Source organism: Xyrauchen texanus, chromosome 33 (genome assembly GCF_025860055.1).
Source record: "Xyrauchen texanus isolate HMW12.3.18 chromosome 33, RBS_HiC_50CHRs, whole genome shotgun sequence".
Taxonomy (NCBI): domain Eukaryota; kingdom Metazoa; phylum Chordata; class Actinopteri; order Cypriniformes; family Catostomidae; genus Xyrauchen; species Xyrauchen texanus.
In genome coordinates this window covers 37,072,229-37,216,407 of record NC_068308.1, presented here as the reverse complement: position 1 = coordinate 37,216,407, position 144,179 = coordinate 37,072,229, and the positions used below count along the sequence as shown (strand labels likewise).

At 40.5% G+C, this 144,179-nt stretch overlaps 1 protein-coding gene across 50 annotated transcripts; it reads left to right on the top strand.

Annotated features, from left to right (window-relative positions):
* Nucleotides 1-42,892: 42,892 nt before the first annotated feature.
* LOC127627216 (mucin-5AC-like) lies at nucleotides 42,893-142,619 on the top strand. Of its 50 annotated transcripts, none has more exons than XM_052103513.1 (40): nucleotides 42,893-42,961; nucleotides 49,840-49,908; nucleotides 49,996-50,019; nucleotides 50,130-50,186; nucleotides 50,321-50,350; nucleotides 52,181-52,207; nucleotides 52,311-52,367; nucleotides 52,505-52,534; nucleotides 52,703-52,759; nucleotides 52,893-52,922; nucleotides 54,794-54,820; nucleotides 54,924-54,980; nucleotides 55,118-55,147; nucleotides 117,223-117,279; nucleotides 117,413-117,442; nucleotides 118,495-118,524; nucleotides 118,629-118,685; nucleotides 118,822-118,848; nucleotides 120,027-120,056; nucleotides 120,161-120,217; nucleotides 120,354-120,380; nucleotides 122,117-122,146; nucleotides 122,251-122,307; nucleotides 122,444-122,470; nucleotides 125,024-125,053; nucleotides 125,234-125,260; nucleotides 125,365-125,421; nucleotides 125,547-125,573; nucleotides 126,874-126,915; nucleotides 127,261-127,388; nucleotides 127,506-127,781; nucleotides 128,322-128,414; nucleotides 130,872-131,025; nucleotides 131,784-131,825; nucleotides 134,052-134,179; nucleotides 134,299-134,574; nucleotides 141,023-141,115; nucleotides 141,381-141,528; nucleotides 142,226-142,308; nucleotides 142,420-142,619. In XM_052103513.1, the coding sequence occupies exons 2-40, from the start codon at nucleotides 49,851-49,853 to the stop codon at nucleotides 142,498-142,500; spliced, it is 2,598 nt and encodes an 865-aa protein (XP_051959473.1). In that variant the 5' UTR covers nucleotides 42,893-42,961; nucleotides 49,840-49,850; the 3' UTR covers nucleotides 142,501-142,619. The 50 variants fall into 50 exon arrangements, with proteins under 50 accessions (XP_051959473.1, XP_051959472.1, XP_051959471.1 ...); XM_052103512.1 differs by having other exon boundaries at nucleotides 125,544-125,573; XM_052103511.1 differs by having other exon boundaries at nucleotides 125,231-125,260.
* The last annotated feature ends 1,560 nt before the right edge of the window (nucleotides 142,620-144,179 follow it).

The window sequence follows — 144,179 nt, the reverse complement described above, 5'->3', positions numbered from 1 at the left end:
AGTACAATTCCTGGAAAGAACTACTTAATTACATTATTATGAATATTTACCTTCTCAACAGAAACTCAGTAAAGTCTGTCAGAACAGAGTTGAGCGGCATCATCGTTGATCATCTGCTAATAATAAATCTTAAAGGACTGATATGCAGTAAAGTAGCTCAGTCCAGTTAAAATTCCAGAGCTCTGGACGGGGCTAAGGATGCAATGATGGAATTAGGTGATGATGTTGTTGTCGTAGAGCTGGTCATCAATGAATGGGCCCCCAAATAACCTAGGGAAGTAGAGAACGAGGCATTTTTGTAGTTAGGTTTCATTCATTGGGGATTAAGTCCTAAAGACTTCTGAAATGTACAGTATGCTTTTATAGTAGAATGGCCTCTTATTTCAAAATATCAAGGGAAATGTGTTTCCTCATGGCATGCCCCTTTAAAGAATGGCATACTAACTATACTACTCCTACTACTACTACTGCCATATCTGTTTAGTAGTTGTAGTATGCCATTCTGAACTCAGCCACCATTTAGACCGACACCAGAACCCTTCAACTAATTGTGGATCCAGATGGCATTAGCTTCTGTGTGAGTTACCTCACTGTTCTGGTTCAGTCTGTTGTAGCTGGTTAGTAGAGGAGGAAATATGTAGCCTGTTGTACTGTACTGTAGGTGGATCTGTCTCTCAACAGCCCAAATAAACACTAGACTAGTTTTAATCACAGCTTGTATAAATGCAGCTGCTGTGCAAAGCCAGTCTGAATTAAAACCAGAATTTAGATTTGAAACTGTCCAATGTGTATGTAAATCTTGCTGTATAAGGTGAAAATCTCAAGAGGTCATGGAAATTGCATTATCCATTAATTTGTCTCTACAAGAGATACTGAAAATTATTTGACTGGTACATTGTCTTTGTGTACAGATTATTATAATTATAATTTCTACACTAAAATCTTTTGAGAGCGCACACTTATTAATTGTTATTGGAAAAAAGCTTTTGTAAACAATACCGATAACCCCATAAATGCTGGTAATAGTTTGCAATGATGTTCTAGACGTTAAGTTTAATCACTGTTTAATGACCTCATAATAACACAGGCAACAGCTGTGTCTCTGTTTGATGTTCTTGTGTTACTGCTCTGTCATCAGCTCTTGAGTTTAGTGCTGAGTAATGCATATGTGTTGGAACTGGGATGGTTTTTGCCCACGCACATCAGTGATGTAATGGGCTTGAAATTAATTATTTAAGTGCAAAACACATGCTCTGACCTCCCTAGTCTCATTCAAGTTCTCAGTCAAGGCAGACTTTTAAAATATACAGATAAACAATAACTGATGCTTAATAAACAAAGAGATGCATTATGCTGACATGCTTCTTACTTCTCACCAAACTATATACAGTTGGGTACAAATGTAAGAAAAAGTTTGTTGCTCAAACAAGTCAGTAGACTGATAAAATTTCAATATTTTACAAGAAAGCACTAAGTGCCAGATTTCACATGTTTTGAGCACTTGAATTGATCAAAAGCAACACTATTATTGCACCCACAACATATGTATGTATTAATACAGTAGCAGTGAACATAGAGCTGATCTGGTCTGTTTTTCTCAAATGTAATTTGGTGTGACGTTTTTATGTGACATTGCAACCATCCAATTTTTGTCTTAAATTTCAAACTAGAATGAATACAAACATCATATTTCTAAAAACTTGACATATGTTTTTTTAACTAAAACTAGACAAGTGTTCCTTTCATCATCTTATTTGTACTAATTTTCTCTGAAACATTACAAAACATTTCCGGGAATGTACCTCCAGTACATTGGCTAGCATCTCTACTGCATCTGGCATTTTCTTTTCTAGGGTTATCCTCATTCTTTGCATTCTTCGTAGTTACAATTATCTTCTGACATAAATCCATTTCAGTTCCTCATTTTTTCCTTTAAACTGATTAGCTAGAAATGTACTCTGACAACCCCTTATCTCTGCTGAAATTCATGCCTTTTTGTTGACTACATATTCTATTATTCCCTCCTTAGGAGGGATTGCTTATGTTGTTGAATTCTTCATTTGTAAGTCCATTTTTGTTTGAGTCTGCTATATGAATACATGTTTATATTGCTTAAAAATACTACGGCTAGGATTAAATTTAGAAAAAAAAGAAACTTGTAAAGCATATTCTATCAGGAAGACTCGCAGACTTAAGTACATTTTAAGATTACATTTATTTGATGAATATAAAACATGAATGTAATGTCTCTCTTTGGCGTAAGTCCCGTCTGGCAGTCCGAAGAAGTTGTACTTGGAACCATCAGGAGATAGGAGGCAGGGGCGAGGAGCCTACCCCCATGCAGGACTGAACTCAACTGGTGGCAGTTGGGTGGTGGAGGTTGCCGTGTTAGCACACCAAAACAGCAATGTGATAAATTGTGAGCAGACTTATAAAGCAATGGCTTACATGTGATTGGCTAGGAATTACCCAGCTAATGGTGCGATGATGTACAGCTAGTCTTCCCGCTAGAACTACACTGCGCTCACATTTCCTGGCATTCTTGATTGTTTACACCCTTTTCCCTACACAATCAAACTATTATTGGTAGCAAGAAAAGAAAGCGCAACGTCAGGGTTTTGAACAAACGTTCTTATGATTTTTCCTGAGTTTACCCCATAACCTGAACCTAAATCTAACCATAAAGTGTAACCTTACCTAATCCCTAATCCCTAAACCTAACCATGATTTTAATAGCAGAATACAGGCCCAACTCTACATGAGCCTGGGTGGGCCTGGCCCAATCAATCATGAGCTTGGCTCACCTTGACAACCACACCCATTCCGCCAACTGTTCAGCCCACTTAGAGGGTCGTGTGGCCCACCTAACATCTTAAAGCTGGAGCTGGTCCTGGGAGAATAACTTTTGTATACCACTGAAGAAATAAAACACTGGTGTTTGGAATGAGACAAGGGAAGCATATTACATACATCAGTCAATTGTAGGCCATTGCATATATAAATATTTTCATGAAATGAAAAATGTGTTCACAGATATTTCCTTTGTTAAAATAAAGTGACGAATAGGAGGCTAGCTAAAATGCGATGCCTGTATTGTATCGATTTAAAATTTGTTTGTTGATTGGCTGGTTGTACTTTTTTGTCCAATCCAGTCATATGTTATCTTACAATTTCAAAGTGTTGTCATAAGACTACATTGGCAACATTTTTTCAATGTAATAATGACACATTCTTTAAACATGTTTTTTATAATCACTCCTAATTATTTATAGAGTAATGGGTTGTATTATTAAATGACAACCATCCCAACTATTTACATCTCTACCCTGAACTATTAACTACAACAACCATAACACAAATGCACACACAAATGTTTTTTATTCGTTAGTGAAAATGAAAAATTATTAAAACAATTTTTTAATATATTTTTTAAGTGGTATTTGAATTAAAGGACAGCGTTTTGGTTTGGTAACTAGGACATGGAGTTTAATAGATAAAATTATGGCATGTAATTTATGAAAGCATTTAATGGATATTCCAGCTGAAGTTGTTTTTTGTGCTATTCAATGGAAATGTCCTTCCTTTTACACATTGGGCTTTGACACATTTATAATCACTGAAATCTACCTGCTTCACATTTTAATACAGAGTGTATTGAAGAGCATGTTGGATGAAGCTGTCTGATGTAAATCAAATATTTCTATTTTTATTTTTTTGACAATTTATTTTTATGTAATTGATCATGTAGCAACATGTGTACATTTCTTATAATGGGTTGAAGAGACAACAGAATTGCTTATTATTGCTTTTACTAAAAGACATTATGATATGCCAAAATGCAACAAATAATTACCAAATAATGAGAATAATCATTTAACCCTCCTCGTCTGGGCATCCAGAATATTTCTTGTTTGTTTGTTTTTGTTTGCTTGTATAAAACATGTGTGGATGTTATGTAAATAAATCAGTTAACAAATTAAGTAATGATACCTTTTTTATTTTTACACAAACGTAGAATATTTCCTCGATCTTTTGACATATGAGGGTTTACTATCCTATATAAAAACAGTAAATTTAAAAAAACTTCCTCCCTAGTCCAAAAAGAGCATTTGTTGACACGAAGCTGCAAAACCTTTCGTTCCTTCGAGCCTTCACTATATACGTCACTTGGGGTCCTTATTTAATGCACTACCGGGATGTTATAATTTTTGGAACATTTCTCTTATGATTCTTTTGAGAACTATTTTGATTCAGACTTTGGAAATAAATGTATATTGAAAGATGGAGCAGTGCCAACAATATTGGATATGACAGTAATGTTGGTGAGTAACAAATTTAATACTACAGTTTCTGTCTGTGTTTGTTTGATATGCAAATAAATTTATGGTCAATAGTTTTTATCGCAAATGATCAGGACCCCAACACGGAGCGGATCGTGTTTCTTACACAGTTACTTACCAAAGAAATACTTAATTGCTCACGAAATATTGACGTGAGATTAAATTATTTTATTATGTAAGAAGAAAGCTAAGCGCAGAGCGCAACGAAAGACAATGCTGTCAGTAGAAGCTAGTGACTGCTGTCTCATATTTCTTGTATTAGCAAGAACGTCCTGTACTTTGAACTTAATGAATGTGTTTTGGACTCACAATATCTCAAATTTAAGCAGTGAAACAGTCCGGGGCAATCCTCTCCCCTGGTCGACCAGTGAAATGATCGGGGGTGCAACTCCCCACCCTGCGAACATCCCGTATTCCCCGTTACACGGGAGGTCGAAACCCAGGTTGACCGTCCATTACAGCTGTATACATATTTATTAACCCTTCACATTCACAGCTTGTGTTAGTCTTGAATGTTTTCACTTTTCTCAGCTTTATTTAGCATATTTGTATCACCATATCTTATTTCTGCCTAGTAATGTGACTATTCGGGAGCAACAATATGCCGACTTAGATCAGTTTTCGATTGTTATTTCAATCGGAACAACTGCAGTAGTTTGATTGGTTCACATAAATTGGGACATACAGTTCAGCTATTAATAATTGCCTGGACTGAGTGCTTTCAGGGGATTGTGTAAATCGCTGAAACCTTTTTATTTTATTATTCTTGGAAAAAAATGTTCAACGAGTGTTGTCATGACGTGTTTGCACTCCCAACATGTTAGCCAATCATAACACAGTGCACTGAAAATTTGAATGGGCCAACACAGAAAACTGAGCATTTCAGACAGAGGTCCAGTGACAGGGTGTAAAAAGGCAGTTTAATACTATATTATGTCTGTGCAAAAAACGTTTACTAACATTATAAGTGAACCTCAAGGAAAATAATAAAGTGGAAAAAAATGCATGACAACTCCATTAACTGTAGACTCTTTGGTTACCAAGCATTGTGGCAACTATCCTACCAGATTTCAGAGTCAAGTGTTTATTTAGCATCAAAACCAGTTTAACAACAATTCTGAAGTAAGCTTTAAGCTCTCTCTATAGGAATAATACAATACATTCAGTTTTCCCCCCCAGGCTTTGTCTGATCTAGTTATCACGAGAATGCTTCGAGTTACACACCATCTGCTGGTGTTCACAATAATACCAGTCCTGTCACTGAGTAAGTATTTGTCTTACTGTGTCAAAGACAATACAAATGAATAAATCAGTTATGAGGATGCACATTTTAATAATCTTTCACAGCAAAAAAATATTTTCTTACTGAGTATCTTTGTCTGGTTATCTATTATAAACATCTAAACATTCTTTAAACAAGATACATTTACTTGAGAAGAAAAAAATAATAAAATGTTTTGTCTTTTTTCAGAGAATTACAAAATTACAAACGTTTATGCTTATAACAAGATAAATGCATTTATTTCAATTACAGTTTTTCTCGATTGTTTACACACATTTTCTGAAAGAATGCCTCATATTCTCAGAACTCTACACACAAATCAAAAAACACACACACAATGGGCAAAACCCCTCAATTCGCCTGCAAAATGAAACTTTACATTCAAAACAATGTTATTTCTTCTCAAAATGGTATTTTGTTTTCAAATGACACACACAAACCATCATATGAATAGACATTTATAAGAACCAGTTGAACACTGATGTGCTCAATGTAAAACACTATGATGAATGGAAAACACTTCTCCATTCATCATAATGACTTAGGCCTTTTTTTTTGTTTAGTGTTACACTTACTACAGACAGTACATACATAAGTGTGTTGTAAAATGAGAATATTGTTTTTATACTACACACAAATACACGGTAACAAATATATTTTATTTTCCCCACAAAAATAATGTACACAGTGTACATCCCATTCCCAACCAACACAAAGTTGCACTACATACAAAACAACAGAAGAATTTACTGTACACAGTTACAGTAAAAAAATTTTTTTTAAAAACTATGCTGCATCCACTCTTCTGTTGCGGTCTGGCCACAGCACCTCATCCACATCACAAGCAATGTTTTCCCTGGCCAAGCAGCGGGGGAAATATCGCCTAGCATGGCGATTCCAGCCATGAAAAGCATCAGCTGCTATATCTCCACATGCGTCCTCCATAGCTTGGAGAAGAGGTATACGCGTTTGTGGATTTCGGTCATACACTTTCCATCTCCAGGCAGAAAAAAATTCCTCAATAGGATTGAGGAATGGAGAATATGGAGGAAGATAAACAACTAAAAAGTGTGGGTGGGCAGTGAACCAGTTATGAACCAGAGCAGCCCTGTGGAAACTTACGTTGTCCCAAATGACAACGTACCTGAGCTGCTCTGGGCCATCTACCTGATCTGGTGGAATGAGTGTGTTGTGTAGGGTGTCCAGGAATGTGATCAGATGGGCGGTGTTGTAGGGGCCAAGGGTAGCATGGTGATGGATGACGCCGTGGTGGGTAATCGCTGCACACATTGTGATGTTCCCTCAGCGCTGGCCAGGGACTTCAACAATGGCACGCTGGCCGATGATATTCCTTCCCCTCTTTCGTCTTTTTGTGAGGTTGAACCTAACCTCATCAATGAAGATGAACTGGTGCTCCACTGCAGCCACCTCTAGCTCAAGGACTCTCTGAAATACTCATGACAATATCAGAAATAGACATGGAGTGGTCACTATTGTGAAGCACATTCATTATGATTACAATATTGAAATATGTATAATTTACTGTATACAGTGTTGAGAGTATTCATCAATTGTGGGACTCACTTGCACGTAGTTATATCGCAATTCTTTGGCTCTTTCTGAATTGCGTTCAAATGGCACCCTGTAGACCTGCTTCATCCTGAGATGATTTCTGCACAAGACACGGTCCAGTGTTGATAAGCTTACCCTATCAATATTTTGAAATATGTCATCGTTTTCTATTATTTTCTTTGTATTTGCTGTAATGTTATGGCGTTGTTTTCTAGGACCATGTTTATGATTTCAGTTTCCTGTTCAGGAGACCACCTTGTGTTGGTAATCTTTCAGTTCTGCCAAACAAAGAGTAAAATACTGTAAATACAAAGTAGGTATACATTTCCTAAATACTTGAAACATACTTTACAGTATTTTTACAGTCCTACAGAACAGTCCACAAGCAATACTGTACTACTGTACTCATTGAGTACTGTATTGATATGCAGTTTTGCAATTTTCTAGTGAGAGTAGATTTCTTACCTATTCTCATTTTGGAAAGTCCGGATGATGGATGCAACAGTGTACCTGCTCAGATTTGGCTGTACTCTTTGCCCAGCCTCCCTCATTGTTAGACCATGGTTGACCACATGATCAACCAAAGTGGCTCGGATCTCATCAGAGATTACAGTCCTTGGCCTTCCTCGTCCTCCCTGTCCTCCTCCTCTTACTCTCACTCTTCTGGCTCTGCCTCTGTTTTCAATGTTGGCATCCATTTCTCCATTGAATAGCCCACCTGTTGCCCTTTTATGCTAAAGCTCTGATTGCTAATTGTAAAACTGTGTGACGGGTATTTGCCCTTGTGATGAGTCAGTGTGCATATTTGAATGGCAGTGTGTTCCTTGTGAAAACAAGATATTTTCTGCATGAAAATTGTGCCAAAAGCAGAGAATTGTGTGTAGTGTTTTGAAAAAAGTGTGTTTTAGAACTGCAATTTGAGTGTAAAGCAGGAATTGTGCTTTGTCATTTTGTTTCCAAAAAAAGAAGAAAAAAAAAGAAAATCTTGTTTTTAGGATGTTAAGGTTTTTACTGGAAAATAAGACAACAATACTCAGTAAGGAAATTATTGCACAACCTACAAAACCATTCTTACATTAATTGTATGAAGAGAACAATAAATGAAATAGAAAGATCTTTGTTTCTAAAATAATCAATGCCATCTCCACATGAAGCAGGTCTAATAAAGCTGTGCAACACTGCTAAACTGCATATGTTTGTGTGGATAATTTCTCTCCAGCATCAGATATATTCTATCCATTTGGCTCAACGGCAGGAGACGCACAAGTTAATGTTAATGTAGGCTCTTCTCTTGTGAGCTTATCCAGTCCATTTATGTTCTTTGGGCATTCACTCAACCAACTACAGTATATGTGAGCTTTCAATTTCTTTATTTAAACAACAGCATTTCCCTGATCTGAGCCTCAATGCGACTTTGGTGTTTGTTGCTACGTGGGACTTTGCAACAGGCCCGGTTAGTCAGTTTTTTTTTATCTCTCTGAAACGGTTAAAGTTTGCACACTGGCACAAGCTCATGTAGAGTAAAATGTGGCCTTATTCTGAGAACTGCTGTGACAATCAGTGTTTTCTATCTTTTCAGGGACACTTGTTTCAAGTGGTTTTAATGTCAGGCAGTGATTTTTCATTTGTTCTGATGAATTATGGTGACTGTGCTGTGCCAAGTCAACCAGTACAGGTTAAAGTAACAAATCTTCTGTGTCACTGGAGTAAATTATTGTTGTATACAGCCTCTATATGTATACATAAAATGTGATTTTCATGGTTTAAACAGGCTGGTTATGACACAGTAAACTCCACACACTTCTTTGTAATTCCTGGGTCAAACAATGCCAGCTACATCCCACAACTCAAGAGCATGAGTAATGCTAATGTTCCAGGTCGTTGGGCCTTCAGAGTGGACGGTATTCAAAAATGTGTGTGTTTCATTAAGTTTGTATATTATTATTATCAGTTTGTTCATATTATTACGTTGTGTGTTAAATCATACACCAAAACAAAACTAGCACAGGTTTTAAAAGCAATGACATATACCCATCCATCCATCCATCCATCCATCTTCAACCGCTTATCCGAAGTCGGGTCGCGGGGGCAGCTGCTCCAGCAGGGGGCCCCAAACTTCCCTATCCCGAGCCACATTAACCAACTCTGACTGGGGGACCCCGAGGCGTTCCCAGGCCAGTGTGGAGATGTAATCTCTCCACCTAGTCCTGGGTCTTCCCCGAGGCCTCCTCCCAGCTGGACGTGCCTGAAACACCTCCCTAGGGAGGCGGCCAGGTGGCATCCTTACCAGATGCCCAAACCACCTCAACTGACTCCTTTCAACGCAAAGGAGCAGCTGCTCTACTCCGAGCTCCTCACGGATGACTGAGCTCCTCACCCTATCTCTAAGGGAGAAGCCCGCCACCCTTCTGAGGAAGCCCATTTCGGCCGCTTGTACTCATGACCTAGTTCTTTCGGGTCATGACCCAACCTTCATGACCATAGGTGAGGGTAGGAACAAAATTGACCGGTAGATCGAGAGCTTTGCCTTTCTGCTCAGCTCTCTTTTCGCGGACAACGGTGCGATAGAGCGAGTGCACACCGCCTGCTGCCCCGATTCTCCGGCCAACCTCCCGCTCCATTGTCCCTCACTCGTGAACAAGACCCCCAGGTACTTGAACTCCTTCACTTGGGGCAAAACCTCATTCCCTACCTGGAGTACGCACTCCATCGGTTTCCTGCTGAGAACCATGGCCTCAGATTTAGAGGTGCTAATCCTCATCCCAGCTGCTTCACACTCGACTGCCGCTTATCCAGTGAGAGCTGAAGGTCACGGACCGATGATGACATGAAGACAACATCATCTGCAAAAAGCAGCTGATGAGATCCCCAGCCCACCGAACCACACACCTTCCCCACCCCGACTACGCCTCGATATCCTGTCCATGAATATCACAAACAGGATTGGTGACAAAGCGCAGCCTTGGCGGAGACCAACCCCCACATGGAATGAACTCGACTTCGTGCCGAGGACCCGACACAGCTCTCACTTTGGACGTACAGGGATTGGATCGCCCTAAGAAGGGATCCCCCACCCCGCACTCTCAAGAGCACCTCCCACAGTCTCTCCCGGGGACCCGGTCATACGCTTCTCCAGATCCACAAAACACATGTAGACCGGATGGGCATACTCCCAGGCCCCCTCCAGGATCCTTGCGAGAGTAAAGATCTGGTCCGGCTGCTCCACGGCCAGGACCTAAAACCGCATTGTTCCTCTTCAATCCGAGGTTCGACAATCGGCCTAACCCTCCTCTCCAGCACCTTGGAGTAAACTTTACCAGGGAGGCTGAGAAGTGTGATACCCCTGTAGTTGGCACACACTCTCTGATCCCCTTTTGAAGAGGGGAACCACCACCCCGTTCTGCCACTCCTTAGGCACTGTCCCAGATTTCCACGCTAATGTTGAAGAGGCGTGTCATCCATGACACCCCTCCACATCCAAAGCTTTCAGCATTTCTGGTCGGATCTCATCAATTCCCGGGCTTTGCCACTGCGGAGTTGTTTGACTACGTCAGTGACCTCCCCCAGGGAAATAGAATCTGATCCCCCATCATCCTCCGGCTCTGCCTCTACCATAGATGGCGGGTTGGGATTTAGGAGTTCTTCAAAGTGTGACATATACCCACATTAGGTAAATCAAAAATCATACTTCTATGAAATCACTTTAATATGTTCAACTGTAACATGCAAACGTGTACACTTTAACCAAAAATTGCAACCCTTTAGACAATATCATTGGACTTCAAGTGGGACTTACCTCATTGTTAAGCCTAACAGAGAACGAAAGCATTCAGATTGTTTTAGATAAAGTAAGTCACTTTATCTAAAGAGTGTATATCTATAACTATCTATGCTACATTCACTTCTAATATGCAACAATGAAAATATGTAACACTCTAGATATTTCATCTGTTTGACCTTTTCTGTTCCAGCTAAAACAGGAGCTGATCAAACACGGTCTGCCGAACAGCACAGAGGTGAAGTTAAAAAGTCTTCAAAAGACAAAGCCCTAATCTCAGTCTCACAGGGAAATAAAACAGTTGTCTCAGATAACAAATATGTTTGCCATTAAAGATGTGAAAACTGATAAAGAGAAATGAATGTAGCTTATCAGAAAGTGCTAACCCTTTACCTCACTTTCTATCTATCAAATACGTGCTGTAGACAACCCACATACACATTCGTACACAAATCAGCTCTGATGCACAAAAAACAAACTTCAATTTACATTTGAAATTTGAATATAATTTACATTATAAGTTGCACAACATTTATTATGGATCAGTTAGCTCTCTAAAGAGAAACGTCCCACTAGTGTAGATATTTAGTAGATTCACAATATGTATCAATCCCCTTTCTGTGTTGAAGCCATTCTAGACCCCAGTATGTGAATGGTGCGAAATGGAAACAGAGCAGGAAGCAGAGTTGTGTAATTTTGACTGGAGCTCAGAGCACTTTTTTTTCAAAGTTGGAGCGTAAGTGTTTTCTCTTGCATCCGCGTCAATCGGTAGGGGGTCTCTCTCACCAGTGAGTGAGGAGCAAACGGGAAGTGGGAAATGGAAAACCCGGAATGGGCTGAACTGATAAAAGAACACTTTGAGCGAGGAGGGAAATTGCTCCATTCCACTCACATACTGTGTTCCAGTTTGTGAATTACTTGCCCACACGTAAAGCTCGATACTATGGCTTCTTCTGGAACTACTTTTATTGGCAGAGAAAAACAAAGTCCATGAACTAAAGAGCCAAATTGTTCCAGACAGATAAGTACCTACTAGGCATGTTCTGATATCAGAAACTGGTCCGATACTGCGCTCATGTACTCGTACTCGTAAAAATGCTCCGAAAACATAAACCGATATCATCTGGCGTACAAATGTCATTATGTAAAAATTCAGCGCACATTCAGTTTCACTGTACCACGTTGGTGGAATGACCTTCTCAACTCCATCCGTGACAGCTGACTCTCTCTCTGTATTCAAAAAAATGCCTAAAAACAGCATGAGCACTTAACCATTCACAAAAAAAAAAAAAAAAAGTCTTGTTGCACTTTAATCTGTCTTGAGTACTACTATTCTGATGCTAGTGAAACTATGTAATGCAGTACCTCTGTCTCCTTATGGAGTGGTGGTGGTGTAGTGGTCTAAACCACATAACTGGTAAACTGTTAATCAGAAGGTCGCTGGTTCGATCCCCACAGCCACCACCATTGTGTCCTTGAGCAAGGCACTTAACTCCAGGTTGCTCTGGGGGGATTGTCCCTGTAATAAGTGCACTGTAAGTCGCTTTGGATAAAAAATTCACAGGCGATTCGGTTACCCGTTTCCTGGACCCGAAGAGACCATTCAAAAGCCACACTCTGCATTTAAAGACAGCAGTGACGAGGTACCATTTCGTGACACATCAAGTAAGTTTCTTCCCACTGCCAGCGATGTGGTTAAGTTCAGTCACAATACTACATACGCTAATGTTGTTAGATTATAACAAGTTTTCATATACACCAGGGTGCAGATAGCCACTACTTACATCAAGTGTAAATGTCATCTACTTGTAGCCTACCATACCGTAATTTTGTAATTTAATTCTTTATTATTAATTTCCACATAACTTCATTACTCTTCATATATGCAGCACCTAAACTGCTGTTGCAAAGAAGATGCTGGGAAAAGGAATTGGAGTTATTTGTCTGTCAACTACCCCAACAACAACACAGGATAAAACAATCAAATGAACCTTGGACTCTTTTATGCAGGCAAAACATAACAAACCCAGAACAATCAATTAAAAACTAAGGCCAGATCGCCCACTGTGAATTATGAGGTGCCCCTAGGGACATTATTCAGAATTACCATGCACATACACATATGAAACTAAATTCATTCACATACTATACTGAAATGCTCACACACACACAAGTGAAAAGCTCTCACACACCCAACTGAAACGTGCTCACACACACAACTGAAACGCTCTCACACACACACACAACTGAAACGCGCTCACACACCCAACTGAAACGCGCTCACACACACAACTGAAACGCTCTCACACACACACACAACTGAAACGCTCTCACACACACAACTGAAATGCTCTCACACACACAAGTGAAACGCGCTCTCACACACACAACTGAAATGCTCTCACACACACAACTGAAATTATTACGCTCACACACACAAGTGAAAAGCTCTCACACACGCAACTGAAACGCTCTCACACACACAACTGAAACGCTCTCACACACACACACAACTGAAACGCTCTCACACACACAACTGAAACGCTCTCACACACACAAGTGAAACGCGCTCTCACACACACAACTGAAATGCGCTCACACACACAACTGAAACGCTCTCACACACACAAGTGAAATGCGCTCACACACACAACTGAAATGCGCTCACACACACAACTGAAACGCTCTCACACACACAACTGAAATGCGCTCACACACACAACTGAAATGCGCTCACACACACAACTGAAACGCGCTCACACACACACAACTGAAATGCGCTCTCACACACACAACTGAAACGCGCTCTCACACACACAACTGAAATGCGCTCACACACACAACTGAAACGCTGCTCACACACACAACTGAAATGCGCTCACACACACACTAAGCTGAAACGCACGCTCTCACACACACAAGTGAAATGCTCTCATACATACAACTAAAATGATTACACTCTCACACACACAGCTGAAAAGCATTTCAGTATGTTGTATGAAAGCATTTCAGTATGTTGTATGAAAGCATTTCAGTATGTTGTATGAAAGCATTTCAGTATGTTGTATGAAAGCATTTCAGTATGTTGTATGAAAGCATTTCAGTATGTTGTATGCAAGCATTTCAGTATGTTGTATGCAAGCATTTCAGTTGTGTGTGTGAGAGCATTTCAGTTGTGTGTGTGAGAGCATTTCAGTTGTGTGTGTGAGAGCATTTCAGTGGAAACGGAAGCACATTTCAGTTGAAACGAAGGTGGTTAAAGTACCCACTCCACTCCAGTTGGTGGCAGTAGTGTATGGCGTTTAATTTTGGACAAAACAGCGCAAGCGCAAAAACACAGCCGCAAGTGAATTTCAACAGTGTGAGCACCATGACACAGCTCGCGACGTAAAATTTAAACCTGCAGAACTTGCAAATCACAAACTCGAGCACAAAAATATGATTGTGCACACAAATTAACAAGTCCCACACACGCGCGAGTTTTTCTGCACGCACGCAGAACTGTACACACGCCGAGTTCTTTTCTGCACACGCACGAGTTCCATACAATGGGAAGCCAAACAAAGCAAAAGTGGGACGAGACAGCGGGGTTTACAGAGCTCGCGACCGCTGACATGTCATCTGCGCGGTTCAATGGTCCGAGCCAGCGGCCAGTTCGTCAGCGCAGCGCGGACGTGTTTCCTAGCGACACCCAATGGGCAGCGGCGCGAACAATCCTCAACAGCGCTGCGCTGACCAATTTAAACAGCGCAGCGCAAACCTTACATGCAAATTAATGTACAATAAAGAAACCCTCCTTCCTTACCAAAAATTGGTTCTCTGCTGAAATTTAGCAGTTTTTCCCTACAGAAGACAAAGAAGAAGAAAGACAACATGAAAATGCATACATTTCTTATGTTTAATAGTGTTAGTAAAGAGTAGTGTTGTAGCGTCGATACCCTACTTTGAAGAACTGCACATATGTATAGAGGCTACGGAAAGAGCTGTACAAAGCAGAAACTTCAATGACTTTCAATATCGTGAGTCGCCTTGAGGAGCACGCCAACCTTCTGCTAAGGTCATTCTAAAACATTAGATATATATATCACAACACTACTCTTTACTAACACTATTAAAGATAATAAACATAAGAAATGTATGCATTTTCATGTTGTCTTTCTTCTTCTTTGTCTTCTGTAGGGAAAAACTGCTAAATTTCAGCAGAGAACCAATTTTTGGTAAGGAAGGAGGGTTTCTTTATTGTACATTAATTTGCATGTATGGTTTGCGCTGCGCTGTTTAAATTGGTCAGCGCAGCTGTTGAGGATTGTTCGCGCCGCTGCCCATTGGGTGTCGCTAGGAACACCGCCCGGCTGCGCTGATCTAACTGGCCGCTGCTCGGACCATTGAACTCGCGCAGATGACATGTCAGCGCTGTGCGAGCTCTGTAAACCCCCGCTGTCTCGCCCCACTTTTGCTTTGTTTGGCTTCCCATTGTATGGAACTCGTAGCGTGTGCAGAAAAGAACTCGGCGTGTGTACAGTTCTGCGCTGCAGAAAAAACTCGCGTGTGTGGGACTTGTTAATTTGTGTGCACAATCATATTTTTGTGCTCGAAGTTTGTGATTTGCAAGTTCTGCATGTTTAAATTTTACGCGCGAAGCTGTGTCATGGTGCTCACACTGTTGAAATTCACTTGCGCTGCTGTGTTTTTGCGCTATGCTTGTTTTGTCCAAAATTAAACGCCATACACTACTGCCACCAACTGGAGTGGAGTGGGTACTTTAACCACCTTCCGCTTCAACTGAAATGTGCTTCGCTTCAACTGAAATGCTCTCACATCACAACTGAAATGCTCTCACACACACAACTGAAATGCTCTCACACACACAACTGAAATGCTCTCACACACACAACTGAAATGCTCTCACACACACAACTGAAACGCTCTCACACACACAACTGAAATGCTTGCATACAACATACTGAAATGCTTTCATACAACATACTGAAATGCTTTCATACAACATACTGAAATGCTTGCATACAACATACTGAAATGCTTTCATACAACATACTGAAATGCTTGCATACAACATACTGAAATGCTTTCATACAACATACTGAAATGCTTTCATACAACATACTGAAATGCTTGCATACAACATACTGAAATGCTTTCATACAACATACTGAAATGCTTTCATACAACATACTGAAATGCTTGCATACAACATACTGAAATGCTTTCATACAACATACTGAAATGCTTTCATACAACATACTGAAATGCTTTCATACAACATACTGAAATGCTTTCATACAACATACTGAAATGCTTTTCAGCTGTGTGTGTGAGAGTGTAATCATTTTAGTTGTATGTATGAGAGCATTTCACTTGTGTGTGTGAGAGCCGCTTCAGTTAGCGTGTGTGAGAGCGTTTCAGTTGTGTGTGTGAGCGCGATTTCAGTTGTGTGTGTGAGCGCATTTCAGTTGTGTGTGTGAGAGCTGCTTCAGTTGTGTGTGTGAGCGCGATTTCAGTTGTGTGTGTGAGCGCATTTCACTTGTGTGTGTGAGAGCGCATTTCAGTTGTGTGTGTGAGCGCATTTCAGTTGTGTGTGTGAGAGCTGCTTCACTTGTGTGTGTGAGAGCATTTCAGTTGTGTGTGTGAGAGCTGCTTCAGTTGTGTGTGTGTGTGAGAGCGTTTCAGTTGTGTGTGTGAGAGCTGCTTCAGTTGTGTGTGTGTGAGAGCTGCTTCAGTTGTGTGTGTGTGTGAGAGCGTTTCAGTTGTGTGTGTGAGAGCATTTCAGTTGTGTGTGTGAGAGCTGCTTCAGTTGTGTGTGTGTGTGAGAGCGTTTCAGTTGTGTGTGTGAGAGCGTTTCAGTTGCGTGTGTGAGAGCTTTTCACTTGTGTGTGTGAGAGCGTAATAATTTCAGTTGTGTGTGTGAGAGCGTTTCAGTTGCGTGTGTGAGAGCTTTTCACTTGTGTGTGTGAGAGCGTAATAATTTCAGTTGTGTGTGTGAGCGCGTTTCAGTTGGGTGTGTGAGAGCTTTTCACTTGTGTGTGTGTGAGCATTTCAGTATAGTATGTGAATGAATTTAGTTTCATATGTGTATGTGCATGGTAATTCTGAATAATGTCCCTAGGGGCACCTCATAGTGAATAACCAGAACAATATGCATAAAATAGCTCCGTTAAAGTAATAGTTCACCCAAAAAATGAAAATGTACTCCCGAATTTATTTTATAAATTTACTCTCATAATTTACTCCCGCTTATGTCATCCTGGATGTGTATGACTTTCTTTCTTCTGCAGAATACAAATGAAGATTTTTAGATGAATTTCTCACATCTTTTGGTCCATACAATGCAAGTAAATGGGTGCCAAAATTTTGAAGCTTTAAAAATCACATAGGTTGCCATAAAAATTATCCATATGACTCCATTTGATAGGTGTGGGTGAGAAACGGTCAATATTTTAGTTAATCGTTTAGAGCTTTATTAATCCCCATGGGGCAATTCATTCAGACTGTCCTGGTGCTTCACATATACAGACAACACTGAATACACATTCAACAAAAAAATAAAAAAACAAATATATTTAAAAATAAATAAAATAGTTTTTATCAGAAAAACTATATTTTGTTATTAAATTATTTATTTGTAGTTCACCACAACTAGTCAATTATGTTTGTTACATAAACTAATTGCCTTAGGCACAAAAGTAAATTTGTAATGGTTTGTGAGACACCGGACTGTCCTTAAACGCCACCCAAGGGGCAACCACTCGAAATGAGGGTTCAAAGGGTGTGTGCTATCTCCCATTATTTTCTGTGCCATCCTCAACACTGGCTGTTCATAGTAAAATGTTAAACTACGTAAAGAAATACACATAATTTTTGAGCACAAGTTTACAATACCTTGCAGACGATTTTTGTTCTTCATAGACAATGAAGGAAACCAACAAATGAATTATAAAAAGACCTAAGAACAGGTCTCTGCACATTAAAGGAATTAAGTTTCCTTAACACAAACTTTGTGATTTTTTGATAATGGCATCAGTATTTTTATCGAACTTCAACATGTTATCCAAAATTGTCCCTAAATACTTGTATTCCTCTACTACATTCACCTGTGTACCATTAATAATCACAGGTTGAAGTGAAAGTGTTTTCTTACTAAAATTGATAACCATCTCTTTAGTCTTTGAGACATTCAAGTCTAGTTTCATACTATTACACCAAGAGATAAATCTGTGTAGAGCCGGACCATAATCCTGGACTGAATGTGAAAGCAAAGATAGAAGAACAGTATCATCCACATATTTTACAAGGTAACTGTTACCTTATATACTCTGACAATCATTAGTGTATAAAATAAAAAAGATTGGAGAGAGTACGTAACCTTGTGGTGAACCTATGGAAGTGTTTAACATATCAGATAGAACCCCATTAACCCTAACCCTTTGTTGCCTATCTGTTAAAAAGTCCATAATCCATGACACTAATCCATGATTAAAATTAAAGTGACTAATAAGTTTTTTCCCTAAAATGACAGGTTGCAGAGTGTTAAATGCTGACGAGAAGTCCACAAACAAAAGCCACGCAAATGCTTTACTTTTATCCAGATGTTGATAAAGAGTATTTAACAGAAACAGTTTTGCATCATCTACGCCTCTTCCAGCGCGATATGCAAACTGCAGCGGATCTAAAGCCGAACTAGTAACTGTCATTATATACTTTTTGATCTCTTTTTCAAAAGCCTATAGTAATGTTTACTATAAATTCTTCTCCCTACTCAGACAACCTACACTTTAACTCTCACTTTCACATTCTTCTTCTTGTGTTTTTGGTGATTCAAATTCTTTATGCATATGCAAATTAATGATCTGTTTCCCACGCACACCTATTATATCACTTTTGAAGATATGGATTTGACCACTGGAGTCTTATGGATTACTTTTATGCTGCCTTTATGTGCTTGTTGGAGCATCAAATGTTTGGTACCCAGTCATTTGCATTGTATTGACTTAAAGAGCGGAGTTATTCTTATAAAAATATTTGTTTGTTCTGCAGAAGAAAGTGAAACATTTATGGGATGAGGGTGAGTAAATAATGAGAGAATTAAAATTTTTGGGTGAACTATCCCTTTAAAGCATGAATGAATGTATCAAATACAAATAGAATGTCAAATGTGCTGTATACAAACACAAAACTGCAATTAGCGGTACTTTATATTAGCCCATACCTAAAACTTAGGTACTTTTATGGTATATGGTCTGCACTTATATAGCACCTTTTTAACCTTAGCAGTATTCAAAGCGCTTTACACTTCGTCTCATTCACCCATTAACACACACATTCATACACTAATGGCTGCAGAGCTGCTTACCATTGGGAGCAACTTGGGGTTCAGTGTCTTGCCCAAGAACACTTCGGCATGTGGAGTCATGTGGGCCAGGATTCAAACCACCAATCCTGCGATTGGCAGCCGACCGCTCTACCACCTGAGCCACAGCCGCCCCACAATCTCCTGGCGGAGAATACTGCAGACCTGGACGAAACAGTTTTGTTGACATTAATTCTTTGTGCTTGCTGAAATAAATGTTTACGTCATAAATAAAAAGGAGTTAGATCAAAATAATAATAATAAAAAAAAATTACTTAAAATTAATCAACTAATTCATTTATTTCTCTTATCAGGGTAACATCGCCCTCAAGCTTTCAGCTCTACTGATGTACGTGATCTTAAGATGCTCTAACGTTTTGATCACTTGCACGAGTTGAGCGTCTGTGAGCATGTTTTGCAGAATTATGAGTGTTGTTTATCTTCCTCAAGGTAGGTAATATATTGGTTATACATTTTTAAGCAAATAACATCATCATTGCTCGTCATGACTGCTGGTAAACATGAGATTCATGTTGCCTAATCACAACTGACGTCAAGTGGTCCTCTGCAACTTAAGTTTTATTCTTCAACAGCTAGAGGGCCAAAAGTTACATGGTATAGCTTTAAGTCTTGCCTCAAAAATGCATTGTCACAAGACATGATAAGAACAAATGAGGTTTGATGTTATTGACGTAACTGAGATATTTGATTTAAAAGTGAATAGAAGAAATAAAGAGATAATGTTTACATAAAATACATATTTGTTTTTTTTGGAAACAAGCATGCAGACAAGGGGGGAAAAGAATGTCACTCCACAGGTAGGGAGACTTCCATAAACACATATTTGTGTGTGGACATATGAGTGAATCAGTACAAATAATCAAGTTCATTTAAAGTTCATTTAAAATTAAATTACATAATTCACTGCAGTATATTATTACAATGTTGATGAATTTGTCACCGTTGCAGAATAATTAATCAACTTTTACCCTTTTTTTTTTTTTTTTTTCATGCTTTGCCGCAGCAACATGGGTTTAATCTACTTTTATTTGAAATATATGAACATTGAAATGAAACCTGATTCACTCATTTACTGGAAACCCTATCTTACTCATGCCAAAACAAACATATACAGACGTTCCCCACACTGAATGGTTTAGATGGTGAGAAATTATTTTGGATTGCAAAACAAAACTCGTACTGTATATACGTATGTAGAAGTTTGTCCTAATAAAAAACAATAAGGCACGACACCAGCTACTAACATTGATGGACTGCATAAATTCACATCACACATTATCCCCCCTGCTTTTTTCAGACGGTAAAATTGCTGCTAATTTTAAATACAGACAGGTTAATGAGTGGATAACTCTAACTAACCGGGAAATGCGCAGGACAAACCTGACCCACACAAAGCAAATCAAGTTACTTAATTACTTCAAGCTGAACTCAGTAAAATCCCGGATGAGCCCCCATTTAAGTTACGAACCCCACTATTGAAGTGCTGGTTAAAGGTGGGGTTAAGCAACATAAATGACACGCAATACACGCAATACACGATATAGCCGTTTCACAATTTATTGTAGCACACAAACTCACGTGTCATACAACAACAGACGATATTGACAGAAATTAACGACCATAGACCCACAAGACACTAAAACAAACAACATGAAAAACACAGCTTATCAGCTGCTGGCGGAAACATCAAGACGCACACAGGGCTCTCTCGCTCGCTCTCTCGTTCGTCCACTCATGCCCTTCTCCTCCAGTGCACGCCAAGCTCTCGACAGAGCTAAACAGTGATCGAAAAACGATCACTCCGCTATGGGAACAAATCGTAGGTGATCAACCCCCGATTCTCCTTCCGCTCTCCCATTATATCTCCAGCCCAAAACAGGCTGCAGGTGTGCAGAGGCGGAGCCTATTCAGAGAGAGAGAATCAGATCAGCCAAAATAGTACACAGATTAACATAAGGCTCAGGCCGTAACAAAAGTGACTAAAAATTGAAATGGTATTATATGATATTATTACTAAGTAAACAACTCAAATATATTTTAACATGATTACGCTACAGAAAAAATATATTAAAATGACCAAGCCTTGGAAAATGTATACTGCATGACATTTTTCAAATAATCTAATTAATTACTAATTTATTAATTTCTAAATAACCCAACACATGCCTAAATAAAAAGGTTAAAACACCCCAACACATTTGCTCTGTAGTTCATAAGACAGGAAGGCTTACAAAGGCTGGGGAAAAAATTCATCAGTGCCCAAATGTTTTACATATATCATGGTAGGCTTGTCTAGCTACATGTTTGTCTATATGACTTTACACACTTTAACTGTAGGAAAATGGACCAAGACAAAATACCACAGTAGGAAAGATCACATAACTGAATAAAGACAACATTAAACGAGAGAAGGCTGGGTGTGACACAGTAGCCCCACAGCATAGACACAGAATAAGAATAGTCGAGTGCAGGCAAGGGTCATAACCAGGTAAGCAGGCAAAACATAGTTCAAATAAATCCAAATCGACATGCAACAAAGAATAATCCATGGAAACAGGCAATGGTAATACACAGAAATACAGGCGGGTGATGAACGCTCAAAAATGACAACTGCCATGAGATTGGCTTTGAAGAAAGACTTTGCATAGATACACAGATTGAGTGGGGTATAAATAGCCAGGGAGAGGTCATGATAGGGAACAGGTGTGGAGTGAGAGTCAATATTCGGGTGAGGAGGACCTCTGGTAGTGGAGAGCAGAACTGGCTGCAGATGTGACACATTTACTGGTAAATGTATCAAATTTGTTGTTCACACATGAAACTGCTTTCTGTATTTTCTCTGTTTTGCTACCATTCACACATCAGCACCAAATGCCTTTAAACAATGTGATGTTGTTTGACGGAAATGACCTCAACACGGATGAGGCAGAAATGTGAGTCTTAGTATGAAAACATGGCGGGATATGATTTTGTAGCTGAACGTATGCGGCCGTTTTTTTTGGCCAATGTTTTCATTTATGCACTTGCTCAAGACTCAACGACACTGTGTTTAAAAAAGAAACATGTTATTCAGACCATGCTGTAAACTTTGCCTTAAGCACCATTGGTTTGAAACAAAACGTTCAATAAATACATTTATGCAATTGGCAGATGCTTTATTACAAAGTGACTTACAGTGCACTTATTACAGGGACAATCCCCCCGGAGCAACCTGGAGTTAAGTGCCTTGCTCAAGGACACAATGGTGGTGGCAGTGGGGATCGAACCAGCGACCTTCTGATGAACAGTTATGTGCTTTAGCCCACTACACCAACACCACTCCACAAATACTTGACATTCTTTTAAAAGATTACTTTTTCAAACTGGAAAAATTCTCAAAAAAGAGTCTCAGAATGAAAAGTAATCATAAGGAATTGTAAAATTGTAATTTATCATCAAGCGTTGTGCCAAAACGTTCATAATGGGTGTGGCCACTTTTACTAAAATGGTTATAACTCTTGAACAGACTGAGATATTATCACCAGATTTGGAACACTTATGTATGAGGTCTGAGGACACACAAATATTATGCACTATACCTCTTGGTGGCGCTATAATGGGTAAAAACAAATATGGCTCTACCTATGGAACCATTGGTCCGATCGACTTCAAATTTTGCATGTAGTTTATTTGTCCAAGGTGTCATCAAGGTCTGTGTGGACAGTGGCATATTTTGAAAAACATGGCCACCATCAACCAATCAGCTATCAGCAGATTTTATACAGGCAATTTGTGTAATTTTGCATTGACTGGATCATTTCTGTCAATTCTGATTATTTTGGTTATTTCTTCACACGTGCTTAAACCCTGATGATTGCCGACTTGTGGCTATATTTATTATGATACCTGCGCCTGGCGGAGACTGAAATGCTGCTACCATAAATGATAATAAAAGCCACTTGGTGCAAGATGTGCCTGTTTAGTGTAAATAAATCACTTAGCACATGTAAACAAACTGAACCGAACTCTTGAGTACTTCAGTTATTCTAAGCATGACATGGATTTGTGGACATAACCACTCTGAAAACTCTGTAATAAATCTCTAACTTGATATAGACTGGACAGTTCAGCGCAAATAAACTTTGAAGTCAGCAGACTATTTATTTATTTAATTAAATTTCAGCCCTATGTGATTTAATAATCACACAAGGTCATACCATGATTTTTATTCATTTTGATTAATTGTGCAGCCCAAACATACCCTCTGCCTAATTTTTTTATTATTCTAAGAATGAAAGGAAATATTAAGAGTGGTGACTGTAAACAGGATAGGACAAAGTGGGTCAAACGAGAAAAGCACGTCCACATCGCCGTTACATTCCACACCACTGCAACAACACTAGAGGTGCAGTTTGTCTTCAATTTCTGTGTTTCCACCAGACTATTTGAGTGCAAATAGCCAACCTGTGTGGCTGGTACCGTTTACAGTACACAGTGCAAATAGTCACTCTGGATTTACAATGAAAACAGATGACTTAACTGATTACAATCGTCTAAATGTCCTCTGGCAGCATGTTAACTTGTCCTTTCACGCCTAGTTTGTCCGGCTCAACTGAATCATCAAAGTTAGACTGGCTGTCAGACATGTACATGCAGTTTTACTTTGCTTCATTCTTGTATCTACAGTGTGTTTTATCGAAAGATGCCGGTATCATCTATATTGCTATTTGCTGCGTGTCTCCGCTACGGTCATAAAATAACTGCATTGGTAACTCTCTATTAATTAATATGAGTGAAAAAGTTGAATGAAGCACAGTCAGCAAGAAAGGACATAAATAAATCAGGTTTGGTGCTAGAGTGAAAAATATTCAAAGATCTTTTACCATGAAATCCCACAGCTATATACACCCATGAGCGCTTGCGATGTATATCTCCTTTCAAAACAGGTGTGCCGTTCGCTTATGCTCTCCGTTGACACGTCTCAGTAACCATTTGGAAAGGAGGCAGCGGAACAAAAAAAATACTTCTCCGAACTAACCGAAATGAAAAACATCACAACAGCACAGTCCTTTAGATTGCATACTGTGCCTACATATGAATTGTAGGGGGTATTAATCAAACAAAAACACTCACTGCTCTTCACTGGTTAACTTTAATAGCTATATTAAGCCCTTCAAAACTGAACCAAACTTAGGCATAGAAATGACTCATTTTAATATACAGACCTAAAGGCTTATCATTCAGTAAACACAACTTGAATTTCACTTTTACCTATAATATTTTTCCTTGTACCTGTCCATGTTGTCATTATTGCTGTGAGCGACTTCAAAGTGGAAAGTGTGTTATTCTTGTTCAGTTGTGTCAATCAGATCCAGTTTCAACTGAAAAACCCCAGATAACACACATACATATGCAAGATGTCCATTTAATCAACTGCTGTGTGCATTTTCCATTCCCCTTTTTGATTTCTAATTAGCAGCCCCTAAGAAACTTGCAAAAAATTATCAAAAATAGACCAAATAGTTTTACTAAACATTGATGTCCACATATGTGGACAGCGGGACTAAGTTGTGAAATTTTAAATAACACCAAGTTATAGACAGTCAGATGCTGTGTCCCAAAAGACCCACTATACACTATGCACTTACAAAATATACTATGCATTCCGCCATGTAATGTATGAATTTCTGTAGTATTGTCCCAATATAGAACACTTAAAAAAAAAAAAAAAATGTAACTACATGGAAGCATTCGCCCTTTTAACAGCTGATGGACGTGATGTTTCAAGTGCATGTGATGTGTTGCTGCTAGTTGTAGCATGTTACCAACCTCAGTTCAACACTTGTAGCTTAAACAACATACAAATTCACTTAGCTTGGGGTGATAGTAAAGCATTCAACTCACATTTGTAAGGTGCTGTATCCACTGAAGTTTCATTAGCTGCTACATTCTTCATTATTTACAATTGTTTTGAAAGACCACCAGCACATCCAGGTAACTCTGCCCGTTCTGCTACGTAAGGCTGAGTGCATGAAGTGTCCAACATTCCACCCTCTGTTTTGACACTTGAAAAAACTGCATCACCCGGGTACTTAAAGGACACTTATTATTGCTTATGCATTGCTTATTGCTGTAATGATTACCTTGTCTTGTTTCACCGTTGCCCTTTGTTTACCATTTTTGTCACTTTTGTAATCCTTAGTTTTCACTTTTGTCCCTTGTGTAGCTCCTTAGTCTCCCTGTTAGCGTTCGTGTTCTCTGTCATTGTTTTCACCTGTCCTCATTAGTTTACCATTGGTTTCTGTTCATCACCTTGTTACCTTGTTTGAGTTCTGTTTGTTCATTGGCCCCTTTTTCCCTTGTTCATGTATTTAAACCCTGTCTGTTGGTTCAGTCTCTGTCGGTCGTTGAATGTTGTTGGATGTTCGTGTTCCCACCGTTCCTATGAATGTTGATGTTCGCGTTCCCACCGTTCCTATGAATGTTGATGTTCGCTCCCATGCCTGTTTTCCCGTGTTCCCAGTTCCTGTGTTTTCGTGTCTTGTTTTCATTTTGCCCATCGCGGTAGTTTCATTTGTTATGTCTGTTTATCTCCTTGGTCAATAAACCCGCGTTTGGATCCTACCTTCTGTCTGCCTTCTCCTGATTACCCACATCGTGACAATTGCATTGTATATATACACTCACCTAAAGGATTATTAGGAACACCTGTTCAATTTCTCATTAATGTAATTATCTAATCAACCAATCACATGGCAGTTGCTTCAATGCATTTAGGGGTGTGGTCCTGGTCAAGACAATCTCCTGAACTCCAAACTGAATGTCAGAATGGGAAAGAAAGGTGATTTAAGCAATTTTGAGCGTGGCATGGTTGTTGGTGCCAGACGGGCCGGTCTGAGTATTTCACAATCTGCTCAGTTACTGGGATTTTCACGCACAACCATATCTAGGGTTTACAAAGAATGGTGTGAAAAGGAAAAACATCCAGTATGCGGCAGTCCTGTGGGCGAAAATGCCTTGTTGATGCTAGAGGTCAGAGGAGAATGGGCCGACTGACTCAAGCTGATAGAAGAGCAACTTTGCCTGAAATAACCACTCGTTACAACCGAGGTATGCAGCAAAGCATTTGTGAAGCCACAACATGCACAATCTTGAGGCGGATGGGCTACAACAGCAGAAGACCCCACCGGGTACCCATCCTCTGATGGCTACTTCCAGCAGGATAATGCACCATGTCACAAAGCTCAAATCATTTCAAATTGGTTTCTTGAACATGACAATGAGTTCACTGTACTAAAATGGCCCCCACAATCACCAGATCTCAACCCAATAGAGCATCTTTGGGATGTGGTGGAACGGGAGCTTCGTGCCCTGGATGTGCATCCCACAAATCTCCATCAACTGCAAGATGCTATCCTATCAATATGGGCCAACATTTCTAAAGAATGCTTTCAGCACCTTGTTGAATCAATGCCACATAGAATTAAGGCAGTTCTGAAGGCGAAAGGGGGTCAAACACATGTAACACTACTGTTAAAAACGCATAAAACAACAAAACCTGGGCTCCAGCGATTGATGGTGAGTTGGCTGGATTTTCTCTGGTATGTCGACAGAAATTATAATTTGTCACGGTGCCTCCAGAAATGTAGCTTAAACTGTTCACAAATATGTGTACACATTACCCTTGATTAAATAAAATGCTACTTCACTATTTGTTAAGGGCTGTTTTCTTCCTACAACAATACTGTAATCAAGTTAGGCTATGAAACAAATACAAAGGGAGTAACAAATAGAGATTTATTTATTTTACCTCAAAACAAAACAAAAAAAATGAAATAAAATATCACCTTCTTTTTAGAAGAAATAAAAGGGAACCAATTTTTTAAGGTGTCAGTAAATTACAGTTCTAATGAACTAAAAGGGAAAAAAACAGTCTCAGGTGGATAATACCAGTTGTTACAGTTGTATACCTGTATGAATTCAAAACTGTAACTTGAATCACATATTCACACTTTACATGCTGAAATGTTCATAAACCAAGCGCTTGGATTTCGTTGGGGCCCAAATTCGGTGGTGCACTTAATGTCAGTCACTAATGGATGACGCAGTTTTCAACGTGCATAGACACACTGGTTACTCACTCAGTTACTCACTCAGATACTCTGTTATAGCAAAACTCTCCAACTGCACAGAGAAGTGGTTACGTGAAGCTTGTGTCCTCATCTCCTCACAAGGAACAGGAAAACAGTCCAGTCCAACGCTGAAATAAGTGATGCGTCCCACACCAGAAAATGGCCGACGACTTCGACGCACTGAAAGCTGTCGTTCTCTCTACTTCAACCAGTTGTAAAGTCTATTTTTGGCATAGAACCGCCTGAAAATACTCCGATGCTGTTTGACTCTTCTTGGTCCTTGACTCCCGAGAAACAATAGAGAAACACTATAGTCCTTTCCGGCGAAACATAAAATGACGGCTGCTATGATGATCAGAGCAGACTTAACGCATTTAGTTTTTTCACAAAGAAAACGTTCCCGTTATCACAATACATATATTAATATAACTGAATGTGATCTAGGACGCAAACACTCTCGCTAGATATACTTTAACAGCATATCTTTCAGTAACTCTCTTACTCGCTCGAACAGCGCGCTCCTCCTTCCTGTACCCCCCCCAGCTTCCAACTCTCCCGTGCCTCTCTCCTCCCTCCAAATCATTCTGACTGGCTGATAGTGAACAAACCAAAACTCAATGGAACAACTCATTGGTTAACATCTGAAATACCTCAGACTACCGTTACATGACAATATGCAAATTCCCATGTATTATAACAATGATAAAAAAATACATCAAAATTAAAATAAATGAGTACAAATATTCACAGGGTTACACACAGTATTAGTATGGTGTTCCTAATAATCCTTTAGGTGAGTGTATATGTTTCCAGGAGTGTTGGTTATTCATGTTTTTGAGACATTACAGACAAGACATAAAAAATTTGATTCAATGATTCAAAGTATTGACCAGTATCATCCAATCACTGCCACACATGTTAAAATAAAATTACACATTATAAATTCTGAATCTATGAACTGATTATCATCGTCCCATGTCTGCCAAACATGTTGCGTGGTCCAAACATTTGCTGCCTGAAATTGTACTTTTAAAGTGTCAATAACTAAATGCAGTTAGTGAATGCACTTTGATGCATAGAGAGATATAGTATGCACCCTTGCTCCCTATTGTTTAACCCTTTACTGACAGCACAGAGTCTACTTAACTGAAGTCATTTGATTTACAGGAAATTAAATTATGCGTTGCATATAGAGATGCCAAAATACAACATCCACACATGTGGACACTGGATCTGAAAAGTGTTTTATCTGGAAAGTATCATATTCTAATTAACCTCTGCTAAACACCTTAAAAAGATCACATTTACAATCATTCTAAATCATAAAAGTCTTAAAGGTATCTGCTGAAATGAAAGGAAATGTATTCCAGATGTATTGCAAATGAGCATGCAACATAAAAAATACATCTTCCAGATGGCTATTAAGTTATTTTATTTTAAGCAACAGGTGCGTGTGTGCAACAAAACTATATTTCCCATCATTAGATGTTTGCTTGTCATTTTGTTGCTAAAAAACGCTTCTAGTAAGAAACTAATAGGAAAAAGAAATATGAAATTATAAAACAGCAATTGAACACACATCACATCGTATTTATGATTTATGACCTCATAAATGTGAACTTCCCAGATGGACCTAAACGACTCGGTTACTAACGTAACCTCGGTTCCCTGAGAGGAGGGAACGAGTATTGCGTAAGTAGCTTACGCTATGGGAAAACTCAGTTTCTCGAGAAATATTGAAGTCTTTATGTAAAATGTCTCGGTTACCTACGTAACCTCGGTTCTCTCTAGATGAGGGAACGAGTATTGCGTAAGCTAGCTTACGCTACGGGAAAGATTAATCTTTTCTGAGATATTGAAGCCAAAAAATTATCCTTAATTTTGTATCATTTGTCAACGCAGTGCAGCAACTGCAGACCTTGGCGGGCTAGCTAGCGAGCTCATTGGTTGCTCTCGCGGCAACTGCTGCAGCCTATAGAGCGAACTTGCGTGAACTTCGCCCAATGAGAAGCGCCAGCGCTCACTGTCCCAAAGCCCGCCAGAATGGGCGTGGCTAGGGTGCATATAAGCGCAGTTCAGTGAGGCTGGAACCCTGGTTTTCATTGAATGAAGCGAAAATGGCTAGGTAGTGCGAGCACGGCCAGCTACACAATACTCGTTCCCTCATCTAGAGAGACCGAGGTTACGTAGAGTAACCGAGGCGTTCTCTTACGAGAGGTTCTCTCGTATTGCGTAAGCTAGCTACGCTACGGGAACCCATTGTCAGCGCCGTGCGCTCAAGCATCCACTGCATGAGCCCCAGGGGGTGGGGGACCGGGGAGCCCTTGTGAGTGGGGAAATAATATTTGGCCGGCAAGAGTCTGGGTCAGTGTGTGTGTGATACATAAGCACATAGTGGGAAGGGAAAAACAGAGCAGCGGTGCGGTCTGTGTGGAATGTGTCCCATTAGTGCAGCTCACCAGGGGAGCTGTAGCGTATTAAACCGCTAGTAGTTTTGCCTGCAGAGCGGGCACTTCCAGATTGTAAAATCTGACAAAGGTGGAGGGAAGCCCAGCCCGCTGCCACACATATGTCCTGAATGGAAATCCGGCTGGACCATGCCCGCGAGGAGGCCATGCCTCTGGTGGAGTGAGCCCTAATGCCTAGCGGGCATGGCAGGTCTTTCGGCAGCGTCTGCGGCAGCAATAGCGTCCACTATCCATCTAGACAGTGTCTGTTTCGAGGTGGCGAGACCCTTGGTGCGCCCTCGAGCGAAGCGAAAAGCTGCTCAGCGGCGTCTGAAAGAAGCGGGCGCGCAGTATACAATCTCAGTGCTCTGACTGGGCAAAGGAGATTTGTGTCGCGTTAAGCTATCGGATGCTGGCAGAGCCGATAGGGAAATAATCTGTGCTCTGAAAGGAGTACCGATCACCTTGGGGACATAGCCGTGTCTAGGCTTTAAAATGACCTTGGAGTCACTTGGTCCAAACTCCATACCGCAGGCGCTGACAGACAGCGCGTGAAGGTCTCCCACACGTTTAACTGATGACAGGGCAGTCAGAAAAGCGGTTTTGAGTGAAAGGTATTTCAAATCCGCAGTTCAAGCGGTTCGAAAGGGGGCTTTCATAGCCGAGAACTACAGAAAGATCCCAGATAGGAACCGATGGAGAGCGGGGGTTCATCCTTCTAGCTCCCTGAGGAAGCGGATGACCAGCTCGTTTTTCCCGTGACTGGCCGTGCAGGGGTTCGGCGAACGCCGCGGCGGCCGCCCGCGTACACTTTGGCGTGGATGGGGATCTGCCCTTATCCAACAGCTCTTGTAAAAACCACGAGCAGTGGCGACACCCACATGTCCGTGGGTCCAGGTCTCTGTCGGTGCACCATTTTGAAAACACCGACCATTTGGACGCATAGAGTCTTCTCGTGGAAGGGGCTCTAGCGTGTATGATAGTGTTCATTACTCCTTCTGGCAAGCGGCGGGTAGTCGTTGATCACCTGCGCGTGCAGCCCAGCGCTCTGGGTGGGGATGCCAGATCGTGCCGTGAGCTTGAGAGAGGAGATCTGCTCTCACTGGGATGGGCCACGGGGCTGTCAGTGACAGCTGCGTAAGCTCCGGGAACCATGTCTGATTCTCCCAGCCGGGGCTATGAGGAGCACCGAGTGGCGCGTTTCCCTGATCCTCTGCATTACCTGTGGCAATAGCGAGGCGGGAGGGAAGGCGTAAAGCGGCGGTTGGGCCAGTCCTGGGCCAGCGGCGTCCTAAGCACTCGAGAAAAATACTGGGCAGTGAGAGTTCTCTTCTGGCCGAAGAGGTCTATCTCTGCTCTGCCGAATATTTGCCATAATTTCTGGACTGTTTGGCGTGCAGGGACCATTCCCCTGGGGAACATTGTCTCTGGACAGTCTGTCTGGGCCGTCGTTCAGGTGGCCTGGCACGTCGCGTCGCCCTCAGCGGCGCAGGTGGCCCTGGGACCAACTTAGTATGCGTTTTGTCAGATGGAAGAGGTTCCTGGATCTGACACGCCCTGGCGGTTTAGATAGGATACCACAGATCTGTTGTCGAGCGGACCAGGGCGTGGTGACCCTGAATGACCGGGAGGAAGCGCCGCGGCGTGCTCGACCGCTATCATTTCCAGACAATTTATGTGAAGGAGCTTTTCCTGAACTGACCATAGGCGAAAACCGGCGAGCCCTGCGCAGACCGCGCCCCAACCCGTGTTGGGCGGCGTCTGTCGAGATGACTTTCGGCGAGATACAGCTCCCATCGTCACTCCCGCTGATACCATTCGGCCACCGTCCAAGGCTGCAGAGCTGATATACAGGTCTGAGTCACTCTGATCGGCTGGCGGCCTGTGGCCACGCCCGGCGAGGCGCGGGTGTTTAGCCAATGCTGAAGCGAGCATGCACAGTAAACCCAGCTGAAGTACTGCTGCGGCTGAGGCCATGTAACCTAACACTCTCTGAAATTTTTTCAGAGCGTGAGGCTGTTCATCTGAAAAGCAGCTAGCGCCGTGTAGATAAGCGAGCCGTCATTGCCACAGAGTCTAGTTCTATTCAAGGAAGGAAATTGCCTGACTGGGCTGTAGTGAGCTCTTGGTCCAATTGACTGCAAGACCCAGACTGTTCAGATGACTGAGGAGAACTGTCCTGTGAGACAGAAGCTCCGTATGTGACTGTGCCAAAATCAGCCAATCGTCCAAATAGTTCAGAATTAGCAAGCCCTGACTCCGCAGGGAGTGCGGCGCCCGCATCCATGCGCCGTTGAAAGTACGAGGTGCTAAGGACAGGCGAGCGGAGGGCGGTGTATTGATAAACCTGACCGTCGAGGCGAATCTCAAGAATGGCCTGTGGCGGGGATTTATCTGAATCTGAAAATAGGCATCTTTCAGATCGAGAGAAATAAACCAGTCCCCTGGCGCACATCGTGCGAGGAGTTTCCTGATTGTAAGCATTTTGAGCGGTCTTTTTGCAAGCACCTTGTTCAAAACCCTGAGATCTAATATTGGTCTGAGGCCGCCGTCTTTCTTGGGGACAAGAAAATAACGGCTGTAAAACCCGACTTCAGCTCAGTGAAGGCGGCACTCTCTCTATGGCCCTTTTGCACAGAAGGTTTGCTATTTCTGAGCGAAGCATGCAGGCTGCTTCCGTGTTCACAGTAGTTCGAGCACGCCCTGAGGCGGGGAGGCGGCGATCGAACTGTAGCAAATAGCCCTGTTTTATTGTGCTTAACACCCATTTGCATATCCCTGGGATAGCTTCCCACGCTTTGAAGCGTAGCAGCTAGAGGGTGAATGGCGAGTCAGCCCTGATTGCCGTACACAGCGGGCTGAACAGAATGTGTGGCCGCTTATTGTGCTTATGCATGACTGCTTCGCAGACAGCAGGGACATGCTGTTCTGTGAGTGACTTCCGATTGAGATGAATGGGGAAAGAGTCACATCTGTTAAGTGATCTTGCGAGCATAGATCACGAACGCGGGACTTACACATAGAGAGGTGTTTGCTGGCCGTGTGACAGAGCGGGCAGAGAGGGGCAGCGCTGCGGGCTCGTGGAGCGTTTATTGACTCTAACACTTCGGCGGGCTGTGCCCGCTTTATGTGAGTGTGCTCTGATAGGAACACGGGAAGTGTAATGCTTGTGTGTAGGGGTGAACACTGGATTGTGGGCACATTTTCTACACATAAGACATGTTTGCTCTCTGATAGGGACACGGGAAGTGTAATGCTTGTGTGTAGGGGTGAACACTGGATTGTGGGCACATTTTCTACACATAAGACATGTTTGCTCTTTACAAGATCTTTTTGTGTCGCCGTGAAAGCGGCGTTTGAGTGCAGGCAAGCGGGTAGTAACACCGGCTTGTTGGCTGCTGAATTCACCACTGTAGTAGCCTGAGAGAAGGGGACTGACAGGGGCGAAGCTTTGGCGGTGGTCCGGCGCGGCGGGACTGAGCCGTCGTTTTTCAACAAAGCTAGGAGGACTTCGGTTGTTCAGGTTTCAAGCGCAATCTTAGGCGAGGCCAGCGGAGCGGCGGTCTGCGGCGGCTGTCTGGCGCTTGATCTGGGGCGGCCGCCCTGTCGGCGCTGGGAAGTCTGGCTTTGTTGAGCTGAGCGCTGTGAAGATGCTGCGTGCAGGAGGCTGGTTACGTGGGCGGCCTGCAGAGGAGCTAAGCGTGGCGAGGCAGGAAGAGATTCATGGCTTGGGTGGCTTTCTGGACTTCAAGCGGTCAACAATGCCACTTACAGCGGAACCGAAGAGACCGGACGGAGAGAGCGGCGTTGAGGAGCGTGGAGCGCTCAGCTTCTCCCATGTCGGCTAGCGTTAGCCACAGGTGTCTCTCGGTTACAGTCAGCGAGGCCATGCACTTCCCTAGGGCTTGAGCTGCAGCTTTGGTGGCGCTGAAGGGCGAGGTCCGTCGCGCTCCTTAGATCTGTAACAGCCTCTGGGTGCCTGCCTTTCTCATCCCATTCCGAAGAAGGTCCGCTTGGAGGATCTGCAAGGCGGCCATGGAATGCAGAGCAGATCGCGGCTTGGCGGCGGTGGAATAGTGCGGCCAACACAGGCGGAAGTAGTTCTGCAGGCCTTAGGCGGGAGCACTGGCTTAGACCGCCATCTCGCGGGCGGGCAAAGGTGTGCTGCTACCGAATCCTCGACCGGGGGATGGAAGAGTAGCCCTTCTGCGGCGCCGTCCACTGAAGCGAGAGGTGGAGGCGTGGGATCGAATCCTGGCGAGAGAGGCGTTCCACGATTTAGAGAGCTCGGCGTGGAGTTCGGCAGGAAGGGCGGCGGCGCACGCGGTGGCGGCTTTGAAGAAAGCAGCCGTCGAGTCTGTTGGGAGCCTGCTCAGGGGCGGTGACCACTTCGAGCCGAGGCGGTCGGCGGCCTGTGTGAGGCGTATCAGTTCCCCGCCGACTCGGCGCGGGTCCTGCTGGATTCCTGGGCGATGAGGAGGCTTGTGACCACTCCTGGCTGTCGAAGCCATGATGGAACAGCAGCCCTTGTCCTCCGCCTCGCTCTCGAGGTGGCAGCAGTCGCGACGCTCGGCGGCAACTCGCGGCGTCCGAGGCGGGGAGGGTGAACGCGATGCTTTCGAGGAGAGGCTCGGCGAGACAGTAAGCTTCTAAACCCGGTTCCGGCAGCCTTTGGGAGCGGCGCTTCTTCCGGCGCGGCGAAACAGAAGGCGGCGCGGCGGCTTCGGTCCTGAGCGCTTCGAGTCGAGCCCGCAGAGTGCGGGGCTTTCCACGACTTTGTGAGTTCGTCGTGAACTTCGGGGAAGAAAGGGGAGGGTCTCTATTGAGGGGCCTGCCGGCGCCCCTGCAGGAACCACTCGTCCAGCCGGCTGCGGGCGGGTTCTTCCGGAGAAGACCAGTCGAGCCCGAGGTCTTCCACGGCTTTGGACAGGATGCGGACGATCTCTGAGTCCATGCTGGTGCCCGTGCTCGTGTCCGCTAATGTCGACGGCGCGGGGTCGAAGGCCGAGCCCGGCCAGTTGTCGGATGCAGCATCGATGGAAAGGCTGTCATCCTTTTCACCGTCGTCCCTTGACGCGCCGAACGAGACGAGACCCACCGCTCTGTTGGAGGGGTGCTGGTCCGCCTGCGTGAATTGGACTGGCGGCAGGGAGTCCTCGGGTGGTGGTGAAGCCAGAGCACGCAGACTTCAGTGACGTCACGCCGGGCCAGTCCCCGTGCTCTGGCGGCCTCTGTGAGCGGCGCTTTTTCTTGCGCGGCTCGAACAGAGGGGACGGCAGCACGGTGGTAGCAGGCTCGTTCGCGGCGAAGGCGGCAAAGCGAGCGCGCAGCTCGGTGAGGCCCAGGGAGTCACATTCGGGGCATCCGCCTCGAGTGAGAGCAGCTTCTGCGTGGTCAGGTCCCAGGCAGCGAGCGCAGATAATGTGGCGGTCCCCGCCAGGAAGAGGGCTTCTGCACGAGGCGCAGGTCGAAGGCATTTGAAACAACGCCTCGAATTTGCTCTTTCGCTAAAAGACAAAAAGTGTCGCAGAGGCGAACACTTGCAATTTTAGTAAAAGGATATTAAAGATGATGCGCGCCGGATGGCATAGCAGAAGGCTTTGAAGGCGGCTGAAGGCGCCGGCGTCCTCGTAGCAGTCCTGCTGTAGGCTTGTCGACGGCGGCGAAAAGACTCCAATAATCTGGAGGATCCAGCGAAGAGAAGGTCTTTGCTGAAGGAGATTAAATCTAAAGAACTCTCATGACGGGGCGCCTAATATATAGCCTTAGCCATGCCCATCTTGGCGGGCTCTGAGCGTGCGGTGTGGTCGCGCGTTCAGAGTCGCCACGCCATTGGTTCGAGCAAGTTGCCGCAGCACAGCCAATGACCGAGCTGCCTCGCTCATTGCTGTCTGCTGTGCAGCTGCAATGCATTTTACATAAAGACTTCAATATTTCTCGAGAAACTGAGTTTTCCCATAGCGTAAGCTACTTACGCAATAGGAGAGACCTCTCGAAAGGGAACGCACCATTACTTGACTTTCTCAATTATCCCTTGTAATTGAAGACGTTCACTTGTGGAATAAAATTAATCATTTTTACAATGAAATTGGTAACTGGAAACTTGTATTTTTGTGTGATACATCTGCCCTGCCAGGTGTCAGCAAACTGAGTGCTCCTTAAATGTTAAAGAATGAGGTGCACAGCAGGAAAAACAAACCTCTTAGTTATCAAGTGCCCTTTGCAATCTCTCAATGGACCTGTGCCCATGTTCCTTCACCATTATATCTATGACTTTCTATTTACCATAAAACAGGTTATTATAATTTTTTCCTAGAATTAATCCATTATTTTCATGTGCTTTGAGGTTTGAGTTGAAGAACTGATTCTGCATCACCTGAACAAGTCTAGTAGGTTTCTGTTTACAGGTGACTGATGGTTCAATGCCACAGACACGTTCCAAAGGGGCCTTTAAGGAAATTAAAGTGTAAAACAGCAACAAAATATTTCACTACTACAGATCTAAAATAACGAACCTAAATAACTGTAAATATATATATATTTTATTTTTATTTTTTTTATTTATGCATTTCAATTTCAAAGAGTAATTTAACCCAAAACATTTTTTAACCTAAATATTTTACGTTCCATAATTTATTTATTTTTCAAAGATTACACAATATAATTTTATGAAAATTTTTTATGAAACTACAATGCATAAATATATACCATAAACAATAAAGTACAAGTGTCGTACACTAACAGCTTACAGACGGTAGACAATTAAGGTCACAATTATAAAAACTTACACTAAAGAGACCTTTCTACTGACTCTGAAAAACACCAAAAGAAAGATGCCCAGAGTCCCTGCTCATCTGTGGGGGAAATGATTTAGGCATGCTTCATGGAGGCATGAAGACTGCAGATGTGGCCAGGGCAATAAATTGCAATGTCTGTAATGTGAGACGCCTAAGACAGCGCTACAGGGAGACAGGAAGGACAGCTGATCATCCACGCAGTGGCAGACCATGTGTAACAACACCTGCACAGGATCGGTACATCCGAACATCACACCTGTGGGACAGGTACATGATGGCAACAACAACGGCCTGAGTTACACCAGGAACGCACAATTCCTCCATCAGTGCTCAGACTGTCCTCATTAGGTTGAGAGAGGCTGGACTGAGGGCTTGTAGGACTGTTGTAAGGCAGGACCTTACCAGACATCACCGGCAACAACGTCACCTATGGGCACAAACCCACCTTCACTGGACCAGACAGGAAAGGCAAAAAGTGCTCTTCACTGACGAGTCACGGTTTTCTCTCACCAGGGGTGATGATCGGACTCACGTTTATCATCTCTGGAGCGGGATTGATTTGGAGGTGGAGGGTCCGTCATGGTCTGGGGTGGTGTGTCACTGCATCATCGGACTGAGCTTGTTGTCATTGCAGGCAATCTCAACACTGAGCGTTAGAGGGAAGACATCCTCCTCCCTCATGTGGTACCCTTCCTGCAGACTGATTGAGAGACTGGACCTCAATCCCATTGAGCATGTCTGGGACCTGTTGGATCAGAGGATGAGGGCTTGGGGCATTCCCCCCAGAAATGTATGAGAACTTGCAAGAATTGGCAAATCTGGTGCAGTCCATGAGGAGGAGATGCACTGCAGTAATTAATACAGCTGGTGGCCACACCAGATACAGACTGTTACATTTGATTTTGACTTATATATATATATATATATATATATATATATAAAGAGAGAGAGAGATAAATAGATAACATGCATAAGGGTCCATATACAGGATATATATATATTGATTAAAATGCAAGTTATTATGAAATATTGCCAAGTTTCCATACCAATAAGTGATTGGTTAATATAATGCTGTTACGCTTGAGTAACGAGGCAGACGAGGAGATGCGGATCCAAACGCAGTTGAACTTTATTCAATGAACCAAACAGGAAAACACAAAGGAACAACCCACGATGGGGAAATGAAACATAAACTGAATAAGCTGACCAAGGTAGACACGAACAGGGAACTCGGGAAGGAAAGATACACCAGGTTAACATCAAACAACGATCGACGAAGACTGAACAAAGACACAGGGTATAAATACATAAACAAGGGGAAAAGGGGCCAATGAACGAACAGAACTCAAACAAGATAATAAGGTGATTAACAGAAGCAAACGGCAAACTAATGAGGGCAGGTGAAAACAATGACAGGGAACACGAACGCTAACAGAGGACTATGGAGTTACATAAGGGACTAAAGTGAAAACTAAGAAGTGCAAAAGTGACAAGATGGAAAACAAGAGGGCAACAGTGAAACAAGACAGGGTAACCGTTACATAGCCCCCCTCAAGGATCGGATACCAGACGATCCTTGACAACAAACAACAAAAGACAAAAATCCACAAGGACAACATGAGGGCACCAGGGGCAAACAGACAGTACAAGTGGGCACATGGGCAGACAGGCAGACCAGGGGGGCACACTGGGCAGGCAGGAAGTCCGGGGGCACAGAGGGCAAGACAGGCAGGTCCGGGAGGTGCCAGGGGCAGACAGGAAGTCCGGGGGAAATGAGGTCAGTCCACGGGGGCACAAGTGGAGATGAGGGTTAGGGGCCCAGGGAGGTATCGACCGGGCAGGGACAGGTTTTGATGGTCTGGGAGCTGGCCACCGGGCTAGGACAGGTTTGGGGAACCTGGGAGGAGGCCACTGGACGGGGACTGGGTCAGGAGGCCAGGAGGGAGGACTCAGGACGGGAACAGGGTCAGGAGGCCTGGGTGGAGGCCACAGGACAGGGACTGGATCAGGGGGCCTGGGAAGAGGCCACAGGACTGGGGCTGGGTCAGGAGGTCTGGGGAGAAGCCACAGGACAGGGACTGGGTCAGGGGGCCTGGGAAGAGGCCACAGGACGGGAACAGGGTCAGAAGCCCTGGGAGGAGGCCACAAGACAGGGACCGGGTCAGGAGGCCTGGGAGGAGGCCACAGGATAGAGGCCGGCTTTGGTGGCCTGGGAGGTGGTCGTGGGCCAAGGGCCGGTTCAGGGGACCTGGGAGAAGACCACAGGACAGAGGCCGGTTTTGGTGGCCTAGGAGATGGAGTGGCCACAGGGGAGGCCGGGCGGAGCCGCGTGAGGCGGAGCCAAGGAGGACCTCTGAGGCGGAGCCGAGGGAGGTGATGGCTCAGAAGGCCCAGAAGGCGGAGCTGAGGGAGGCTCAGGAGGTGGAACCGAAGGAGGCTCAGGAGGCGGAGCCGGGGTAGGCGGCGCCGTGGGAGGCTCTAGGAGCGGAGACCAGGAAGACTCTGGAGTCTCTGGGGGCAGAGACGTAGGAGGCTCTGAGGGTGGAGCCGTCGAAGGCTTGAGTGGCTTGAGAGGCAGTGCCGGAGGAGGCTCGGGAGGTGGAGCCATAGGAGGCTCGGGAGGCTCTGAGGGCGGAGCCGTCGAAGGCTTGAGTGGCTCGAGCGGCGGAGCCGTAGGAGGCTCGGAGGGCGGTGCCGTCGAAGGCTTGAGTGGCTCGAGAGGCGGAGCCGTGGGAGGCTCGGGAGGCTCTGAGGGCGGAGCCGTCAAAGGCTTGAGTGGATCGAGAGGCGGAGCAAGTAGGAGGCTCTGGAGGCGGAGCCATAGGAGGCTCAGGGAGGCCCTGAGAGGCGGAGCTGCAGGAGGCTCGAGAGGCTCTGGGGGCGGAGCCGTAGGAGGCTCAAGAGGCTCTGGGGGCAGAGCCGTAGGAGACTCGGGGGCAGAGCCGTAGGAGACTCGGGGGCAGAGCCCTGGAAGGCTCGAGAGGTTCAGGAGGCGGAGCCCTGGAAGGCTCGAGAGGTTTGAGGGGCGGAGCCCTGGCGGGCTCGAGAGGCTTGAGGGGCGGAGCCCTGGCGGGCTCGAGAGGCTTGAGGGGCGGAGCCCTGGCAGGCTCGAGAGGCTTGCAGGGCGGAGCCCTGGAAGGCTTGAGAGGCGGAGCTCTGGGAAGCTCAGGGGGCGGAGCTCTGGAAAGCTTGGGAGGCTTGAGAGACGGAGCCCTGGAAGACTCGAGAGACTTGAGGGGCGGAGCCCTGGAAGGCTCGAGGGGCTTGAGGGGTGGAGCCCTGGAAGGCTCGAGGGGCTTGAGGGGCGGAGCCCTGGTAGGCTCGAGAGGCTTGAGAGGCGGAGCCCTAGAAGGCCCGAGAGGCTTGAGAGGCGGAGCTCTGGGAAGCTCGGAGGGCGGAGCTCTGGAAAGCTCGGGAAACTCGGACGGCGGAGCTCTGGAAAGCTCGGGAAACTCGGATGGCGGAGCTCTGGAAAGCTCGGGAAACTCGGATGGCGGAGCTCTGGAAAGCTCGGGAGACTCGGATGGCGGAGCTCTGGAAAGCTCGGGAAACTCGGATGGCGGAGCTCTGGAAAGCTCGGGAAACTCGGATGGCGGAGCTCTGGAAAGCTCGGGAAACTCGGAAGGCGGAGCTCTGGAAAGCTCGGGAGGAGGAGCCCTGGGAGACTCGAGAGGTGCTGGCTCTTGGACGATCGAGGCTTCTGGTGCTGGCTCTTGGACGGTCATGGCTACTGGCACTGGCTCTTGGACGGTCTTGGCTACTGGCACTGGCTCTTGGACAGTCATGGCTACTGGCACTGGCTCGTGGACGGTCATGGCTACCGGCACTGGCTCTTGGACGGTCATGGCTTTAGGCACTGGCTCTTGGACGGTCACGGCTACTGGCTCTGGCTCTTGGACGGTCATGGCTACTGGCACTGGCTCTTGGACGGTCATGGCTACTGGCACTGGCTCTGGGACGGTCACGGCTACAGGCGCTGGCTCTGGGACGGTCGAGGCTACAGGCGCTGGCTCTGGGACGGTCGAGGCTACAGGCGCTGGCTCTGGGACGGTCGAGGCTACAGGCGCTGGCTCTGGGACGGTCGAGGCTACAGGCGCTGGCTCAGGGACGGTCGAGGCTAGCGGCACTGGCTCACTGACGTCTGAGGCTAACGGCACTGGCTCACTGACGTCTGAGGCTAACGGCACTGGCTCACTGACGTCTGAGGCTACTGGCTCTGGCTGGGTTACCGTGGTATGTGCCGGCTTAGGTTCGCCGGGCGCTGAGGGCAGAGTCAAGGGGGGTTTAGGGCATGGGGCTGCGGCAGGCGGAGGCTGGAGCGCAGAGACCACTCCCTTTCTCCTCTTCCTCCGGGCTGATGCGACTGGGGAGGCTGGGATGCTGTTCCTGGTCAGCGTGGGTTCAGGCTCGCTGGCCGTGGTTGACGAGGGCTCAGGCTTGCTGATGGTAGAGGCCGTAGGCGCTGGTTCGCTCACTGTGACATACGTGGCCGCTGGCTCGCTCACTGTGACATGCGTGGCCGCTGGCTCGCTCACTGTGACATGCGTGGCTGCTGGCTCGCTTACTGTGACATGCGTGGCCGCTGGCTCGCTCACTGTGACATGCGTGGCTGCTGGCTCGCTCACTGTGACATGCGTGGGCCCTGGCTTGCAGACCGGGCAGGCGTGGGTTCTGGTTTGCAGACCGGGCAGGCGTGGGTTCTGGCTCGCAGACCGGGGCAGGCGTGGGCTCTGGCTTGCAGACCGGGGCAGGCGTGACAGGAAGAGCCCCGGACAGCTGAAGGGTCTCCACAGTGGGTGGAGGGGTAGGGTCCTCCTCCTACGACGCCCACGGTGAGCTGTGAGCCGCAAACTAGTAGGGTCGCCTCCAGGAAGTCGCAGAGCGTCCAGCCGCGCGTTGCCTGTGGCAACCGCTCCCTCAGCGCCGCGTTCAGATTGCCCCTAAAGAAGGCCACCAAGGCTGAGTCCGGGAAGTCTGAGACACTCGCCAGGTTCAGGAAGTCGTGGATGTGGTCTTCAATAGGGCGGTCCTCTTGCTTTAAGCAGAGCAGATGGTAGTTCGCGACGTTGAACTGCTGGATCCATGGGTGGTCGATCGTTCTGTTACGCTTGAGTAACGAGGCAGACGAGGAGATGCGGATCCAAACGCAGTTGAACTTTATTAAATGAACCAAACAGGAAAACACAAAGGAACAACCCACGATGGGGAAATGAAACATAAACTGAATAAGCTGACCAAGGTAGACACGAACAGGGAACTCGGGAAGGAAAGATACACCAGGTTAACATCAAACAACGATCGACGAAGACTGAACAAAGACACAGGGTATAAATACATAAACAAGGGGAAAAGGGGCCAATGAACGAACAGAACTCAAACAAGATAATAAGGTGATTAACAGAAGCAAACGGCAAACTAATGAGGGCAGGTGAAAACAATGACAGGGAACACGAACGCTAACAGAGGACTATGGAGTTACATAAGGGACTAAAGTGAAAACTAAGAGGTGCAAAAGTGACAAGATGGAAAACAAGAGGGCAACAGTGAAACAAGACAGGGTAACCATTACAAATGCAATTTGTAATTATTGTTATTGTGAACTGAAGCTCTTTCAGTCAGCTTCAATTCTTTCTATTCTGTGTCATCCTCATTCTTTACATTTTGTGTTAACTCAGTTGTTGTCAACTGATCTAAATATTATAAATATCCTTGTTCCTCATTGTTCTGTTTTTTTATTCAATATTTGTAGCCAACAAAAAACATTTTGTAACCAGCTAAATAGCTGTTTTTTTACACATCATCATGTAACATCATGCATAAGCCTGTTTTTAAAGGCACAAATACAACAATGATGTTTTGGGGTTTTTGTTCATCTTTATCATTAAATCATGAAAGCATTTTTATTATATAAATCATGTTTATTACATCCATTTGCATTAAAAAATATTGAATTATTTTGTATGTATTTATTAAACACATAAGCAAACATCTAATAAATATTAGGATAAGAAATTTGTTCGCAGACATTCTACATGTGATAAACACTTGACATGCAACCCTTTTATAAAAAGTACAGAGGCAAAATCATGGTACAGGGTGCAATGATGGTATCAGATGGTACCAGCTTTCTTTTTCCCTCTCTGTAGGTGTGTCTACAGGGCTGTGACGCATTTTAAATCATTAAAAGCTTCCTGCTCAGCAATTTAATGCACAGTATGTTGAAGAGCTGTTGGTTAAACCTGTCTAAGGTGAGTTTTTCTGTCTTACTCTTTATCATGTCATAATCTATATCCTCTTTTTATATGCATATTTATCCTCGATTGATCACAACTTTACACAGTTAAGCATTGGGCTATATTACTTATATTAATTGATTATAAATTATAAGACAACAGATAATAATGTTTAATTATGTAATGAACTATTCGAAGAACATTCAATCTATTCTCTACAACAACATGATAAAAGGCACCAATATATAATAATCAATTGCATCTATTTATCAATAAGCCTAATAATTAAATGTATATGTATTTGTTTTATCTGTTTTGTAACACTTTACAATAAGGCTGCAGTATATTAGTTAACAACATTAGTTAACATGAACAAACAATAAACAATACTTATTAGGTATTTATTCATCTTAGTTAATGTCAATTTAAACATATAGTAACACATTTTTTTAAATCAAAAGTTGTATTTGTTAGCATTAGTTAATGTGCAATGCATTTACATGAACAAACAATGAATAACAGTATTTTTTATTAACTAACATTAACAAGGCAAGCCATGTTTGTTTGTATAGCACATTTCATACACAATGGCAATTCAAAGCGCTTTACATAAAAATGATTAAAAAACAAATATAAGATACATGAAAAATCATTTTAAAACCAATTAAGAACAAGGAATAAGAATAAATAGTAAAAATTTAATTAAAAAGTTACAATTATTAAAATGAATAAAGAAAAATAATACAGAAATAAAATGATGCAGTGCGATCAGTAAGTGCAGCACAGTGTTCAATGAATTCATGCACAGCTAAATAGATGTGTTTTCAGTCTGGATTGAATGTAGCTACTGTTGGGGCACACCTGACCTCTTCCGCAAGCTGGTTCCAACTGCAGGGGGCATAATAGCTAAACGCTGTCTCACCTTGTTTTGAGTGAACCTTTGATATTTCTATCTGACTTGATCCTAATGATCTTAGACGTCTGATATGTTTATATTCAACAAGTATAACTGCAATGTGTTTAGGTCCTAGGTCATTGAGTGATTTATAAACGAGTAATAGAACTTTAAAATAAATTCTAAATGTAACTGGGATCTGAGGACTGGAGTAATATGCTCAGATATTTTGGTTCCGGTGAGAATCCTGACAGCAGCATTTTGAATGAGCTGCAGATTTTTAATGGTCTTTTTGGGAATACTTGTGAGAAGTCCATTGCAGTGTGGACTCACTTCTGGTGATCTTCTTGACTGGATACAAAACATCTGATTCTCTCTATATATTTTTTTAGATGATAGTAGGCAGATTTATTTATTGATTTGATGTTACTACTGAAACAAAGGTCTGACTCCAAAATGACACCAAGATTCCTTTCTTGATTTTTTGTCTTAAGACCCGTGTAGTCAAGGTATGTGTTCATCTTGGGAATTTTGCCTTTGTTGCCAAATTCAATGGCCTGTGTCTTGTTCTTGTTTATCTAAAGGAAGATTTCTTGAGTTTTGGCACATCGAACAGTTAATTTCATCAATGCACTTGCACTTAGAGTCTGGGCTGTAATCATTTGTAATCATTTGGCTAGCTAAATCTGGGCTCGTCTGCATAGCTATGGTATGCAATTTGGTTATTTTTCATAATTTGGCATAGTGGAGGCATATACAAGTTGAACATGAGCAGTGCAGGAATTGAGCCTTGTGGGACTCCACATGTCATGGATGTTCACTCAGATTCATAGTTCCTATGTTCACATAGTGACCCCTCCTTTCTAGATATGACCTCAACCAGCTGAGGACCATCCCAGTTTTCCAATCTGTCTAGGAGAATGTTGTAATCCACAGTGTCAAAAGCAGCACTAAGATCTAGTAATAACAGCACTGATATTTTGACTGAATCAGTATTTAGCCAAATATCGTTATGTATCCGTATGAGCGCCGTCTCTGTGCTGTAATGCGGTCGGAAACCAGACTGGAAATTGTCCAAGTAGCCATTCGAAGTTTAAAAATTTGATCTGCTGTCAAACAACCTTTTCCATTATCTTGCCTATGAAAAGGAGACTTGAGATTGGTCTGTAGTTGTTTAATATAGTTATCCAGATTGCTCTTTTTTAGAAGGGGCTTGACAACTGCTGTTTTCAGGGACTTAGGAAACAGGGAAAGGAATAAGGCATTGAATATTTCTAACAGATCTTTTTTCTAAACAGTTAAACACATTTTTGAAAATGTAGTAGGGAGTGTTTCAAGACATCAGGTGAATGTTTTAAGATGCTTTACAAAACTACTACCAGGGTATAGTTCAGATATAGTGACTTATTTCTGAAGTTTTTTGGTGGGTGCTGTCTAACCTCAGTGCAACATGAGGACAAGCTGATCGCCTTTCTAATATCATTGATCTTCATCATGAAAAATTAAGCAATCTCTTTGCATTTGCTGTCAGAAAGCATTTCATGGGGAGCCTGTATTGGGGGGTTAGTCTCGCTACAGAAGCAAAAAGAGTGTGGGTGTTGTTTATATTGCTGTCGATGGGGCAGTGGTGGCTCAGTGGTTGAGGCTCAGGTTTACTGACCAGAAGGTCAGAGGTTCAAGCCCCAGCACCACCAAGATGCCACTGTTGGGCCCTTGAGCAAGGCACTTAACTCCAGGTTGCTCCGGGGATTGTCCCTGTAATAAGTGCACTGTAAGTTGCTTTGGATAAAAGCGTCTGCCAAATGCATAAATGTAAATGTATAATGACTGAGAAGAAGGTCTGAAAGCATGAAGGCTGTCTTTGTATATGTTATAGTGGTCTTCAAGTTTTATTTTCGCCACATTCGTTCTGCTTTCCTGCATTTTCTTTTCATGTGTTGTACTGCTATTGTGCCTCTCAATGGTGCTTTACACATGCCAGTAATCTTCCTGTTCTTTACATGAGCTATGTCATCAATACCATTTTTAACATTTGAGTTAAATTATCGAGGAGAACACCAACACAGTCTGTGGATATACTTGGTGTCATATATACAGCCTTCATAAATTGCACACTAGTATTCTCATACAGTATATGTACTACTTTTTGACAGAGACAGATCTAACTTGTGAGACAGGAGAAATCAATATATCAAAGAAAATACAGAAATGGTCAGATGGTGCTTCATCTTTAATAAGAGTGGAAGAAATGTTCAGACCCTTACTAACAAACAAACACTCTAAAAAGTAAAGTTTGGAGGAGCTGATTCATTGAGTTGCACTGCAGCTGTCATCTAAGTTTCAATTAGAAACAAAATTCAGATTGTTTGTGGTGATGGTCATTGACTAAAAATGATTTGTTCTTAAATGAGCAGATGTTTAAAGTGCTAACTTCACAGTATCTTTTTTGGCCCCACTGCAATCTTTGATTTACGTCTAATAGGCAGCAGAGATAGGTTTGCCATACATCTTGAGAAGGCCATAGTCTTTCTATCACTTGATTGAACAGATATAGAGAAAGTTACATGCACACTGGGTTCTCACTTGTTCTGTGCACATTTGTGAATGTGACTGCTACCATAGCAGGGACCCGACACACATCACTGAGAGCTGATATCAGTTGTTTGTTGTTCAGTAAGAGCAGAAGAAGGACAATGTGTGCCCTGGCATTGTAGCGGTTGCCGAAGAGCTCTCTCAGAGGAAGGGGCAGGGTGAGCTAGAGGGGCCCATCGTTTTTTGGTTGGTATCTGGGACAAACAGCAATGGAGTGGAGAGCTTTCTACCAGCATACACTAGTTCCTACATTTTCTCTTAGAATCTCAGAAGTGGGGATGTTGGCAAGAAGGAGAAAGCGTGTGGTGAGAGGGGCTTTTGCTCTGGGGTTTCTGGAGGCTGAATTATGTTAGACTCTCGTGGGTGACATGAAGGTCACGTCAAGGAATACACTCAATGTCTTTTAATTAGACCAGAAGGTAATTCCACAAAAAATACAAAAAGTTAATCCAAACTGAAAACTCTCCCAAAAAGTCAATAGGGGAAAAATATAAAATAGTTACCAAAAAGGTTATGCAAAAAAATCAAAACAAAGTTTAGAAACCTCCAAGGGTAACAGAGTGTCCTCAAAACAACAGAAGCCTAGAGGTCTCAACATAACAAACACTGAGCAAAGAACAGAGAAACAGAGCAACTTAAATACACTCACAAAAAATGAGGCACAGGTGAAAACAATAACACATGATACAAAGGTGGGAAACTGAAATAAAATGCAATGAGGGCCTCTAGTGGCCAAAACTAGTCCATAAACCTAACAGTCTCCCTTCATTTTGTCCAGGAAATCATCCTTGGGTCCTGTATATTGAAGCAGTTCTAAGTCATTACAGTATTATGCTCTGTGGGCGGGCTCTGCCTGGATTTTTTCCCTGAGCAGTGGATGTTGTGGCTGCACTGTGTTATTGAGGATTTTGTCAATCAAATGTCCATCCAGGTGCTGAAGTGCGATTCTGTGGTCATAATGACACACTAGTGTTGTTTGTGTGCATCCAAGTTGAGTGGATTCGTGCAAGATGCAGATGGATGAAGGAGGGAGAAGATATTGTCCTTTTGTACCAAGTTTGTTTAGATTTAGAACCCCGAACACCTCCCATTCTTTGAGAAAAGGCCAATGAGAATTGGCAAGTGGAATTTGCATGCCACTCCCCTGGATATACAGTATGGGTATAAAAGCCCACTTAATTCAGATTTATTCTTCAGAACCGAGCGGTTGTACTATCAGCAAGCTGAATACTACTGCTTTCCAGTCACCTCTTAAGAAGTGTATGCTGTTGAATATAAGGTGCATTTCCAGCGGCTTTCTCTCCTTCTGCACAACGAGTGCAGATTTCACCTCTGGGAAGTTCGACAGCACTAAAAGAATGTATACTCCTGCTAAAGAGTATATATTCTCTATTAGAGCACACACATTGACGTTGAACGTCTTTTTAAAGATGCATCTTTATAAAGATGCCTTTCCGTCTTTGTGTGATTCCTGGATGCTGTCGTTATCTCCCCGCTTCCGACAGCGATCACACTGAGGCAGTGTTTGTGGATGGTTCATGTTCTCATTGCGATAATATGACCATGGCAACGTTGCGGTCACAGCTTTCCTTCTGCAGGAAAGCCACTCTAGCTGCCCCCAGCGCTGCACCTTCAACCCATGAATATGAGGCCAGCCCGGCTGGCGCTAGAGGCGATTTGGGGAGTTCAATGGGCGTGGTCTTGCCGGGTAATTCCCAGCGGACCTCCCATTCCCCAGCACGCTCGTTTGCTCCCGTCCAGTTCGAAATGAGACCAGCTGCCTCACAGCCAGCATGTTCAGCTGTTGTGGCTTTTTTCTATAGGGACCCCTGGTGTCACTACATCGACACAACGTCGAGTGAGTGACAGAAGGGGAAGGTCATGGTTACAGTCATAACCTCCATTCCCTGATGGAGGGAACGAGACGTGGTGTCCCTCTTGCCACAACACTGTACTAGCAGCTGAAATGTCTGGACCTTGTCTCATCTCCTCAGCACAAAATCTGAATGGACTGGCATTCCAGCACCTTTTATACCCGTATGTCCTGGGGAGTTGCATGCAAATTCATCTCGCTAATTCTCATTGGCCTTTTCTCAAAGAATGGGAGGTGTTCGGGGCTCTTAAGAGCAACCCGTATCATTCCCTCAATCAGGGAACCATGATGTTCTCTTTGACTCCAGAAAATATTTAAGTTATCAATGTAGCTCAGTCCACTCATGTGGCAGTTTTCGTGTTTAGACTGAGAAACAAAGAGAATATATTTGTTCCTTGGGCTGGGAGTGGTGCACTGATGAAGGACTGAATTTTCAATCTTCCAAGGGTTTCAAAGTGTTCATTGAAATCCCTCTTAAGGTGTTCTGACTGCTCCTGCTGAATATAAATTTTCCCCACATGTAAAATAACCCGATTTACATTCTTATGATTCAACAGAATGTTCTGAAGTTCCTTATTTACATCAGAAACCATTGCTCGAGGAAGGCAGCAAGTAGTAGAAGAGTCACCCACTATCAGAGTGCTGGGCATGGCTGTAATCTCAGCAGAGTGCCGCTGCCTGCTCAAACTTGAGCACCTGCCAGCTACAATGTTAGATGTTGACTGATGTGATCTTTGTCTGATCGTGCTTAGGGTTTCTTCATCCACATTCATTAGTGTTTAAAATCTATTTTCAAGATGTATCAATCGGGGGTATTGGGAGCACTTTGGGGTAAAGCTCCCTGTTTATGCCATCTATTTGTGCTATATTTTTCACCTGCTACGTTTGGCTCTTGTACTGCAGTTTTTTTCATAGGCACCTGTTTTGCCTGTCGAGGAATGTTAGATTTAAAGGACTCAACATTGGCTGAGGGGGTCCATGGTGATGATCTCCTGTATGCTCCTTCGGGGATGGCAGTCCCGCAACTAACTTTATTGTCTGTGGCAGTTTGAGCAGCAAGTGGAGTTTCATCTGAAAAGAGGCATTTTCTTTCTCGTCTGTCTGTGTGAAGGCAGCTGTGTCCAGTTTCAGGAATGTAAACTGCCGGCAGTAGGAGACTGGAAGACTGCTTTGACAGAAAATCCACTTATTTGTAGTAATATTTTATTTCCTAAAGTCTCTGGTTTTAGTGTTGGTGCCAAATTAGGTCCTTTGAGCACTGTGCTGAACAGCTGATATGGAAATAAAAGGTTAAACTACAAAGTAAGCTAGCAAAGCATGGAGCAGTAAGCAAAAGCGTCCGAACACTAGCGAAGCAGGAAGTCAGAGATTAATAAATTACGTAAAAAATACAAAAATCTAATGCATTAACTAATGTTAACGAATGGAACCTTATTGTAGTGTTACCATTTGGATATTTTATATATTCTTTTTTATCCTAATGATTTTAATAAGGGGACATCATTCTGGTTTTATCTCTGGCTATCTATCTAGTTTTCATCAGAATGTTTCCAGTTACACAACATCTGCTGGTATTCACAATCATTTCAGTCCTTTCACTGAGTAAGTTCTTATTTACCATATGAGACAAAGTCCATGGACATATACAAGTCTTTCAATGTTTCAATTATCTTTCTTCTTCCTTAACAGCCAGGGCACAGACTACAACATTAGGTAATTGTAGACCTGTGAATTCATAATCAATAAAAAAAAATCATTGTGAGTGTGCAAAAATGTTCCTGAGAAATCATTAACAGCATTTGTATTTGTGTCCATTCTTTCAGGTACAACAACAGTGGCAAGCAGCATTACGAGTGATGGAAGCTTTACTACTACAACCAGTATGTTACTGTATATCTTACACCAGAATCAGACAGAAAAACAAAATCTTGCTAAAATAGTAATTAACTCAACCTATGCTTTTTAATGTACTTGATGGATGTGTATTAGAATATAATTCAGTACTTTTGTTTAGCAGCCACTCCACAAACATCTACTAACTCAGGTAATTACAGACCTGTGCATTGATAATTAATACTACAACAACCAGTATGTTACTGTAGCTGTGCCTCATTTCGAAGGCTGCTTGGTTGGAGGCGTCCTTTGAAGGCTGCAGTATACCGAGCGTCCTCCTTTGAACAAGTCTCGTTTAAGCGAGACTGACTATCGTAGGACAATCGAAACGGAATGTAACATGGTTGCTATGACAGCATGCTACTCTTGAACTGACGCAAGGACTTTGAATGAGAAGGGAACAAAGTCCCTCTGGAAGGGAATGCATGAGGTTAAATTTAGGAGAGTTATAATGATGTAGCCAGAAAATAAAATAGATTTTACAGGTGTACTTCTAGTCCAATACTTTATTTAAATTATATATTGTAAGGGGTTAAGGGAAAGGAGGAGGCGTGAACTGGCTTAATAATATAAATCATATTTAATTAAATAAAAAGACACACATAAACACATACAGGGCATCTGCATGTAATTCTCTCTCTCCTCGCGCTTTATCCCTTGCCCCATCAGGCTGATTGGGGACCAGGCATGCATCATTTCAGCCTGGTCCTACCCTCCTCTGCTCTATAAACTTCCAGGCATTGCCTCAGGCCGGGAAGCCCCTGGCATGACGTATACACCCACCCCCTCTTCCATGGGGAGGGGCATGCCATGCGCCCAGTCTGCCGGCTGCTCATCCCGCCTTCCTCAACCTGGGAGGAGACAGGAAGGAAAAAACAACAAAAGAAAAGGAAAAGGCCAAAACTGTGCGACAGAGAGAGAATCAGCTCACTCACCAGTTCTCTGATGTGCTGTCGATTGTCCCCGATCACTCCTCCACACTCTCAGGTGGACGACAGCCATTCCTCCCAGGCGGACCGGAGTCAAACCACTGACCCCGAGCAGATAGAATACACTCCGCTTTTCTGCTGGCACTTTGAAAACTCCTCCTCCCTGGCAGTGTCCCTACCACTCCAGGCGGTCAGGAGTCACTTCCTCCTCCACTGCAGATAGCGGTCTTCTCGAACCCTCCATGTTTCTGGGGACGGCAGGGCACTCCTCGGCCCCTGGCTGCGCTCAATCGCTCCAGGCAGTCGGGGAGTCAAGACCCCACTCGTCCCACTGATGGTGGTCCTTCCCCTCGTCCGGGCAGTCAGGCTTCTCCATCACCCAGTGGATGGCAGCAGTGCTACCCTGGGTGGACGGCAGTGTCGAGGACTCTGTGACGGCCATCCCTTCTCCTTCCCAGGTTTTCGGCAACAATGTAAGGGGTTAAGGGAAAGGAGGCAGCGAAAACCGGCTTAATAATATAAATTATATTTAATTTAATAAAAAGACACATATCAACACATTCAAGGCAGCTGCCTGTAATTCTCTCTCTCTCGAACTGTCGTCACTGCCGCCTTTATCCGTCGCGTGCCCCATCAGGCCAATTGGAGACCGGACGTGCATCATTCCAGCCTGGCCCCACCCTCCTCCGCTCTATATATATTAATATAATTATACATATTATATACTCTGCACCCATATACTGAGGTACTTCAACTTGGCAATTAACATTGCTTGCGTTTTAACATCATATGTTTATAAGGTCACATTCAAAGTCTGCATTTGAAATGTCCTACTCGCTTTTCTGAAACTAGACAGCCTCGATTATGTATGCAGCCAACAAAATGTGACCTCCGAAGGACGCAGCCTTCCAAACAAGACACAGCCTTTATATCATTCCCAGAATCAGACAGAAAAACAGAATCTTACTCAAGTAGTAATTAACGCAAACTGTGATTTTTAATGTACTTGATGCAAGTGTTTTATAATATAATAATGTCTTTTTGTTTATCAGCCACTCCACAAACATCTGCTAACCCAGGTAATTGTAGACCTGTGAATTAATAACAGATTTATTGTATAAGTGTGCAAAAACTTTCCTGAGAAATCAATAACTGCATTTGTATTTGTGTCCATTCTTTCAGGTACAACCTCAGGGGCAAGCAGCATTATGAGTGATGGAAGCTTTATAACTACAACCAGTATGTTTATATATATATCATTCCCAGAATCAGACAGAAAAACAAAATCTTGCTCAAATAGTAATTAACGTAACCTGTGCTTTTTAATGTACTTGATGCAAGTGTTTTATAATACAATAATGTCTTTTTTTGTTTAGCAGCCACTCCAAAAACATCTGCTAACCCAGGTAATTACAGACCTATACATTGATAATTCATACTACAACAACCAGTATGTTACTGTGGCTGTGTCTCGTTTCGAAGGCTGCATGCTAGGTTGGATGCATCCTTTGAAGGCTGCCATATACAGAGCGTACTATCATTAACAGCATTTGTATTTGTGTCCATTCTTTCAGGTACAACAACAGTGGCAAGCAGCATTACGAGTGATGGAAGCTTTACTACTACAACCAGTATGTTACTGTATATCATACACCGAATCAGACAAAAAAACTAAATCTTGCTAAAATAGTAATTAACTCAACCTATGCTTTTTAATGTGCTTGATGGAAGTGTATTAGAATATAATTCAGTAATTTTGTTTAGCAGCCACTCCACAAACATCTACTAACTCAGGTAATTATAGACCTGTGCATTGATAATTAATACTACAACAACCAGTATGTTACTGTAGCTGTGCCTCGTTTCGAAGGCTGCTTGGTTGGAGGCGTCCTTTGAAGGCTGCAGTATACCGAGCGTCCTCCTTTGAACAAGTCTCGTTTAAACGAGACGGCCATCGTAGGACAATCGGAAACGGAATGTAACATGGTTGCTATGACAGCACGCTACTCTTTAACTGCCGCAAGGACTTTGAATGAGAAGGGAACAAAGTCCCTCTGGAAGGGAATGCATGAGGTAAAATTTAGGAGAGTTATAATGATGTAGCCGGAAAAGAAAATAGATTTTACAGGTGTACTTTTAGTCCAATACTTTATTTAAATTCTATATTGTAAGGAGGTTAAGGAAAAGGAGAAGGCGTGAACTGGCTTAATAATATAAATCATATTTAATGAAATAAAAAGACACACATATACACATACAGGGCAGCTGCTTGTAATTCTCTCTCTCTCGGACTGTCGTCACCGGCCGCCTTTATCCCTTGCGCGCCCCATCAGGCTGATTGGGGACCAGGCATGCATCATTTCAGCCCGGTCCCACCCTCCTCTGCTCTTTAAACTTCCCGGCATTGCCTCAGGCCGGGAAGCCCCTGGCATGACGTATACACCCCCCACCCCCCCCTCCCTCTTTCCATGGGGAGGGGCATGCCTTGCGCCCAGTCTGCCGGCTGGTCATTCCTACCTTCCTCAACCTGGGAGGAGACAGGAAGGGAAAAAACAACAAGAAAAAAAAGGCCAAAACTGTACAACAGAGAGAGAAGCAGCTCACTCACTAGTTCTCTGATGTGCCGTCGCTTGGCCCCGATCACTCCTCCACACTCTCAGGCGGACGACAGCCATTCCTCCCCAGGCGGACCGGAGTCAAACCACCGACCCTGAGCAGATATAATGCCACTCCACTTTTCTGGCGGCACGTGGGGACACTCCTCCTCCTCTGGCAGTGTCCCTACCGCTCCAGGCAGTCGGGGAGACACTTCCCTCCTCCACTCGCAGACAGCGGTCTTCTCTCGACCCTTCCACGTTTCTGGGGGACGGCAGGGCACTCCTCTGCCCCTGGCTGCGGCTCCATCGCTCCAGGCGGTCGGGGAGTCAAGACCCCACTCGTCCCACTGATGGTGGTCCTTCCCCTCATCCGGGCAGTCGGGCTTCTCCATCACCCAGTGGATGGCAGCAGTGCTACCCTGGGTGGACGGCAGTGTCGAGGACTCTGTGACGGCCATCCCTTCTCCTTCCCGGGTTTTCGGCAACAATGTAAGGGGTTAAGGGAAAGGAGGCAGTGAAAACCGGCTTAATAATATAAATTATATTTAATTTAATAAAAAGACACATATCAACACATTCAAGGCAGCTGCCTGTAATTCTCTCTCTCTCGAACTGTCGTCACTGCCGCCTTTATCCCTCGCGTGCCCCATCAGGCCAATTGGGGACCGGGCGTGCATCATTCCAGCCTGGCCCCACCCTCCTCCGCTCTATATATATTAATATAATTATACATATTATATACTCTGCACCCATATACTGAGGTACTTCAACTTGGCAATTAACATTGCTTGCGTTTTAACATCATATGTTTATAAGGTCACATTCAAAGTCTGCATTTGAAATGTCCTACTCGCTTTTCTGAAACTAGACAGCCTCGATTACGTATGCAGCCAACAAAATGTGACCTCCGAAGGATGCAGCCTTCCAAACAAGACACAGCCTTTATATCATTCCCAGAATCAGACAGAAAAACAGAATCTTGCTCAAGTAGTAATTAACGCAAACTGTGATTTTTAATGTACTTGATGCAAGTGTTTTATAATATAATAATGTCTTTTTGTTTATCAGCCACTCCACAAACATCTGCTAACCCAGGTAATTGTAGACCTGTGAATTAATAACAGATTTATTGTATAAGTGTGCAAAAACTTTCCTGAGAAATCAATAACTGCATTTGTATTTGTGTCCATTCTTTCAGGTACAACCTCAGGGGCAAGCAGCATTACGAGTGATGGAAGCTTTATAACTACAACCAGTATGTTTATATATATATCATTCCCAGAATCAGACAGAAAAACAAAATCTTGCTCAAATAGTAATTAACGTAACCTGTGCTTTTTAATGTACTTGATGCAAGTGTTTTATAATACAATAATGTCTTTTTTTGTTTAGCAGCCACTCCAAAAACATCTGCTAACCCAGGTAATTACAGACCTATACATTGATAATTCATACTACAACAACCAGTATGTTACTGTGGCTGTGTCTCGTTTCGAAGGCTGCATGCTAGGTTGGATGCATCCTTTGAAGGCTGCCATATACAGAGCGTCCTACTTTAAACAGGTCTCGTTTAAACGATACGGCCTTCGTAAGAAAAATGGTAATGAGACATAACATGGTTGCTATTACAGCACGCTACTCTTTAACTGGCGCAAGGACTTTGAATGAGAAGTGAACAAAGTCCCTCTGGAAGGGAATGAATGAGGTAAAATTTAAGAGAAAATAGATTTTACAGGTGTACTTTTAGTCTAATACTTTATTTTAATTATATATTAAAACTGCACACATCTACTGAGGTATTTCAACTTGGGAATTAACATTCCTTGTGTTTAAATATTGTAGTATTATACATACAGAACAATTGAAATTACATGATTTGAATCTAGGATTTACCCCTTTAATTCTGGAATTCCTCAGCATCATAAAGTAACGGACCAAGCCTCAACTTCCTACTGAAGGCCTGTCTTTGGACAATAAAATGGTCAAGACACTCTAAACAACCTAATTTAAAGCAGAAGTGACATGGGTCAGAAAGGCACCTCTGCACAACCTCCTGAACTTCCACACAGATCTAAAGCAGACTTTTCCTTGAAAGGTTTCCAAAAGACCATCAGATTTGCGCGACTCGAAAACTAAGACATTGCATCTTAATCCAGGAACATTCTACACAAAGTCACAGTACTTTACCGAATCAACCTTCTAAAATGTACAGAATGCATTTAATTCCACGATTCATACAACACTTAGGCTTGCTAGGCAATTCTGACAATTGCTTTGAACTGACAAATGAATGATTATAGCCTGATATACCTCTTTAAAATGTGTGTAAGGTTTTATCCATGTTTAACCAATACATTAACTAGTATGATTTTGTAACCAGGTATTTTCATGTTTTGTTACCTACACGTATAATATCCATGAAACAAATGTCATGTTTAGTATGTAAGCGTTCGCTGGCGTATGCAGAGAAAGCTGATGACAATGAATATCACGACTCTTGTACCATTCTCAAGATATAAAAGTTCATGATTAAATATGCACTATTTTTGAGCGGGAGATTTGTAAGAATCTGAAACAAAACGCCATAAATCAACTGTTGGAAAAGACAGCCCAGTTGACAATGTGACTCTGAAAAGTCACTTCTGATTGGTGCAGGACACCTTTGGAGATGCGACCATTTTCAGTTCAAATGTTTGCAAACAGGAAGAACACACTCTCTTCTCTCTTCCTCTCTTCTGCCTGCACATGCTTCATCTTCTGCTCCGCTGACTGCTCAGACTTCACTCTGATTCTTCCCTCATGGTCCTCTCTGGATCTTGTCAGAACCAGATCCATGCCATGTGAGGTTCAAGGAAGCTCGGGACACGCCATCCCGAGAAAGCTTGTCACTCTCAACAGTTCACACACCCATGAAAAGGCCTTGCTTCAAAGCCAACCTCATCAATCATACAGACAATAACTCTTCGATCTTATAGAGGTCCAAAACATTGACAGAACGGACTTTCAACCAAGCGCCATGAACCAAGAAACACAAAGAATGCAAGGAAACACCACAAAGAAATGCAAGTACATCTCCAATATTGTGCTCAAAGTGCTGGTGTATTAATTAAATAATTTGGGTAATCTGGTTGCAAATCGATGTAGACTCAAAAAAGGTTAAATGGTTCTTAAGGCATTGTCAACAGACTAGTTATTTGTCATTTATCTCATCTCTAGTTATTTGTCATTTATCTCATTTATAATGGTTGTCGAATACGACTAATTAGGTTGGCTTGAGAAAGCCAACTTACTGAAATCCTATTTAAACTTAATTAGTGGTGCTTGCCAAAGGCAAAGCATCACTATTGTTCTCTTGCATACTTATTAGTGGTGCTTGCCAAAAGCAAAGCATCACTATTGTTCTCTTGCATACTTATTATTATAATTCTTATAATTATTAGTGGTGCTTGCCAAAGGCAAAGCATCACTATTGTTCTCTTGCATACTTATTAGTGGTGCTTGCCAAAGGCAAAGCATCACTATTGTTCTCTTGCCTACTTATTAGTGGTGCTTGCCAAAGGCAAGGCATCACTATTGTTCTCTTGCATACTTATTAGTGGTGCTTGCCAAAAGCAAAGCATCACTATTGTTCTCTTGCATACTTATTAGTGGTGCTTGCCAAAGGCAAGGCATCACTATTGTTCTCTTGCATACTTATTATTATAATTCTTATAATTATTAGTGGTGCTTGCCAAAGGCAAAGCATCACTATTGTTCTCTTGCATACTTATTAGTGGTGCTTGCCAAAGGCAAGGCATCACTATTGTTCTCTTGCATACTTATTATTATAATTCTTATAATTATTAGTGGTGCTTGCCAAAGGCAAAGCATCACTATTGTTCTCTTGCATACTTATTAGTGGTGCTTGCCAAAGGCAAGGCATCACAATTGTTCTCTTGCATATTTATTAGTGGTGCTTGCCAAAGGCAGAGCATCACTATTGTTCTCTTGCATACTTATTCTTCTGCTTCTTCTTATTAGTGGTGCTTGCCAAAGGCAAGGCATCACTCTTGTTCTCTTGCATACTTATTAGTGGTGCTTGCCAAAGGCAAGGCATCACTCTTGTTCTCTTGCATACTTATTATTATAATTCTTATAATTATTAGTGGTGCTTGCCAAAAGCAAAGCATCACTATTGTTCTCTTGCATACTTATTAGTGGTGCTTGCCAAAGGCAAGGCATCACTATTGTTCTCTTGCATACTTATTATTATAATTAGTGGTGCTTGCAAAGCATCACTATTGTAATCTCACATACTTATTATTTTTATTTTTATTTTTATTTTTATCAGAATCAGAATCAGCTTTATTGCCAAGTATGCTTACACATACAAGGAATTTGTCTAGGTGACAGGAGCTTCCAGTCAACAACAATACAAACAATACCAAAAAAAACAGCAGCAAGGCATAGGTAATTAAAAACAAAAAGAACACAAAATAAATAATTATACATATACGTACATAAACTCACCTTCATACATACCCACATACACACCGTGAATTCAAATCTAATACAATCTGTTATATAAAGAACAAAAAACAGTATATTATGTACAGAGCAATGTAAGTAATGGCAGAAGTGGATAAGTTGGATAATATAATTTAAATTAAAATTAAACTGTGTATTGCACATAATTATTGCTCAATGGGGGTAATTTAACTGTTCATTAGATGGATGGCCTGAGGGAAAAAACTGTTCCTGTGTCTGGCGGTTCTGGTGCTCAGTGCTCTGAGCGCCGGCCAGAAGGCAACAGTTCAAAAGGTAGTGGGCAGGGTGAGTGGGGTCCAGAGTGATTTTACCAGCCTTTTTCCTCACTCTGGAAGTGTATAGTTCTTGAAGGGAGGGCAGGGGGCAACCAATAATCCTCTCAGCAGACCGAACTGTCCTTTGTAGTCTTCTGATGTCTAATTTAGGTGGCTGCACCAAACCAGACAGTTATTGAAGTGCAGAGGACAGACTCAATGACCGCTGAGTAGAACTGTTTCAGCAGCACTGGTGGCAGGTTGAACTTCCTCAGCTGGCGAAGGAAGTACAACCTCTGCTGGGCCTTTTTCACAATGGAGTCGATGTGTATCTCCCACTTCAGGTCCTGTGAGATGGTAGTGCCCAGGAACCTGAATGACTCCACTGCTGACACAGTGCTGTTTAGAATGGTGAGGGGGACAATGTTGGGGTGTTCCTCCTAAAGTCCACAATCATCTCCACTGTTTTGGCGTGTTCAGCTCCAGGTTGTTTTGACTGCACCAGACAGCCAGCCGTTCAACCTCCTTTCTATCACGCAGACTCATCATCATCTCGGATGAGGCCGATGACAGTGGTGTAGATCTGCAAACTTCAGGAGCTTGACAGAGTGGTCCTTGGTGGTGCAGTCATTGGTGTACAGGGAGAAGAGTAGTGGGAGAGCACACATCCCTGGGGGCACCAGTGCTGATGGTACAGGTGGTGGAAGTGAATTTTCCCTGCCTCACAAGCTGCTGCCTGTCCGTCAGAAAGCTGGTAATCCACTGACAGGTAGAGGTGGGAACAGGGAGTTGGTTTAACTTAGTCCGGAGTATATCTGGTATGATTGTGTTGAAAGCCGAGCTGAAGTCCACAAAAGGATCGCTAGCGTATGTCCCGGTCTGTCCAGATGTTGCAGGATATGATGCAAACCCATGTTGACTGCATCATCCACAGACCTGTTTGCTCGATAAGCAAATTGAAGGGGGTCAGAAAGGGTCCAGTGATGTCCTTCAGGTGGGCCAACACCAGTCTCTCAAATGACTTCATGACCACAGATGTCAGGGCGACAGGTCTGTAGTCATTAAGTCCTGTGATTTTTGGTTTCTTAGGGGCGGGGATAATGACTGGCGTTTGAAGCAGCATGGGACTTCACATTGCTCCAGTGATCTATTGAAGATCTGAGTGAAGATGGGGGCCAGTTGGTTAGCACAGGAGCGAAGGCAAGCTGGTGAGATGCCATCTGGTCCTGGAGCCTTCCTTGTCCTTTGCTTCCGAAAGACCACGGCACACATCGTCCTCACAGATCTTTAGTGCAGGTAGTGTAGCAGGAGGGAGGAGGGGGTTGCAGGAGGTGTTAATGGTTGTGTGAAATGAAGGTCCGAGTGCATGTGGGGTGTGAAATCGGGCCTTTCAAATCTGCAGTAAAACACATTCAGGTCAGATCAGCCAGTGGTTGGTCCGCCACAGGGTTGGGGTAGGAGTCCTGTAATTAGTAAGTTGTTTCAGGCCACTCCACACTGATGCTGGGTCGTTAGCTGAAAACTTGTTTTCAGCTTCTCAGAAGTAACTTCTTTTAGCCACTCTGATTTCCCTATTCAGTGTGTTCCTGGCCTGATTATACAAGACTCTATCCCCACCCCTGTAAGCCTCCTCTTTGGCATGGCGAAGCTGTCTGAGTTTTCCTGTGAACCATGGTTTATCATTGTTGAATGACAAAAATGTCCTAGTAGGGATGCACATATCCTCACAGAAACTGATGTATGATGTAACAGTATCTGTGAGCTCGTCCAGGTCTGTAGCTGCAGCTTCAAAAACACTCCAATCAGTGCAGTCAAAGCAGGCTTGTAGTTCCAGCTCTGCTTCAATAGTCCATCTCCTTATAGTCCTTACAACTGGCTTGGTTGATTTTAATTTCTGCCTGTAGGTGGGAGAAGATGAACCAGACAGTGATCAGAGAGACCCAAAGCTGCACGTGGGACAGAGCGATATGCATCCTTTAATGTAGTATAGCAGTGGTCCAGTATATTCCTGTCTCTGGTGGGGCATGTAATGTGCTGTCTGTATTTGGGCAGTTCAGCGTGTGAGATTTGTTTTGTTAAAGTCCCCAAGAATAATAATGACTGAGTCCGGGTATTGTTGTTCTGTGTCTGAGATTTGATCAGCCAGCTGTTGCAGCCTAAGTTCCCAGACGCTTTATATCTCTTAACAAAACTCGGCACCTAACTCGTCCCGCACCGTTTGGCGTAGACCCACGAATGAGGTGTCAAATCGAACGGCCTATTGAGGACACGTGTGCTATGACTTTTATAAGCGATCGGAGTGCGGTATTTGCCCCAGGGGCAAAAAAGCGGCCGAAAAATCACATAGACTTAACATTGAGACAAACTTTGGCGTCACAGCTCCAAGCGAGGATTTCAGTAGAAGCGTGTGATTTGCCACATTTGAAGAGGCTGGCAGGCTCTGTAAGAGCATACCTCAATATGGGGTAAAAGTTGCACCCCTGGGGGCAGGAGCTGCCCAAAAATGCCCCAATTGACTTATAATGGTGTAGGACGGCCCATGAAATGAAAAGGCATAGGGATTTGTATTGAACATAGCTCTGGATCACAGTGTCATAGAGACGAGGGGTGGGCTCATTTTACTCAGACGACCAATCAGTCTCTCAGGATCATTGTGAAGCTATCAAGCCACGCCCTAGCAACCATTAAGAGCACCTTAGCAACAAGTCCCATAGACTTCTATTGAAACATATCAAAGGGATATCTCCGGATAGAAGTGTCATAGAAACACAAGGGTGGTCTCGTTTGACTCGGGACAGCAAACAGCCAATCATGCATCAAATCAACACTTCCTAGCCCCTCCCTAGCAACCATTGTCGAGCACCTTAACAACCAAAATCCATAGAGGGATATCTTCCATTCTGAATGTCACAGAGGCATGGGAGTTGGTTTATATCATTCATACTGACAAGCAGCCTTTGGAGATTCATGATTGGCAGCTGCCAAGCCACTCCCTAGCAACTAAACAGAGTACCCTAGCAACCGTTTAGCAGTAACTATATCTCTGCACCAGAAAATCAGAGAGACTTCTGGGTTGATTTATTTCAATCAGGATGGCAAGGAGACTTGATTAGTATCACTATGGTAACTGCCTAGCAACCAGATGGGGTTACCCTAGCAACCGAGTAACAAATCACATATCTCTGCATCAGAAAAGCGTAGAGACTTCGGGTTGACTTATTTCAATCAGGATGGAAAGGACACTTCATTAGTATCACTATGGTAACTGCCTAGCAACCAGATGGGCTTACCCTAGCAACCGAGTAACAAATCACATATCTCTGCATCACAAAAACATAGAGACTTCGGGTTGACTTATTTCAATCAGGCTGGCAAGGACACTTGATTAGTATCACTATGGTAACTGCCTAGCAACCAGATGGGGTTACCCTAGCAACCGAGTAACAAATCACATATCTCTGCACCACAAAATAGTACAGACCTCTGGGTTGATTTATTTCATTCAGGATGGCAAGGACACTTTATTACTATCACTATGGTAACTGCCTAGCAACCAGATGGGGTTACCCTAGCAACCAAGTAACAAATCACATATCTCTGCACCAGAAAATATCACAGACCTCTGGGTTGATTTATTTCACTCAGGATGGCAAGGACACTTGATTACTATCACTATGGTAACTGCCTAGCAACCAGATGGGGTTACCCTAGCAACCGAGTAACAAATCACATATCTCTGCACTAGAAAACAGTAGAGACTTCGGGTTGACTTATTTTACTCAGGATGGCAAGGAGACTTCATTAGTATCACTATGGTAACTGCCTAGCAACCATATGGGGTTACCCTAGCAACCAAGTAACAAATCACATATCTCTGCATCAGAAAAACGTAGATACTTCTGGGTTGGTTTATTTCAATCAGGATGGCAAAGACACTTGATTATGATCACTATGGTAACTGCCTAGCAACAAGGAGGGGTTACCCTAGCAACCGAGTAACAAATCACATATCTCTGCACCAGAAAATTGAAGAGAATTCTGGGTTGATTTATTTTAATCAGGATGGCCAGGAGACTTGATTAGTATCACTATGGTAACTGCCTAGAAACCAGATGGGGTTAACCTAGCAACCGAGTAACAAATCACATATCTTTCCACCAGAAATTTGTAGAGATTTCGGGTTGACTTATTTCACTCAGGATGGCAAGGAGACTTCATTACTATCACTATGGTAACTGCCTAGCAACCATATGGGGTTACCCTAGCAACCAAGTAACAAATCACATATCTCTGCATCAGAAAAACGTACAGACTTCTGGGTTGGTTTATTTCACTCAGGATGGCAAGGAGACCTGATTACTATCACTATGGTAACTGCCTAGCAACCAGATGGGGTTACCCTAGCAACCGAGTAACAAATCACATATCTCTGCACTACAAAACAGTACAGACTTCGGGTTGACTTATTTTACTCAGGATGGCAAGGACACTTCATTAGTATCACTATGGTAACTGCCTAGCAACCATATGGGGTTACCCTAGCAACCAAGTAACAAATCACATATCTCTGCATCAGAAAAGCGTAGATACTTCTGGGTTGGTTTATTTCAATCAGGATGGCAAAGACACTTGATTATGATCACTATGGTAACTGCCTAGCAACAAGGAGGGGTTACCCTAGCAACCGAGTAACAAATCACATATCTCTGCACCAGAAAATTGAAGAGAATTCTGGGTTGATTTATTTTAATCAGGATGGCCAGGAGACTTGATTAGTATCACTATGGTAACTGCCTAGCAACCAGATGGGCTTACCCTAGCAACCGAGTAACAAATCACATATCTCTGCATCACAAAAACATAGAGACTTCGGGTTGACTTATTTCAATCAGGATGACAAGGAGACTTCATTAGTATCACTATGGTAACTTCCTAGCAACCACATGGGCTTACCCTAGCAACCGAGTAACAAATCACATATCTCTGCATCAGAAAAGCGTAGAGACTTCGGGTTGACTTATTTCACTCAGGATGGCAAGCACACTTGATTAGTATCACTATGGTAACTGCCTAGAAACCAGATGGGGTTACCTTAGCAACCGAGTAACAAATCACATATCTCTGCACCAGAAAATAGTACAGACCTCTGGGTTGATTTATTTCACTCAGGATGGCAAGGACACTTGATTACTATCACTATGGTAACTGCCTAGCAAACAGATGGTGTTACCCTAGCAACCGAGTAACAAATCACATATCTCTGCACCACAAAATAGTACAGACCTCTGGGTTGATTTATTTCATTCAGGATGGCAAGGACACTTTATTACTATCACTATGGTAACTGCCTAGCAACCAGATGGGGTTACCCTAGCAACCAAGTAACAAATCACATATCTCTGCACCAGAAAATATCACAGACCTCTGGGTTGATTTATTTCACTCAGGATGGCAAGGACACTTGATTACTATCACTATGGTAACTGCCTAGCAACCAGATGGGGTTACCCTAGCAACCGAGTAACAAATCACATATCTCTGCACTAGAAAACAGTAGAGACTTCGGGTTGACTTATTTTACTCAGGATGGCAAGGAGACTTCATTAGTATCACTATGGTAACTGCCTAGCAACCATATGGGGTTACCCTAGCAACCAAGTAACAAATCACATATCTCTGCATCACAAAAGCGTAGATACTTCTGGGTTGGTTTATTTCAATCAGGATGGCAAAGACACTTGATTATGATCACTATGGTAACTGCCTAGCAACAAGGAGGGGTTTTGCCACGACAAGCACCACTCACATTTTCTTCAGGAAATGTACCTATCTAGTTAGTGGTGCTTACTTATTATTCTCACATACTTATTATAGTTTTATGTTTATTTTATACTCCTTAACAAAACTTGCACCTAACTTGTCCACACGTTTGCGTAGACCCACGAATGAGGTGTCAAATCGAGCGGCCTCATTGAGGACACGTGTGCTATGACTTTCATAAGCTGATCGGAGTATGGTATTTGCCCCAGGGGCAAAAAAGCTGCCGAAAAATCCCATAGACTTAACATTGTGACAAACTTTGGCGAGTCACAGCTCCAAGCGAGGATTTCACAGAAACGTGTGATTTGCCACATTTGAAGAGGCTGGCAGGCTCTGTAAGAGCATACCTCAATATAGGGTAAAAGTTGCACCCCTGGGGGCAGGAGCTGCCCAAAATTGCCCCAATTGACTTACAATGGTGTAGCATTGCCCATGAAATGAAATGGCATAGGGATTTTGTATTGAACATAGCTCTGGATCACAGTGTCATAGAGACAAGGGGTGGGCTCATTTTACTCAGACAACCAATCAGTCTCTCAGGATCATTGTGAAGCTATCAAGCCACGCCCTAGCAACCATTTAGAGCACCTTAGCAACAAGTCCCATAGACTTCTAATGAAAGACATCAAAGGGATATCTCCGGATACAAGTGTCATACAAACACAAGGGTGGTCTCGTTTGACTCGGGACAGCAAACAGCCAATCATGAATCACCTCAACACTTCCTAGCCCCTCCCTAGCAACCATTGTCGAGCACCTTAGCAACCAAAATCCATAGAGGGATATCTTCCATTTTGAATGTCACAGAGGCATGGGAGTTGGTTATATCATTCATACTGACAAGCAGCCTTTGGAGTTTTATGATTGGCAGCTGCCAAGCCAGTCGCTAGCAACTAAACAAAGTACCCTAGCAACCGTTTAGCAATAACTATATCTCTGCATAAGAACATCGTACAGACATGGGGGTTGATTTATTTCAATCAGGACTGGCAAGGAGCCTTGATGAGATATCACTGATTGGTAACTGCCACCCCTAGCAACCAGATAGAGTTACCCTAGCAACCGGTTAGCAAATAACTATATCTCTGCACCAGAAAATCATAGAGACTTCTGGGTTGATTTATTTCAATCAGGATGGCAAGGACACTTGATAAGTATCAGTATGGAACTGCCTAGCAACCACATGGGGTTACCCTAGCAACCGAGTAACAAATCACATATCTCTGCACCATAAAATCGTATAGACTTCTGGGTTCATTTATTTCAATCAGGATGGCAAGGACACTTGATAAGTATCAGTATGGAACTGCCTAGCAACCACATGGGGTTACCCTAGCAACCGAGTAACAAATCACATATCTCTAAACCAGAAAATCGTAGAGACTTATGGGTTGATTTATTTCAATCAGGATAGCAAGGAGACTTGATACGTATCACTATGGTAACTGCCTAGCAACCACATGGGGTTACCCTAGCAACCGAGTAACAAATCACATATCTCTGCACCAGAAAATCATTCAGAATTCTGGATAGATATATTTCAATCAGTATGGCAACTGCCTAGCAACCAGATGGGGGAACCCTAGGAAATGTACCTATCTAGTTAAGTTGGCTTGTGAGAGCCAACTTACTGATACTGTACTTAAACTTATTAGTGGTGCTTGCCAAAGGCAGAGCATCACTATTGTTCTCTTGCATACTTATTCTGCTGCTTCTTCTTCTTCTTATTATTCCACACAAAGTTTGGCGAGCTACTCCCGCAGCTTTTGTCAAAGACCCCTGAGTGATGTGTCAAATCGTGCGGCTCATTGAGGAGAGGTGTGCTATATCTTTTCTAAGCGATCGGGTGTACGATGTTCGCACAGCGGATGAAAAAGCGGCCAAAAAAGTCCCATTGACTTAACATTGCGAAATGTTCAGAAATTTAAATCCCAACTGACATTTTCACACACACAGACAAAAAGGGCCTGTCAGCCCTGCATCTCTCCCTCTCTCTCTCCCTCAGAGGATTTATATTATCCAGCAGCCAATAAGTAATGACCTAAAATCTTCATAGCCACACCCTAAAACATGCTAGCATCGCCTAGCGAAGTGCTAAAACATGCTAAAAACATGCTAGCATCATGCTAACACATGCTAGCATTGCCTAGCGAAGTGTTAAAACAAGCTTAAAATGTGCTAGCATCATGCTAAAATCGCCTAGCGAAGTGCTAAAACATGCTAAAAACGTGCTAGTATCATGTTAACACATGCTAACATCGCCTAGCGAAGTGCTAAAACGCGCTAAAAACATGCTAGCATCATGCTAACACATGCTAGCATCGCCTAGCGAAGTGCTAAAACATTTGTGGGGGTGCTCACCCTACGGTCTGTTTGGGTCCTAATGCCCCAGTGTAGTGACGGGGACACTATACTGTAAAAAGGCACCGTCCTTCAGATGAGATGTTAAACCGAGGTCCTGACTCTCTGTGGTCATTAAAAATCCCAGGACACTTCTCGTAAAGAGTAGGGGTGTAACCCTGGTGTCCTGGCCAAATTCCCCCATCGGCCCCTATTAATCTCCCATGGCCTCGTATTAATCTCCATCCCTGAATTGGCTACATCACTCTACTCTCTCCTCCCCACCAATAGCTGGTGTGTGGTGGGCATTCTGGCGCACTATGGCTGCAGTCGTATCATCGTCCCTATGCTATGTAAAGCGCTTTGAGTGCCTAGAAAAGCACTATATAAATATAAGGAATTATTATTATCACATTTCACTATTTTTGGGATTTGCATTTTCAGTGTTCAATGATCTGAGACTAGCATTTTAACAGCCAAAAATTTGCCTTGCATGCTTCAGTTTTGTCTTGTCTGTTGCATGTTCGAGTGTATCTTGACTTCACCTGTTTACATTCTAATTGTTCCACAGTAATTACAGGATCCACTAATATGAGGTCCACACACGTGACCACACAGATGAATCTCACCGCAGCATTTAATTTGACCACGACTATGACCACTACGTCTACAACTCAAGTTCCCTTCAGTGAGTTTTTCTTTTCTTTTCATCTGTGTGTTTAAGTGTGTGATGTATTTATATTCATATCAGTGTTTTTGACTCATTTTTCCAGCATATGGAAGCTGTGCAATGGCGGGCATGTGCTGTCCTGGACACAACAACTCCTGCCACGCCAAAAATTGTTTTTGTGATGTTTTATGTTTGAGACTGCATGACTGCTGCCCTGATTTCAAGCCCACCTGCATTACAGGTATTCAAATATGATCATGTTCATATTATATTGGTAACACTTTACATTAAGCTTCCCTTTGTAAAGGGTTAATAAAGGGGTTAATAAATGACATATAACTCATTTACAAATGTATTATAAATCATTTATATGCAGTTATAAGAACATAAATAAAAGGGGTGACTGTCATGCGATATTTGCCAAATAGTGAGCCAATTTAAACTTACATGTTATAAATGCTTAATAAAGGTACCTATTAATACTTACATAAAGTAAAATCATGAAATGTCATAATTCATTACTTATGTCATGCTGCGATACTTAAAATAAGCTACTATAGAGAGATTAAATGCTTGTGTTTGTGTTTTGTCACTTTCATTGTTAATTTGATGTAAAAATTAATGCGGCCACTCCAAGTGGTGTCTCACCAAAAACAAAAACAAAATTCAGGGCTTGATTAATATCATTAAGTCATTTATAAATGGTTCACAGGTGTCTACTTTACATTAAGGTGCACTTTCATAGCTTATTAATGTCCTGTAAGTCAATTATAAATGCTTCACAGGTGTCTACTTTACATTAACATGCTCTTTCATAGCTTATTAATGTTTTGTAAGTCATTTATAAATGCTTCACAGGTGTCCACTTTACATTAACGTGCTCTTTCATAGCTTATTAATGTTTTGTAAGTCATTTATAAATGCTTCACAGGTGTCTACTTTACATTAAGGTGCTCTTTCATAGCTTATTAATGTCTTTGTAAGTCATTTATAAATGGTTCACAGGTGTCTACTTTACATTAAGGTGCACATTCATAGCTTATTAATGTTTTGTTAGTCATTAATAAATGGTTCACAGGTGTCTATTTTACATTAAGGTACACTTTCATAGCTTATTAATGCCTTGTAAGTCATTTATAAAAGGTTTTTGGCTGAGACGTTCCAACTTTAATACGTAGGACACAAATCTGAGTAATGAATACAAACACAACACTTTTTATTTCTCTCTATAATAATCTATTTTTTGCTGCATCATGACATTTCATGATTAGGATTCAAATATGTATTAATAAGAACATTTATTAAGCATTTATAACATGCAAAGTTAAAATTGTCTTACTATTTGGCAAGTATTGCACGAAAATCACCCTTTATATTCATGTTGTTATAAATGCATATAAATGATTTATAATGCATTTTAAGTTGAGTTATTAGTCATTGATGAACCCCTTTATAAACTCTTTACAGAGGAAACCTTAATGTGAAGTGTTACCACTATATTCAATGATTTATGATTAATAATTGTGATAAAAATACAATTATAAGCTTATAAGCTCCTTTCAGAGCATTTGCTGAGCTTACATGCTTATCTGATAAATCCTGACATCAGTCATTGCCTCTTTCCCCTTATAGTCAATAACAGCACCAGCACCAGCACACCAAGCACCTTGCCATTGACAGGTATATTGTATTGTCTGTAATTATGCTATATGTGTTCTTTTTCTTTGATAATGTTAACTGTTAAATATTACATGAACTATTTTTACTAACACTGTTAAAGTTCATCTTGGACTGACACTGACACCTAGTGGCTCGGATGCAGCATCATTTAAAATGAATCGTTGTCAGTTTCAGATGCCACTGTAGAAATGTATTATTCACTGTCAGCCATGATGACTTTAATCATTGAGTGAAAGTGTCCAATAACAGGACGGGTACTGAGATTAAGCGAGTAGCATTCGGCTCGTCATGTAACTCTAACATGGCCGCCCCCATGTGCGGACCCGCTCCATGTAGAATAAAACAGCTTTTATAAGGTTACTGATGTACTGATGCTCATGATGTCCTACATATATTGCACAATTACAGTTCATGTCTTTAGAAGTTAAACCTTTTAAATGAGGTCTTTAATTAATAAGTATTTTGTATAGAGTGAAATGAGGATCGATCCAGTCGTTATTTGAACTTTTGACATGTCATTCACTCCGGTTCTGTAGGGAACTGTACAGCAGAACCGGCTCTTTGCTGTCCCGGGAATAACGTCAGCTGTTTCAGAGGCTGTTTTTGTGATGAAATGTGTAAACAACACAACGACTGCTGCCCCGACTTCAATGGCACATGCTGTAAGAACCCAGATGTTTTGTGTGTTGTGTTTCATTTAAGAAAAATACACGAGTAAACTGAAAATAATAGCTTATATCCAATAGGCAGAAATATCTTGAGAATTTGAGATGATAAATGTTTTGTTTACAGTTCTGGCCCTTTAATTTGATTGGTCAAGCAGCATTACCATAGTGCTGATAATATAATAATGTATCCTTCCTCATGTCTGTGTTCACTGCTTTGGCTTCTGTTGGAGCTATTTTTGATAGCGGCACAAAAATAACTACCCATATTGGGCATGAAAAGTCAGGTAGTCGATAGTTTATAGAAATGTTGTATAACAGCCCAAAAAAGACTGATTTGGTCTTGATTTGGTTATCGGTTCTGTAATATAGGGTCTCCCAATAGATGGAGCCATTCTTCTTATTATTATTATTATTAGTGGTGCTTGCCTTGCGAAGTGCTAAAACATGATAAAAACGTGCTAGCAACATGCTAACACATGCTAGCATCTCCTAGCGAAGTGCTAAAACATGCTAAAAATGTGCTAACACATGCTAGCATCGCCTAGCAAAGTGCTAAAACATGCTAAAAACGTGCTAGCATCATGCTAACACATGCTAGCATCGCCTAGTGAAGTGCTAAAACATGCTAAAAACGTGTCTATCTATCCATCTATCTATCTATCTAGCAACTAAGTTAAACTTTAAACTTTAAACTAATTTAAACTACAAACTAATTTAAACTTTAAACTATAAACTACTTTAAACTAATTTAAACTAATTTAAACTTCAAACTACTTTAAACTTTTTCAAACTTTCTGGTCCAAACTTTCACAAGCCAACTTAAAGTTTGTCTCAACGAACTTTTTTTTTCTAGTTATTATTATTCCACACAAAGTTTGGCGCGCTACTCCTCCCGCAGCTTTTGTCACAGACCGCTGAGTGAGGTGTCTATCTAGTTAGTGGTGCTTGCCAAACGCAAAGCATTACTATTGTTCTCTTGCATACTTCTTCTTCTTATTATTATTATTCCACACAAAGTTTGGTGTGTTACTCCTCCCTCATCTTTTGTCACAGACCGCTGAGTGAGGTGTCAAATCGTGCGGCTCATTGAGGAGAGGTGTGCTATATCTTTTCTAAGCGATCGGGTGTACGATGTTCGCACAGCAGACGAAAAAGCTGCCAAAAAACTCCCATTGACTTAACATTGCGGAATGTTCAGAAATTTAAATCCCAACTGACATTTTCACACACACTGACAAAAAGGGCCTGTCAGCCCTGCATCTCTCCCTCTATCTCTCCCTCAGAGGATTTATATTATCAAGCAGCCAATAAGTAATGACCTAAAATCTTCATAGCCACACTCTAAAACATGATAAAAACATGTTAGCATCATGCTTAACACATCGTAGCATTGCCTAGCGAAGTGCTAAAACATGCTGAAATTGTGCTAGCATCATGTTAACACATGCTAGCATCGCCTTGCTAAGTGCTAAAACATGCTAAAATCGTGCTAGCATCATGCTAACACATGCTAGCATCGCATAGCAAAGTGTTAAAACATGCTAAAAATGTGCTAGCATCATGCTAACACATGCTAGCATCGTCTAGCGAAGTGCTAAAACATGCTAAAACGTGCTAGCATCATGTTAACACATGCTAGCATCACCTAGCGAAGTGTTAAAACATGTTAAAAACGTGCTAGCATCATGCTAGCATCGCCTAGCGAAGTGCAAAAATATGTTAAAAACGTGCTAACATCATGTTAACATGCTAGCGTTGCCTAGCGAAGTGCTAAAAAACGTGCTAGCATCATGTTAACACATGCTAGCATCGCCTAGCGAAGTGCTAAAACATGCTAAAAATGTGCTAACATCTTTCTAACACATGCTAGCATCGCCTAGCGAAGTTGATAAAACATGCTAAAACCGTGTTAGCATCATGCTAACACATGCTAACATCGCCTAGCGAAGTGCTAAGACATGCTAAAACCGTGCTAACATCATGCTAACACATGCTAGAATCCCCTAGCAAAGTGTTAACACATGAAAAATTCTATGACCATTATTTTAGTGCTTCGCAACAAGTTAGAAAATGCTATTTGACGATTTTTGCCACGGCAAGCTCCACTCACATTTTCTTCAGGAAATGTACCTATCTAGTTAGTGGTGCTTGCCAAAGGCAAAGCATCACTATTGTTCTCTTGCATACTTATTATTAGGTTGGCTTGAGAAAGCCAACTTACTGAAATCCTATTTAAACTTAATATTATTATTATTCTTCTGAGACTAAATTATCAAGAGTAACTCCTCTTACAGCTTTTAAGCTACAAGCACCAAACTTAGCACAGACCTTCAGACTTATCCCGAATAGTGTGCTATATCTTTTCTAACTGATCCGACTTACAATATTCCCACAGCGGATGATCAAAAACTGGAAAAATCCCATTCACTTACATTGACGGAATGTTCAGATGAGCCAACACCAACTGTCAAAATTCAAATATGAGCCACCAACAGAAGGCATAAACATGCTTTAGGCTGCTTTTCTATCAAATCTCTATTTCTATCTGTCTCTTAAAGTGATGAGGGCCACTCTATTCAAACTTTATTTCTAACAAATTCAACAAACTTTATTTAAAAAACTGTTTTTACAATATTGCTATGTCAATACAATGTTTATATATCTCTCTCTATCTATTTTTTTCTATTCATCCTTTTCCCTCCCTCTCTCTGTAATATCTGTTTATCTGTCTGTCTGTCTGTCTGTCTGTCTGTCTGTCTGTCATTTAGTGCAACCTAGCAACCAGAACCCTTTGACTGGCATTCAAAATTGTTTAGATGGAAATCACCTGATCAGAATGTCCTACAGACATAAGAGTTGGCTTGTTTGAATTGAGTGAGCAGTCAGTCTTTAAGTATCATCATGGAAACTACTAAGCCACGCCCTAGCAACCATTTAGATCACCCTAGCAACCAATCCCTTTGACTTCCATTCAAAATCACTAAGATGGTTATCTTAGGATCAGATTGTCATAGAGACTTCCGGGTTGACTTATTTCACTCAGGATGGAAAGGAGCCATGTATTGTATCACCTTGGTAACTGCATAGCAACCACATGGGCTTACCCTAGCAACCTAGTAACAAATCACATATTTCTGCACCAGAAAATCGTAGAGACTTCTGGGTTGATTTATTTCAATCAGGATGGTAAGGAGACTTGATAAGTATCACTATGGTAACTGCCTAGCAACCAGATGGGTTTACCCTAGCAACCGGGTAACAAATCACATATCTCTACACCAGAAAATCATAGAGAATTCTGGGTTGATTTATTTCAATCAGGATGGCAAGGAGACTTGATAAGTATCACTATGGTAACTGACTAGCAACCAGATGGGGATACCCTAGCAACCGACTAACAAATCACATATCTCTGCATCAGAACATCGTAGAGACTTCCGGGTTGACTGATTTCACTCAGGATAGCAAGGAGTTTTGCGAAGTATGACTCTGGTACCTCCCTAGCAACCAGATGTGGTTACCCTAGCAACCGAGTAACAAATAACATATCACTGCACCAGAAATTCGTAGCGACTTCTGGGTTGATTTATTTCAATCAGGATGGCAAGGAGACTTTATACTTATTCACTCTCGTAACTCCCTAGCAACCAGATGGGGTTACCCTAGCAACCGAGTAACAAATAACATATCACTGCACCAGAAATTCGTAGAGACTTCTGGGTTGATTTATTTAAATCAGGATGGCAACGAGACTTGATAAGTATCACTATGGTAACTGCCTAGCAACCAGATGGGGTTACCCTAGAAACCAAGTAACAAATCACATATCTGTGAACCAGAACATTGTAAAGGCTTAGGGGTTGACATATTTCACACAGGTTGGCAAGGAGACTTTTGAGTATCACCTTGGTAACTACTTAGCAACCAGATGGGGCTACCCTAGCAACCAAGTAACAAATCACATATCTGTGAACCAGAACATTGTAAAGACTTAGGGGTTGACATATTTCACACAGGTTGGCAAGGATACTTTTGAGTATCACCTAGGTAACTACCTAGCAACCAGATGGTGTTACCTTAGCAACCAAGTAACACATCACATATCTCTGCACCAGAACAACATAAAGACTTCTGGCTTTGTTCAAGGGACTCAGGGTAGCAAGGATCAATCAATCTATCTATCTATCTGTCTGTCTATCTATCTGAGGGCCAATATCTATCTATCTATCTATCTATCTATCTATCTATCTATCTATCTATCTATCTATCTATCTATCTGAGGGCCAATATCTATCTATCTATCTATCTATCTATCTATCTATCTATCTATCTATCTATCTATCTATTTGAGGGTAAATATATATCTATCTATCTCTCTATCTATCTATCTATCTATCTGAGGGTCAATATCTATCTATCTATCTATCTATCTATCTATCTATCTATCTATCTGAGGGTCAATATCTATCTATCTATCTATCTATCTATCTATCTATCTATCTATCTATCTATCTATCTATCTATCTATCTATCTATCTATCTGAGGGCCAATATCTATCTATCTATCTATCTATCTATCTATCTATTTGAGGGTAAATATATATCTATCTATCTCTCTATCTATCTGAGGGTCAATATCTATCTATCTATCTATCTATCTATCTATCTATCTGAGGGTCAATATCTATCTATCTATCTATCTATCCATCCATCCATCCATCCATCCATCCATCCATCCATCCATCTATCTATCTATCTATCTATATATCTATCTATCTGAGGGCCAATATCTATCTATCTATCTATCTATCTATCTATCTATCTATCTATCTATCTATTTGAGGGTAAATATATATCTATCTATCTCTCTATCTATCTATCTATCTGAGGGTCAATATCTGTCTATCTATCTATCTATCTATCTATCTATCTATCTATCTATCTATCTATCTATCTATCTATCTATCTATCTATCTATCTATCTATCTATCTGAGGGTCAATATCTATCTATCTATCTATCTATCTATCTATCTATCTATCTATCTATCTATCTATCTATCTATCTATCTATCTATCTATCTATCTGAGGGCCAATATCTATCTATCTATCTATCTATTTGAGGGTAAATATATATCTATCTATCTCTCTATCTATCTATCTATCTGAGGGTCAATATCTATCTATCTATCTATCTATCTATCTATCTATCTATCTATCTATCTATCTATCTATCTATCTATCTATCTGAGGGTCAATATCTATCTATCTATCTATCTATCTATCTATCTATCTATCTGAGGGTAAATATCTATCTATCTCTCTCTATCTATCTATCATGCTAGGCTTTCTGAAGCCAACCTAAAGTTTGTACTCAAACTTTTTCATCTAGTTCCATTATACATTTCTTTACCTAATAATGTACAATAAGGACAGTTTAATTTAGTTCATAGCTCACATATTTCGAGACCCTAAATTCCCTTCTAAATGTCGCATACCAAATATCCTACAACATCATATTTACGGGCAAATTGGAGTGATGGAAGCTTTAATACTTCAACCAGTATGTTACTGTATATCATACCCAGAATCAGACAGAAAAACTAAATCTTGCTCAAGTAGTAATTCACTTTTTAATGTAATTAATGGAAGTGTTTTAGAATATAATACTGTCTTTTTGTTTAGCAGCCACTCCACAAACATCTGCTCACCCAGGTAATTACAGACCAGTGCATTCATAATTCATACTAACACAACCAGTATGTTACTGTGTATCATGTCACACCAGAGATTATTTAGCCATTTAAAATGAAAGGTAGAAATTGGAATGCTCATCCACAAGTTCTAAGCACCCAACGGTCAATTGATGTAGACAGAAGTCCCGCCTTACAGTTAAAAGAGCCAATCAACTTTTAGATACAGACATCATCTGTCAATTAACTCTATAACTCACATGCACATTAGCTATACAGTAATTTGAGGTAAATAATCACAATTAATGATTCCAGTATTGTCCAATTTTATTGAATTGAAATATGTTATTTGATCGTAATCTTGAACAACCGTTTTTGAGATTTCTGTGTTCCCCCATTCAAGTAGATAGGAGCTGCACTGGCATGACTAGAAATAGTCTACAGAGAGCGTTCCAAAGATAACTGACATTGGACTGACTTGCTAGAAAGACTTTGGTCACACTCAAATACTGTACACCATTCACAGGTTGAATTCATCTCATTTGCAAAAAACACAGATCACCACATGATCCAATAAAATATAACTTTTAATACAAAAATTTAACACAACACAATTATAAATCAGCACAATTTATCCATGCATGGAGCCCAAGATAAGTCAAATCAGTCCACTTCAGTTTAAAAATGATCCATCAAACCAGCATCTCCATGGTTACAGCCGTCAAGCTCATTCTAAATCTGATATCCTCACCACAAACAACGATCTCCATTTGTGACACAAGAGAGAAAATAATTAGCGTCCTTGGAACAGTTACAATTTCACTCACGATCGTTCAGTCTGAAATTCTTTCATTCCTTTAAGGCGTGATTAGTGTGCGTTGCATATGGAGGATGAGGACTGCCGTTATTACCTTGCTGTGTGTTGAACGTGTTTAATGGGAAATTAATACATGTATTGAATGAAAGACTTAGGGGTCTTATATCAAAATCTTATATAACTACTGTTTAACAAAATGTATATCTCTGTACAGACTCTATAAAGAAAAAAGAGTGTGAAACGTGCAGATGCAGAACTAGTTCCTTTGGAGAACACCATGTCTATCAATGTCCAACAGTGTTAAATACTGTTAAAATAGATGCCTTTTTTAATATATATCTTGTTATATAATGCAAAGACATTCATACATGTTTTATGTGTCTAAAGTGTCTAAAATACTGTTGTGTCCATTGTTTTTGGTATATATTTGAAAACTATATTGTTGATGTTGTATACTTGCCCACATTTCATTATAGTTCAAACTATAGTTATAATACATCAAATTATAATTATCATGAGTAATGGATGAATCATGTTCATTTAAAAAATATTGAAAGACGACATGTATTATGTGTATTTGTATTTCTTTTGATAGAATTTAACACCACGACAAACATCGGATCAAGCAATTTTTCAGGTATGTTAATATATACAATTTGAAAATACAACTAATATAATTATTGTGTTTTTGTGGTACATAATATCAGACAATTTTAAGTGTATCATTGTTTCCAGATTGCTTTTTTTAACGCTTTCCCGGTCCGACGTGCCGCACTCGACCCACGGTGTGTTTCAGAGGTTTATGTTTTTGAAAGATAAAACTCCAAAAAAAAAAAAGTAAACATAATACATATATTTGGAAAACTGAGATACTCGTGATTCGAACAATGTAAACCTTTTTAAGATACAATCACAACAGCAGGTACAATCTATATCTTTGTCAGACCACCAACATATAAACAACCAATAACAAAATTTAGGCAACTCACCTATGAAGCCTCATAGTAGTCCACTGAGCCATAACTTCCCGACAAAAACGGTGTTGTTTCATTGTCAAATGTCCAAACGATCAAATCAAGTAAAATGTTTAGTCCAAATCACATTATTACATCAATAAATATCCACAGACTCTTGTTGCATCATTTCAAAGCACCTGGCAGCTGTGCCTAATCTTTCACATATTACCGGTAATAACTTCAGATCAGATGTAAACATTTCCTATATCCGGTATCAAAATGGAAGCACGCGCTCTGACCTTTCGATTGACACCTCATTTGACCCAATAGGAGCTTCCAAGTCCTGTCCAAAGCCTTCAATACCCAACCACAGTCTGTGTCGAATGTAAGGGCATACCCACTTTCCTTTGTTTACTGATCAAACCAATTACATCGAAGAGTGGAAATGACTGACGCATCGTATAGCCAATGAAATTCTGAAAACAGTGATATGCGGCTTTAGTGGAACCATTAGAGCACGGTTCTGTTATGCGTGTGCGTAAGCTGAATCGAGTTTACCGACAGTTTTGCGCCTCCGTGCGTAAAGCCATTGGAGAATTGTTTTGGAACTGTTTACACATTTGGCGATTTAAATATGGTGAAACGGACGCGAAAAACAGGATTTTCACCCCAGGATGTGATATAAGAAGGCATTCATTGTCAAAATTCTGAGTTTGGAGATGAAATTTCTGAAAACAATACGGATGATTTGGAGGCAGAGGAAATATGGAGAGATGAGACATGGCTCTGGACAAGTAAGTGTTTTCTTGTGTTTTATAACATATATTACTGTATATTCGCATAAATAAGCTTTAGTTTGAATAATGAACACATTTTGTAATTACCCTTTGTCGGTGTGTTTCCTCAGTGAGTGTTTGAACCGTTTGTGCGTGTGTTTTTAGTTCATTGTTTGTTTCAGATCTATTGACATGCTATATAGATGTTTTGTATATTTACTGTAAATATATATATATATATATATATATATATATATATATATATATATATATATATATATATATATATGGACTGATATATATATATATAAATGGACCTGAAATATATATATATAAATAAATCAATAAATATAAGTTGAAAATAAGAATATATGTTGTGTTTGAGAGTCTATTTGTTACAATGCTGGGAGGTGGGGGAGGTGTAGGCCCATCTATTTGTTCCATAGTACATTGGCAAAGTATACAGTATTTACAGTAAATATACATACAATAATGCATATTTACACACTCGAAAAGAAAAACTATATATATATATATATATATATATATATATATATATATATATATATATATATAGAATACAGAAAAGATGGAAAAGTTGTGTCTAGCTTTGTAAATTACATTTATTTATTCTCCCCCACTCAGCAAGCGGCCACATAAAGTGGAGCAGCAGGACAGCACCTCATCAAGAGAGGAGGGCTTTCAGAGAGACCCTTGCTGAGGAGCTGGCAGAGTTGGGGTCTCACTCCACAGCCAGACCCGTATCTCCTGCTCCACGAAGAGCACATCACATGCCGTTGCACATCACCAAATCTTGCACCGCTGGTCGTCTGAAGTGCAGGCAGTGTCATGCAAAGACACCAGTGAAGTACTCTTCCTGTGTTGTGCCTTTGTGCTTTGTACCCAAATGTGACTGCTACAATGACTGGCATGTTGCTAGAAACATGTACAATTTTATAATGGTTTGTAAATACTTTGTGTAAAAATTCATGTAAATAGTTTGTTGTGTATTTTTTATATAAACAAATTGTCCACCATAGCACTAGTTTTGACTCTTTTATATGCACAACATTTAGTTTCAAGAAGGGAAAAGGCACTCTAATGTGTTTATGCATCAGTTACTCTGTGTCAGCAAAACTAATAGTGGATCAGATTGTCATCTTTCATTAGAGCCCAAAATTATGACTGTACGTTGAAGCGTTCAAAAGTAGGAGCCTTTTTGTCCTAGGTTACCAAAGGGTCCTTTTGGAGTATCCAAAAGGCACTTTTGTAAAACGCCTGGGTGTACCCTTAGAAAAACATGTGTAAAATATTCATTTTTTATGGTATTGTTCTAAAATTTGAACTTGGACTAGGTAAGGCTTCATGCTGTGATCCCATTGTGTTCTCAAGCTAATAGCTACAAGTTATAGTCATCTGCAGGCATCTGTATGCAAAAAAAAATTTCAGGCGGAAAAACAAACTTCTATTTCATTGTGTTCAAACATCTATTACTCAAAATCTGTAGCACTTACAGTAATTCTGACTGCTGGGGAAAAACCTTCAGAGTGTCCCCTTTCAAATGTGACCAAAACCATGCATGTACTCCAAACGGTTCAAGAACAGCTTTAAATTTACTTTGGGTATGCCTTGATTAGTCGTTTTAGGCTAATTTTACAGGATTGGGAAGAGGTTTCAACTGTTGTCAAGGTGATTTTTAGACATTTTTAAATGGCTAAAGTGTCCAAAATATATTTGGGAAGACCACTGTATTTGGTATATTTTAGAAAATATTGATGTGTGTTTACATACTTGCCTTCATTTCATTGTGATCTTAAAATAATTTTCATCCTTAAAATTGCTAGTTTAAAAGATTCACTCAAATCTCCAGAATCTCTTCCATATTCTCAGAATATACGTAGACAGCATTTAAATGTGCGTGCTTTCTTCATGGAATTGAACACTGTTTGAGTTTAATGTGTGGCATGTGTGTATCCCTTTAGAAAACGTAATTGGACTTCAAGTGAAACTCACCTCATTTTTAAACCTATCACAGAATGAAAACATTAATCTTGTTTTAGATCAAGTAAGTCACACTTACCACAAATATCTTCTGTATGCTAAATTAACTAATCATATACAACAATGAAAATGTGTAGCTAAAAAAATGATATCTATTTGTCCATTTTTGTTCCAGCTAAAACAGGAGCTGATCAAATATGGTCTGCCGAACAGCACAGAGTTGACATTAAGAAAAATTCAAAAGACAAATCCATAATCTGAGTCTCAAAGGGAAATAAAACAGAGGCGTCTTGGACACAACAAATAAGTTTGCCATTGAAGATCGGATGCCTCAATTTCTTTTTTTATTAAAACAATACATTACATAATATATATTATACATCAGTTAATTCTGTTCCTTTAATTTGATTTGATGATAAATGAGTGATGATAATTAGTATAAAAACACTGTGACGTTTTACAATTTGTTTCAAACTGTGTTTGTTATTCTAGACCGAGTATGTGAGTGTGAACGGAGCAGGAAATGGAGTTGGGTGATTTTTGACCGGAGCTCATAAGTTTAGTGCATTAGTGTTTTCTCTCGCTTCCTGATCACACTCTGGGAAATTGCTGTTAATCCGTTCCACTCACATACTGTGATCCAGTTTGTGCATTACTTGCCGGCATTCAAAGCTCGATGCTCTGGATTCTTTTGTAACTAATTTCATTGGCAGAGTAAAAAAAAGTCTATTAACTAAATTGCCAAATTACACAAGTTACTCCATTAACTTCTTGTTTAAAAATGGAGACAAACATAATGAAATTAAACCTGCTCTTCTTCTAAAGCCCATTTTCCTCCATCTATAAAGTACTTACTATGCCTTAGACACACTGAATAGTCTTAATGTGAGAGATTTTTAATTTCTAGATGGCAAAACAAAACTTTAGAATGTTTATGGTTAATGGTATTGTGACATAATTGTCCTTATTGTTGTAACAGATGAACTTTAACAAGCCATGGAACAGCTGTTATGGTATATTTTACTTTGTTAACATTATGTTTGTATTGTTGTTTTACTCTTAATATGTCAATAAAAATATGTAATCAATAATCAATAAACAGATAATCTCCCTAAAGACATCTGTGAGTAAACTATATAGTATTTGTAAATGCTACTTTAGATTTATTATTTGGTCAATTCTGGCCACAAAGCTGAGAGGGAAAAAAAGGTCAGTGGTCGAATGTTTTGCACAAATCTTGGTTGTCTGTATGTTTTGCAATATATACTATATACACAGGGGTGGAAAGAGTACTGAAAAATACTACTCAAAAGTAGCTGTCCTAAAAACTACTCAAGTAAGAGTAAAAGAGTAGCTAATTTAAAAGTACTCATGAGTAGTGAGTATTTAGTACTGATTATGAAAGCTATGCCCCTTTAAAATAAAAACTTGATGCTGCAATTTAAAAATAATAATAATAATTTACATTCCCTTTTATGGCTGTTTGCCAGAAAGAATAAAAAATTTAGATATTTTATAGGTGTTTGTGATTGCCAACTTTTAAAATGCATCAGCTATCTATGATACTGTAAACACTACATGAATCTGATAAAAAAAAATTGGTAACATGATTACAGAAATGAAAAGATGATAAAGTTATTTTCACTAAACTGATCCCCATTGTATAGCATAATGTATGAAACAATTACATTAAAATCAGTTTGTGTAGGGTCTACATTTCCCTTCACGCTGACAGAGAGAGTTACTGTTGTGCATAAAACATGTTCAAAACAATGCAAGGAATGCAAAAAAAAAAAAAGAAAGAAAGAAAATAAAGCAGGGTCACTTGGTGCATCATATCTCGCGCAATAGAGGGGTTGAGCAGGGTGTGGCCACATCGGGCTTTAAAGAAAGAATTCACCCAAAATGAACATTCTCTCATCATATACTCACCCTTATGCCATCCAGGATGTGTATGACTTTCTTTCTTCTGCAGAACACAAATTAAAATTTTTAGAAGAATATCTCCGCTCTTTTGGTCCATACAATGCAAGTGAATGGGTGCCAACATTTTGAAGCTCCAAAAATCACAAAGTCAGCATTAAAGTTGCATAATCCACATCTTCAGAAGAGATTTGATGGGTCCATTTAAGCCCATTTTTACAATCAATTCTCCTCCCTGCTCAGTCAATTTCCACTTTAACCTTCACTTTCTTCTTCTTTTGTTTTTAGTGATTCGCATTCTTCATGCATATCACCATCTGCTGGGCAGGAGAACACTTTCTAGCACAAATTGACTTAAATATTGATCTGTTTCTCACCCACACCTATCATATCACTTCTGAATTCATGGATTTAACCACTGGAGTTATATGGATTACTTTATTGCTGCCTTTATGTGCTTTTTAGAGCATAAAAGTTTTGGCACCCATTCACTTGTATTGTATCTTGAAAGAAACCATGATGGAGCACAGCCGGCACTTAATCAGCTGATCAGCGGAGAGCGAGACAAAGGGCAGCCGGAGACGCCGGTTCGGAGAGAGAGATGCACGTGGTCGTGTTGCATATGTGTCCGTGTTTGTTTACGTTTGATTTAAGTTGAGTTTCTCATTAAAGTTTACGTTGACTGTTCTGCCGGTTCCCGATATTAAAAATGTCACTGTTTTATTATATTACATTAATACTTTTAAAGCTACTCAAGTTATTCAGCCAAACGTAGTCAGTGGTTTTCTCGTTTCCTTGTAATTGTTGTTTGATTAATGGCCTTTATATGATATAGCCTACTAGACAGTGCTCAATTCGGTTACATGTACACTTAAAGTATGACATTTTGATGCAAATAGGCTTTTTGTCCCACTGTTTACATTCACTTTAAACCAAACCGACTGCGTTTACATTAAATCCTCACAAAGACGGGCATTGACGGAACTATAAAGTGTATTTGACCATTTAGGCGTGTACCTGCATTAGCTCTCGGAACACATCGCATGTTAAGTGCTCAAACATTAGCCGCCTGTCAATCAAACAGCATGCAGCAGACACCAGGAAATAAAAAGTCAATCTTTAATATTTTATCTAGATCAACCAACCAGTGGTTGTTTTCCTATTGCGATCGATGTAATGAACACCCATGGTCTAAATGTATAACATAGGCTAAGTACAGAAAATTACTCAAAAGTTCATCGCGAGATATCGAGGACATCTCAGTTTTTTCAGATAAACATAGAGATAAATTCACATAACACAATCAAGCAATTGACATTTTTCACTGCGAAAAGCCCTTTCAGGTGTTGAACTGTGCTTGAGGCATCCTCCACACCCATAACAGTTGGCAACCGATCTACAGCTGACGTTCAAGTTTTTGCATTTGATTTAATTTGACAGGAGTTTTTCCAAAGCGACTTACAGAGCCCTTATTTCAGGGACAATCCCTCCGGTGCAACCTGGAGTTAAGTGCCGACGGTGGGAAAATAGTGCATTACAGTATAAGTCTACAATTCTTAAACTACTTAAAGTACAATTCCTGGAAAGAACTACTTAATTACATTATTATGAATATTTACCTTCTCAACAGAAACTCAGTAAAGTCTGTCAGAACAGAGTTGAGCGGCATCATCGTTGATCATCTGCTAATAATAAATCTTAAAGGACTGATATGCAGTAAAGTAGCTCAGTCCAGTTAAAATTCCAGAGCTCTGGACGGGGCTAAGGATGCAATGATGGAATTAGGTGATGATGTTGTTGTCGTAGAGCTGGTCATCAATGAATGGGCCCCCAAATAACCTAGGGAAGTAGAGAACGAGGCATTTTTGTAGTTAGGTTTCATTCATTGGGGATTAAGTCCTAAAGACTTCTGAAATGTACAGTATGCTTTTATAGTAGAATGGCCTCTTATTTCAAAATATCAAGGGAAATGTGTTTCCTCATGGCATGCCCCTTTAAAGAATGGCATACTAACTATACTACTCCTACTACTACTACTGCCATATCTGTTTAGTAGTTGTAGTATGCCATTCTGAACTCAGCCACCATTTAGACCGACACCAGAACCCTTCAACTAATTGTGGATCCAGATGGCATTAGCTTCTGTGTGAGTTACCTCACTGTTCTGGTTCAGTCTGTTGTAGCTGGTTAGTAGAGGAGGAAATATGTAGCCTGTTGTACTGTACTGTAGGTGGATCTGTCTCTCAACAGCCCAAATAAACACTAGACTAGTTTTAATCACAGCTTGTATAAATGCAGCTGCTGTGCAAAGCCAGTCTGAATTAAAACCAGAATTTAGATTTGAAACTGTCCAATGTGTATGTAAATCTTGCTGTATAAGGTGAAAATCTCAAGAGGTCATGGAAATTGCATTATCCATTAATTTGTCTCTACAAGAGATACTGAAAATTATTTGACTGGTACATTGTCTTTGTGTACAGATTATTATAATTATAATTTCTACACTAAAATCTTTTGAGAGCGTACACTTATTAATTGTTATTGGAAAAAGCTTTTGTAAACAATACCGATAACCCCATAAATGCTGGTAATAGTTTGCAATGATGTTCTAGACGTTAAGTTTAATCACTGTTTAATGACCTCATAATAACACAGGCAACAGCTGTGTCTCTGTTTGATGTTCTTGTGTTACTGCTCTGTCATCAGCTCTTGAGTTTAGTGCTGAGTAATGCATATGTGTTGGAACTGGGATGGTTTTTGCCCACGCACATCAGTGATGTAATGGGCTTGAAATTAATTATTTAAGTGCAAAACACATGCTCTGACCTCCCTAGTCTCATTCAAGTTCTCAGTCAAGGCAGACTTTTAAAATATACAGATAAACAATAACTGATGCTTAATAAACAAAGAGATGCATTATGCTGACATGCTTCTTACTTCTCACCAAACTATATACAGTTGGGTACAAATGTAAGAAAAAGTTTGTTGCTCAAACAAGTCAGTAGACTGATAAAATTTCAATATTTTACAAGAAAGCACTAAGTGCCAGATTTCACATGTTTTGAGCACTTGAATTGATCAAAAGCAACACTATTATTGCACCCACAACATATGTATGTATTAATACAGTAGCAGTGAACATAGAGCTGATCTGGTCTGTTTTTCTCAAATGTAATTTGGTGTGACGTTTTTATGTGACATTGCAACCATCCAATTTTTGTCTTAAATTTCAAACTAGAATGAATACAAACATCATATTTCTAAAAACTTGACATATGTTTTTTAACTAAAACTAGACAAGTGTTCCTTTCATCATCTTATTTGTACTAATTTTCTCTGAAACATTACAAAACATTTCCGGGAATGTACCTCCAGTACATTGGCTAGCATCTCTACTGCATCTGGCATTTTCTTTTCTAGGGTTATCCTCATTCTTTGCATTCTTCAGTAGTTACAATTATCTTCTGACATAAATCCATTTCAGTTCCTCATTTTTTCCTTTAAACTGATTAGCTAGAAATGTACTCTGACAACCCCTTATCTCTGCTGAAATTCATGCCTTTTTGTTGACTACATATTCTATTATTCCCTCCTTAGGAGGGATTGCTTATGTTGTTGAATTCTTCATTTGTAAGTCCATTTTTGTTTGAGTCTGCTATATGAATACATGTTTATATTGCTTAAAAATACTACGGCTAGGATTAAATTTAGAAAAAAAGAAACTTGTAAAGCATATTCTATCAGGAAGACTCGCAGACTTAAGTACATTTTAAGATTACATTTATTTGATGAATATAAAACATGAATGTAATGTCTCTCTTTAGCGTAAGTCCCGTCTGGCAGTCCGAAGAAGTTGTACTTGGAACCATCAGGAGATAGGAGGCAGGGGCGAGGAGCCTACCCCCATGCAGGACTGAACTCAACTGGTGGCAGTTGGGTGGTGGAGGTTGCCGTGTTAGCACACCAAAACAGCAATGTGATAAATTGTGAGCAGACTTATAAAGCAATGGCTTACATGTGATTGGCTAGGAATTACCCAGCTAATGGTGCGATGATGTACAGCTAGTCTTCCCGCTAGAACTACACTGCGCTCACATTTCCTGGCATTCTTGATTGTTTACACCCTTTTCCCTACACAATCAAACTATTATTGGTAGCAAGAAAAGAAAGCATAACGTCAGGGTTTTGAACAAACGTTCTTATGATTTTTCCTGAGTTTACCCCATAACCTGAACCTAAATCTAACCATAAAGTGTAACCTTACCTAATCCCTAATCCCTAAACCTAACCATGATTTTAATAGCAGAATACAGGCCCAACTCTACATGAGCCTGGGTGGGCCTGGCCCAATCAATCATGAGCTTGGCTCACCTTGACAACCACACCCATTCCGCCAACTGTTCAGCCCACTTAGAGGGTCGTGTGGCCCACCTAACATCTTAAAGCTGGAGCTGGGCCTGGGAGAATAACTTTTGTATACCACTGAAGAAATAAAACACTGGTGTTTGGAATGAGACAAGGGAAGCATATTACATACATCAGTCAATTGTAGGCCATTGCATATATAAATATTTTCATGAAATGAAAAATGTGTTCACAGATATTTCCTTTGTTAAAATAAAGTGACGAATAGGAGGCTAGCTAAAATGCGATGCCTGTATTGTATCAATTTAAAATTTGTTTGTTGATTGGCTGGTTGTACTTTTTTGTCCAGTCCAGTCATATGTTATCTTACAATTTCAAAGTGTTGTCATAAGACTACATTGGCAACATTTTTTCAATGTAATAATGACACATTCTTTAAACATGTTTTTTATAATCACTCCTAATTATTTATAGAGTAATGGGTTGTATTATTAAATGACAACCATCCCAACTATTTACATCTCTACCCTGAACTATTAACTACAACAACCATAACACAAATGCCCACACAAATGTTTTTTATTCGTTAGTGAAAATGAAAAAATGTTAAAACAATTTTTTAATATATTTTTGAAGTGGTATTTGAATTAAAGGACAGCGTTTTGGTTTGGTAACTAGGACATGGAGTTTAATAGATAAAATTATGGCATGTAATTTATGAAAGCATTTAATGGACATTCCAGCTGAAGTTGTTTTTTGTGCTATTCAATGGAAATGTCCTTCCTTTTACACATTGGGCTTTGACACATTTATAATCACTGAAACCTACCTGCTTCACATTTTAATACAGAGTGTATTGAAGAGCATGTTGGATGAAGCTGTCTGATGTAAATCAAATATTTCTATTTTTATTTTTTTGACAATTTATTTTTATGTAATTGATCATGTAGCAACATGTGTACATTTCTTATAATGGGTTGAAGAGACAACAGAATTCCTTATTATTGCTTTTACTAAAAGACATTATGATATGCCAAAATGCAACAAATAATTACCAAATAATGAGAATAATCATTTAACCCTCCTCGTCTGGGCATCCAGAATATTTCTTGTTTGCTTGTATAAAACATGTGTGGATGTTATGTAAATAAATCAGTTAACAAATTAAGTAATGATACCTTTTTTATTTTTACACAAACATAGAATATTTCCTCGATCTTTTGACATATGAGGGTTTACTATCCTATATAAAAACAGTAAATTTAAAAAAACTTCCTCCCTAGTCCAAAAAGAGCATTTGTTGACACGAAGCCGCAAAACCTTTCGTTCCTTCGCGCCTTCACTATATATGTCACTTGGGGTCCTTATTTAATGCACTACCGGGATGTTATAATTTTTGGAACATTTCTCTTATGATTCTTTTGAGAACTATTTTGATTCAGACTTTGGAAATAAATGTATATTGAAAGATGGAGCAGTGCCAACAATATTGGATATGACAGTAATGTTGGTGAGTAACAAATTTAATACTACAGTTTCTGTCTGTGTTTGTTTGATATGCAAATAAATTTATGGTCAATAGTTTTTATCGCAAATGATCAGGACCCCAACACGGAGCGGATCGTGTTTCTTACACAGTTACTTACCAAAGAAATACTTAATTGCTCACGAAATATTGACGTGAGATTAAATTATTTTATTATGTAAGAAGAAAGCTAAGCGCAGAGCGCAACGAAAGACAATGCTGTCGTAGAAGCTAGTGACTGCTGTCTCATATTTCTTGTATTAGCAAGAACGTCCTGTACTTTGAACTTAATGAATGTGTTTTGGACTCACAATATCTCAAATTTAAGCAGTGAAACAGTCCGGGGCAATCCTCTCCCCTGGTCGACCAGTGAAATGATCGGGGGTGCAACTCCCCACCCTGCGAACATCCCGTATTCCCCGTTACACGGGAGGTTGAAACCCAGGTTGACCGTCCATTACAGATGTATACATATTTATTAACCCTTCACATTCACAGCTTGTGTTAGTCTTGAATGTTTTCACTTTTCTCAGCTTTATTTAGCATATTTGTATCACCATATCTTATTTCTGCCTAGTAATATGAGTATTCGGGAGCAACAATATGCCGACTTAGATCAGTTTTCGATTGTTATTTCAATCGGAACAACTGCAGTAGTTTGATTGGTTCACATAATTTGGGACATACAGTTCAGCTATTAATAATTGCCTGGACTGAGTGTTTTCAGGGGATTGTGTAAATCGCTGAAACCTTTTTATTTTATTATTCTTGGAAAAATTGTTCAACGAGTGTTGTCGTGACGTGTTTGCACTCCCAATATGTTAGCCAATCATAACACAGTGCACTGAAAATTTGAATGGGCCAACACAGAAAACTGAGCATTTCAGACAGAGGTCCAGTGACAGGGTGTAAAAAGGCAGTTTAATACTATATTATGTCTGTGCAAAAAATGTTTACTATCATTATAAGTGAACCTCAAGGAAAATAATAAAGTGAAAATAATGCATGACATAACTCCATTAACTGTAGACTCTTTGGTTACCAAGCATTGTGGCAACTATCCTACCAGATTTCAGAGTCAAGTGTTTATTTAGCATCAAAACCAGTTTAACAACAATTTTGAAGTAAGCTTTAAGCTCTCTCTAATTATAGGAATAATACAATACATTCAGTTTCCCCCCCCCAGGCTTTGTCTGATCTAGTTATCACGAGAATGCTTCGAGTTACACACCATCTGCTGGTGTTCACAATAATACCAGTCCTGTCACTGAGTAAGTATTTGTCTTACTGTCAAAGACAATACAAATGAATAAATCAATTATGAGGATGCACATTTTAATAATCTTTCACAGCAAAAAAATATTTTCTTACTGAGTATCTTTGTCTGGTTTTCTATTTCAAACATCTAAACATTCTTTAAACAAGATACATTTACTTGAGAAGATAAATTAAATAAAATGTTTTGTCTTTTTTCAGAGAATTAAAAAATTAAAAACGTTTATGCTTATGTGGCAGGGCAGAGGGCGGGCCGGGTCGTGATCCTACGCACCCGGTCCCGTATTAGGCTTATCAAGCCTCCGAGGTATTAAGGTCGACTGCAGGGTGCCGTGCGGGAGAGAGAGATCGTTTACTGACATGTCCGTCATGTGTGTGTTTATGTTGTCTTTTAAGTTTATCATTAAAACTATTATTTATATTGAAAAGCCGGTTCTCGCCTCCTCCTTTCCATTGAATACCGTTACAGCTTATAACAAGATAAATGCATTTATTTCAATTAAATGTATTTATTTATGGTAAAATAATTTATTTTATTTTACATGCCCTATAGGCAATTTTTTTTCTTGTTTTAATCATAAACCCCACTAAATTGTGTTACTTTTCCTTAGAACAAGATTTTGTCATTTTGTTTCCAAAAAGAAGAAGAAAAAAAAAGAAAATCTTGTTTTTAGGATGTTAAGGATTTTACTGGAAAATAAGACAACAATACTCAGTAAGGAAATTATTGTACAACCTACAAAACCATGCTTACATTAATTGTATGAAGAGAACAATAAATGAAATAGAAAGATCTTTGTTTCTAAAATAATCAATGCCATCTCCACATGAAGCAGGTCTAATAAAGCTGTGCAACACTGCTAAACTGCATATGTTTGTGTGGATAATTTCTCTCCAGCATCAGATATATTCTATCCATTTGGCTCAACGGCAGGAGACGCACAAGTTAATGTTAATGTAGGCTCTTCTCTTGTGAGCTTATCCAGTCCATTTATGTTCTTTAGGCATTCACTCAACCAACTACAGTATATGTGAGCTTTCAATTTCTTTATTTAAACAACAGCATTTCCCTGATCTGAGCCTCAATGCGACTTTGGTGTTTGTTGCTACGTGGGACTTTGCAACAGGCCCGGTTAGTCAGTTTTTTTTTTTTTTTATCTCTCTGAAAAGGTTAAAGTTTGCACACTGGCACAAGCTCATGTAGAGTAAAATGTGGCCTTATTCTGAGAACTGCTGTGACAATCAGTGTTTTCTATCTTTTCAGGGATACTTGTTTCAAGTGGTTTTAATGTCAGGCAGTGATTTTTCATTTGTTCTGATGAATTATGGTGACTGTGCTGTGCCAAGTCAACCAGTACAGGTTAAAGTAACAAATCTTCTGTGTCACTGGAGTAAATTATTGTTGTATACAGCCTCTATATGTATACATAAAATGTGATTTTCATGGTTTAAACAGGCTGGTTATGACACAGTAAACTCCACACACTTCTTTGTAATTCCTGGGTCAAACAATGCCAGCTACATCCCACACCTCAAGAGCACGAGTAATGCTAATGTTCCAGGTCGTTGGGCCTTCAGAGTGGACGGTATTCAAAAATGTGTGTGTTTCATTAAGTTTGTATATTATTATTATCAGTTTGTTCATATTATTGTGTTGTGTGTTAAATCATACACCAAAACAAAACTAGCACAGGTTTTGATTTTAAAAGCAATGACATATACCCACATTAGGTAAATCCAAACTCATACCTCTATGAAATCACTTTAATATGTTCAACTGTAACATGCAAACGTATACACTTTAACCAAAAATTGCAACCCTTTAGAAAATATCATTGGACTTCAAGTGGGACTTACCTCATTGTTAAGCCTAAAGGGGGTCGCACACCGAACGAGAAGCGCAGCGCCGCGCCGCGCCGCGCCACGTCTAGAACAACTCACAGGTATCGCACACCGGACGCGCACATTCTATTCGCGCGAGCTCAATTTTGAATCAACTCCTGGTAGAAGTCTAGAAGAGCTGCACGATGGGTGAGTTTTAACTTGATGTATTATTTATTTTTTATGTTAATTTAATAGCTGATGTTTGATCGTTAATCGAGTAAAAGTGTCTATCACGTTGTTAAGTCTGTTATTTTGTTGTAACGTTATCCGTTGTCTTGGCAACTATGTTACATACAATAGTATTTATTTAGCTAGCGTTTAGCTAACCCGAGTGACAACGTTAACCAAACAAGTTATTTGTTATATTCTTTTTTATTATATACGTAACTGACGATATGTTATGTAAGAGTGTATGGTTAGTATGGTAGAGTATTGAAAAATGGCACAACAGGGGAAAATGAAAGATTTAAAAGGGCTATGTTTGTTATATATTTTTTCCAATATGACTTTATTCAAGCTGTTAAATTAGGAATGTTAAACTAAATGTATTTTGCAGCACAGGGTGAAGTCAGTATGTATATTAAAGACGATTTGAGACAAATAAATGTACATTTAATATACAACTATGTAAATGGCGCTCTGTGGCGCGGCAGGGTTTTGAACAAGGTCCTGAGCCGTAGTTGGGCGCCGCGGACAGACGCCGAATGGCGCCGCCGGTGTGTGTACACTCATAGAGAATAATGTGTTAGAATTTTAAAGACATGGCGCTGTGCTGCGCGTTCGGTGTGCGACCCCCTTAACAGAGAACGAAAGCATTCAGATTGTTTTAGATAAAGTAAGTCACTTACTACAACAATCTATGCTACATTCACTTCTAATATACAACAATGAAAATATGTAACACTCTAGATATTTCATCTGTTTGTCCTTTTATGTTCCAGCTAAAACAGGAGCTGATCAAACACGGTCTGCCGAACAGCACAGAGGTGAAGTTAAGAAGTCTTCAAAAGACAAAGCCCTAATCTCAGTCTCACAGGGAAATAAAACAGTTGTCTCAGATAACAAATATGTTTCCCATTTGAAGATGTGAAAACTGATAAAGAGAAATGAATGTGCTAACCCTTTACCTCACTTTCTTTCTATAAAACAAGTTGCACAACATTTATTATGGATCAGTTAGCTCCCTAAAGAGAAACGTCCCATAAGTGTAGATATTTAGTACATTCACAATATGTATCAATCTCCTTTCTGTGTTGAAGTCATTCTAGATCCCAGTATGTGAATGGTGCGAAATGGAAACAGAGCAGGAAGCAGAGCTGCGTAATTTTGACTGGAGCTCAGAGCACTTTTTTTTTCAAAGTTGGAGCGTAAGTGTTTTCTCTTGCGTCCACGTCAGTCGGCAGGGGGTCTCTCTCACCAGTGAGTGAGGAGCAAACGGGAAGTGGGAAATGGAAAACCCGGAATGGGCTGAACTGATAACAGAACACTTTGAGCTAGGAGGGAAATTGCTCCATTCCACTCACATACTGTGTTCCAGTTTATGAATTACTTGCCCACACGTAAAGCTCGATACTATGGCTTCTTCTGGAACTACTTTTATTGGCAGAGAAAAACAAAGTCTATGAACTAAAGAGCCAAATTGTTCCGGACAGATAAGTACCTACTAGGGATGTTCTGATATCAGAATCTGGTCCAATACTGCGCTCATGTGCTCGTACTCGTAAAAATGCTCCGAAACCATAAACCGATATCATCTGGCGTACAAATGTCATCATGTAAAAATTCAGCGCACATTCAGTTTCACTGTACCACGTTGGTGGAATGACCTTCCCAACTCCATTGACTCACACTCTGTCTTCAAAAAAACGGCTAAAAACAGCATGAGCACTTAACCATTCACAAAAAAATTAATAAATCTTGTTGCACTTTAATCTGTCTTGAATACTACTATTCTGATGCTAGTGAAACTTTGTAATGCAGCACTTTTCGTACCTCTGCCTCCTTATGGTGTGGTGGTGGTGTAGTGGTCTAAACCACATAACTGGTAAACTGTTAATCAGAAGGTCGCTGGTTCGAGCCCCACAGCCACCACCATTGTGTCCTTGAGCAAGGCACTTAACTCCAGGTTGCTCTGGAGGAATTGTCCCTGTAATAATTGCACTGTAAGTCGCTTTGGATAAAAGCGTCTGCCAAATGCAGAAATGTAAATGTCTGCCAAATGCATAAATGTCCTTAAGATGAATCGCGAATGATGTATTATTCCTCTTTTGTAAGGTCAGGAATATCACTGCAACTTTTAAAAACATTCATAAGTGACTTAAGTTGATTATTGTGTTAAACTGATTTTATTAATGACATTATTAATAAACAAATAACAGGTGTACATTATTTTAACATGACTAGACTACAGAGAAATATATTAGTATTAACACACCATAGAATAGCAGCTGTTCTGATACATTTACATTGTAAACGTAGGCTATATGTTTTGATGTAATCCCTTTCTATATTAGACAGACTTCACATAATCTGCTTCTGGACATTTCTGAGTCAACCATGCCATGTGTTTAAATAAATAGGCTACTTGATGTATATTTGGTTAATTACACAAAACCCTCCAAGATATTTACTTTGTGATTCATGAGACTGACAGGCTTTACAAAGGCTGAGGGGAACATTTTTAATCAGTGGTCAAATGTATTGCATATATTTTGGTAGACTTGTGTATATATTGTGATATATATGCTCTATAATTTTTTATGTCTTTACACAAACATATATGTAAATATACAGTGACAAAACAGCACAAGAGAAAAGATTGCTGAACAGAAAACGAGAGAAGATCAAGTGTGATGCATTGAGTAACTGTAAGTAAGCCAACAACAAACTTAACTACATATGGTATTTTCCCAGTGTGCCTGTGTGTTCCTGGAATATATAATGCATAATGTATCTGAAATGTTTTACTTGCATAGATGCTTTTGTCAGTTTATGGCACATGCACACCTTAAAGTGATGAAAAAGTCTCACTTCGTTTAGCATAGAATAAAACGAGTCTCACAGAAAAGTCCTTTATTAAAAACAAAAAATAAACAAAAGCAAGGAGATTGTAGGTAGACTATTGATAGAGAATAGCTTATTTTAGTTTAGTTGTGCCTCTGGTTCCAGCTTTCCTTTATATGTTCCTTTGATCACCACAAGGGGGAGACATACGCTTTATGTGGGTTTTTCATGAATTATTCAAAACAGTGAATTCTGTGAAAACTCAAAACTTTACATTGCAACCTATTTGTTAGTTGTGTTTAATTATCCGTGTTATTAAATACAAGGTTCTTATTTATTGCAGACAGGCCTATTAGTGATTTGTATCTGCCACTCTTGAGAACTATTAAAGTGATAGTTTTACATGTATCCCCTATCAGTGTTTACCTACTAAATTGTAGACCACAGTCTCTCTCTTCTTCTGCTTCGTCGTCTTCTCTCTTAAACCAACTGTTAAGTCCTATTGACTTTTGAAAGATGATTTATGAGCCTTTATTGAGAACCACAACTTCACCTCAATGCCAATCCATCATCTGTACTTCTATTACTCTTACACGTGTTAATACATTAGGAATATGCATATAGCACCCCCTAGTGGTAGAGAAAATTAGCTGAAAAACAGGCAACAACATTATCCCACTCTGTGAAGAAATACTTTTCTCTTATAAATTAAGTTAGCAATACATAAACATTGAGTTTTATAACAGGCATTGAAGTAGTGACAACTTTAACCATTGAGGGAACACAGGTTATTGCCAAATAATTGAGTACAATCTAGCGGTAGAAAGTAACACATTACAACTACTCTCTTCACAGTTCTTAATTTTTCTCATATTTCAACTTTTTTTTAAGTATAGTAAATAATAGTACTTCAAGTAATTTTACTTGAGTTGATTTAAATTAAGTATTCAACTGTGCTACAGCTATTTATCCACCAAAATAGAAGAAATCGGCAAGTTATATGTGCTAAATCTGCCTATAAACTAAAACGAGCTGTGTGTGGCAAGATGATGCCCGCATGGCCAGAGTTGGTGATTAACGAAATACAAGTAACGGGATAACGTATTTAAAATCCAAAATAAAAGTATAAGTAACTGTATTCCACTACAGTTACAATTTAAATAATTGGTATTTAGAATACAGTAACATTCAAGTATTTTGATTACTGAAGAGATTATTTAGCATTGTATGGTTATTTGTTTCATTTAATATTTAGTCCTTTCAGATGGAAAATATTTATACATATAAATGATGCGATCCAAAGTGCATTTGAACAGCTCTGAAACACTTTCTTATGATGTGTTACATTCATACGAGCAGTATGAGTAATCTAACGGAATATGTTACAAATTACATTTTAAAGCATGTATTCTGTAAACTGTGGTGGAATACATTTAAATAATAACCCTGTGCATTGCACAGCATCATGAGCACAGCAGCTTGCATAAACTGCCACTTCTCAAGCTTCTCCAAGACTTTCTGCCCTGTCACTAAACAAGAACTGTAATACTGTGATTTTCTGCATATTTCATTTTATTCTGGAAAGGAGTCTGAACACGTTTAATCACTAATCAACTTCACTTGGCAATGTTTTTACTGTCAAACATTAACACAATGTAGTTTTACATATACAGTATGTGTGAATATCTTGTTTGCTTGCAACTATATATCTAAAACAAACTTTTCATTATCTTAGAAAGGTACAATTCCAATAGTGTTGGAAATTAATGGGGACTCGGGGCAAAAATGCCACCAAAATTTACTAAAATATCCCCAAAAATTTATAATATGGGGACAAAAATTGCCCATGCAACAAGTTCCCATGTTTTATTAATAATATCTGATATAGTTACAATTACATCCATTGCGATCTTCTTTTGACTTTTCATTGAAAATATCTTTTGCAGAATTATGAGTGTTGTTTATCTTCCTCAAGGTAGGTAATATATTGGTTATACATTTTTAAGCAAATAACATCATCATTGCTCGTCATGACTCCACTCGTGTTGCCTAATCACAACTGACGTCAAGTGGTCCTCTGCAACTTAAGTTTTATTCTTCAACAGCTAGAGGGCCAAAAGTTACATGGTATAGCTTTAAGTCTTGCCTCAAAAATGCATTGTCACAAGACATCATATGAGGTTTGATGTTATTGACGTAGCTGCCATATTTGATTTAAAAGTGAATAGAAGAAATAAAGTCAGGTGGGTCTCGAGTGACATTATGGTGAGTAAATAATGAATGAATGTTCATTTTTGTACAAATCTATCCCTTCTCTGTTTATGACACCAAATACAATGGTTTCATTTGGCATTTCCTGTAAGGTGAAGAACTGCAGATAATGTTTACATAAAATACATATTTGTTTTTTTGGAAACAAGCATGCAGACAAGGGGGGAAAAGAATGTCACTCCACAGGTAGGGAGACTTCCATAAACACACTCATATGTCCACACACAAATATGAATCAGTACAAATAATCAAATTACAAACAATCCTCAGAGTTCATTTAAAATTAAATTACATAATTCACTGCAGTATGTTATTACAATGATAACATACTGCAGTGAATTATGTAATTTAATTTAAACACCAGCTGGGAGGAGGCCTCGGTGAAGACCCAGGATTAGGTGGAGAGATTACATCTCCACACTGGCCTGGGAATGCCTTGGGGTCCCCCAGTCAGAGCTGGTTAATGTGGCTCGGGATAGGGAAGTTTGGGGTCCCCTGCTGGAGCAGCTGCCCCCGCGACCCGACTTCGGATAAGCGGTTGAAGATGGATGGATGGATGTTATTACAATGTTGATCAATTTGTCACCATTGCAGAATAATTAATCAACTTTGACCCTTTTTTCATGCATTGCCGCAGCAACATGGGTTTAATCTACTTTAATTTGAAATATATGAACATTGAAATGAAACCTGATTCACTCATTTATTGGAAACCCTATCTTACTCATGCCAAAACAAACATATACAGACGTTCCCCACACTGAATGGTTTAGATGGTGAGAAATTATTTTGGATTGCAAAACAAAACTCGTACTGTATATACGTATGTAGAAGTTTGTCCTAATAAAAAACAATAAGGCACGACACCAGCTACTAACATTGATGGACTGCATAAATTCACATCACACATTATCCCCCCTGCTTTTTTCAGACTGTAAAATTGCTGCTAATTTTAAATACAGACAGGTTAATGAGTGGATAAAGTGACTAAAAATAGAAATTATATTATATGACATTATTACTGAGTAAACAACTCAAATGTATTCTAACATGATTATGCTACAGAAATAATATATTAAAATGACCAAGCCTTGGAAAATGTATGCTGTATGACATTTTTCAAATAATCTAATTAATTACTAATTTATTAATTTCTAAATAACCCAACACATGCCTAAATAAAAAGGCTAAAACACCAAGCACATTTGCTCTGTAGTTCATAAGACAGGAAGGCTTACAAAGGCTGGGGAAAAAATTAATCAGTGGCCAAATGTTTTACATATATCATGGTAGGCTTGTCTAGCTACATGTTTGTCTATATGACTTTACACACTTTAACTGTAGGAAAATGGACCAAGACAAAATAGCACAGTAGGAAAGATCACATAACTGAATAAAGACAACATTAAACAAGAGAAGGCCGGGTGTGACACAGTAGCCCCACAGAATAGACACAGAATAAGAATAGTCAAGTGCAGGCAAGGGTCATAACCAGGTAAGCAGGCAAAACACAGTTCAAATAAATCCAAATCGACATGCAACAAAGAATAATCCATGGAAACAGGCAATGGTAATACACAGAAATACAGGCGGGTGATGAACGCTCAGAAATGACAAGCCATGAGATTGGCTTTGAAGAAAGACTTTGCATAGATACACAGATTGAGTGGGGTATACATAGCCAGGGAGAGGTAATGATAGGGAACGGGTGTGGAGTGAGAGTCAATATTCGGGTGAGGAGGACCTCTGGTAGTGGAGAGCAGAACTGGCTGCAGATGTGACACATTTACTGGTAAATGTACCAAATTTGTTGTTCACACATGAAACTGCTTTCTGTCTTATTTCCGTTTTGCTACCATTCACACATCGGCACCAAATGCCTTTAAACAACGCGATGTTGTTTGCCGGAAATGACCTCAACACGGCTGAGGCAGAAATGTGAGTCTTAGTATGAGAACATGGCGGGATATGATTTTGTAGCTGAAGGTATGCGGTCGTTTTTTTTTGCCAAATGTTTTCATTTACGTATGCACTTGCTCAAGACTCAACGACACTGTTTAAAAAAGAAACATGTTATTCAGACCATGCTGTAAACTTTGCCTTAAGCACCATTGGTTTGAAACAAAATGTTCAATAAATACATTTACATTTATGCAATTGGCAGATGCTTTATTTCAAAGTGACTTACAGTGCACTTATTACAGGGACAATCCCCCCGGAGCAACGTGCCTTACTCAAGGACACAATGGTGGTGGCTGTGGGGATCAAACCAGCGACCTTCTGATGAACAGTTATGTGCTTTAGCCCACTACACCAACACCACTCCACAAATACTTGAGATTCTTTTAAAAGATTACTTTTTCAAACTGGAAACATTCTCAGAAAAGAGTCTCAGAATGAAAAGTAATCATAAGGAATTGTAAAATTGTAATTTATCATCAAGCGGTGTGCCAAAACGTTCATAATGGGTGTGGCCACTTTTACTAAAATGGCTATAACTCTTGAACAGACTGAGATATTATCACTAGATTTGGAACACTTATGTGGTTCAATGAGGTCTGAGGACACACAAATATTATGCACTATACCTCTTGGTGGCACTATAATGGGTAAAAACAAATATGGCTCTACCTATGGAACCATTGGTCCAATTGACTTCAGATTTTGCATGTAGTTTATTTGTCCAAGGTGTCATCAAGGTCTGTGTCGACAGTGGCATATTTTGAAAAACATGGCCACCATCAACCAATCAGCTATCAGCAGATTTTATAGACAATTGGTGTAATTTTGCATTGACTGGATCATTTCTGTCAATTCTGATTATTTTGGTTATTTCTTCACACGTGCTTAAACTCTGATGATTGCCGACTTGCGGCTATATTTATTATGATACCTGCGCCTGGCGGAGACTGAAATGCTGCTACCATAAATGATAATAAAAGCCACTTGGTGCAAGATGTGCCTGTTTAGTGTAAATATATCACTTAGCACATGTAAACAAACTGAACCGAACTCTTGAGTACTTCAGTTATTCTAAGCATGACATGGAGTTGTGGGCATAACCACTCTGAAAACTCTGTAATAAATCTCTAACTTGATATAGACTGGACAGTTCAGAGCAAATAAACTTTGAAGTCAGCAGACTATTTATTTATTTAATTACATTTCAGCCCTATGTGATTTAATAATCGCACAAGGTCATATCATGATTTTGATTCATTTCGATTAATTGTGCAGCCCAAACAAATACCCTCTGCCTAATTTTTTTATTATTCTAAGAATGAAAGGAAATATTTAGAGTGGTGACTGTAAACAGGATAGGACAAAGTGGGTCAAACAAGAAAAGCACGTCCACATCACCGTTACATCCCATACTACTGCAACAACACTAGAGGTGCAGTTTGTCTTCAATTTCTGTGTTTCCACCAGACTATTTGAGTGCAAATAGCCAACCTGTGTGGCTGGTACCGTTTACAGTGCACATAGTGCAAATAGTCACTCTACATTTACAATGAAAACAGATGACTTAACTGATTACAATCATCTAAATGTCCTCTGGCAGCATGTTAACTTGTCCTTTCACGCCTAGTTTGTCCGGCTCATCTGAATCATCAAAGCTAGACTGGCTGTCAGACATGTGCATGCAGTTTTACTTTGCTTCATTCTTGTATCTACAGTGTGTTTTATTGAAAGATGCCGGTATCATCTATATTGCTACTTGTTGCGTGTCTCCGCTACGGTCATAAAATAACTTCATTGGTAACTCTCTATTAATTAATATGAGTGAAAAAAGTTGACTGAAGCACAGTAGCCTAAGCGAGAAAGGACATAAATAAATCAGGTTTGGTGCTAGAGAGAAAAATATTCAAAGATATTTTACCATGAAATCCCACAGCTATATAAACCCATGAGCGCTTGCGATGTATATCTCCTTTCATAACAGGAGTGCCGTTCGCTTATGCTCTTCGTCGACACGTCTCAGTAACCATTTGGAAAGGAGGCAGCGGAACAAAAAAAATACTTCTCCGAACTAACCGAAATGAAAAACATCACAACAACACAGTCCTTGAGATTGCATACTGTGCCTACATATGAATTGTAGGGGGTATTAATCAAACAAAAACACTGAAAAAGAGAAAAACACTCACTGCTCATCACTGGTTAACTTTAATAGCTATATTAAGCCCTTTAAAACTGAACACAAACTTAGGCATAGAAATGACTCATTTTAATATACAGACCTAAAGGCCATTTCTACTTATCATTCAGTAAACACAACTTGAATTTCACTTTTACCTATAATATTTTTCCTTGTACCTGTCCTTGTTGTCATTATTGCTGTGAGCGACTCAAACAAAGTGTGTTGTTCTTGTTCAGTTGTGTCAATCAGATCCAGTTTCAACTGAAAAACCCCAGATAACACACATACATATGCAAGATGTCCATTTAATCAACTGCTGTGTGCATTTTCCATTCCCCTTTTTGATTTCTAATTAGCAGCCCCTAAGAAACTTGCAAAAAATTATCAAAAATAGACCAAATAGTTTTACTAAACATTGATGTCCACATATGTGGACAGCGGGACTAAGTTGTGAAATTTTAAATAACACCAAGTTATAGAAAGTCAGATGCTGTGTCCCAAAAGACCCACTATACACTATGCACTTACAAAATATACTATGCACTCAGCCATGTAATGTATGAATTTCTGTAGTATTGTCCCAATATAGAACACTTAAAAAAAAAAAAAATGTAACTACATGGAAGCATTCACCCTTTTAACAGCTGATGGACGTGATGTTTCAAGTGCATGTGATGTGTTGCTGCTAGTTGTAGCATGTTACCAACCTCAGTTCAACACTTGTAGCTTAAACAACATACATATTAACTTAGCTTGGGGTGATAGTAAAGCATTCAACTCAGGTACTTAAAGGGCACTTATTTTTGCTGCATTTTCAGTGTTAACATACGACTTGCACTACAAAATGGCGTAGAATAGTGCAGAAGTGTGCGGTTTGGGACGCACCTGTTTTTTTTTTATCTAATTGTTTATTATTTATTGCGTTGTATATATATGTTTTCAGGAGTGCTGGTTATTCATGTTTTTGAGACATTACAGACAAGACATCAAAAAGTTGATTAATTGATTTAAAGTATTGGCCAGTATCATCCAATCACAAAATAAAATTACACATTATAAATTCTGAATCTATGAACTGATTATCATTGTCACATGTCTGCCAAACATGTTGTGTGGTCCAAACATCTGCAGCCTGAAATTGAACTTTAAATGTGTCAATAACTTAATGCACTTAATGCAGTAAGTGAATGCCCTTAGATGCATAGAGAGACATAGTATGCACCCTTGCTCCCTATTTAGTGAATGACCCCCCAGTGTGCTGTCTGTCTGTTCTGGTCTCAGAACAGTTTGAAATGCACCTTATTTTCAACCTACCGCCATATAAATCCTCTAAGCAAAATGTTTTTTTTTGCCTTCGGATGCATCCATTAATTCTCAATATGATAATGCACAGTGAATATAGGATATTTTAAACGATCATGAGCATACAGTCCATGTATGTGGTCACTGTGTTATAAAAAAAAAAAAAATGGCATATTGTATGAAACTAGAGACTCAAAAAGGTTTAAATGTCAAATGTAATATGTTTGTATTTATTTATTTGTCTCTGTTATGATCGACATCATGTTATTTGGTCACATGACTCTGAACATTGAAAGTTTAACCCTTTACTGACAGCACAGAGTCTCCTGAACTGAAATCGTTTGATTTAAAGAAATTAAATTATGCGTTGCATATAGAGATGCCAAAATACAACATCCACACATGTGGACACTGGATCTGAAAAGTTTTTATCTGGAAAGTATCATATTCTAATTAACCTCTGCTAAACACCTTAAAAAGATCACATTTACAATCATTCTAAATCATAAAAGTCTTAAAGGTATCTGCTGAAATGGGAGGAAATGTATTCCAGATGTATTGCAAATGAACAAGCAACATAAAAAATACATCTCCCAGATGGCTATTAAGTTATTTTATTTTAAGCAACAGGTGCGTGTGTGCAACAAAACTATATTTCCCATCATTAGATGTTTGCTTGTCATTTTGTTGCTAAAAACGCTTCTAGTAAGAAACAAAAAGGAGACAGAAATATGAAATTGTAAAACAGCTCCGTTCTTTCAAACTAAAATCAATTGAACACACATCACATCGTATTTATGATTTATGACCTCGTAAATGTGAACTTCCCAGATGGACCTAAACGCACCATTACTTGACTTTCTCTATTACCCCTTGTAATTTAAGACGTTCACTTGTGGAATAACATTAATAATTTTTACAATGAAATTGGTAACTTGTATTTTTGTGTGATACATCTGCCCTGCCAGGTGTCAGCAAACTGAGTGCTCCTTTAATATAAAAAAAATGAGGTGCACAGCAGGAAAAACAAACCTCTTAGTTATCAAGTCCCCTTTGCTATCTCTCAATGGACCTGTGCCCATGTTCCTTTACCATTATATCTATGATTTTCTATTCACCATAAAACAGGTTATTATTGTTTTTTCCTTGAATTAATCCATTATTTTCATGTGCTTTCTGAGATTTGAGTTGAAGAACTGATTCTGCATCACCTGAACAAGTCTAGCAGGTTTCTGGTTACAGGTGACTGATGGTTCAATGCCACAGACAAGTTCCAAAGGGGCCTTTAAGGAAATTAAAGTGTAAAACAGCAACAAAATATTGCACTACTTTTTCATAACTGAAAAAGTATCCATTTTTTGGATCCATTTATTTTGGATTTACGCATTTAAATTTCAAAGAGTAATCTTTAATCAAACTTTTTTTTTTTACCTAAATATTTTACGTTCCATAATTTATTTATTTTTTAAAGATTACACAATATAATTTTATGAAAATTTGTTATGAAACTACAATGCATAAATATAATATATATATATATATATATATATATATATATATATATATATATATATATATATATATATATATATATGAACTCGTATGCATGAGGAAATATCTCTTTTCAGGACACTGTATTTTAAAGATAATTTTGTAAAAATCCAAATAACTTTACAGATCTTCATTGTAAAGGGTTTCAATGTTTTCCATGCTTGTTCAATGAACCATAAACAATAAATGAACATGCACCTGTGGAACGGTCATTAAGATAATAACAGCTTACAGACGGTAGACAATTAAGGTCACAATTATTAAAAATTAGGACACTAAAGAGAACTTTCTACTGACTCTGGAAACACCAAAAGAAAGATGTCCAGAGTCCCTGCTGATCTGTGGGGGAAATGCTTTAGGCATGCTTCATGGAGGCATGAGGACTGAAGATGTGGCCAGGGCAATAAATTGCAACGTCTGTAATGTGAGACGCCTAAGACAGCACTACAGGGAGACAGGAAGGACAGCTGATCATCCTCGCAGTGGCAGACCATATGTAACAATACCTGCACAGGATCGGTACATCCGAATATCACACCTGCGGGACAGGTACAGGATGGCAACAACAACGGCCTGAGTTACACCAGGAACACACAATCCCTGCATCAGTGCTCAGAATGTCCTCAATAGGCTGAGAGATGTTGGACTGAGGGCTTGTAGGACTGTTGTAAGGCAGGTCCTTACCAGACATCACCAGCAACAATGTTGCCTATGGGCACAAACCCACCTTCACTGGACCAGACAGGACTGGCAAAAAGTGCTCTTCACTGACGAGTTGAGGTTCTCTTACGAGAGGTTACGCTACGGGAAAGATTCATCTTTTCTGAGATATTGAAGCCAAAAAATTATCCTTAATTTTGTATCATTTGTCAACGCAGTGCAGCAACTGCAGACCTTGAGCGGGCTAGCCAGCGAGCTCGTTGGTTGCTCTGCGGCAACTGCTGCAGCCTATAGACGAACTTGCGTGAACTCGCGCCCAATGAGAGGCGCCCGCGCACTCACTGTCCCAAAGCTCGCCAGAATGGGCGTGGCTAGGGTGCATATAAGCGCAGTTCGTAGGCTGGAACCCTGATTTTCATCTCTTCAGCGAAGCTCTTCGCATCTCTGAAACTGCAAGAAGCCGCGTCGCCAAGGTCATTTTAAAAGCCTAGACACGGGTGTCCCCAAGGTGATCGGTACTCCTTTCAGAGCACAGATTATTTCCCTATCGGCTCTGCCAGCATCCGATAGCGAACGCGACACAAATCTCCTTTGCCCAGTCAGAGCACTGAGATTGTATACTGCGCGCTCCGCCTCTTTCAGACGCGGCTGAGTAGCTTTTCGTTTCGTTCGAGGGCGCACCAAGGGTCTCGCCACCTCGAAACAGACACTGTCTAGATGGATAGTGGACGCTATTGCTGCCGCGTACGCGTCGAAAGACCTGCCATGCCCGTTAGGCATTAGGGCTCACTCCACCAGAGGCATGGCCTCCTCGTGGGCATGGTCCAGCGGGATTTCCATTCAGGACATATGTGTGGCAGCGGGCTGGGCTTCCCCTCCACCTTTGTCAGATTTTACAATCTGGAAGTGCCCACTCTGCAGGCAAAACTACTAGCGGTTTAATACGCTACAGCTCCCCTGGTGAGCTGCACTAATGGGACACATTCCACACAGACCGGCACCGCCGCTCTGTTTCCCTTCCCACTCTGTGCTTATGTATCACACACACACTGACCCGCACTCTTGCCGGCCAAATATTATTTCCCCACTCACAAGGGCTCCCCGGGTCCCCCCACCCCCTGGGGCTCATGCAGTGGATGCTTGAGCGCGACGGCGTTGACAATGGGTTCCCGTAGCGTAAGCTAGCTTACGCAATACGAGAGAACCTCTCGTAGAGAACGTCTCGGTTACCTACGTAACCTCGGTTCTCTCTAGATGAGGAACGCAGTATTGCGTAGCTGGCCGTGCTTCGCGTCACGAGCGATTTTCGCTTCATTCAATGAAAACCAGGGTTCCAGCCTACGAACTGCGCTTATATGCACCCTAGCCACGCCCATTCTGGCGGGCTTTGGGACAGTGAGCGCTGGCGCTCTCATTGGGCGCGAGTTCACGCAAGTTCGTCTATAGGCTGCAGCAGTTGCCGCAGAGCAACCAACGAGCTCGCTAGCTAGCCCGCTCAAGGTCTGCAGTTGCTGCACTGTGTTGACAAATGATACAAAATTAAGGATAATTTTTTGGCTTCAATATCTCAGAAAAGATGAATCTTTCCCGTAGCGTAAGCTAGCTTATGCAATACTCGTTCCCTCATCTAAAGAGAACCGAGGTTACGTAGGTAGCCGAGACGTTTTGTCTCACCAGGGGTGATGATCGGACTCACGTTTATCATCGATTTGGAGGTGGAGGGTCCGTCATGGTCTGGGGCGGTGTGTCACAGCATCATCGTACTGAGCTTGTTGTCATTGCAGGCAATCTCATGTGGTACCCCTCCTGCAGACTGATTGAGATACTGGATCTCAATACCATTGAGCATGTCTGAGACCTGTTGGATGTAAGGGTGAGGGTGAGGGCTTGGGCCATTCCCCCCAGAAATGTACGGGAACTTGCAAGAACTGGCAAATCTGGTTCAGTCCATGAGGAGGAGATGCACTGCAGTACTTAATGGAGCTGGTGGCTATATATATATATATATATAGAGAGAGAGAGAGAGAGAGAGAGAGAGAGAGAGAGAGAGAGAGAGAGAGAGAGAGAGAGAGAGAGAGAACATGCATAAGGGTCCATATACAGGATATATATATATTGATTAAAATGCAAGTTATTATGAAATGTTGCCAAGTTTCCATACCAATAAGTGATTGGGTACTAAATGCAATTTGTAATTATTGTTATTGTGAACTGAAGCTCTTTCAGTCAGCGTCAGTTCTTTCTATTCTGTGTCTTCCTCGTTCTTTACATTTTGTGTTAACTCATTTGTTGTCAACTGATCTAAATATTATAAATATCCTTGTTCCTCATTGTTCTGTTTTTTTATTCAATATTTGTAGCCAACAAAAAACATTTTGTAACCAGCTAAATAGCTGTTTTTTACACATCATCATGTAACATCATGCATAAGCCTGTTTTTAAAGGCACAAATACAACAATGATGTTTTGGGGTTTTTGTTCATCTTTATCATTAAATCATGAAAGCATTTTTATTATATAAATCATGTTTATTACATCCATTTGCATTAAAAAATATTGAATTATTTTGTATGTATTTATTAAACACATAAGCAAACATCTAATAAATATTAGGATAAGAAATTTGTTCGCAGACATTCTACATGTGATAAACACTTGACATGCAACCCTTTTATAAAAAGTACAGAGGCAAAATCATGGTACAGGGTGCAATGATGGTATCAGATGGTACCAGCTTTCTTTTTCCCTCTCTGTAGGTGTGTCTACAGGGCTGTGACGCATTTTAAATCATTAAAAGCTTCCTGCTCAGCAATTTAATGCACAGTATGTTGAAGAGCTGTTGGTTAAACCTGTCTAAGGTGAGTTTTTCTGTCTTACTCTTTATCATGTCATAATCTATATCCTCTTTTTATATGCATATTTATCCTCGATTGATCACAACTTTACACAGTTAAGCATTGGGCTATATTACTTATATTAATTGATTATAAATTATAAGACAACAGATAATAATGTTTAATTATGTAATGAACTATTCGAAGAACATTCAATCTATTCTCTACAACAACATGATAAAAGGCACCAATATATAATAATCAATTGCATCTATTTATCAATAAGCCTAATAATTAAATGTATATGTATTTGTTTTATCTGTTTTGTAACACTTTACAATAAGGCTGCAGTATATTAGTTAACAACATTAGTTAACATGAACAAACAATAAACAATACTTATTAGGTATTTATTCATCTTAGTTAATGTCAATTTAAACATATAGTAACACATTTTTTTCAATCAAAAGTTGTATTTGTTAGCATTAGTTAATGTGCAATGCATTTACATGAACAAACAATGAATAACAGTATTTTTTATTAACTAACATTAACAAGGCAAGACAAGTTTATTTGTATAGCACATTTCATACACAATGGCAATTCAATGCTCTTTACATAAAAATGATAAAAAAACAAATAAGATACATGAAAAATAATTTTAAAATCAATTAAGAACAAGAAATAAGAATAAATAGTAAAAATTTAATTAAAAAAGTTACAATTATTAAAATGAATAATAAAGAAAAATAGTACAGAAATAAAATGATGCAGTGCGATCAGTAAGTGCAGCACAGTGTTCAATGAATTCATGCACAGCTAAATAGATGTGTTTTCAGTCTGGATTGAATGTAGCTACTGTTGGGGCACACCTGACCTCTTCCGCAAGCTGGTTCCAACTGCAGGGGGCATAATAGCTAAACGCTGTCTCACCTTGTTTTGAGTGAACCTTTGATATTTCTATCTGACTTGATCCTAATGATCTTAGACGTCTGATATGTTTATATTCAACAAGTATAACTGCAATGTGTTTAGGTCCTAGGTCATTGAGTGATTTATAAACTGAGTAATAGAACTTTAAAATAAATTCTAAATGTAACTGGGATCTGAGGACTGGAGTAATATGCTCAGATATTTTGGTTCGGTGAGAATCCTGACAGCAGCATTTTGAATGAGCTGCAGATTTTTAATGGTCTTTTTGGGAATACTTGTGAGAAGTCCATTGCAGTGTGGACTCACTTCTGGTGATCTTCTTGACTGGATACAAAACATCTGATTCTCTCTATATATTTTTTTAGATGATAGTAGGCAGATTTATTTATTGATTTGATGTTACTACTGAAACAAAGGTCTGACTCCAAAATGACACCAAGATTCCTTTCTTGATTTTTTGTCTTAAGACCCGTGTAGTCAAGGTATGTGTTCATCTTGGGAATTTTGCCTTTGTTGCCAAATTCAATGGCCTGTGTCTTGTTCTTGTTTATCTAAAGGAAGATTTCTTGAGTTTTGGCACATCGAACAGTTAATTTCATCAATGCACTTGCACTTAGAGTCTGGGCTGTAATCATTTGTAATCATTTGGCTAGCTAAATCTGGGCGCCGTCTGCATAGCTATGGTATGCAATTTGGTTATTTTTCATAATTTGGCATAGTGGAGGCATATACAAGTTGAACATGAGCAGTGCAGGAATTGAGCCTTGTGGGACTCCACATGTCATGGATGTTCACTCAGATTCATAGTTCCTATGTTCACATAGTGACCCCTCCTTTCTAGATATGACCTCAACCAGCTGAGGACCATCCCAGTTTTCCAATCTGTCTAGGAGAATGTTGTAATCCACAGTGTCAAAAGCAGCACTAAGATCTAGTAATAACAGCACTGATATTTTGACTGAATCAGTATTTAGCCAAATATCGTTATGTATCCGTATGAGCGCCGTCTCTGTGCTGTAATGCGGTCGGAAACCAGACTGGAAATTGTCCAAGTAGCCATTCGAGTTTAAAAATTTGATCTGCTGTCAAACAACCTTTTCCATTATCTTGCCTATGAAAAGGAGACTTGAGATTGGTCTGTAGTTGTTTAATATAGTTATCCAGATTGCTCTTTTTTTAGAAGGGGCTTGACAACTGCTGTTTTCAGGGACTTAGGAAACAGGGAAAGGAATAAGGCATTGAATATTTCTAACAGATCTTTTTTCTAAACAGTTAAACACATTTTTGAAAATGTAGTAGGGAGTGTTTCAAGACATCAGGTGAATGTTTTAAGATGCTTTACAAAACTACTACCAGGGTATAGTTCAGATATAGTGACTTATTTCTGAAGTTTTTTTGGTGGGTGCTGTCTAACCTCAGTGCAACATGAGGACAAGCTGATCGCCTTTCTAATATCATTGATCTTCATCATGAAAAATTAAGCAATCTCTTTGCATTTGCTGTCAGAAAGCATTTCATGGGGAGCCTGTATTGGGGGGTTAGTCTCGCTACAGAAGCAAAAAGAGTGTGGGTGTTGTTTATATTGCTGTCGATGGGGCAGTGGTGGCTCAGTGGTTGAGGCTCAGGTTTACTGACCAGAAGGTCAGAGGTTCAAGCCCCAGCACCACCAAGATGCCACTGTTGGGCCCTTGAGCAAGGCACTTAACTCCAGGTTGCTCCGGGGATTGTCCCTGTAATAAGTGCACTGTAAGTTGCTTTGGATAAAAGCGTCTGCCAAATGCATAAATGTAAATGTATAATGACTGAGAAGAAGGTCTGAAAGCATGAAGGCTGTCTTTGTATATGTTATAGTGGTCTTCAAGTTTTATTTTCGCCACATTCGTTCTGCTTTCCTGCATTTTCTTTTCATGTGTTGTACTGCTATTGTGCCTCTCAATGGTGCTTTACACATGCCAGTAATCTTCCTGTTCTTTACATGAGCTATGTCATCAATACCATTTTTAACATTTGAGTTAAATTATCGAGGAGAACACCAACACAGTCTGTGGATATACTTGGTGTCATATATACAGCCTTCATAAATTGCACACTAGTATTCTCATACAGTATATGTACTACTTTTTGACAGAGACAGATCTAACTTGTGAGACAGGAGAAATCAATATATCAAAGAAAATACAGAAATGGTCAGATGGTGCTTCATCTTTAATAAGAGTGGAAGAAATGTTCAGACCCTTACTAACAAACAAACACTCTAAAAAGTAAAGTTTGGAGGGGCTGATTCATTGAGTTGCACTGCAGCTGTCATCTAAGTTTCAATTAGAAACAAAATTCAGATTGTTTGTGGTGATGGTCATTGACTAAAAATGATTTGTTCTTAAATGAGCAGATGTTTAAAGTGCTAACTTCACAGTATCTTTTTTGGCCCCACTGCAATCTTTGATTTACGTCTAATAGGCAGCAGAGATAGGTTTGCCATACATCTTGAGAAGGCCATAGTCTTTCTATCACTTGACTGAACAGATATAGAGAAAGTTACATGCACACTGGGTTTTCACTTGTTCTGTGCACATTTGTGAATGTGACTGCTACCATAGCAGGGACCCGACACACATCACTGAGAGCTGATATCAGTTGTTTGTTGTTCAGTAAGAGCAGAAGAAGGACAATGTGTGCCCTGGCATTGTAGCGGTTGCTGAACAGCTCTCTCAGAGGAAGGGGCAGGGTGAGCTAGAGGGGCCCATCGTTTTTTGGTTGGTATCTGGGACAAACAGCAATGGAGTGGAGAGCTTTCTACCAGCATACACTAGTTCCTACATTTTCTCTTAGAATCTCAGAAGTGGGGATGTTGGCAAGAAGGAGAAAGCGTGTGGTGAGAGGGGCTTTTGCTCTGGGGTTTCTGGAGGCTGAATTATGTTAGACTCTCGTGGGTGACGCAAGGTCACGCAAGGAATACACTCAATGTCTTTTAATTAGACCAGAAGGTAATTCCACAAAAAATACAAAAAGTTAATCCAAACTGAAAACTCTCCCAAAAAGTCAATAGGGAAAAATATAAAATAGTTACCAAAAGGTTATGCAAAAAATCAAAACAAAGTTTAGAAACCTCCAAGGGTAACAGAGTGTCCTCAAAACAACAGAAGCCTAGAGGTCTCAACATAACAAACACTGAGCAAAGAACAGAGAAACAGAGCAACTTAAATACACTCACAAAAAATGAGGCACAGGTGAAAACAATAACACATGATACAAAGGTGGGAAACTGAAATAAAATGCAATGAGGGCCTCTAGTGGCCAAAACTAGTCCATAAACCTAACAGTCTCCCTTCATTTTGTCCAGGAAATCATCCTTGGGTCCTGTATATTGAAGCAGTTCTAAGTCATTACAGTATTATGCTCTGTGGGCGGGCTCTGCCTGGATTTTTTCCCTGAGCAGTGGATGTTGTGGCTGCACTGTGTTATTGAGGATTTTGTCAATCAAATGTCCATCCAGGTGCTGAAGTGCGATTCTGTGGTCATAATGACACACTAGTGTTGTTTGTGTGCATCCAAGTTGAGTGGATTCGTGCAAGATGCAGATGGATGAAGGAGGGAGAAGATATTGTCCTTTTGTACCAAGTTTGTTTAGATTTAGAACCCCGAACACCTCCCATTCTTTGAGAAAAGGCCAATGAGAATTGGCAAGTGGAATTTGCATGCCACTCCCTGGATATACAGTATGGGTATAAAAGCCCACTTAATTCAGATTTATTCTTCAGAACCGAGCGGTTGTACTATCAGCAAGCTGAATACTACTGCTTTCCAGTCACCTCTTAAGAAGTGTATGCTGTTGAATATAAGGTGCATTTCCAGCTGCTTTCTCTCCTTCTGCACAACGAGTGCAGATTTCACCTCTGGGAAGTTCGACAGCACTAAAAGAATGTATACTCCTGCTAAAGAGTATATATTCTCTATTAGAGCACACACATTGGCGTTGAGCGTCTTTTTAAAGATGCATCTTTATAAAGATGCCTTTCCGTCTTTGTGTGATTCCTGGATGCTGTCGTTATCTCCCCGCTTCCGACAGCGATCACACTGAGGCAGTGTTTGTGGATGGTTCATGTTCTCATTGCGATAATATGACCATGGCAACGTTGCGGTCACAGCTTTCCTTCTGCAGGAAAGCCACTCTAGCTGCCCCCAGCGCTGCACCTTCAACCCATGAATATGAGGCCAGCCCGGCTGGCGCTAGAGGCGATTTGGGGAGTTCAATGGGCGTGGTCTTGCCGGGTAATTCCCAGCGGACCTCCCATTCCCCAGCACGCTCGTTTGCTCCCGTCCAGTTCCGAAATGAGACCAGCTGCCTCACAGCCAGCATGTTCAGCTGTTGTGGCTTTTTTCTATAGGGACCCCTGGTGTCACTACATCGACACAACGTCGAGTGAGTGACAGAAGGGGAAGGTCATGGTTACAGTCATAACCTCCATTCCCTGATGGAGGGAACGAGACGTGGTGTCCCTCTTGCCACAACACTGTACTAGCAGCTGAAATGTCTGGACCTTGTCTCATCTCCTCAGCACAAAATCTGAATGGACTGGCATTCCAGCACCTTTTATACCCGTATGTCCTGGGGAGTTGCATGCAAATTCATCTCGCTAATTCTCATTGGCCTTTTCTCAAAGAATGGGAGGTGTTCGGGGCTCTTAAGAGCAACCCGTATCATTCCCTCAATCAGGGAACCATGATGTTCTCTTTGACTCCAGAAAATATTTAAGTTATCAATGTAGCTCAGTCCACTCATGTGGCAGTTTTCGTGTTTAGACTGAGAAACAAAGAGAATATATTTGTTCCTTGGGCTGGGAGTGGTGCACTGATGAAGGACTGAATTTTCAATCTTCCAAGGGTTTCAAAGTGTTCATTGAAATCCCTCTTAAGGTGTTCTGACTGCTCCTGCTGAATATAAATTTTCCCCACATGTAAAATAACCCGATTTACATTCTTATGATTCAACAGAATGTTCTGAAGTTCCTTATTTACATCAGAAACCATTGCTCGAGGAAGGCAGCAAGTAGTAGAAGAGTCACCCACTATCAGAGTGCTGGGCATGGCTGTAATCTCAGCAGAGTGCCATGTTAGATGTTGACTGATGTGATCTTTGTCTGATCATGCTTAGGGTTTCTTCATCCACATTCATTAGTGTTTAAAATCTATTTTCAAGATGTATCAATCGGGGGTATTGGGAGCACTTTGGGGTAAAGCTCCCTGTTTATGCCATCTATTTGTGCTATATTTTTCACCTGCTACGTTTGGCTCTTGTACTGCAGTTTTTTTCATAGGCACCTGTTTTGCCTGTCGAGGAATGTTAGATTTAAAGGACTCAACATTGGCTGAGGGGGTCCATGGTGATGATCTCCTGTATGCTCCTTCGGGGATGGCAGTCCCACAACTAACTTTATTGTCTGTGGCAGTTTGAGCAGCAAGTGGAGTTTCATCTGAAAAGAGGCATTTTCTTTCTCGTCTGTCTGTGTGAAGGCAGCTGTGTCCAGTTTCAGGAATGTAAACTGCCGGCAGTAGGAGACTGGAAGACTGCTTTGACAGAAAATCCACTTTTTGTAGTAATATTTTATTTCCTAAAGTCTCTGGTTTTAGTGTTGGTGCCAAATTAGGTCCTTTGAGCACTGTGCTGAACAGCTGATATGGAAATAAAAGGTTAAACTACAAAGTAAGCTAGCAAAGCATGGAGCAGTAAGCAAAAGCGTCCGAACACTAGCGAAGCAGGAAGTCAGAGATTAATAAATTACGTAAAAAATACAAAAATCTAATGCATTAACTAATGTTAACGAATGGAACCTTATTGTAGTGTTACCATTTGGATATTTTATATATTCTTTTTATCCTAATGATTTTAATAAGGGGACATCATTCTGGTTTTATCTCTGGCTATCTATCTAGTTTTCATCAGAATGTTTCCAGTTACACAACATCTGCTGGTATTCACAATCATTTCAGTCCTTTCACTGAGTAAGTTCTTATTTACCATATGAGACAAAGTCCATGGACATATACAAGTCTTTCAATGTTTCAATTATCTTTCTTCTTCCTTAACAGCCAGGGCACAGACTATAACATTAGGTAATTGTAGACCTGTGAATTCATAATCAATAAAAAAAAATCATTGTGAGTGTGCAAAAATGTTCCTGAGAAATCATTAACAGCATTTGTATTTGTGTCCATTCTTTCAGGTACAACAACAGTGGCAAACAGCATTACGAGTGATGGAAACTTTACTACTACAACCAGTATGTTACTGTATATCTTACCCAGAATCAGACAGAAAAACAAAATCTTGCTAAAATAGTAATTAACTCAACCTATGCTTTTTAATGTACTTGATGGATGTGTATTAGAATATAATTCGGTCTTTTTGTTTAGCAGCCACTCCACAAACATCTACTAACCCAGGTAATTACAGACCTGTGCATTGATAATTTATACTACAACAACCAGTATGTTACTGTAGCTGTGCCTCATTTCGAAGGCTGCTTGGTTGGACGCGTCCTTTGAAGGCTGCAGTATACCGAGCGTCCTCCTTTGAACAAGTCTCGTTTAAACGAGACTGACTTCGTAGGACAAACGGAATGTAACATGGTTGCTATGACAGCATGCTACTCTTGAACTGACGCAAGGACTTTGAATGAGAAGGGAACAAAGTCCCTCTGGAAGGGAATGCATGAGGTTAAATTTAGGAGAGTTATAATGATGTAGCCAGAAAATAAAATAGATTTTACAGGTGTACTTCTAGTCCAATACTTTATTTAAATTATATATATAAGGGGGTTAAGGGAAAGGAGGAGGCGTGAACTGGCTTAATAATATAAATTATATTTAATTAAATAAAAAGACACACATAAACACATACAGGGCATCTGCATGTAATTCTCTCTCCCTCGTGCGCCCCATCAGGCTGATTGGGGACCAGGCATGCATCATTTCAGCCTGGTATTACCCTCCTCTGCTCTATAAACTTCCAGGCATTGCCTCAGGCCGGGGAGCCCCTGGCATGACGTATACACCCCCCCCCCCCCTTCCATGGGGAGGGGCATGCCATGCGCCCAGTCTGCCGTCTGCTCATCCCCGCCTTCCTCGACCTGGGAGGAGACAGGAGGAGAAAAACAAGAAAAAACTAAATAGGTGAGGGAAAGGCCAAAACGGTGCGACAGAGAGAGATTCAGCTCACTCACCAGTTCTCTGATGTGCCGTCGATTGTCCCCGATCATTCCTCCCACTCTCAGGTGGACGACAGCCGCTCCTCCCCGGGCGGACCGGAGTCAAACCACTGACCCCCAGCAGATAGAACACCCTCCGCTTTTCTGCTGGCACTTTGGAAAACTCCTCCTCCCCTGGCAGTGTCCCTACCACTCCAGGCGGTCAGGGAGTCACTTCCCTCCTCCACTCGCAGATAGCGGTCTTCTCTCGAACCCTCCATGTTTCTGGGGGACGGCAGGGCACTCCTCGGCCCCTGGCTGCGGCTCAATCGCTCCAGGCAGTCAGGGAGTCAAGACCCCACTCGTCCCACCAACGGTGGTCGTTCCCCTCGTCCGGGCAGTCAGGCTACTCCATCACCCAGTGGATGGCAGCGGTGCTAGCCTGGGTGGACGGCAGTGTCGTGGACTCTGCAACGGCCATCCCTCCTCCTTCCCGGGTTTTCGGCACCAATGTAAGAGGTTAAGGGAAAGGAGGAGGCGAGAACCGGCTTAATAATATAAATTATATTTAATTTAATAAAAAGACACATATGAACACATACAAGGCAGCTGCCTGTAATTTTCGCTCTCACGAACTGTCGTCACTGCCGCCTTTATCCGTCGCGTGCCCCATCAGGCCAATTGGGGACCGGACATGCATCATTCCAGCCCGGCCCCACCCTCCTCCGCTCTATTAATATAATTATACATATTATTTACTCTGCACCCATCTACTGAGTTACTTCAACTTGGCAATTAACATTCCATGCGTTTAAACATCATATGTTTATAAGGTCACATTCAAAGTCTATATTCAATGTTTCCTTCTCGCTTTTCTGAAACGAGACAGTCTCGATGACGTACGTGGCCAACAAATGCAACCTCCGAAGGACGTAGCCTTCCAAACGAGACACAGCCTTTATATCATTCCCAGAATCAGACAGAAAAACAGAATCTTGCTCAAGTAGTAATTAACGCAAACTGTGATTTTTAATGTACTTGATGGAAATGTTTTAGAATATAATTCTGTCTTTTTGTTTAGCACCCATTCCACAAACATCTGCTAACCCAGGTAATTACAGACCTGTGAATTCTCAATTCTCAATTCTTACCACAAAAACCAGTATGTTACTGTGGCTGTGTCTCGTTTCGAAGGCTGCATGCTAGATTGGATGCGTCCTTTGAAGGCTGCAGTATACAGAGCATCCTACTTTAAACAGGTCTTATTTAAACGATACGGCCTTCGTAGCATTTCAAATGGAAATGGGACGTAGCATGGTTGCTATTACAGCATGCTACTCTTTAACTGGTGCAAGGACTTTGAATGAGAAGTGAACAAAGTCCCTCTGGAAGGGAATGCATGAGGTTAAATTTATACGACCAAGGTTAAATGACCAAGGTTGTCTGTATTCAAAGATTATTGACTGTGGTATATTTTAATAAATAATCTCATCCTTGTTTCTAAAAGATTTCGCTTCAAAGCTGTATCTAAATACATGTGATATTATATTCAATAGGCCATAAGAATAATATCACTCCAATAAGTGAATTAATCATAATTCACTTATTAAAGCTAATTACTTACAGTAGAAATTGTGAGTGAATACAATGAAACATTGTATTACGATTTTAATGGTGGAGAATTTAGTCAGACAAATAATCTAGTTATTTGTCATTTATCTCATTTATAATGTTTGTCGAATACTGACTAATTCCATTATACATTTCATTACCTAATAATGTACAATAAGGATAGTTTAATTTAGTTCATAGCTCACATATTTCCAGACCCTAAATTCCCTTCTAAATTTAGCATACCAAATACCCTTACATATAATGGTGTGAGAATGAGGGCACTTTAAAGTACCCTTCTAAATGTAGCATAACAAATATCCTACAACATCATATTTACGGGCAAATTGGAGTTATTTTTTTTTAGACATTTCCGTTGAAGCAAAGAGTTGTAGGTTGTGAGTGCCCATGAAGTATACACCTCATGCATCCTCTGAATTCCCATGAAAGAAGGTCGCATTCGAAGGCTGCATTCGAAGTGTCCTACTCGCTTTTCTGAATCAAGACAGCCTCGATGACGTATGCGGCCAACAAATGTGACCTCCGGAGGACACAATCTTCCAAACTAGACACAGCCTTTATATCATTCCCAGAATCACAAAGAAAAACTGAATCTTGCTCTAGTAGAAATTAATGCAACCTGTGCTTTTTATGTACCTAAAGGAAGTGTTTTATAATATAATACTATCTTTTTGTTTAGCAGCCACTCCACAAACATCCGCTAACCCAGGTAATTGTAGACCTGTGAATTAATAACAGATTTATTGTGTTAAGTGTGCAAACATTTTCCTGAGAAATCATTAACAGCATTTGTATTTGTGTCCATTCTTTCAGGTACAACAACAGTGGCAAGCAACATTACGAGTGATGGAAACTTAACTACTACAACCAGTATGTTACTGTATATCTTACCCAGAATCAGACAGAAAAACTAAATCTTGCTCAAATAGTAATTAACTCAACCTGTGCTTTTTAATGTACCTAAAGGAAGTGTTTTATAATATTATAATGTCATTTTGTTTAGCAGCCAATCCACAAACCTCTGCTAACCCAGGTAATCACAGACCTGTGCACTGATAATTCATACTACAACAACCAGTACGTTAATGTGGCTGTGACTGGTTTCGAAGGCTGCATGCTTGGTTGGACGCGTCCTTTGAAGGCTGCAGTATACCGAGCGTCCTACTTTGAACAAGTCTCGTTTAAACAAGACGGACTTCGTAGGACAAACGGAATGTAACATGGTTGCTTTGACAGCACGCTACTCTTTAAATGACTCAAGGATTTTGAATGAGAAGGGAACAAAGTCCCTCTGGAAGGGAATGCATGAGGTTAAATTTAGGAGAGTTATAATGATGTAGCCAGAAAAGAAAATAGATTTTACAGGTGTACTTTTAGTCCAATACTTTATTTAAATTATTTATTGTAAGGGGGTTAAAGGGAAAGGAGGAGGCGAGAACCGGCTTAATAACAAAAATCATATTTCATTAAATAAAAAGACACATATGAACACATACAAGGCAGCTGCCTGTAATTCTCTCTCTCTCGAACTGTCGTCACCGGCCTCCTTTTTCCCTCACATGCCCCATCAGGCCGATTGGGGACCGGGCGTGCATCATTCCAGCCCGGCCCCACCCTCCTCTGCTCTACATATATTAATATAATGATACATATTATATATCTGCACCATCTACTGACGTATTTCAACTTGGGAATTAACATTCCTTGCATTTAAACATCATATTTACGGGCAAATTGGCGTAATTTTTTTATTCAACATTTCCGTTGAAGCAAACAATTGTGGGTTGTGATTGCCCATGAAGTAAACTCCTGTATCCTCTGAATTCCCGTGAAAGAAGGTCGCATTCGAAGGCTGCATTCAAAGTGTCCTACTCTCTTTTCTGAAACGAGACAGTCTCGATGACGTATGCGGCCGACAAATGCGACCTCCGGAGGACGCAGCCTTCCAAACGAAACACAGCCTGTCTATCATTCCCAGAATCACAAAGAAAAACAGAATCTTGCTCAAGTAGTAATTAACGCAACCTGTGCTTTTTATGTACTTAAAGGAAGTGTTTTAGAATATAATTCTGTCTTTTTGTTTAGCACCCATTACACAAACATCTGCTCACCTAGGTAATTGTAGACCTGTGAATTCATAACAGATTTTTTATGTGAAGTGAGCAAACTTTTTCCTGAGAAATCATTAACAGCATTTGTATTTGTGTCCATTCTTTCAGGTACAACCTCAGCGGCAAACAGCATTACGAGTGATGGAAACTTTACTACTACAACCAGTATGTTTATATATATCATTCCCAGAATCAGACAGAAAAACAGAATCTTGCTCAAGTAGTAATTAACTCAACCTATGCTTTTTAATGTAATTAACGGAAGTATTTTACAATATAAAACTGTCTTTTTGTTTATCAGCCATTCCACAAACATCTGCTAACCCAGGTAATTACAGACCTGTGAATTCTCAATTCTTACCACAAAAACCAGTATGTTACTGTGGCTGTGTCTCGTTTCGAAGGCTGCATGCTAGATTGGATGCGTCCTTTGAAGGCTGCAGTATACAGAGCATCCTACTTTAAACAGGTCTTGTTTAAACGATACGGCCTTCGTAGCATTTCAAATGGAAATGGGACGTAGCATGGTTGCTATTACAGCATGCTACTCTTTAACTGGTGCAAGGACTTTGAATGAGAAGTGAACAAAGTCCCTCTGGAAGGGAATGCATGAGGTTAAATTTATACGACCAAGGTTAAATGACCAAGGTTGTCTGTATTCAAAGATTATTGACTGTGGTATATTTTGATAAATAATCTCATCCTTGTTTCTAAAAGATTTTGCTTCAAAGCTGTATCTAAATACATGTGATATTATATTCAATAGGCCATAAGAATAATATCACTCCAATAAGTGAATTAATCATAATTCACTTATTAAAGCTAATTACTTACAGTAGAAATTGTGAGTGAATACAATGAAACATTGTATTACGATTTTAATGGTGGAGAATTTAGTCAGACAAATAATCTAGTTATTTGTCATTTATCTCATTTATAATGTTTGTCGAATACGACTAATTCCATTATACATTTCATTACCTAATAATGTACAATAAGGATAGTTTAATTTAGTTCATAGCTCACATATTTCGAGACCCTAAATTCCCTTCTAAATTTAGCATACCAAATACCTTACATATAATGGTGTGAGAATGAGGGCACTTTAAAGTACCCTTCTAAATGTAGCATAACAAATATCCTACAACATCATATTTACGGGCAAATTGGAGTTATTTTTTTTTAGACATTTCCGTTGAAGCAAAGAGTTGTAGGTTGTGAGTGCCCATGAAGTATACACCTCATGCATCCTCTGAATTCCCATGAAAGAAGGTCGCATTCGAAGTGTCCTACTCGCTTTTCTGAATCAAGACAGCCTCGATGACGTATGCGGCCAACAAATGTGACCTCCGGAGGACACAATCTTCCAAACTAGACACAGCCTTTATATCATTCCCAGAATCACAAAGAAAAACTGAATCTTGCTCTAGTAGATATTAATGCAACCTGTGCTTTTTATGTACCTAAAGGAAGTGTTTTATAATATAATACTATCTTTTTGTTTAGCAGCCACTCCACAAACATCCACTAACCCAGGTAATTGTAGACCTGTGAATTAATAACAGATTTATTGTGTTAAGTGTGCAAACATTTTCCTGAGAAATCATTAACCGCATTTGTATTTGTGTCCATTCTTTCAGGTACCACCTCAGCGGCAAGCAGCATTACAAGTGATGGAAGCTTAACTACTACAACCAGTATGTTTATATATATCATTCCCAGAATCAGACAGAAAAACAAAATCTTGCTCAAATAGTAATTAAAGCAACCTGTGGTTTTTAATGTATTTGATGGAAGTGTTTTATAATATTATAATGTCATTTTGTTTGGCAGCCACTCCACAAACATCTACTAACCCAGGTAATCACAGACCTGTGCATTGATAATTCATACTACAACAACCAGTACGTTAATGTGGCTGTGACTGGTTTCGAAGGCTGCATGCTTGGTTGGACGCATCCTTTGAAGGCTGCAGTATACCGAGCATCCTCCTTTGAACAAGTCTCGTTTAAACAAGACGGCCATCGTAGGACAAACAGAATGTAACATGGTTGCTATTACAGAATGCTACACTTTAACTGACGCAAGGACTTTGAATGAGAAGGGAACAAAGTCCCTCTGGAAGGGAATGCATGAGGTAAAATTTAGGAGAGTTATTATGACATAGACAGAAAAGAAAATTTATTTTACAGGTGTACTTTTAGTCCAATACTTTATTTTAATTATATATTCTAAGGGGGTTAAGGGAAAGGAGGAGGCGAGAACCGGCTTAATAACAAAAATCATATTTAATTAAATAAAAAGACACCCATAAACACATACAGGGCAGCTGCCTGTAATTATCTCTCTCTCTCGAACTGTCATCACCAGCCGCCTTTATCCCTCACGTACCCCATCAGGCTGATTGCCTCAGGCCAGGGAACCCACGTCTTCATGTACACTCCCCCACACCTCCTTTCCCTGGGGAGGGGCATGCCTTGTGACCCATCTGCTGGCTGGTCATCCCCGCCATTCCTCTACCTGGAAGGAGACAGGAGGGCAAAAACAACAAGAAAAAAAAACAAAATAGGTGAGGGAAAGCCAACACGGTGCGACAGATAGAGAAGAAGCTCACTCACTGGTCCTCTGATGCGCCGTCGCCCCACCCCCCTATCACTCTTCCACACTCTCAGGCGGATGACAGCTGCTCATCCCTGGGCAGACCAGAGTCAAACCTCCGACCCCCAGCAGACAGAACTCCCCTTTTCTGGCAGCATGTGGGGACACTCCTCCGCCCTTGGAAGCGGCCCTACCACTCCAGGTGGTCGGCGAGTCGCTTCCCTCATGGACGCGGTCTTCTCTCGACCCCTCCGCATTTCTGGGGGATGGCAGGGCACTCCTCCGCCCCTGGCAGTGGCTCCATCACTCCAGGTGGTCGGGGAGTCCAGTCCCCACTTGATCCGTGGACGGCTTAATAATATAAATCATTTTTAATAAAATAAAAAGACACACATAAACACATACAGGGCAGTTGCATATAGTCCCCTCTCTCTCGAACTGTAGTCACAGGCCGCCTTTAACCCTTGCACGCCCCATCAGGCCAAATGGGGAGCGGGCGTGCATCATTCCAGCCCAGCCCATCTCTCCTCCGCTTCACATATATTAATATAATTATAAATATTATTTACTCTGCACCCATCTACTGAGATACTTAATCTTGGGAATTAACATCCCATGTGTTTGAACATCATGTTTACGTGCAAATTGGCGTAATTTGTTTTTAGACATTTCCGTTGAAGCAAAGAATTCTGGGTTGTGAGTGCCCATGAAGTATACACCTCACGCATCCTCTGAATTCCCATGAAAGAAGGTCGCATTCGAAGGCTGCATTCGAAGTGTCCTACTCGCTTTTCTGAATCAAGACAGCCTCGATGACGTATGCGGCCAACAAATGTGACCTCCGGAGGACACAATCTTCCAAACTAGACACAGCCTTTATATCATTCCCAGAATCACAAAGAAAAACTGAATCTTGCTCTAGTAGAAATTAATGCAACCTGTGCTTTTTATGTACCTAAAGGAAGTGTTTTATAATATAATACTATCTTTTTGTTTAGCAACCACTCCACAAACATCTGCTAACCCAGGTAATTGTAGACCTGTGAATTAATAACAGATTTATTGTGTTAAGTGTGCAAAAATGTTCCTGAGAAATCATTAACAGCATTTGTATTTGTGTCCATTCTTTCAGGTACAACAACAGTGGCAAGCAACATTACGAGTGATGGAAACTTTACTACTACAACCAGTATGTTACTGTATATCTTACCCAGAATCAGACAGAAAAACAAAATCTTGCTCAAATAGTAATTAACTCAACCTGTGCTTTTTAATGTACCTAAAGGAAGTGTTTTATAATATTATAATGTCATTTTGTTTAGCAGCCAATCCACAAACCTCTGCTAACCCAGGTAATCACAGACCTGTGCACTGATAATTCATACTACAACAACCAGTACGTTAATGTGGCTGTGACTGGTTTCGAAGGCTGCATGCTTGGTTGGACGCGTCCTTTGAAGGCTGCAGTATACCGAGCATCCTCCTTTGAACAAGTCTCGTTTAAACAAGACGGACTTCGTAGGACAAACGGAATGTAACATGGTTGCTTTGACAGCACGCTACTCTTTAAATGATGCAAGGATTTTGAATGAGAAGGGAACAAAGTCCCTCTGGAAGGGAATGCATGAGGTTAAATTTAGGAGAGTTATAATGATGTAGCCAGAAAAGAAAATAGATTTTACAGGTGTACTTTTAGTCCAATACTTTATTTAAATTATTTATTGTAAGGGGGTTAAAGGGAAAGGAGGAGGCGAGAACCGGCTTAATAACAAAAATCATATTTCATTAAATAAAAAGACACATATGAACACATACAGGGCAGCTGCCTGTAATTCTCTCTCTCTCGAACTGTCGTCACCGGCCTCCTTTTTCCCTCACATGCCCCATCAGGCCGATTGGGGACCGGGCGTGCATCATTCCAGCCCGGCCCCACCCTCCTCTGCTCTACATATATTAATATAATGATACATATTATATATCTGCACCATCTACTGACGTACTTCAACTTGGGAATTAACATTCCTTGCATTTAAACATCATATTTACGGGCAAATTGGCGTAATTTTTTTATTCAACATTTCCGTTGAAGCAAACAATTGTGGGTTGTGATTGCCCATGAAGTAAACTCCTGTATCCTCTGAATTCCCGTGAAAGAAGGTCGCATTCGAAGGCTGCATTCAAAGTGTCCTACTCTCTTTTCTGAAACGAGACAGTCTCGATGACGTATGCGGCCGACAAATGCGACCTCCGGAGGACGCAGCCTTCCAAACGAAACACAGCCTGTCTATCATTCCCAGAATCACAAAGAAAAACAGAATCTTGCTCAAGTAGTAATTAACGCAACCTGTGCTTTTTATGTACTTAAAGGAAGTGTTTTAGAATATAATACTGTCTTTTTGTTTAGCACCCATTCCACAAACATCTGCTAACCTAGGTAATTGTAGACCTGTGAATTCATAACAGATTTATTATGTTAAGTGAGCAAACATTTTCCTGAGAAATCATTAACAGCATTTGTATTTGTGTCCATTCTTTCAGGTACAACATCAGTGGCAAACAACATTACGAGTGATGGAAACTTTACTACTACAACCAGTATGTTTACTATATATCATTACCCAGAATCAGACAGAAAAACAGAATCTTGCTCAAGTAGTAATTAACTCAACCTGTGCTTTTTAATGTAATTAACGGAAGTGTTTTACAATATAATACTGTCTTTTTGTTTAGCAGCCATTCCACAAACATCTGCTAACCCAGGTAATTACAGACCTGTGAATTCTCAATTCTTACCACAAAAACCAGTATGTTACTGTGGCTGTGTCTCGTTTCGAAGGCTGCATGCTAGATTGGATGCGTCCTTTGAAGGCTGCAGTATACAGAGCATCCTACTTTAAACAGGTCTTGTTTAAACGATACGGCCTTCGTAGCATTTCAAATGGAAATGGGACGTAGCATGGTTGCTATTACAGCATGCTACTCTTTAACTGGTGCAAGGACTTTGAATGAGAAGTGAACAAAGTCCCTCTGGAAGGGAATGCATGAGGTTAAATTTATACGACCAAGGTTAAATGACCAAGGTTGTCTGTATTCAAAGATTATTGACTGTGGTATATTTTGATAAATAATCTCATCCTTGTTTCTAAAAGATTTCGCTTCAAAGCTGTATCTAAATACATGTGATATTATATTCAATAGGCCATAAGAATAATATCACTCCAATAAGTGAATTAATCATAATTCACTTATTAAAACTAATACTTACAGTAGAAATTGTGAGTGAATACAATGAAACATTGTATTACGATTTTAATGGTGGAGAATTTAGTCAGACAAATAATCTAGTTATTTGTCATTTATCTCATTTATAATGTTTGTCGAATACGACTAATTCCATTATACATTTCATTACCTAATAATGTACAATAAGGATAGATTAATTTAGTTCATAGCTCACATATTTCCAGACCCTAAATTCCCTTCTAAATTTAGCATACCAAATACCCTTACATATAATGGTGTGAGAATGAGGGCACTTTAAAGTACCCTTCTAAATGTAGCATAACAAATATCCTACAACATCATATTTACGGGCAAATTGGAGTTATTTTTTTTTAGACATTTCCGTTGAAGCAAAGAGTTGTAGGTTGTGAGTGCCCATGAAGTATACACCTCATGCATCCTCTGAATTCCCATGAAAGAAGGTCGCATTCGAAGTGCTCTACTCACTTTTCCGAGACTGCCTCGATGACGTATGCAGCCGACAAATGCGACCTCCAGACAATGCAGCCTTCCAAACGAGACACAGCCTTTAAATCATTCCCAGAATCAGTTCAAAAACAGAATCTTGCTCAAGTAGAAGTAAAAGGAAGTGTTTTAGAATATAATACTGTCTTTTTGTTTAGCACCCACTCCACAAACATCTGCTCACCCAGGTAATTACAGAACTGTGAATTCATAATTCATACTAATACAACCAGTATGTTACTGTATATCATACCCAGAATCAAACAGAAAAACAGAATCTTGCTCAAGTAGTAATTAACGCAACGTGTGCTTTTTAATGTACTTGATGCAAGTGTTTTATAATATTATAATGTCATTTTGTTTAGCAGCCATTCCACAAACCTCTGCTAACCCAGGTAATTGTAGACCTGTGAATTAATAACAAATTTATTGTGTTAAGTGTGCAAAAATTTTCCTGAGAAATCATTAACAGCATGTGTATTTGTGTCCATTCTTTCAGGTACAACAACAGTGGCAAGGAACATTACGAGTGATGGAAGCTTTACTACTTCAACCAGTATGTTACTGTATATCTTACCCAGAAAAAGATAGAAAAACAGAATCTTGCTCAAATAGTAATTCACTTTTTAATGTAATTAACGGAAGTGTTTTAGAATATAATACTGTCTTTTTGTTTAGCAGCCACTCCACAAACATCTGCTCACCCAGGTAATTACAGACCTGTGCATTGATAATTCATACTACAACCAGTATGTTACTGTATATCATGTCACACCAGAGATTATTTAGCCATTTAAAATGAAAGGTAGAAATTGGAATGCTCAACCACAAGTTCTAAGCACCCAACGGTCAAATGATGTAGACAGAGCCAATCACCTTTTAGATACAGACATCATCTGTCAATCAACTCTATAACTCACATGCACATTAGCTTTACAGTAATTTGAGGTAAATAATCACAATAATGATTCAAGTATTGTCCGATTTTATTGATTTGAAATATGGTATTTGATTGAAATCTTGAACAACCGTTTTTGAGATTTCTGCATTCCCCCATTTATGTAGATATGAGCTGCACTGGCATGACTAGAAATAGTCTACCAAGAGCGTTCCAAAGATAAAGACAGTGGACTGACTTGCTAGAATGACTTTGGTCACACTCAAATACTGTACACCATTCACAGGTTGAATTCATCTCAGCAGCAATAAACACAGATCATCAGATGATCCAATAAAAAAATAACTTTTAATTACAATTTTTAAAACAACACAATTATAAATCAGCAAAATTAATCTATGCATGGAGCCCAAGATAAGTAAAATCAGTCCACTTCAGTTTAAAAATGATCCATCAACTTAAGCAACAGCTCAGCGTCTCCCTGGTTACAGCCGTCAAGCTCATTCTAAATCTGATATCGTTGCCACAAACAACGATCTCCATTTGTGACACAAGAGAGAAAATAATTAGCGTCCTTGGAACAGTTACAATTTCACTCACGATCGTTCAGTCTGAAATTCTTTCATTCCTTTAAGGCGTGATTAGTGTGCGTGCATATGGAGGATGAGGACTGCCGTTATTACCTTGCTGTGAGTTGAACGTGTTTAATGGGAAATTAATACATGTATTGAATGAAAGACTTATGGGTCTTATATCAAAATCTTATATAACTACTGTTTAACAAAATGTATATCTCTGTACAGACTCTATAAAGAAAAAAGAGTGTAAAAGGTGCAGATGCAGAACTAGATCCTTTAGACACCATGTCTATCAATGTTCAACTGTGTTATATACTGTTAAAATAGATGCAGTTTTTTATATATATCTTGTTATATAATACAAAGACATTCATACATGTTTTAATGTGTCTAAAGTGTCTAAAATACTGTTGTGTCCATTGTAGTTATAATACATCAAACTATATTGATCATGAGTAATGGATGCATCATGTTCGTTTAAAAAATACTGAAAGATGACGTGTATTATGTGTATTTGTATTTCTATTGATAGAATTGAACACCACGACAAACATCGGATCAAGCAATTTCTCAGGTATGTTAATATATACAATTCGAAAATACAACTAATATAATTATTGTGTTTTTGTGCCACATAATATCAGACAATTTTAAGTGTATCATTGTTTCCAGATTGCTTTTTTTAAGGAAAAGAAGAGACCAGTTGGAATTGCTTTTTGTATGAATCAACATCATGCCACAAATGCTGTAGACAAAGCTTAACTTGTTGACAGCATTTAACCAATGTAAATTCTTTTGAAATATATATATGTTATTTATGTTTTATAAGCTGAACAGTTCAAGGTACACAACAGCATAACCCATTGAACAAACTGTGCATCTGTTTTACTATACACTACTGTTCTTTCTGCTCCACCAGGAATCTTTTACCCGTTCGGCTCTGCAGCAGGAGACACAAGCAATATTGCTCAAGATGATGGAAGCTCGACTTTGATTGGCCTGTTGAGTCCATTTAACTTCTTTGAGCGTACATACCGCCAGATTTATGTAAGAATTCAGTTATTCATGTTTAGAATTTTCATTGTTTTATAGAAACACATCTGAGAAGTAAAAAGATTTCATCTATTTGTCTGGTAGAATTTTGACAGATTTCTCACGTTACAGGTTAATAATAATGGACACCTTACATTCAACCAATCTTCATGGCAATATGTCCCATACTACTTTCCTGCTAAGGGAAACCAAGATATCATTGCTGGTTTCTGGACTGATCTTGACAACAGGAGAGGTGTTGTTTCATATCAGCAGTACACAAATGGAAGTGTGCTCACACATGCCACTCAGGATATAAAACAGTATTTCCCTGATCTGAGCTTCAATGCTACTTGGGTATTTGTTGCAACTTGGGATAAAGTCGCTTACTGCTGCACCACAAACACAGTAAGTTAGTTTGTTACTTTTTCCTGAACTGTGACTGTTTAAACCCTCATATTCCCAGAGACCCAGAGGATATAAACAAAACACAAACATATAATTTGTATATCACAAAGTAAGCATGCATTTTTGAGAAAGGTGATTGTGACTCAGAATAGTAATGGTTTTAAATTTGGGTAAATTGTGCATTGTGTAGAAATAATAACAAAATAATAATAAATTAAAAACAATGAAAATGTATACTAGTTGCATTTACACAAGTTATATAGATAGGTTATTTGAGGACTTAAGAATATTCATGGAGGATGTGTGATAAATGTTTTGTGACGTGTGAATTCTTTTTTAATAAATGTAGTTTATAATCAGTTCTCAGAAGTCATCCTGACACTTTTGTTAAATATTATAATTGTTGTTATTATTTGATGTTATTAACAGAAAAAAGATCATGAGATATCAATGTACTGTAACTATCACAGACTATGTAGTGTATGTAAAACATGATATTTTCAGAATTGGAGTGACAAACCTTGTTTTCATTCTTTTCAGGAAACTTCATTTCAAGTGGTTTTAATTTCAGCTGGTAATTCTTCCTTTATTCTGATTAATTATGGAGACATCGCTGCGAGAGAACAAACTATTGTACAGTATTTCTATTTCTCTCTCTTACCACACACACACACACACACATAGTAGCCAAAAATTGTACTCAAGCAAAAGTACTATTACTTTAAAATATTACTCAAGTAGAAGTAAAATTACTAACATAAATAATTACTCGAGTAAGAGTAAGAAAGTATCCAATTACTCAAGTACTGAGTAACTCGTTACATTCACAAATGACATAATTGATGGTAACTCCCCTATATTTCATTACATAATACACATTGAACATGTATTACAGAATTATTATTTTTATTATTAACCATGGAAATTGTCATCATTCATCATCATTTTGTTCCAAACCCATATGACTTTCTTTCTTCCATGCAAAACAATAAAGAGATTTTAGACAGAATGTTTGCCTGAGTCACAATTTACTTTCATTTAATTTCGAAAGTAAATAATGACTGAGACGGTCAGCCCCTAACATTCTGTCTAACATATTTTGGGTTACACACAATACAGAAGGTCACAAGCATTTGAAACACATGAGGGTAGGGAAATAATGACATAATTTTACATTATGTCTGAGCTATCACTTTATAGGGATAGTTCTCCCAAAAATGAAAATTCTCTCATCTTTTACTCACCCTCATTTCATCACAGATGTGTATGACTTCCTTTCTTCTGCAGAACACAAATTATGATTTCAGCTGTGCAGGTCAGTACAATGCAAGTGATTGGATGCCAAGATTTTGATGGTCCAAAAAGCACATTAAGGAATCATAAAAGTAATCCATAAGACTCCAGTAGTTAAATCAATATCTTCAGAAGTGACATGATAGGTGTGCATGACAAACAGATACATATTTGTAATTTTTTGCTAGAAATTATTCTCCCAGCCCAGCAAGGGGTGATATGCAGAGAAGAATGTGAATCATCAAAAACACAAGAAGAAGAATGTGAAAGTGATCTGTTTCTCATTCACAAGATTTCATAGCACATCACTTCTGAAGATACTGATTTAACCATTGGAGTCGTATGATTACTATTATGCTGACTTATGTGATTTTTTTTTAGCTTTAAAATGTTGCACCCATTCACTTATATTGTATGGACCAAAAGCACTGAGCAATTCTTCTAAAAATCTTCAGATAAAAGATGGCATACGGGTGAGTAAATGATGACAGAATTAAATTTTTTGGGTGAACTATCCCTTTAAGGGCTCTTGTCAGATCTGGATGAATTTGTCAATAAGAAGAGAGGTTTGGAAACATTTCTAGTAATTGTTATGGTGAAAACATGAACAATGTCCAGCAGAGGGCGGGGGGCATTATATATAATGCTGAAATAAAAACCAAAGCATGCTTTATTCATGCCTATTTTCTTTATTTAGCTTTTAGTTTTTAGTTCAGTGTAGTTACAGTTTTCAGGGTCGAAATAATTTAGATAATTAGTTCTGTACACAGTAATTTCGCACCCTAAACAGAGAGTACGCAGACTACATAGGGCACCAACCCCAGTCGCGGAACACTCTATTTGCCATACGATCGTTTTGCGCCCACAGATCTCTCACGCATGCGCCTCACGCCTGCATACCTCTCATGTGTGCGCCTCTGTGTGCATGCACAGAAATGCTGTCTGTTCGCACTCCAGTTGTTAATTACGCGATCGGCAGAGCAAAAAGCATTTACACTTACTGTAACGTGGATGTTTACATGGATTTATATAGTTAATCAGCCCAAAGTAGATGCTATAGTTTCCAGTAACCCCGCGAGGGTGCAGGGTAAATGCGTAAATACTGCTCATGACATGTGGGACTCAGGACAAAGCGCACTGATATATTGCTTCACTGATACATGAAAATGTACACATTAAAACTGATATCATAAGAACCCATATTAACAGAATCACCCTGAAAATGACCATCACATGACACAGAAAAGCCTGCGTTATCATCAGAGCCACAACATACCTCAACGTGCTGCCTTAAGTTGGAGCTTACATTTGAATCATGAAATATCCGCTTGTCTTGGTGTTAAATGAAGGCATTGTATGACGAAACTATTCTTTCCTTGTGTGGAGCGAAGAAAGAGTTTCACTTTGTTTGAAGAGCATAATGAGCAAGAGCAGTTATGGACTCGGCTTGAGTGACAGTCTTTGACAACGTGTGCAGCTGTGTGAACTTACCACAGTTCTTCTATCTATTTAGTCTCAATTGCTTCTGTCTCTTTATGTAATCTCAGACTGACACAATGTTCAGTGGAGGGCTCTGTGGGGGTCATGCCTTCTGTTGCAGGGCTCCCTGTTCTTCTATTCTATTCCATTTGTAACTGGATGTTTGGAAGTCTAAAATGTATATTTCCTATTGACACACTAAAGCTGAAGATATAAATAACCATCTTAAGACAAATGTTTTTGTGAAACATGTTAAGATGTTTGCACAGTACTGTATATATTTGTATATAAATAATTAGTTTTGTATTGTTTGTACAGGCTGGTTATGACACCGAAAAGTCCTCACACTACTTTGTGATTCCTGGGTCAAACAACGGGAATGGGAACGTGAATCTCAAATTCTCCAGTAATGTAAATGTTACAGGTCGTTGGGCCTTCAGAGTGGACATTGACCCAAACATCATCTCAAAAGGTAAAAATTTCTAACATCATCATCATCATCATCATCAATATTATAGTGTAGTCATATGTCATAATGTGTTATACTCTGCTGTCTGGAATACTGGCATACCCTTTATATAGCAGAGCTAGTTTCATGTCTCTCCAATCACTCCGTGGTCTCTTTCATCTTCATTAGTTTGTGAAACAACTCCTTTTATTTTGTTCTCTATCATTTCTATCATTTTTTGTTGTTAAAGGATGATATATATATTCATCACTTGTATATATTGTATACAATGTCCCCTAAAAGTATTTGGACAGTTAAGTCACTTAACAACTGTTGTCAAGGTGATTTTCAGTAGATGTATGAATCCTGTTTCACTGAAGTAACAGAGTTTCCACAGGTGCATCACTTTAACTATGAACATAAATACTTATGTCTTCGTTTTGAACAGTAGACCTAACTTTTATAAAGGTTGGTTTGAAAGCGTGTTACAGTATCTACCGTTAAAATAGATGTCTCTTGATTTAATATTTTGTTATATAATGCAAAGTCATTCATACATGTTTAAATGTGTCTAAAGTGTCCAAAATACTTTTGGGTCCATTGTATTTGGTATTTATTTGAAAACTTTATTGTTGTTGTATTCTTGCCCACATTTCATTATAGTTAAAATTAGAGTTATAATACATCAAATTATAATTATCATGAGTAATGTATGAATCATGCTGGTTTAAAAAATACTGAAAGGTGACGTGTATTATGTGTATTTGTATTTCTTTTGATAGAATTTAACACCACGACAAACATCGGATCAAGCAATTTCTCAGGTATGTTAATTTACACAATTTGAAAATACAAACAATAAAAATATTGTGTTTTTGTGCCACATAATATGGAACAATTTATGTGCCTCATTGTATCCAGATTGCTTTTTTTTCAGGAAAATGAGAGACGAGATGAAATACATTTTTGTAGTAATCAACATAATGGCACAAAACATGTTTTTATTTTAATTTGATTTATTTTTATATAGATTTTTTCATGTGAAGGTCTTAGGAATAGAGTTTAATCAATAGGTTGCAGCAATTGGTCTTTGATTACAGACCTTCTGATTTCCAGTAATTCTTCCAATGAAAATTCATTTGAAATATTAATTTTTTTATGTTTTATCAGTTGAATGATTGAGATCAAGGTACACAACAGCATAACCCATTGAACAAACTGTACGTCTGTCTCTCACAACTTAATTGTAATTTTTATGCCATTAAATATGGATTCTTATTTGAGTAAAGGTAATAATGCTGAATAGTATTGTGGCAGGGCGGAGGGCAGTGCCGGGTCGTGATTATACACACCCGGTCCCTTATCAGGCTAATCAAGCCTCCGAGAGCGATAAACACGTCCGGACATGTCTGTAAACTATCTCTCTCTCCTGCACAATCCTCCGCAGTTAGCCTTTATCCCTCTCAGAGGCATAATGACAACGTGAAATAATTTTGTTTGAAATCTTTGCAAATGTATTAAAATTAAAAACTAAAAAAATCACATGTACATAAGTATTCACAGCCTTTGCTCAAAACTTTGTGTAAGCACCTTTGGCACCAATTACAGCCTCAAGTCTTTTTGAGTGTGATGCTAGAAGCTTGGGACACCTATTTTTGGGCAGTTTCTCCCATTCTTCTTTGCAGGACCTCTCAAGCTCCATCAGATTGGATGGGGAGCATCGGTGCACAGCCATTTTCAGATCTCTCCAGAGATGTTCAATCGGGTTCAAGTCTGGGCTCTGGCTGGGCCCCTCAAGGACATTCACAGAGTTGTCCCATAGCCACTCCTTTGTTATCTTGGCTGTGTGCTTAGTGTCGTTGTCCTGTTGGAAAATGAACCTTCGCCCCAGTCTGAGGTCCAGAGCGCTCTAGAGCAGGTTTTCATCAAGGATGTCTCTGTACATTGCTGCATTCATCTTTCCCTTGATCCTGACTAGTCTCCCAGTTCCTGCCGCTGAAAAACAACCTCACAGCATGATGATACCACCACCATGCTTCACTGTAGGGATGGTATTGGCCAGGTGATGAGCGGTGCCTGGTTTCCTCCAGACATGACACTTGCCATCAGGTCAAAGAGTTCAATCTTTCTTTCATCAGACCACAGAATTTTGTTTCTCATTGTCTGAGAGTCCTTCAGGTGCCTTTTGGCAAACTGCCAGGTGGTCTGTCATGTGTCTTTTACTGAGGAGTGGCTTCCGTCTGGCCACTCTACCATACAGGCCTGATTGGTGGAGTGCTGCAGAGATAGTTGTTCTTCTGGAAGTTTCTCCTCTCTCCACAGAGAAACACTGGAGCTCTGTCAGAGTGACCATCAGGTTCTTGGTCACTTACCTGACTAAGGCCCTTCTCACCCCAGCTCTAGGAAGAGTCCTGGTGGTACCAAACTTCCATTTACAGATGATGGAGGCCACTGTGCTCATTGGGACCTTCAATGCTGCAGACATTTTTTTGTACCCTTCCCCAGATCTGTGCCTAGATACAATCCTATCTCGGAGGTCTACAGACAATTCCTTGGACTTCATGGCTTGGTTTGTGCTCTGACATGCACTGTTAACTGTGGGACCTTATATAGACAGGTGTGTGACTTTCCAAATCATGTCCGATCAACTGAATTTACCACCGGTGGACTCCAATCAAGTTGTAGAAACATCTCATGGATGATCAGTGGAAACAGGATGCACCTGAGCTCAATTTTGAGTGTCATGGCAAAGGCTGTGAATACTTATGGATATGGGATTTTCTTCTTTTTAATAAATTTGCAAAGATTTCAAACAAAATTCTTTCACATTATGGGGTATTGTTTGTAGAATTTTGAGGAAAATAATGAATTTAATCCATTTTGGAATGAGGCTGTAACATAACAAAATGTGGAAAAAGTGAAGCACTGTCAATACTTTCCGGATGCACTGTAAGGTCAATTTTTTTTCAGGGCAATTTCTGTTTTTGAACTCTTAATTCAAGGTGTCAAATTAGTTTTATAATACACTACTGTTCTTTCTGCTCCACCAGGAATCTTTTACCCGTTCGGCTCTGCAGCAGGAGACACACGCAATAGTGCTGAAGATGATGGAAGCTCGACTTTGATTGGCCTGTTGAGTCCATATAAGTTCTTTGAGCGTACATACCGCCAGATTTATGTAAGAATTCAGTTATTCATGTTTAGAATATTCATTGTTTTATAGAAACACATTTGAGATAAGTAAAAAGCTTTCATATGGTAGTCTGGTAGAATTTTGACAGATTTCTCACATTACAGGTTAATAATAATGGACACCTTACATTCAACCAACCTTCAGGGCAATATTTCCCATACTACTTTCCTGCTTATGGAGGCCAAGATATAATTGCTGGTTTCTGGACTGATCTTGACAACAGGAGAGGTGTTGTTTCATATCAGCAGTACACAAATGGAAGTGTGCTCACACATGCCACTCAGGATATAAAAAAGTATTTCCCTGATCTGAGCTTCAGTGCTACTTGGGTATTTGTTGCAACTTGGGATAAAGTCGCTTACTGCTGCACCACAAACACAGTAAGTTAGTTTGTTACTTTTTCCTGAACTGTGACTGTTTAAACCCTCATATTCCCAGAGACCCCAAGGATATAATCATAATTAAGTGCATACAATATATATATATATATATATAAGGAACATAAAAATAGTTATTGGAAAATGAAACTCATTGTCCCGCTTTAGTATGACTTAATCAAAATTAATTTGACAGATCTTACAATGACATAATCTTTGTATATCAGGATCCTGTCACTTTGTCTGTCATGTTTATAGTGGTAATGGGATCCTGACAGTCATGTTCTGTGTTTTCAAGTTCGGAGAATGGTGTCTGGGTCCTGTCTCAGCCTATTTTGGTTTCTGTTCTGGTCGGGATCCGGACACTTATGCTCCATGTCTCGTCTTTTGTGAGCGCATAGCTTCGGTAAACTTGCCGTGTGATCTTCTGTCAGACTTGTGTGTTGTGTGAGTGCACATGGCTGTGTTTGGTCCTTCATCACCATGTGCACTTGTGTCTATTTTAGTCTCGTGTGTTAGCTAGTGGTCGACCGATATATCGACGGATATACTGACTTCTTTAAATCGACTGCTACTTTTCCCGTTTGGCTAATTTTTTCTTGAGGGTGCCGAAAATTGCCTGCTTGCATGTGAAGTGACAGAGACATGTAAACAACCAGTCATGGGTAGTTTTATTGTTATGTGCCATTGTGTTATTACAATAATAGACTGGTGTGCAACACAGTCTCATTTTAACGGTTCGCATATAAGAGCCACGACAGATGCGTTTGAGCTCATTATATTAAAGTGCTCACCTGCTTCATTCTTCCTCTCTCTCCTCAACAGTTCACTGTAACTGTTAACTGTCTTATCTAATGATGAAAAGGCAATTATCAATAAAACGAACAACATATACCGTCTGCACATATCTCATTTAACAGATGTAATAAACCAACCTCACACAACTTCAGCAGATCCAGTATCCTGTTGAGCGCTCATAAATCTTCCTCTGAAGCACATATTCTAACAGTCTCAACTGTTCCTTGTAAATTTTCTAATGATAAAGGCAAAGGCAACTATAAATAAAACTTCTATTATATACCATTTGAAAATATGCAGATATCTCGTTTAAACAGATGTCATTCATGAACCTCATGAAAATCCAGAGTTCCCCGTCTGTCACTCACTCAACCCTGTGTCGATGAGTTGACACTAGGGGTTGCTCCTGCGGAGCCCAGACATCTCTGATCTTTGAGAAAAGGCCAATGAGAATTGTCGTGTGGAATTTGCATGCCACTCCCCCGGACATACGGGTATAAAAGGAGTGATGCTGCAAATACACATCAGATATCTTTGGAGCCGAGAGAACAGTCACAGAGCTGAATTCCTCTGCCGTCTCATTCACCTCTCCAAGCAGTTGGTTCTACGGTGCTTTCCAGCAGTTCTCCCCTTGCATACTACGTTGTGCTGAGCACACACCCATGGGTTCTTAAGCTGCAGAAAAAGAGCTCACGGAGTGAATAACTTAATTTCTATATATATTTATATTCCCATATACATATATATTTATATAAAAACACCATAAAAGAGTATATTTCTCTAAAAGAGTGGCACAAACGGTGAAGCGTCTTTTTCAATATTTCTTTCCGTTTGTGTGTATTTCCTGGTTGCGGTCGTTGTCTCTCTCCGTCTGATGGCCACGATCACTGCCTCTCGTGTCTGGGTGCTACCCACGCAGAGTCAGCGTTTGTGGATGGGCTCTTGGGCAGGCGATGTCCACTTGGTGGTCCAGGAGCACCACCTCTGACCCAACCTGGTCGAGTCGTGAGAAGCTGACAAGGTACGTTTCCTTGACGCCCCCATCTCACAGGTTTGGCTGTTTGGTGACACCGTTGGAGACTTCACCCGGCAGTTTGCAACGGTGAGGAAGCAGATGGAGGCTATACAGCAATTCCTGCCCAGGCGGAGTCACAGACCCTGCACCCCGTCTGCTCATCGCCCAGCGTGTCCCCCTGCGGTGCCAGCACCAACCAGGGCCGGCCCCAACGCGGAGATACCCGCAGGACGGTGATGCCCCCCGCCTCATGGCTGGCTGCCAAGAACCCCAAAAAGGCTTCGAAGCGCCCCTGAGAAAGGCAGCCCCGGGACTCAGGAAACTGCACTACGGGAGCTGGTAAGCAGACCAGTCCCTCCCCCCACTGGAGGGGCGGGTGGAGAATCCTTATTTCCTTTTGAATTGTATTTAAAAGGTACCCACATATTCAAAAAAAGAGCAGTTTCCTCTGCCCCCGGGCTCTATTTCCGGTCTCCCCGGCCGTAGTTATCACGAACGCCGGCCACAGGTTCTCTTTGGCAGGTACAGTGCCCTGGAACCGGACCTCCCGTGGCACAACTCCGCCCCCGAGCCGACGGGACACGAGGACAAAATTCTTCCTCCCACGTCCCAAGCTGTTCCGGGAGCAGTCCCAAGGAGCCAGGTAAGTGCTTCAATGTCCCAGGACTCAGCACCCCAGGCACATCCCCGTCCCCATCGCGAGGCCCCACCTGCCGGTACGTCCGACTCTCTAGTCCCCTTGGGTCAACTGGTAAAAGAGCAAGCTCATCCCGGTTCGGAGTATCTCTTTTCTCGGTATGGAGTTGGACTCGGTCTCAATGATTGCACGTCTCACCAGCGAGCGCGCACAGTCATTATTGAGCTGTCTGCATACGTTCAGACGTAACACGTTGGTCCCACTGAAATCCTTTCAGAGACTCCTGGAGCATATGGCATCCTCAGCGACGGTCACACCGCTTGGGTTGATGCATATGAGACCAATCCAGCACTGGCTACAGACCTGTATACAGACCTCGAGAGACGAGCATGGCGCCACTGCACACACCGCGTCCTTGTGATGCAGGCTTGTTGCCACTCTCTCAGCCCCTGGTCAGACCTAGCATTCTTACGGGCAGGAGTTCCCCTAGGTCAGGTCTCCAGGCATGTCGTGGTTATGACAGATGCCTCCCAACGGGGCTGGGGTGCCATATGCAGTGGGTACTCCATCGCCGGCCCTTGGACTGGCCCGCGACTGCATTGGCACATCAACTGCCTTTAGTTGCTGGCAGTACTACTTGCCCTGAGGAGGCTTTTGCCATTGATCCGGGGCAAGCACGTGTTGCTCCGGACGGACAACACAGTCGCGGCGGCGTATATCAACCGCCAAGGCGGTCTACGCTCCACGAGAGTGGAGGCTCCACCCCCAGGTGGTTTAGCTGATCTGGAGTTGATTTGGCCAAGTGCAGGTAGACATTTTTGCTTCCCCGTAATCCTCCCATTGCCCACTATGGTACTCTCATGGTTACACAGCTGGCCTCCAGGGCCAAGTATGCATTTCCCCCAGTGAGCCTACTTGCACAGAGGATGTGCAAAGTCAGGGAGGACGGGGAGCAGGTCCTCTTAGTGGCGCCTTATTGGCCCTCCCGGATTTGGTTCTCAGACCTCACCCTCCTCGTGACAGCCACAACCCCCACCCCCCGGCAAATTCCCCTGAGGAAGGACCTTCTTTCTCAGGGACGGGAGAATCTCCATGTCTGGCCCGGGGACGCGGTAGACTTGATGTGCAGTTGGATCAGTGCTTTCCTTTCTGCAGGAAAAGTTGGAGGGCCGGCTGTCCCCCTCCACCTTGAAGGTGTATGTAGCGACTATATCGGCACATCATGATGCAGTGGAAGTTAAGTATTTAGGGAAGCACAATTTGGTCATCAGGTTCCTGAGAGGCACGAAGAGGTTAAACCCCCCCAGGCCACACCTCATTCCCTTGTGGGACCTCTCCGTGGTCCTTCGGGGTCTTCGGGGAACTCCCTTCGAACCCCTTGAGTCAGCAGAGCAAAAGGTGCTCTCTCTGAAGTCTGCCCTCCTGACGGCGCTCACCTCCATCAAGAGGGTAGGGGACCTGCAGGCGTTCTCTGTTAGTGAACTGTGCCTAGAGTTCAGTCCGGCTTACTCTCATGACATCCTGAGACCCCGACCGGGCTACGTGCCCAAGGTTACCACAACCCCTTTTGGGGATCAAGTGGTGAACCTGCAAGCGCTGCCCCAGGAGGAGGCAGTCCCAGCTTTGGCGTTGCTGTGTCCGGTGCATGCTCTTCGCATCTACTTGGACCGCACGCAGAGCTTTAGAAGCTCCAAGCAGCTCTTTGTTTGCTTCGGTGGACAGCGGAAGGGAAGCGCTGTCTCCAAACAGAGGATCGCCCACTCGGTCGTCGATGCCATCACAATGGCATACCACGCCCAGCACATGAACACCAGGGGCGTTGCGGCTTCTTGGGCGTTGTCCCATAGTGCCTCTCTAGTAGACATATGTAGAGCCGCGGGTTGGGCAACACCTAACACCTTTGCGAGGTTCTATAAACTCAGGGTTGAGCCAATTTTGTCCCGTGTGTTATCAGGTGAGACAAACAGGTAAGTTCTGATCAACTGGCCGGGTGCATCACTTGTGCATAGCGCCTTTCCCCTCCCTTGAGGTGAACACGTGCACTCTTTCCCCAGTTGCGTTCGCAGGAATTGTGAACCCTGGACGTTCTTCCTCCCTAGCCTAGCGGCTGTCGAGTCTTCGGAGAGGCTTGCTGCCGCCCCGGTATGGGCGTCACTAGGCCCACATACTGAGGTAAGTGCTCCACATGTTCTGGGTGTCCCCTTCGGCAACCCCGTGTGATGTATATCCCGCAAAATGGTTTTCCTGCCGGTAAACTGCGTCTTCCTTGGACAGAGGGCCCTCTGCCCTGGGTTGCCATGTTTGTAGTAACTCCTCCCCCCTTGGGTAGGATCTACCACGACACCACTCCACACGATTTGCTTCCGCTCCTAACGGTAAGACTGTGTGTGTATTCCACCTAAACCCCCCCCCCCCTCAGGGCTGGGTGTGGTCTCCGTGGTGTCCTCCTCTTTGGAGGGACACCCTCCAGCTTGAACCATATATTTGGACCCCAGCCGAACTATTTTGTTCCTTTTACAGGGGAGAATAATAGAGAGAAGGCCCCGGCTGGTCCAGCACATCCTTGTACTTCTGAGCAGTTAGCCGTTCCCCTAGGTGCAGGGGACCGCTTCATGCCTGCCAGTGTGTTGGGGTAGTTATGCGACGGCTTGCTGCGCTGGCTACGAGGCACACAGAGGTCTGCCCGTCTCGTACCACCAGTCTGCGTAACTCGGTTCAGCTCTTGTGGCATTTTCCATTGGGACCCCTAGTGTCAACTCATCGACACAACGTTGAGAGAGTGACAGACGGGGAACGTCTTGGTTACTGATGTAACCTCCATTCCCTGATGAAGGGAACGAGAAGTTGTGTCCCTCCGGCCACAACACTGAACCAAACGCTGAAAGCGCCGGGTCTTTGCTCGGCTCCTCAGTGTGATACCTGATGTGTATTTGCAGCATCACTCCTTTTATACCCATATGTCCAGGGGAGTGGCATGCAAATTCCACACGCCAATTCTCATTGGCCTTTTCTCAAAGATCAGAGATGTCTGGGCTCCGCAGGAGCGACCCCTAGTGTCAATTCATCAACACAACGTCTCGTTCCCTCCATCAGGGAATGGAGGTTACGTCAGTAACCGAGACGTTTTTTTCCCATTGAGCGCTCATCTAATATTCCGTGACAATCCAAGCAGGTGATCTAGGCCGTTTAAATTGTCATGTGATTGCTGTTCACGCTATCAAGCAAGTCAGCTGCCAACATTTCAGGATGCAGCCCAAGGTAAAAGCGCTTCACATGCGCTATAAGTAAATGTCTTATTCACTATGCACTATATTTACTCTATATTATTTTCAAAGTAAATGCGATTGCTAATGTGGACATGCCATCCATGGTTGCTGGACTACTGTGTGTACGTTTTTTCCCTTCTTCCTAAACTATTAACAATTTATTTAAGTGCAAATACAATTTTATTACTAAACAGAAATCTGAAATCTTTAGTTTTGTGTGAATAGTGCTAAAAAGAGTTTATTATTGTTATTGTTTAAGCAATTTTATGTTATTTACTATATTAAATTATGTAATATTTCAGCATTATATCAGCCACCCTGCTCTCTGGATATCAGTGGACCACTAGAGTTAGCACATGGCTTTGTGTTTGTCTACCTTGTCTGACGCCACCTCCTACTTACCCTCATCACTCTCCCTCATTTAGTCCTTGTTATGTTAATTGTCTTCACCTGTTCCGCATGTGCCCTACATGTAAATATTGAGTGCCTTTTCCTTTATGTTTGTGTTTGACAAAAGTAGGCATGCATTTTTCAGAAAGGCAGACAGTTGTATACAAAGAAATTGTTTATCAGTCCTCAGAAGTCATCCTGACACTTCTGTTTATTATTGTTGTTGTTATTAACGGGTCAAAAAGATCATGAGATATCAATGTACTGTAACTATCACAGACTATGTAGAGTTAAACATGATATTTTCAGAATTGGAGTGACAAATCTTGCTTTTATTCTTTTCAGGAAACATCATTTCAAGTGGTTTTAATTTCAGCTGGTGATTCTTCCTTTATTCTGATGAATTATGGAGACATCGCTGGGAAAGAACAAACTATTGTACAGTATTTCTATTTCTCTCTCTTACCACACACACACACACACACACACACACACACACACACACACACACACACACACACACACACACACATTACATATTATCGGATATTTCAAGCTTCTTGGAGAATTTGCAACAGTTCTTCTAATGTACATTTCCTTAAGACATTAAATTCCTTAAATTACTATAAAAGTCTATATAAGACATTTGCACAGTACTGTATACATTTACAAATAAATAATTAGTTTTGTATTGTTTGCACAGGCTGGTTATGACACTGTATATTCCTCACACTACTTTGTTATTCCTGGGTCAAACAACGGGAATGGGAATCTCACATTCTCCAGTAATGTAAATGTTACAGGTCGTTGGGCCTTCAGAGTGGACATTGACCCAAACAACATCTCAAAAGGTAGAAATGTGTAACATCATCATCATCATCATCAATATTATAGTGTAGTCATATGTCATAATGTGTTATACTCTGCTGTCTGGAATACTGGCATACCCTTTATATAGCAGTGCTAGTTTCATGTCTCTCCAATCACTCCGTGGTCTCTTTCATCTTCATTAGTTTGTGAAACAACTCCTTTTCTTTTGTTCTCTATCATTTCTATCATTCTTCTATCATTTTTTTTTTTTGTTAAAGGATGATATATATTCATCACTTGTATATATTGTATACAATGTCCCCTAAAAGTATTCGGACAGTTAATTCACACTTAACAACTGTTGTCAAGGTGATTTTTAGACATTTTTTAATGGCTAAAGTGTCCAAAATATATTTGGGAATAGACCACTGTATTTGGTATATTTTAGAAAATATTGATGTGTGTTTACATACTTGAATTCATTTAATTGAGATCTTAAAATAATTTACATCCTTAAAACACTTTCCATATATGAGAACTCCTTTATCATGTTAACATATTCATCGTCTTGTCCAAGCGGAAATGTTTTGTCATTGCTAGTTTAAAAGATTCACTCAAATCTCCAGAATCTCTTCCATATTCTCAGAATATACGTAGACAGCATTTAAATGTGCATGCTTTCTTCATGGAATTGAACACTGTTTGAGTTTAATGCGAGGCATGTGTGTATCCCTTTAGAAAACGTAATTGGACTTCAAGTGAAACTCACCTCATTTTTAAACCTATCACAGAATGAAAACATTAATCTTGTTTTAGATCAAGTAAGTCACACTTACCACAAATATCTTCTGTATGCTAAATTAACTAATCATATACAACAATGAAAATGTGCAGCTAAAAAAATGATATCTATTTGTCCATTTTTGTTCCAGCTAAAACAGGAGCTGATCAAAAATGGTCTGCCGAACAGCACAGAGTTGACATTAAGAAAAATTCAAAAGACAAATCCATAATCTTGAGTCTCACAGGGAAATAAAACAGAGGCGTCTTGGACACAACAAATAAGTTTGCCATTGAAGATCGGATGCCTCAATGTCTTTTTTATTAAAACAATACATTACATAATATATATTCTACATCAGTTAATTCTGTTCCTTTAATTTGATTTGATGATAAATGAGTGATGATAATTAGTATAACAGCACTGTGAATTTGTTTCAAACTGTGTTTGTCATTCTAGACCGAGTATGTGAGTGTGAACGGAGCAGGAAATGGAGTTGGGTGATTTTTGACCGGAGCTCATAAGTTTAGTGCAATAGTGTTTTCTCTCGCTTCCTGATCACACTCTGGGAAATTGCTGTTAATCCGTTCCACTCACATACTGTGATCCAGTTTGTGCATTACTTGCCGGCATTCAAAGCTCGATGCTCTGGATTCTTTTGGAACTAATTTCATTGGCAGAGTAAAAAAAAGTCTATTAACTAAATTGCCAAATTACACAAGTTACTCCATTAACTTCTTGTTTAAAAATGGAGACAAACACTAACACAAATTTGTTTGTGAATAATGAAATTGAACCTGCTCTTCCTCTAAAGCCCATTTGACTTATTCCTCCATCTATAAAGTACTTACTACGCCTAAGACACACTGAATAGTCTTAATGTGAGAGATTTTTAACTTCTAGATGGCAAAACAAAACTTTAGAATATTTATGGTTAATGGTATTGTGACATAATTGTCCTTATTGTTGTAACAAATGAACTTTAGCAAGCCATGGAACAGCTGTTATGATATATTTTCCTTTGTTATCATTATGTTTGTATTGTTGTTTTACTCTTAATATGTCAATAAAAATATGTAATCAATAATCAATAAACAGATAATCTCCCTAAAGACATCTGTGAGTAAACTATATAGTATTTGTAAATGCTACTTTAGATTTATTATTTGGTCAATTCTGGCCACAAAGCTGAGAAGAAAAAAAGGTCAGTGGTCGAATGTTTTGCACAGATCTTGGTAGTCTGTATGTTTTGCAATATATACTATATACACAGGGGTGGAAAGAGTACTGAAAAATACATTGCGTTCAAAGTTTGATGGCTGAACCAGAGAGTGACATGTATGTTTTGACCATTTAAAATACCAAAAATAGTTTTACACATGTTGTTTATACAGTTGTCAAGATAAATCAGATTATTCTGACAGAAACGCAACTTTTTGTTCAGGTATAGTACCTGGTAAGTAAATAAAACATTTTCTCACAGTGATTTGGTTTCAGTGAATTTCGGGAGATGAGGTAATGGTTTGATCCAGGTCAAATTAACCATGGTTTTACTGTAGTAATATTGTAGTTACCATGTTTTTTTGGCAGAAGCCATAGTTTCAATCTAATTAACCATGGTAATGCTGTAACATTGCAATTAACACATACAGTTAATATAGCAATCATTTTTTTATTCATGATTTTACTTCAAAATACCATTGTGATACTATCGTCACTGTAGTGAACCATGTTTAATTTTTGTAAGATTATGTTAGGGTTAGGTTTAGGAGTTGGCATCTGTGGGACTTTCTATTAGAAATCTTTGAAAGGTGATACTGCTGTTTAATTACCAGAGCCAAATATATCATTTTTCTTTGAATAGAGCTTTATCTTTTAAGTGACACGTCTTCATTTCGGCAAAGTCACGCA

Excerpts from the sequence above, each read along its gene's own strand:
- LOC127627216 (XM_052103510.1), top strand. The coding sequence starts at position 49,851 with ATGTTTCCAGTTACACAACATCTGCTGGTATTCACAATCATTTCAGTC. Across the intron at positions 117,443-118,494 it reads ACAAACCTCTGCTAACCCAG|CACCCATTACACAAACATCT; the intron begins GTAATCACAGAC and ends CTTTTTGTTTAG. Across the intron at positions 118,525-118,628 it reads ACAAACATCTGCTCACCTAG|GTACAACCTCAGCGGCAAAC; the intron begins GTAATTGTAGAC and ends CCATTCTTTCAG.